The following is a 131,605-nucleotide window of genomic DNA, read 5'->3' as shown; positions in this document are numbered from 1 at the left end:
GAATTAAACTTGAAAAATATCATCAAAATGTTTTCTTTTAAAACCAATTTCTTGGCTACTTAAATGTAGCTAGAGTATAGGAAACTTTATATTTGGTCTTTTGGCTTACATCATATAAAAAATAGATTAGCAAAAGTTTTTACTTTACCTCTTAGTTCTATTTTAATATCAAAAGATAATTAAGGCCATTTGTAAACCAATAGCTTCCAGTGTAGTTGTGTATTGCCACATGAAGTGATAGGTTTTTGACTTAGCCAATAGAGATAGAAAAAGAGACATGGATAATATCGTGCCTTGTTTTTGTGTAGTTCTAAAAAATCCTATGTATGTTTGAAACTGATTAAAGCATTAGATCTCGTGTTTAGCTCACATGTTTGTTAGTACATTACATAGGTTTGAGTAGTAGCATAGTACTAGGCTAGCAAATATGTTGTGCAATGCTAAAAAATGTGGCATCAAATAATGCTAGAACATGCAGTTTAGAGAAGAAGGTGTATTGGGTGTAGGTGTGTGTTTGAGAGAGAAAGAGATGAGACAGATGAGCACAAAAAGAGTGTGGAAATTTACTAAGGACGCCGTGATGTTGATGTGCATGATAGCCAAATATTGGAAATCAAGTTTGTTGATCATTATCTTCAACCAAGTATCAGCATGTTGTTGGGAAAATATAAACAAGGGGCACCTCTATAGCAATGTATCCCAATAGCACAAGATCAACACCACATATGGAATAAAAATAACCCCAAAAAAACCCAACGCAAGGACAGATCTCCTAGGAATTTACAAGCACACGCCCACCCAAAAGACCAGCATGGAGACCAAGAAGCACCTACCCTAGCATGGATTTACAACACATGCCAATCAATGCACTTGAAGAATAGATCTTCTCTCTTCACCAAATGACTCTTCAAAACCACAATTTTGAAGTGTAAACACACCACCAAACAAGGGAGATTTGACAACCTACCGTACACCAAACTACCTACGGGGTTGCCATATTTTATACCCTGCTGGAAACAGACTTTATCTCCCAAGGCCAAATTATAAGAATTGTATAATCCTAATTTTTGGCCAATTTAGCACTTTTATGATTTTTTTGGTGGCTTTCTTGATGTCCAAATACAATTTTAATTATGTAAGTGGTATGCGTAACATAAAGCTAATCTTCCTCTAGTTTTGGGGCACTAATACCCTATATAGCATAGTATATGAGGATGGTTCAGTTTTCAATTGCAAAAGAATACGAGACATTTCAGTGTATTAAGTATGGCTTTCTCAATATTGCTAGTTTCTTAGGCCAATTGTGTTCATTTTGTAGGTAGTAACCATATATAATCATAAACTTCAAATTTGGCTAGATACTGAGTAGTTTTTGTGGGATTCTAGAGTGTCATAATGCTAAAGCTAGTTTTTTCATGCTTCCTGTATTTAGCACTTCATCTTTTTCCCCAAGATTCCACATCTTTATTTCTTTTTACATGCTCCATGGCTCGTTTTGAAACCAAAGGCCAAAAGGGAAATAAGAAAATAAGTATATAGTATATGTATTGAGCATGACTATAGAACCTTTGATGATAGGTCCGCAGAATGGAAAAAATGCAACTTTTTTGTACCTTATGTTTTTGCCAAAAAAAAATATTGAGGAAAAAGCAACCATATTTTTGGATTAGCAGCCCATTGAAGTTAACAGGAAAATTTATCTCATGTCCTACAAAAATCCCTAGTCTTCTTCATATGCAATCAACCATAAGAAAGTGTTGTTTTGGGCTAAATGGACTGGCTAGTCCATCTACTTTGGATGCTTGTTGTGACCAACAAATGAGAAATTTTACAAGTTTTTCATTTTTGCAATATGTAGTAGTCCTTGAACTATAAGCTTATGAAAAAACTTTTCAAAATGAGCGGATCTACTATCATTTTGAAAGGTTTTTTCAAAACCCTGAAAGGACATTTTTATGTCTTGTTAGGTTACCAACCTAGTGTTAACATATGGAGACTCAACAACATTGAACTCCTCTATCTTCACACCGCTCTTAAGAGGTGCAAGACTTACAAAATGGATTTACCCTTCTCTCTTTGCAATAAACAACATTCCTTTTTTATGTGTCCTTTCTTGTGACAATAATAACATTCCACATAGCTTTGATACCACTTGAAGAGTTTGTGATGCATGCGGTGTGAGAGGGAGAAGAAGAGTATACACATAGTGTTGATGGGGCATCAAATTGCATAAATTTCTCAAAGAAACTATCGAACGACTCTTGCCATCAAAGCATCTATACTTGTCTATACATGTCCTATGGCGAGGTCACGAATGGAGATCTCCATCGACCTCATCTACCACACACTAGGTAATCTGGCCCCCATTTCTCAGCTTCAAAAAAGCTCATGCAATGACCCTCACAAAAGGCTATGCAGACACGACTAGCCATAGTTTTAGAAAGGGCTCTTTCAGATCGAGTCTTGGAGCTAGTCAGGACTGCCAAGAGAAGTCAAAGTTGGCTACACAATGATGTACAATGGCAGTATCTGCAACACAATGTACATCCAAAAACACTGTTGATGCAAAATTGTAGGACGTTGCTCAAACAGGTATCCATGAGTATATAAGCAATGAACCAGCTCCCTGTGCAGAGTTAAACTCTCTCAACAGAGAACAAGCAGAGTTAAACTCTCTCAACAGAGCACAAGCACTCTCAAGTGCTAGTCACGCATAACGATTTATGCTAGTCACGCATAAATCGATTGGGACTGTAATTGTTGTCATTGCCAAAGATGCTCGTAAATCTGTTGTGTCTAGAGAACTTGTGACTGCTCGTGTGCATTTAAAAATTGTATTTGAGAGCTGTCTCTAAGAAGCCATTAATGGCTATGCATAGGCAATACCACATACAGCATACATCATGGTTAAACGCATATGGCAATCCAAATCTATTCTCAAAAATGCATAGAACTACTGTTGAAGGAAATCTATGAAGTGTCTCCATGTGTAGCTCTCAATAATACGAGAGAGCATGTGAAAACATGTAGTTGATGTGGCGGAAGTCAATGCTGATACTCGGTGTCATTTGTCTATGAAAGAGGTATCTCACCCATGCACGTCAATGCTGGAGGAGAGTTAATTCTCTCTCTCTCTCTCTCTCTCTCTCTCTCTCTCTCTCTCTCTCTCTCTCTCTCTCTCTCTCTCTCTCTCTTGCGTCATTGAAAATGCAACTCCTTTTTTGTATTATGTGTCTATAATCCTTTTGTTGGAATGGATGCTAGATTGCAATCAATAGTACAATAACACAGTAAAATATATTACTACAAGAATGCCTTGTATTTTTCCTTTCTATATGGTCTTCAACGAGTCTACTAACCATTTTCAATTTGGTTTTTCTTTTGCACAAAATTCTTACATAATGAGGTGATGAAATAAGTCAAGTTGAACTAAACACCAAGTAACAAGTACTAGAACATTCTATAAAAAGTTCTACCTATGAAAAGTATTGAGCACATCAAGGCTTTTTCAATACTTTGGTCACACTTGTAACTTGGGTTTAATGAAAGAATCAGTAACATCCAAGTATTGACTCTTTGTGTATAGGGTATGTAACTATACTATTGTACAAGACAATATAGTGTGGTAATTTTCTAGAGATACAAGAAGCTCTTTGTATGGAAAGGTGGCATCTTCATAATCTAAAATGTAGCTATGAAGGGAGATGGTAGTTTAGGGACTATATATAGGATGAGCCTATATGTAGGAAGGTTGGGTGGTGATTCGCCTATATGATGGTAGTTTAGGGACTGTATATAGGATGAGCCTATATGTAGGAACCACTTGGAGGTCTTGGCTATGGCATCATCTAGCCAATCATCTAACAAAGATCTTCAAAATTTGCTTGCTCAAAAGCTCCTAATCATAAAATGCATTGTTGGCATAGCCTTCCTCTCAAGGGCTTGTGATTTTTATAAGCTATCAGCCTTGTGAAGGGGGGAGCGATGTAGTAAAGGCTTAAGTATATTTGTATACTTGACTATGGTGAGACAAGATTTCTATGAATAGAGCGACTCCCTCCCCCTTTCACATCTATGTATCTAGTATAAAATGATAGCAGAATCATATAGGAGGTAAAAGAGATTGGCAAGAGCTCTAACTTAACTATAAGCTCCCATAGGAGCTCACATAGCCTTTGTCACAAGAGAGGATAATTGTGGTGGAGAGATGGAAGCGCTAGAAGAGCATGCAAATTATAAAAAATAGCATGCTAGTTTTTGAAAAGTTTCTTTATCTTGAACGTTTCTCCCATTCATACTTTGAGTATAGCATGCAAGTGATAAAAAATAGCATGCTAGCCTTTGAAAAGTTTCTTTTTCTTAAACCTTTCTCATACTTTTTTCTCTCTACTCTTGGATCGAGCCCTTATCTTTTGGAGCTCAAGGAATTACCTTAGGTCTATTCCCAACCTTTATAACCATTATGACCTTGTTTTCCTGCTCTTAGAGCTCTCTATCTATGTAAATTATCCACTAGTGTGGTATCATTTTTAGACCAAAAAGCATGAAAAGATCATTCAAAAAGCATAACAACATCCTTTAAACATTTCTTGGCAGCTTTGAGGAATTAAAAATCTTTTCGATGTCTTTATAGATCACATTTACAAAAGGAAAATTTACCAAAATATCCCTCAAATTTATGGAAATTCTCAAAAAGCCCTATAATTTCAAAAATTCCAAAAATGCCCTCAAATATGGCCAAATATTCCCAATATGCTCTTGAATTTCACTAAAATATGCCCCTTAAATTTTTCCAAAATTCCCAAACTACTCCTTAAAATTTTGAAAACGTCTCGAAATACATCACAAACCTTTGATCAACACCTACCAGTGTTGGAGTCAAATCATCAAGGTAGTGCCCATTGGTTGATAGACCTACTAAGAAAAGCATACTAAAACTACCACCACCTCATGTGAACGAGGGGGAGGCGGCATGTGAAAAGCTCAGCATGGCTTCTTGAGGGAAGTGAAGGTTGGTCTATGAGGATTGGAATTCCATGGACAACCCAAAAATAGATATATCAAAAGAGCTCAATTACATCCTTGGAATAGAGAGATCTCAATCACATTCTTGAGATAGAGAAAAGGTACAAATTTTCAAGGCGTGATATTGAGAGGCTTATTGTTTCTCATGAAGGAGATCGAGAGGAGATGTTTCCAAGGCCCATAAAGGTCTTCAAGCCCGTAGTTGTAGTCTCTTTGTAGGTCAAGAAGATGCATCATCAACCAAGCCACATCATGAAGAAGAAAAAGAGTGACATCAACACTGACATGAAAAATTTATTACTCACTTCCATGATTGTAGAGGTTTTAGACACTATCTCTATAAGAGGTAAGACTGGCCTATGAATGATGAGGTTATTGGGTAAACCTAAACCCAAGGCTGGGGAGTAAAACAAAAGCTCCAATTTTTTCCACAATCACCTAACAATCATGTTTGATTGGCTTGCTTGAATTTAGCCCCATGACCCCATAATCAAACGTGCATTGTTTTATGTCAACTTTCTCTACCTTGAAGTGTTGACCTTTACACCAAGCTGCTATGTTCAATGTATATCATGAAAAGGATTGGACAAGCTAGTCAACCAAGTAGACATGCCAACTGCACAAAAAAGAGATTGACCTTAGGGCTGCAACCTCACAAAGACTCCCACTCCTCATTTTCATGCGTTCACTTTGTTGTTGGGCCCTGAACATAGCATAATGCAACCATATGAGACTCATGAAAGGTGCAAATGTCCGAAGATTTGTAAGATAATGTGCCGATGGTTGCTTCCCCTTCTAAAGGCATGTCACATAGCTTCTCATTCTTTCATTGCATCCTCATATTAGGCAAGCCATCCACTTCCAGATTGTTGAATTGTGAAGCATGTAGAATCGGTTGATCTTTGCCTCCAATTCCATCTCATCTCTATGATCAACCCTAGAGAATCATTCTCCAATATACACTAGTGATTCTAAAACTAGTCAACCCTCAACCATGCTTCCATCTAGGCATTCCCTCATGCTCTTTGATGCACAAATCTTTTTAGAGACTTCATAAACAATCTAGGAAGAACATCCCATATGGAATACACGGTCCTCACTATGTCCACCTCATCAAGTATGTGCACTAAGAGATGCACTTGACCAGTAAGCATGGTGGAAGAGATGTGTGATTCAAACATACAAACCACCTACACAATGTTCTACTTCATGGAGGATAAGCTGGTGGTGTTGATCTCCTTTTGGGATATCCAATGAGCCAACATTGCAAACTTGTAAGTTTTGGCGTTAACACTTGAAATGAGAAAATAAATTTCAAAACAAGTTCATTATCTTAGTGCCATTGTACATAGAATCAAGTAGGGTATTTATAGACAAACCTAACATGTTTTATGCCAATCATGTAACTTAAGAGACTAGTGAGGTTCTCATTCTTTGTGAATGTTATCCTAAGTGAGTGCATTACCTGTGGATATTTGCATGGACCATATAATATCTTGCACCTTGCATTCTTGGGCTACAGCCAAAATACAAGGTACTTTTGGGAGCTTTGTTGACCTGTCAGTAGCTATTTGCGACTAGTAATGCTCTATACAACCAATATCTCTCAAGTCCACCTTAGAGCCAAGTGTATTCTTCTTTCCAAAGGAGACGGTCCCACAATAATCTTCCCACATTCTTGAATATGTGCATAAGATCCAATATGTGGTTGATTTTCAATCTTGTTGAATAGGGAAAATCAAACCATATTGAGAACCTAACTCTCCCTGGGGGAAAGCACTCGTTGCCATGCCTCTCCTTTAGCTTAAACCACTCCTAAGCGGGCATGCTTACCGGATCCTTTCCCAAAAAAACCACTTGTAGATCATGGTTGCCTAGAAGATGTGCTCCATGACCTTTCTAAATCCACCTCTTTAGTACATGCAATCTGATAGCACACAACTTTGATCCACACACAACACATGCATTCTAGCCGCTTATTTTAAGGCATGCATAGAAACTAAACTACCATCATGATGATAACATTTTTTCTTAACGTTTAAGTTGTGGTGGTTGCTTACAATTATTCATAGCCAAGATATTCATGCATTGTCTCCATTAGAATGCTCACCACTTCTATGCTTGTACAAATTTGTTGTATCTCTTCAAGGAGAGGATGAAGATATCCGTCAATATTTTTTACTTTATACCAACCTGACATAATCAAGCTTTAAACTAAGTGTCCCTTTGTACGTGTTGGTATCACAGTCGGTAATCTCTATGCACATACCAAGTTTGCCAAGTGAACACAAAAACATCGAGTAGTGAGCATTGGTACCTTTTATAAGGCCTAGTAGTCATGTAAGCAAGTGCATAATTGAGATCAAGGAAATAGTGATAAGGAAACACAAACACATGATCATGGATACAAGCAAACATTATAGGCATGAATCATTTAAACCTTGTACGTTAGACTTGATCAACAAAATAAGACAACTAGTTGGCAATCGTAACCAAAACATTGGTGCCAAAGAGAATGATACTTGCAACCTCTTTGGTCTTAGAGAAAATTAAGACTCTACAATATACAACTTGGTGATTGTATCTCGTAGAGATAGCAAAATTTTGAAGCTTTTATCCTTGAATCCAATGCTGCCATGCTTGGCCTTGGCATTTAAGCCTCTTCACTACAAGAGGTGACCCAAAGATAGTTTCTCATATCATTGTATTAAAACGTCTACAAATTTGTTGTGCCATTGGTATAAGCATTGGTATTAGCGTTGATCTCATACCATCAATATAGTTGTCGGTACAAGCGTTGATATTACACATGAAATATTGATGCATATACCTACACTTATGTCGTCAAAAAACTTGCAATTTTTCTGGGCAGAGTGTGGGTTTCTTTGCTACAACTGCTATGAATGACTTCTTGATAGCCATTTTTGGCAGCTTCAACAAAGAACCCACACTCTATCCAAAAAATTAAGCGATTTGCGACTTTCTCTCTCACAACTAACTGATATTTATGGCAATTCAAAAGAAACAAACCATAATCATTTTGTTAGTTGGCACCCACAAACTCCTCTTTCGAATCAATAACCATAACTTGTTTGCAAACAAATACAATAGCAAAGTATGTCAAAACTTTTCATATCTCCCCATAAATATAGTAAATTCTCAAAAGTTTGATGACTTTAATTTTTGCTAATAGTCAACTATTAATTGCAATGCAAATAAAAATGCGGCCACAATGTACAAAAATGGTCAGGCATGTACAAATTTTAAAAAATATATACATGTGTAAGCAAATGACAGTCTGAATTAAGAACCATTATATCATTTGACAAAAACATACAAAATCACCATCAAGCTAGAGCACATGTAGCCAGTACCACGCCACAATAATGATGTATATGCTCTAACAAATATCATGCAATAACAATGTATATGCTCTAAAAAAATATGCCACAATAACAAATATGGAATAAATAAACTCTATGTGTAAAGTAGTGCAAATTCAGCATCAAATGCTCAAAAACCTGTAAACAGTACTTAGAGTCATAATACATCCATCATATAGATCAAATATAATGAAAAACTTCACATAAGTAACAAACGTAAATCATATAAAAAATACCATCTCTCATGTACTCACCTAAGTATGGTAAACGAGACCAATCTAGTTGCGTTCCTAAATTTGTATCCATATGCTCTAAAGAGAAATTAGACCAAGTGAGTAGACGTATTCCTCCTCTTCCCATGAAGGACGACACCCCCATAGCTAGCTCTTGCAAAAAAAAAAACTAGCAGCTCAACCCTACCCTCACTTGTTTAGCCTCAAATTATTGAGTACAACATAACATCTAGCAAGGTGCATTCAATAGAGGTGCTCAGGAAACATGGGGCTCCTCCAATTCCTCTCTCTCTCTCTCTCTCTCTCTCTCTCTCTCTCTCTCTCTCTCTCTCTCTCTCTCTCTCTCTCTCTCTCTCTCTCTCTCTCTCTCTCTCTCTCTCTCTCTCTCTCTCTCTCTCTCTCTCTCTCTCTCTCAGGTTTCCATGGCAATGCTGGGGTGAAATGTCTGAACATTAACTACAATTTGTGAATGTTCCATATTAGAAAATCCAACAAATTTAGACAATGTAATAGCACTTACAAACTTGTAGCATAAAGTATCATATCGATCACTCTCCAAATGAGAAGCACCTACAGTCCATAGTCTCACTGCTATGGCCTCCCTTTGTTGTTTGTACTTGTATGTCGGAGTCCTCTCCAACACTTCCCTAAGCTACACCCACTAACTTGCATCCAGCCAGACGGGCTTATCTTCTCCATTTCTTCATGCATCACAATGATGTGCCATTACATCTCATGCACATGTATGAATCTAGTGAGTACTCACTTCTTCATATCCCTCACCTGGTAAAAACTCTCTATTTATTTGATTAGTGATATAATTTTTTGCACTTTTAGGTTGATTTGTCCATCATCTCATGATAGTATGACCAAACTAAATGTTGCATAGATGCTGAATGCACTTTGTTAGTGATTTTCCAACCTCATATTATATTGGGATTCCATGTTCATATCCATACACCTGGGCATGAGTATGATCATGCGCTTTCTAAGGTGTATTAGGTGTATTGCATTGTGTGTTGTTAGGTGTACTCCGTGTTGTGGTTGTAGAAATCAATGTCAATGGATGTACAAGCTCTAAAGTGTGAGCATCACTGGAGCCACCTCAGAAGAATCCTCCTCCACTACTGCTACTATACCTAAGTCTCGACCTCCTTGATGTAGATGACCAGGAAGATGTGACCTCTAGTGTGGTTGCAGCTTCCCCCCTCGATCGGAATGGAGGGTGCCCATAGCACATTTTGATACATTTTCAACCATAGCCAGAAATTGTTTGAAGCACATAAAAACTTCGCTTTAAGCGAAAATACCCATAAATGCCTGGAGTAATCATCAGTGAAAGTCACGAAGTAAAGGTAATTGCCCAAGGATGGAGCTTGCATGGGCCCACAACATCACTATGCACAAGCTGTAACCTGCATGTGGCCCTAACTGAACCATCCTTTGGAAAATTCGAACGCTGCACCTTACCCAAAATACAGCCTTCACAAACATGTTTGATAAGGACTTAGAGAGGCGGCAAAGAAGCAACCATATTGGATTTCTGCAAAGGCAACAAACTGGAAAAATTCAGATGCCCAAAACGCGCATGCCACAGTTTTGCATCTGAAACAACCCTTACATCTACAACTGCAGTTGTAAAAAAACTGAGATCATGAATTGTACATCTGTCATCCACAAATTTGACTACAAGTCCAAGTCTAGAAAGTACACATGCAGACAAAAGATTCTTTTTGATCCCAAGGACATAAATTGCATCAACAAGTGTGAAGGAACTGCCATTTACAGTAGTAAGCACAATCTTTCCAACTCCTTGAACCGAATAAGAGGAATTTTTGGCACAAGTGACTGAATTCCCATGAGGGACAAACTCGAGAGAGGTGAACAATTCACGATGTGGGTAATGTGTTTTGTAGCACCACTGTCGAGATACCACAAATGTGAATTTGCAGCAACTAACATGCATGCCTCATGGACAAGAGGATTGTAAGTGCACTCTGCACTAAAAGCCCATTGTGCATCAACATCAACATCATAGTCTCCTTTCACAAAAGACTCAACAATGGCTGCATTTGTATTGGAACCAACATTTGCAGTGGAACCACCCTCTTTCTTCTTAGCCTCTTTGGCTTCAACTTAGGACACTGCTTGATCAAGTGAACATTAGCTTTATAATAATGGCAACGCATCTTCTTTTTGTCCTTATCACCAAAATTTCCAGAAAAATTGCTGCCAGCAAAAGCATTAGGAACATAAGTTTTTTCACTCGCAGTAGAACCATAAGAAGTGGTTGCATTGTTGCTACCACCCTTTCTATGAGAAGCAATAAAAGCCTATTCAGCTGCACGCTGCCTACTCCTGTTTTTTTTGGAAAGTGACTCTTGCAACAACAATGTACATAATGCATCAAACTTGACAACTTCGTGTTAGGAAATAAGATGTAGCTAAATAGATAATTGAGTAGATTACTTAATGGAGAGAGACAAATTTACATACAGGAGATTGTAGAGTAGAGAGAGAGAGAGAGTACACATGATATACGTGGTTCACCCAATGTGGGCTACGTCCACGGGAAAGCATCCACTCAATGGCTTTAGTACTTCAAAACAAGAAGTAGTTTACAAAGGGATTATACCCTTAATGAAGCTCCTGCCTTGCTTCACTCTCACCACCTCACACTCACCTTGTTGCATCAACTTCACACTATAAAATGTGTGTAGAAATGGCCTCCTTTTATAGGCCAAAAGGGCTGCCCTCTCTCATGAGAGGCAGCCATGCGTAGCCGCCCTTGTGTAGATAAGTCCAAATCGGACCCTTCAATCCGCCCATGTGTGGCCGCCCTTGAGAAGACAAGTACGCTTTTGAATTCGGCCACCGGCCAGTGACTTCCGACCACCGGCCAACCGACCGGTTGTTTTCCGACCACTTTCCGGTCGCCGTCCGGCCATAATATTCCGGCGAAAAACAATATTCCGGCCCCTAAAGCTGCCCTTGATTTTTGGCCACGAAAATTTTGGTTTCCGACGAGTGATTTTCCTTCACGCACGATGGCTTCTCCTCATAATGGGGGCCTTACAAATGTGCGCTTTTACCACAAAAGATTACAAGGTAAATCAAGCTCCATACTTAACACTTTGGGATTTCCTTGGGTCATAAGTCTCCAAGTACTAGCAAAAATCTGGTAAGAATCTGGTAAGGCATAAAGAACAGTCTGCACAAGGGAACTGTCTGAAATGACTTCACCTGCAGAAATAAGTTGCTCATTCATATCTTGACACCATCAAGGAAAGTGTCCATGTTGGGGGTCCCATCGTTTCAATAGCTCCAATGACCAACAAAATTATCAATCCGAAGGGATGAGCTATCCGGCTAGGGCATGGAAACACTCACATGATTAGCGAGCTAATTATGGCAACACAAATGGTTAACTCTACGAGGTGAGCTTCTCGGCCTGTGGAGGAGCTAAGTCACAATGAAGGGCAATCTCCATATCCACTTCTCTTCACCCCTAATCAACCCAATCACACACACTACGATTGCAAGACGCACACAACACTAATCATATCATGCAACACACTAATCGCAAGCACACACACATAGATCTCTCGAGCACCACACTCCAATCAAACCTACATGCACACACAAGCAAAAGAGGGCAATCACACAAGATTAGAGAGGGATTAACCACTAATTAGTGTAGATCTAGCTAATCTAAGCATCATAGGCAATCATAAGAATCATGAGAGAGGCATAGTGAGAGAGAATGAATCATTGATTAGTGTTAATCAAGTCTCATGAGCAAGGAGAAGCTCAAGGACTCCATAGCCACACACCTCAAGAGCTCTCATCAAAGAGTGCTCTCAACAAATGAGCTTGAGAACCCTCGTTTCCTTTACACACTGCCTTATGTACCTAGGGTAAAAATGTGCAATGTCCGGGCGCCCAAGGCCTTTAGGGCTCCACCACTAATTGAATCTTCTACCTAAGCACACTAACTAACCTGTTCTTTACAGCTTGGAACTCCCATTGAGCCCGTAACACATTAAAATATTACAATAGCTTGAAATAAATCGAGAATTTACAATACGTGACCCTTTTGGAAAAACGTGATAAATGTGTAACTCCAATCTTTACTGCTTCTTTACTTTGATCTTTGATGTGCATTCGTACATCTTCAATCTTTAGCAGCTTCTGTTAACTGACGTTGACTTAGTTAACATTCTCCCCTTTTGATTTTAGTGCCCGTCCTCGGACATTGAAAAGTGTCCGTGGAGGCTAGGGAAGGTTTATGATTGGTTGTTGATGGGCTGGTCATCTTCAATTGTCGTGAATTTGTTGATGAGGTTCAATTTGCTGCAGCATCTTAATTGGTCCGAACATGTCTGATGTGAGAGATGATATTGCATTTGTCTATTGTAATAGCATAATGATGAGGCTGTTGTTTATTTGTGAAAAGTATGTACAAGGGAAGTAGAATGATGATGTTCTAAATTAGGGTCTATAACCTGGATGACCAAAGGGAAAAAACCCAGTGGGAAAAAAGTGCCTTTGGGATTCGTGCATTATTGGGGTACTTATGAGCATTGAAAATATTAATAAAGTACTCAAGGAATTTTTTGCTGATGGATATGGAATTAAAAAGGCAGCAAATATGAAAGGGTAGCATGATGGAACATTGGTTTGCATGTTGTAGTTCACTCAAGGTGCATAGGTGGAAGCAAAAAAGAGTGTTTAATGCATATGTCCAATGATGGGACATCCTCTTTATGCATAGACAAAAATACATGGGAAACAATATGTTGTGCAAGAATGATTTTGAGTGGTAATTCAAAAATATGGTGTAGCTATAAAAGCATATGACATGGCTTTGTAAGCTGGCACCACTTTAAGAATGGTTTTCGTTGATGAGGATATGTGCTCTCATCTTACTGTGCACTGTGCATGAGTGTTGGACTCTACGACACTCCACCAATTGTAAGTTAATAGACTTTGACTCTTCTGCTCATCTCATCCAGCATGAGCAACATGACTTTAGATATGCTCAACTCTTCCAACTTGAGCGTAAGCCTAATAACTACGACTCTTAGCATAGAGTTTAATATGACTTGAAGCTTTGGGACTAATGCTTTGCTCATTTTATGGCTTAGCAGACCAACTTTGACTGTTTATTGCACCCTGGTGACTTGACTTTTTACATTCTTATGCTTACTACAAACATCTCTTCAGGTAAAAGTAAGCTTGAATCCTCAAAAAGAGGATTAGTGAAGGACCAAGCTGGCATTGAAGGTTTCTTTTGCCATACCTATTTTATCATCTTTGAATCTGCATTCGTGTTGGTTGGGTTGTCCTTTTTTTACTGTGAAGACTCCATTATCTGTTTGATTTTCCAAATAGGCTCGTTGATAGGAATCTTTGATGTTGTTGTACGCCTCTATTGATCGTTGGCATTTGACTTTTGACTAGGAGCATTGGAAGACCTAGGAATCCAAATCTCTTGATGACTTTTGTATCTCCATTGTTGACTTTGCTTTGCTCTAGGTCTTGTTGATTTCTTGAGATCTTCATGCAGGTTTGGTGTAGTTGCAGTTGGCTTGTGGTTGATTGGTAGCCAAATCTTTGTATAGCCTTTGTAGAATCCTTGTCCAAGAGGAAGATTCTTTGAGATCTGTCTTTTTTTTGTATCCTCTTGAGAGTTGTGGTTGACTTTAGCATCTTATGATGTTGTTCCATTGTATACCTGCTTCTTAGGTATCCTAGAATATTGTTGAGGTTGATACCTTGTGGGCCTTCCTTCTTGGGAGGGACTTGAAGTTACTGCATATGCTCTAACCTATGGTTTTGGTACCCCATATCTGTCTGTTACTCCATAGTACTCCTGTTCTTTTAAGCTCCATTGTGATGCTATCCATCCCATCTGCTTGTCTTTCTGTGTTGATTTCTTGTCTTTAATCCAAACCGGATCATTGACTTTGACTAAACTGCTCAGAACAAACACTTGCTTGACTTTCTTTTGCTTTCTTGAGTACTTTGGCTGATATATCTTTGCTTTTTTGGGTGTCTCCTTAGAGGTTCCAGTTGGGTCAGAAACTTGAAATTCTAAAAGCTTGACTCGCTTGAAGAATCTAATCCATTAGGGTTCTTTGATGTAGAGGCATATGATGTCACACCTTCTTTGCTAATGAGTGGAAGGTCCACTTTAGCTTTACCTTTGTCTGCAAAATTTCTTTGATTCTTGTCACTTCTGCAACACTAAATCTAGCATCAATGGTACGTGTAAATGTTGCTAGCTACCTCTTCGAAAAGAGAGTATTAGCATTGTATCTTCTTTGTAGGCCTTGTGTTGGTCTAACCCTGATGTCCAAGGATGACATCTGCAAGCATTTATTTTGAAGGCTTCACGTGAAACTTTACCTGCTCTTCATGATTTTGGATGCTAAGGGTAGCAACCATTTCTTCTTGACCTGTATGCATACCTAGCATTGTTTTGCTATCATGTTTGCATGGAGTAATCTTTAGAATGCTCTGGACATTGTCTGCAACCATTTTACACTTTGCTTCTGTATGCAGTAGAGTTGCATCTGACACTTGCTCTTTTTGTACTGCTAAGAACTATAGCTATTCTCATTGTTAGTTCATTGAAGATCTATCTGCATTTGCCATTGTGTCATCTTGAGCTAATTGTGTCTCTATGGAGGGTAGCTTGAGACTTTTCGTTGCAATCTGACTTACAACAGTCTATTCTGCTGGCAATAAGTGATTGATGGGCTTTGGACTTCCTGCTGCTTCCTGGTTGACTGCAACCCTGTTCTTCTTAACTTCTGGCTTTAGTGGTATTCTTTGCTCAATAGCTATTGTGGTTTCTCTTTGCTCTCTTTGATCTGCACTTGCTATTGCTTGAATTTCTTTAAGCTCTTTTGAAGTCATGTTTGATGGATATGAATCATCTTCAATAAGCTTTGCTTTGGCATCAGTCTCCATTCTAACCATGCTTGAGGACTTTGTGCTGTTGTCCGTGGGTGACCAGTCTTGGTCTTCATTCTTTATTGTCTTTGATGACTGCATCGTGTTTGCATTCTGTATCTCTAACATCTTTTGGGCCATTGTCATTCACATTATGATGTCGTATGGCATATGCTTTGTTGTGATCACATGAAATTGAGCTATGTTGATCTCTAAACTTACTTCAATGGTGGTGAAAATGATTCCCCAACATTCTTCTCATTTGTTTCCAGATATGCTATCAAATTCAGGAGCATCTTCCAGCTGTGGTTGGCCACATCTTTTCCAAGTGCGAAAGGACATGAGGTTCTTGTCTAACTAAAAATCTAGCTTTACGTCACTTGACAGCTTTTCTTTGTTTTCATTGGTGATGTTGCACTTGATATTCTCAGGATTTCTTTTTGTATTGATTGATTCTATTGTGGCAGTGTCCTTAGGTTGAGCTTTTTCTGCATTTTCTTTGCATTGACCACCTGCTTCAATCAATGTTGGCTCCATTGGCTGTAATATTGCACCTTTTTGCAATTGTTGAGCATTGTCCTCCTGCATCTGAGTACCCTTTGATTTTAGAAGATCCACTGTACTTTCTGGCAGAATCTTTCTCTTTGGAGGATATTTTGGTGGTGACCTTTGTGTAGCTTTTTGGACTTTAGCTTTCATTGATTCTAACTTTTTATCACCTGTTTTGGCAGCTTGAGGCTTTGTATCATCTTCAAATAGTCTTTGATTTCAGTCCATCCATAGGGGTTTGTACTAGGTCGTGATCTTGTTGGTATTCGTTACCATGTGCATATTGATATGTATATGTGAGCTTGATCACATGTAACTATTTGAACACTATTGGACTTGTCGGCTTTTGACTCTAACTTGTGGAGATCAGTTCAAACTTTCTTCTCTGATGATCTTCATATAAGCATTTGTCTGTAGACTCTGATAGAATGTGGGTCAAGTGGAAACTCCCAACAACCATATGACCCACATTCTAGAGGCTCAATGGTTTCTGCTTTGAAGGGGTTTGTTGGCTAGAGGCTCTAGGGCTTCTAGTTGGTGTAGCATTTCCTAGTACTAGCGTTGATTTTGATGAATTTGCAGCCCCCCCCTTCCTAGGGTGATCACTATAGCCTACTTGATTGCAAGAGTTCAAAATTGTTTGGCTCTGGTTTAGTCTCACCTTTTGGGACTGGGAAGGTACACTTTGGGTAGCATCATTGATGTTTGGCATCTGAAAACCTTTTACATAGTTTCCTATGTATCTCCATGAAACGTTGGAGAGGGGGAATGGGGGAACACACCCGGCACCAACACAAAGGACTCTCTATAGCTCAGGGTATCCACAGCACCCCTATCCTCTCGGAAAACACCTTCAAAGAAACAATTTACACTAGCAGACCACCGCCTGCTCAATTTCCACTGCTCACACACTCCACAAATCCACCACACAAGGTACACTTTCTACCACTGCCTGTCTCCACCCTTACACACGCACACGGTCACTCAATCTCACTCTCTCACACAAAACACCGTACTCTCTCACACAAAACACCGTCGGTCCGAGGGGGTACGCGCTTCCACACAGTGGGCACCGAGGAGAACCATGAAAGCAGGAGAAAGAGAAGGGGGGATGGGAAAACAATAGCATGGGGGGCAACTGTGGCTTGATTGCACTTCAGAAAACATATACACCGGCTTGCACTGCCATCACCATGGCCATTTTCAAGCAAAAGTTACAAAGGGGCTAGCTTGCTAGAGAACTCCACTTTGCAGGCTTAAAACGGCATCCAAAAGCCAGGAAAAAAAGCCCCTAATTTGGTCCAATTTTGACTTTTATAGGGGGGGCCTTTAATTTGGGAATTTACAATTTAATTGGTCCACCTAGCACCTTGAATTGGCATTTTTGGGAAAGGGGGCACCGCCTTGCTCTATCTCTCTCTTCTTCACTCTTTGCACTTGGGGGGGGGGGGGGCTTTAGTAATGTTGCTATTGCCCCTTGGCTTTTTCATTTTTTTCATTTTTTCCCTTCAATTTTGACCCCTTTGGACTACCTCAACTTTGTACTGCCTCTTTGGCTCACCCTCACACCTGCCTTCTCTCCCACTATTCTCTCTCCTCATTTAGTCCTACCTCCACTTTGCCTTTGCTTTGGTTTTATCCTTTGCTCTTAGCTCGCACGGCTCCCTTCCTTTGACCTTGGCCTTGATGTGGCCCGGACAATCTTTACAATGGCCTCTTTGGCCTTAGCTTTGCCCATTTGGCCGCCCTTTGGGCTCTCTCTCTCTCTCTCTCTCTCTCTCTCTCTCTCTCTCTCTCTCTCTCTCTCTCTCTCTCTCTCTCTCTCTCTCTCTCTCTCTCTCTCTCTACGGGAAATGTCCCCTACCCCTTTCCCTCAAGCAGTAGCGACCTCGCTAATGGGGGGGGGGGGGGGGGGGGGGGGGGGGGGGGGGTTTCTCCTCCAAGAGTTGTTAGGCCTCAACGGGCGCGGGAACAAACCCCTTCATCGGGCACCACGTCATCACTTGGAAGACACATCCCCTCACCCCTACGCGGGCATGCCGCCCTTGGCGCCGCCTCACCGGCCAAAAACCACCGCGATACGCCACACTCGGCCGCATGCCACCCGCAGTGCTAGCTCAGAGCGCCTGCAAGGGCCCGCCATGGCCAACGAAGGGAGAGCTCCTCTCTCTCTTCCCCTTTGTGGTCAATATGGGGCACACAGCCCAGCTTATATAGCACGTCCACCAGGCCCGTCACTGCGCAGACGGGACAATGTTTTTGACACGTGGCATCACAAGGCTTGAGCGGCCTCCAAGCCCTCAAAAAAACCCATCCTCTAAACTAGAAAAAGCCTCATTGTTTTGCTTGTATTGGGGTACTCTGCTATGCCTTGCCCAGTTGGCCTATGCACCAGCCTTGGAGCCCGACCACAAACCCACCATGTCCACCTTCAAATCATCTGCCTCTTACCCCATTTTGAGATTTTCAATGTCGTCATCCGAGGCCGGAAAAAAAGCCAAAAAGTATCTGCCACTTTCCTCTTGGCATGACCTCCCGACTTCGTCCTTCCGCATCTAGCTGACCGAGTGTCTGTTTGACAAACCTTCGATTCATGCTAGCTCCACATGATGCACCCTATTACCGAGAACTTTGGCGAGGCCATAACACTGCTAAATGGCACATCCTCCACTGTGGCCAAGTGGGCTCAGACCCGTGGCCCCTGCAAAAAATTCAGCTGACCTTAACTTGTTAACTAGAGCTCCAATTTGCATTCCGAAAAGACAGGCATGCTCCGTAGCTCAAGCTCTACACATGTATATACTGACATCAGCCCGGGCCACCTGTCCCCAGCTGCCTTGTCATTCGAGGATCTGCTACACAGTCCAGCTTTAAACTTCAGTATCTTGCACACTGGGGCTCTGTTTGACAAGCCATCTGGACCGGCTACTAGAGCACACTGAGAACTACTTTTAAGGACAAGGAGTTGGCATCTTGGACACCTTGACCTGCCATCCCATTGGGACTATCCTGGAGCCCTTTTGGCCTAAAAAGCTGCTTTAAGCATACATTCTTGCTACCCTTTGGCTGCCCAGGTCCTTGGCACCTGCCCTAGCCTTCTGCAATGCACTTGCCTGCTGCCTTTGCCTAGCATAGACCATCTCCCCGCTTCGACTAAATTTGGCTGCACCATCATTGTCCAGCCCCCTTGTCGAACATTTATGTTCGACTAAAAGCATATGTACACAACTTTGAAACTGGCACACCAAACTAACGATTAAAAGCACTCGTAAAACCATAACTGTAAGTACAGGCTATGTACAAAAGCTTCATCTTCTTCCTTTCGCACACTGCATGCTTTAGGTGGGTTGCCCACCCCCCTTGAATACGATTTGCTGCACTTCAGGCACTAAATCCCTCTAAAAACAGAGTTTGAGCCGCACACCATTTACCCTATTTCTAAGAAGCTTGCCATTTGCTCTTACCAGCTGATAGGTCCCATTCGAAAAGGCCTTCCGCACTTTATATGGACCTGTCCACTTCTTTCTAAACTTCTTTTGGAATGTGAAATCCAGGTAGCTTTCGTACTTCATGACCAAGTCTCCTTCCTCTATCTTCTTGTCCGGCAGGTTATGATTAAACTTGGCAAGACGCTTCTCCCTCTGCTTCACATAATAGTCTGTTGCTGCCTCTCTGTCCATCTCCAAAGCCTCCAAATTGGCTATTCAATCCTGTAGAACCCCTTGTTGAGTGGCATTGACACGCCACATTCCCTTTAAAGCACCTAGTTGTGCATGCACAGGCAACATAGCCTCCTTACCATAGACTAGCTCAAATGGATTAAAGTTTGTAGCCACTTTATAGGACGTTCTATACGCCCACAAACACTTCTCTAGATTTGCTTCCCACTCAGCTTCCTGCTTATACACGTATTTTGTTAACATCTTGACGATTTGACCATTAGCACTCTCGACTAGACCATTGCATTGGGGGTGATAAGGTGAGGAAAACCGATGCTGAATCTTTAACTTTTCCACTAATGCGCTCATAGCTTGCTTCTAAACCCCTGCCCCTATCAGAAACTAACACCCATGGAACACCAAAACGGCAACAGATATTATCAAACATGAATTGAGCCACCACATTAGCATTTACTTCCTTCACTGCTTTGGCCTCGACCCACCTTGTAAGGTAGTCAATGGCTACCACCACGTATTTCTTATCGCTTGTAGACTTTGGGAGAGGGCCTATTGCATCCAGACCCTACTTCTCGAAAGCACTTTGTGCGATGATGACGCCCTGTGATTCTGTTACCAGTCGTCTTTCACCTATAGTCTGACACTCGTGGCACGTCTTGCACCAGTAATGCACGTCCTTCACAATGGAAGGCCACCAAAAGCCTGCTCTAAGCACTCAAAACAAAACTTGATGTTTGCCCTGGTGTCCGCTCTCTTCGTGGCATTGCTCCAGCACCATTCCTATCTCCTCTTTGTACAACACCCTTCTAAGCACTCCGTCATGCCCATAGTTCATGAGATCCTCACCTACCAGTGTAAATTTGTGGGCCTTTTGCACCACTCTTCTCTTTTGTAGCTTGGACAAACCTTCTAAACATTGCCCTGTACCCAAAAAACCTTCAATTTCTTTAAGAGTCTCCCTGCCTGCATAAGTGGCTGGGGCCACATATAGACCTGCAATATGCACCTGTACTTTGCTGCTAGCTAACTGATCCGCCTCTTGATTCTGCTCTCTTCTCACATGCTTGAATTGGACTTCTTCAAAAGACTTCAACATCTTCTTGATGGAAAAGAACCAATGCTTCAAAGAATCACTCTTTACCTGCCATTGGCCTAACAGTTGCTTGATAACTAGCAATGCATCTCCCTTCACCACCAACCTTGAAATGCCGAACTCTATGCACTACTTTAAACCCAAATGCAGAGTGAGATACTCCACCTCATTATTGGTGTGGACATCCTCCAGATCATACGCCTTTGAGAATATAGCTTTGCCGTGTGGGTCGTGTATCACCACACCTCCTCCTGCCTTCTGCACTACCCTTTGATATGCTCCGTCGAACCACATTGTAAAAGCATCCTCCAAGTCAGGTTCCTCCTTAGCTTCATCTCGTACCACTCTTGGATAGGCCGGAAAATCGATGGCCTTGCTGACAAGAATGTCTACCAGGTGAGACCGACTCGTGTGATCTACCTTGAACTCGAACTCGAACTCCTATAGCTCCAACACCCACTTCATAATCCTCCTTCCTGGCTTCAAATGTAGCACTACCTCTGGAAATAGATTATTAGCCGTCAACACAAAAAACGTACGCACAATCAAATGGACTTTGAAATTCCTGCAAGCAAAGACCAGAGCCATCAACCCATTGCTCTGCCTTGGCGTAGGTAGCCTCTCCTGGGCTAATCATCCTGCTCTCGAAGTAAATCGACTTGTAGCTTCTCCCTACCTTTTGCAGTAGAACCACTCCAATAGCAATTGTGCCCACTGTCATAGACACATAGAAGTCGTCCTCTCGATTGGGAGGACACACTACTGGCAACTGACACAAAATCTCCTTGACTCTATCAAAAGCCTCCTGAGCTTCCCCATCCCACTCATAACCATGCACCTATTGAGCCCTCTTTTGAAGAGGATGCACATATTGCGACAGCATTCAAAAGAAACGTGATAAATATTTCAGCTTATGAACAAATGAAGCCAAACCTTGAGCATCTGGTGGCGGCTCCATCAACACTAACGCCTTCACCTTCTCGAGATCAGCCTCTATACCGTTTTGCGACACCACATGACCTAACAGCTGTGCTCGAGGCTGTGCTAGCTTGCACTTCTTGGGATTTGACTGACCTCCTTCGTCATCGAGCCTTTGAAAGCATAACTGGAGCTTTGATAGGTGCTCCAATCTTGAACTGTAGCAGCCAATATCATCCATGAAGACCCTAATAAAACGGCCCAGGTATGGACCAAATACCCTGTTCATCCAACCTTGGAACGTGGCATATGCATTTACCAACCCGAATGGCATCCTGCGGCGGTAAGCAAAGCAACCCCATGGAGATATGAATGTGGTCTTCGAGTGCAATCCCTATTTGAAAATACACAGAAAAGCCATCCATAATCTGGTATCTTTCATGTCCAGCCACCTGGTTTAGGATTTCATCTTGAAATGGTAAGGGATAATGATTCCTCTTGGTTGCGGCATTTAATGGCTTGTAGTCAACACACACTCTCCATTTCCCATTCTTCTTAGGGGTTATGACCACTGGCGAGACCCACTCTGACTCTTTCACAGGAAATATGATGCCTGCATCCAGCAACTTATTGATCTCCTACCAAAGGGCTTCCTTTTGGATTTCCCCTAGTCTTCTCAGCTTCTGTCCTTTAGTCTTATGTCCCTCAAGAACAATCTTGTGCTCCACCCCTTTTACACCTCGCAAATGCTTGTACTCCATTGCAAATAAATTTGGATAGGATTCACACAGTTGAACATAGCCTTCCTTTTCACCCTTGGTTAAGTCTTCACTTAACATGCTTGAAACCTCCTCTATGCTTAAACCATGAGCTTGAGGCTGCATACCTTCTTCTTTAGATGGGGACTCATCTATGGTGACCCCAAATAAGTCTACATCTATCTTCAACATGTCGTCCTTGCTTTCCTCTTCCTCTGTGCTAGTATAGCCTTCATCATAGCCCGTTTCTGTCTCGTACTCATAGCTCGTCGTGTCGCCCTCATCTTTAACTGCTATGGCACGAAAACTTCTCTCCTTGGTCTTCAAATCAAGCACAATTTGTCTATCTTTCTCTTTGTCAGGCAAGGTGAACACTTTGCTTTCCCAATCCAGCTTAGCACCTATTGCCAAAAGCCATGGCCTACCCAAAACGATTGGATAAGCATTATCTCCTGCCTTCATCACGAAAAATTCTATCAGGCGCTCTATGCCCATCACCTTGACCTTTACATCCTGCGCCACACCCAGAATGCTGGCTTTGGTATGGTTGTCCATCCTCATGCGCACATGTGACTTGACTACTGCTTTGACTCCCGTCTCTTTCATGGCTGCTTCCGTCATGACACAAACCTGCACTCCACCGTCTATGTAGGCTTGTACTGCATCCTCTTCTCTATACTTGCATCCACAAGCGGAAGGACGTCGATGGGGCTACCTACCCTCAAAGCCATGTTTTGCACTGCTTGCACATTTCCCTTAGCTCTGGGCAGCCTGGCGCTAACACTGTGGACCACTGCCTCCTTAACTTTGGATTTAAGGCTAACAGCTGACCACAAGTAATGTTTGCCTTTTGATTTTGAACATCACTCACCAAATTGCACTTGGGATAGCCACACCCTAGCTGGAAATCCACCTGCTTGATCTTGCGACGCCTCCTTTGCTTGCTAGGCTGGGGCTGCTCTCTACCTTTGTACACTTTCTCTTTGCCTTTGCGAGCTCTAGTTTCCCGCTCTTTCTCCGTCTCGCTCTCATCTCTTTCTCTCTTATTGGCCAAAACTTCGACATCCTTCTTATCCACCCCTATGATGTCTACTCTTGGGACCTCACCTCCGTTTTGCGGTGCACGGGATTCTCCACCGCTTGCTCTCTTGGACATTGTATTGCCCTTGACCTCGACCTCTACCAAAAAGCGGGTACATACCTCCTCTCTCTCTCTCTCTCTATGGTTGAGGACAATCAGGTGCATAGAGCCCTTCCTCTCCACAATTATAACACCTACCTCGTAGTGGCCTTGCCCTGCCCCTTGCTCCTCTTGGCTGTCCTCTATCCATGACACTGAGCCACAACTCCTGCATTTTCTCGGATAAATCTTGCACCGTGCGCACCCAATTTTGCGGCACAATAGCTACACCTCGATTTCCATGATTTTCTTTGTGTGCAGCCTCTCTCGGACTCTATGGTTGAACATGGGCCATCGTTTCATAGCCTGACACGCCCTGCTCTATCTTCTTCTTTATCTTTCTACTCTTCGATCGTGCAATGGCTACTGCACCATTGTAATTCTCTGGACTCTCGAAATCGAATTTTTCTCTCACCTTGGGGTGCAGACACGCCATGAATTTATCTAGCTTGAAGTAGTCTCCATTAGCCAATTGCATGGCTGCCGCTAGTTCTGACCAACACTCTTCAAAATGACCTAAAAACAGATTGAACTCTTCACTTACATCTTGCTTAAGCGCCTTCAGCTTTGCATCCATTTCGACTGGGGAAGCCTCCTTGCGAAATTCGTAAAGAAACCTCGCCCGTAGAGCCGGCCATGCTTGCTTTGGCTCGCCTTCCAATGCATCGTATCATGCTTTAGTTCTACCACGCATCACCAAAGGAAAAGTCTGCATTTTTCTATCCTCGTTCGGCATACGCAACGATAGTATATACAGCTCAAAATCTGACATCCACTCGTCACGGCTCTCTTCTCCTATGAAAATTGGTCCATAGCTTCTAGCTGCCATGACTTCCAACGCGAAAAACCGCTTCTTTTTTATTAACTGGGAGCAATCAATGTGCTCCTCCGTGGGGGCACCAGAAGATGGAGAGGGGGAATGGGGGAACACACCCGGCACCAACACAAAGGCCTCTCTATAGCTCAGGGTATCCACAACACCCCTATCCTCTCGGAAACCACCTTCAAAGAAACAATTTACACTAGCAGACCACCACCTGCTCAATTGCCACTGCTCACACACTCCACAAATCCACCACACAAGGTACACCTGCTACCACTGCCTGTCTCCACCCTTACACACACACACAGCCACTCAATCTCACTCTCTCACACAAAACAACGTCAGTCCGGGGGGTACACGCTTCCACACAGTTGGCACCGAGGAGAACCATGAAAGCAGGAGAAAGAGAAGGGGGGAAGGGAAAACAACAGCACGGGGGGCAATTGTGGCTTGATTGCACTTCAGAAAACATATACACCGGCTTGCACTGCCATCACCATGGCCATTTTCAAGCAAAATTTACAAAGGGGCTAGCTTGCTAGAGAACTCCACTTTGCAGGCTTCAAACGGCATCCAAAAGCCAGAAAAAAAACCCCTAATTTGGTCCAATTTTGACTTTTATAGGGGGGGCCTTTAATTTCGGAATTTAGAATTTAATTGGTCCCACCTCGCACCTTGAATTGGCATTTTTGGGAAAGGGGGCACCGCCTTGCTCTATCTCTCTCTTCTTCACTCTTTGCACTTGGGGGGGGGGGGGGGCATTAGCAATGTCGCTATTGCCCCTTGGCTTTTTCATTTTTTTCATTTTTTCCCTTCGATTTTGACCCCTTTGGACTAACTCAACTTTGTACTGCCTCTTTGGCTCACCCTCACACCTGCCATCTCTCCATCTATTTTCTGTCTCCTCATTTAGTCCTACCTCCACTTTGCCTTTGCTTTGGTTTTATCCTTTGCTCTTAGCTCGGATGGCTCCCTTCCTTTGAGCTTGGCCTTGATGTGGCCCAGACAATCTTTACAATGGCCTCTTTGCCCTTAGCTTTGCCCATCTGGCCGCTCTCTCTCTCTCTCTCTCTCTCTCTCTCTCTCTCTCTCTCTCTCTCTCTCTCTCTCTCTCTCTCTCTCTCTCTCTCTCTCTCTCTCTCTATGCGGGAATTGTCCCCCTAACCCTTCCCCTCAAGCATTAGCGACCTTGCTAATGGGGGGGGGGGGGGGGGGGGGGTTCTCCTCCAAAAGTTGTTGGGCCTCGACGGGCGCGGGAACAAGCCCCTTCATCGAGCACCACGTCATCACTTGTAGGACACGTCACCTCACCCCTGCGTGGGCATGCCGCCCTTGCTGCCACCTCACCGGTGAAAAACCGCCGCCATGCACCCCACTGGGCCGCACGCCACCCGAAGCGCCAACTCACAGCGCCCGCAAGGGCCCGCCATGGCCAACGGGAGGGAGAGCTCCCCTCTCTCTTCTCCTTTGTGGTCAATATAGGGCACAGGGCCCAGCTCATATAGCGAGTCCACCAAGCCCGCTGCTGCGCATACGGGACAATGTTTTTGACACGTGGCATCACAAGGCTTGAGCGGCCTCCATGCCCTCAAAAAAACCCATTATGTAAACTAGAAAAAGCCAATTTTTTTGCTTGTATTGGGATACTCTGCTATGCCTTCCCCAGTTGGCCTATGCACCGGCCTTGGAGCCCGACCACAAAACCACCGTTTCCACCTTCAAATCATCTTCCTCTTGCCCCATTTTGAGATTTTCAATGCCATCACCCAAGGCCGCAAAAAAAGCCAAAAAGTATCTGCCACTTTCCTCTTGGCATGACCTCCCGACTTCGTCCTGCCGCATCTAGCTGACTGAGTGTCCGTTTGACAAACCGTCGATTTGTGCTAGCTCCACATGATGCACTCTATTATCGAGAACTTTGGCGAGGCCATAAAACTGCCAGATGGTGCATTCTCTACTACGGCCAAGTGGGCTCAGACCCTGCCCCTGGAAAAATTCAACTGACCTTAACTTGCTAACCAGAGCTCCGATTCGCATTCCAAAAAGACAGGCATGCTCCATAACTCGAGCTCTACACATGTATATACTAACATCAGTCCGGGCCACCTGTCCCCAGTTGCCTTGTCCGTCGAGGATCTGCTATACACTCCATCTTTAAACTTCAATATCTTGCACACCGGGGCTCCGTTTGATGAGCCGTCTGGATCGACTTCTAGAGCACACTGAGCACTACATTTAAGGACACGGATTTGGCATTTTGGACACCTTGACCTGCCATCCCATCGGGACTATCCTGCAGCCCTTTTGGCCTAAAAAGTTGCTTTAAGCATACATTCCCGCTACCCTTTGGTTGCCCAGGTCCTTAGCACCTGCCCTAGCCTTCTGCACTGCACTTGCCTGCTGCCTTTGCCTAGCATAGTTCATCTCCCCGCTTTGACCAACTTTGGCTGCACGAACGTGACAAATTATTCCCCAAGTCAAGCTATAGATAGCATTATCTTTGCTCTAATATTGTCTATCCCATGGGTCTCCGATGATATGAGCTTCTGTGGTTTCAGGACTCAAGGCATCATAGATGCTAGACTCCCCTCTATATCTACGACTATTTTGGTCAAAATATATGTTCGTTTGATCACAAGATCAAAGTTTGATTTTTGATGGAGGAGAGTTTGGCTCTGAACAGATTTTTGGGTTCACTCGGGTAATATCCTTCAGCTCTAGAGAGGATGGTCTATAGAAGATTCTTTCCTCTGAAATGAACCATCCTATCAGATCTATCATTGGATGCACTTCTATGAGCTGGTATGTGGGCCGTTCAAACACAGGTTGATCCTTTTTGTACATTTTTCCTTTTTGATTTACATAGTGTGCATATGAATTATGTGTACCATACAAAGCTAACATCATTCTGTTTGATGTGTCCCTTAAACTCGTGAATGATTGCACACTTGTGGAATTGGATGCAGAATCGTTTGCACACCTAGCAGTCTTTTCAACCTTTGGTGATATCTCGACACCTTGACTAAATTCATGCAGGAATTTGTTGTTCAAAGAATCAATTTTAAGATTTTCAGGTGTCTGTGCATCTTTATGCTGATTTTGAACTTGCAGTGTTTTTACTGGTGCTTCTAATGGCAATGCAGAATCCTTTGTTTGCATTAAAAGTGACAAGTTAAATGCACTTACATCGAGATTCACATTTCCAATTATCTTTTTACCTTGCTTGGCGGTTGATGTGTCCTTATTGTCTGGATTTCTTGGACAAAATGTCCACCTTTTCGTCCAGAATCTGAGCAATATGCCATGACTGGTGGTATTTCAATTGGTTCTGTCATGTCAAGCTCTTGCAGAGAAGTTTCTGTTTTTGTGCTTGTTCAGTTATCGGCATCTTCTTTTAGAACACTGAGCATCAAGCTATAGAATGCTTTGTCTTGACCTTTGTACTGTCTTTGGCTTGGTTCTCCAATTAAATTTGCTTCTATTGGTTGATCTGTTGGATCTTCCATTATTGGCTCTCGATTATGGATCTGATCACTATAATCCATGTACAATGGTCGTGATTGCATATGCACTAAATGTATGTTTTGCTGGCTTGCGCAGATTTCTAGGTAAACACTTGGGTTGACTTTTTGCACTTCTATCTGTACTTCATCTTTAAGCTTGCAATACCTGGCTCCACTAAAGTTTGTGAACATCTGGGAGCTCTCTGAATCTGGCTTTACTCTAATCAATAAGATCTTGGCTCCTGTGCTGCTTTTGCTGCTCATCAAGTATCTATGGCCTTTTGAATCTTTATACAAGACTTTATCTCCACTGTAGCCATATAGATGTAAAATCTGGTTTGTTGCAGTTGTGCATGTGTTACCACTGCTACTAGCTTGCTCTGCTATACTTGAACTCTTGGCTCGATTTGAGTCCATGTTGGCTCAATCTACAAAAACTGTCAATTGGCAGAATTTGGTGTTGATTAGCAGAATTTCTCCTGCTCAGTTTTGATATAACTGCTTGTGGTGGCAAAGCACTTGTGCAGTTGATTGCTCTTCAATCTCACAAGAGTTGATTAACTCTAGCTCGACAGTGTCAAAATTAATTAGAACATTTTGAAACGATGAAAAACTGGGCCTTTAACAGATTAATCTGCAATCCATAGTGATTTGTTCATTTTTAGCTTGATTTTGACAAATTTAAAAATTTGTACGTCCCTCACTGCTTCGGTTTGACCGTTTTCAGCTTTTTTTTGGCTATTCAGATTTGCTTCGGCATAGTTTGCTCGGTTTACAGCTCTTCTGGCTTTTTTGCAGTTTGTTCGGTGTGCGAGACACTACTTCTTGGCTTCCCCGCCGTTGCTCTTTTTCTCCGCGTTGTTTTTTGCTTTTCGGCCTCGTTCTGGCTTTTTCTGGCACTTTCTATGGCTTCCTTTTTATTTTTCTCTATTTTTTGTATTTTTATGCTTTTTTGGGAAAGTTTTGATTTTTTATAAATTTTTTGACAATTTTCTAATTTTTATGGAATTCTTATGAGTTTTTATGAACTGTTTATGATTAATTGAAATTTTTTCGATCAATTTCGGACTTTTTTTGAATTTTTTTGTGAATTTTCATTTTTTTTTATTTTTTATATGTTTTGTATTTTTGTGGATTTTCTTTTTTTTTTCTTTTTTCAGTTTTTTTAATGAGTTTTCTATTTTTTATAATTTTCTAACTCTTTTTTTATTTTTTATTGGATTTTTAACATTTTTATTGTTTTTATGATTTCTAATAGTTTTTTTGTGATTTTTTTTTACTAATATACAAATAAATGAAATGAAAGTGAGAAGAAAAAGAAAATGAAATTGAAATGAAATGTAAAGGAGAAAAATGAAATTGAATTGAAATGAAATGAAATTCAAAGAGAAAGAAAACGAAATGAAATGAAATTAAATGATATTGAAATAAAATGAAATAAATCAATACAAAAGTCAATTAAAAAAAAGCAAAAAGAATAAGAATCCTAGCAGGTTGAGAAGAGGTCCCCCTTTTTTTTTTTCTTCTTGTGTTGTGTGTGTAAGGATGGGTTCACACGCCACAAAGCGCGAGAACGACGAGACGAAAGCAGAAGAAGAAGAAGATTCTTTTAGCGTCATAGGAAACTATCCCAAGAGACCGTAAAGATCTATCCTACGAGGAAAATCCATGCACCAGAAGGCACACTCGGGAGCTGGAAAAAGACTGAATTTAGGCCGAAAATTAGCTGAAACTCTAAAAATCACCCGAAAATCCAAAAATTCGCAAGAAAATTCTAGAAATCTTAAAAAATCATTGACAATTGCAATCGAGCATTTTTGACATGCAAAAGCACACGAAAAAAATAGCAATTTTTACCAAAAACTCCAATTTTGACAAAATTGTCCACTCATCCCTCGAAAATAGTAAAACGTTCAGAAATTGACCACGGAGGGCACAAATGCGAACAAAATGATGCCGTAAATACACACACACAAAATAGCTTGTAAGATTGCAAAATATCAATTTTTTGGGAATTAAGCGAATATTAATGCAAAAATTAGAAACATTTGCAAAAAAATAAGTAAAAATTATCCGAAAAATACCCAAATTTTTTTACAAATTCTTCACACATTGGGGATTAGTGCAGCCAAATAAAATCACATCGATTCAATTGCCAAACAATTTTATCAATAAAATCAAGACTAGGCAATTAAACCGGTAAAATTGCCGACAAAATTAGGTAAAAAATTGACGCAATTAGATTGTGTAAATCGTTGTTTTGAGCACAAAAATGCAGCATTTAACCATTACACACATCAATTTTGCAATCAAAATGTGAATCAATCGTGTAAATTAAACACTTTTTTTAGGCGCGCACGCTCTAAAAAATTGGCAGTTTTTACCAATCTTTAGGTGCGCACATAAAAGGGTTAAACTTGTCGAATTTGCAATGTGACTTCACAAATCATTAGTTGGGCATGAGCACAACGCAAATCAATCATCACAATTATAAAATCATAACGCACACATTGATTTTTTAGTGCACAAACATGGGCAAAATAGTGCACACACACCTAAAATTAGCATACACACACTCAATTACAATGCACACACACTTGATTTTAGTGTACACACACTTGAAATTGACCATCCAAGTATGCAATCAACTCAATTACGCACCCAATTAGCAACCTATTAGCAATTGAGACTTGTCAAATCATACGCCACCAAATCTTAAAAATTTCGGCATTACGACGGCATGAAAACAAAAAATCACAAAATTTTCAATCCACATTGCATCAACATCACATTGCATCATCATTGTGGGATCTCTACACAATTCTACACATCTCTAAATTCTAAGGAGATTGAGAATACCACCTTGATTACCTTTCCGTTAAACATCAATTGAATGGTCGAATGCTCCAATCCTTCATAGCAAATTAGTAAGTTAGCAAAAATTAGTCAAATTAGCAAAGGGTTAGTGTGAAATTAAGAGTGTGTAAACACACAATTGGCAAGATATGGTGACACATTAGGGAATTATGAACACATTGCTTCATGCACACACATCCAAAATCCACAAAAACATAAACACACAAGTGCAATTAGTGAGGGAACACATTCGATTATGCCACAATTACACTAGAGTAGGCCATCGTCCCCGGCAACAGCACCAAATGTTGGAGGTCCCATCATTGCAATAGCTCCAATGACCAACAAAATTATCAATCCGGAGGGATGAGCTACCCGGCTAGGGAATGGAAACACTCACACAGTTAGTGAGCTAATTATGGCAACACAAATGGTTAACTCTACGAGGTGAGCTTCTCGGCCTATGGAGGAGCTAAGCCACAATGAAGGGCAATCTCCATATCCACTTCTCTTCACCTCTAATCAACCCAATCACACACACTACGATTGCGAGACGCACACAATTCTAATCCTATCATGCAACACACTAATCACAAGCACACACATAGATCTATCGTGCACCACACTCCAATCAAACCTACACGCACACATAAGCAACAGAGGGAAATCACACAAGATTAGAGAGGGATTAACCACTAGTTAGTGTAGATCTAGCTAATCTACGCATCATAGGCAATCATAAGAAGCATGAGAGAGGCATAGTGAGAGAGAATGAATCATTGATTAGTGTCAATCAAGTCTCATGAGCAAGGAAAAGCTCAAGAACTCCATAGCCACACACCTCAAGAACTCTCATCAAAGAGTGCTCTCAACAAATGAGCTTGAGAACCCTCATTTCCTTTACACACTGCCTTATGTACCTAGGGTAAAAATGTGTAATGTCCGGACGCCCAAGGCCTTTAGGACTCCACCACTTATTGAATCTGCTACCTAGGCACACTAACTAACCTGTTCTTTACAGCTTAGAACTCCCATTGAGTCCGTAACACATTAAAATATTACAATGGCTTGAAATAAATCGAGAATTTACAATACGTGACCATTTTGAAAAAACATGATAAATGTGTAACTCCCATCTTTACTCCTTCTTCACTTTGATCTTTGATATGCATTCGTACGTCTTTGGTCTTTAACAGCTTTTGTTAACTAACGTTGACTCAATTAACAGTCCATATCATCTTCCTTATGCATAATCTTCGACTCCAGCTCTTTACGCAGCAATGCAATTTCAGTCTTGTTGCGACTTGCATAAAGACCAGCCAAAATATCCCAAGCCTGTTTTGTAGATTCCGTTGAACAAATGTGAGGAGTAATGGTGCGCTTCACAGACAACACAATCAATGCATGAGCCTGCGCATCCTTTACATCCCATGCAGCTTGTTCTACCGTAGGCAAAACAACTCTTACAGCAGCAATTCGTGCAGCAAGACCTGCAACATCCTCAACATCACCTACATCCTCAGAACCAGGGCGCACATCAATGCCCTGCACAATATTCCAGACGCCCTTTGACACAAGAACATGTTGTATCATGTAAGCCCACATAGGGTAATTGTCACATCCAATCTTTCCTCAATAGAAAACATCTTGAACACATCTATGTTGAACATGTCAACCATGGAAAATGCATGCACTTGATGTGAAAATTGCCCAAAATGAGGAGAAACTGAGTGAGATCAACACGTGCTATATAGCACAACCCATTGCAGACTGTATGGGACTTGTTATGCAGTAATTGGCATTGACAAAAAAATTGTACAAAATGACAAAATTGCCTGCCGTACAGACCTGGTTGTAGTGGAAACGGAGGTTGAAATGAGTCCGAATCAAAAATTTGAGCATACCAAAAAATTTGTCGACCTACGAACGCTCGCCAAAGCTCACTAAAATAGGAGAAAGTGAGCAGGCGTGTGCTAGAGCTACTGGTGACTAAGCCCGAGAGGACACAACCTGCTCTGATACCAATTGTTGGAATTAGGGTTGCATGAAAACACACACAGCTTGGAGAAGACGAAGGAAGCTCAAGGCACACAATAGAGAGAGTATTACTTAGTGTGCAATGGAAAGATAGATAGCCCTAGAATGATGGGCATATATACAATGCACGGAGGAAAAAACCCCATAAAGAGGGAAAAAATGCCCCGGTGGTCCTAGTGTGTTCACACACATCACTACCACATGTATATGGTAACAAATATTAAAGAAAATAAGTAGGGGGTACCATCTATAAGGAAGTCCAAAAATCAAGGAATAAATTGGAGATACCCTCTTGGTGATTAAGAAGGGAGAGAAAATGAAAGGAAAAGGCGGGCATGCATAGCATGGATAGTGCACAGAGGAGGAAGATAATGTTCAAAGAGGTGGTGCCAAGAAACACTGACAAAGGCACAGGTGGCGCACTCAGTCAAGGGGACCATGGACATAGTAGATGTTGTCTCCACCACAAAATAATATTATAGTAGATATACATAATATAAAAGGATTTTTTTGCGCAAAAAATCCAAAAGAACACAAGGAATATATATGAGCTAAAACACTTTGTACACTTGGAGAAAATGGAGTGATAAGAAAGATGATGTTTTTGATAATTAGTTACAAATTGAAACATCAAGTGTCCATTGATCTTTCATCTTCTAAAAGATCAAAAGTTCTAAAAATATATATAACTAACTCTATTCCAACGCTTTTATCAAACAAGTGAGGTTTATTAATTGACTCCCTTTCAACCTCATTCTTGTGTTCTCTTAGAATTGTATCTACTTGCTCCTTAGTATTTCCTCTATAGCTTGAACTTCCACCTCATCGTTGTCACATTCTTTGCATGTTGAGTTGTCGTCGTTTAACATCATCAATACCCTCAAACACTAGTTTGTTATGCGGTACAACCTAAACCACAAACAACCAGTCCTTATCAAGTGATTCTGATATAAATACCACTTGCTCATAGCAACTTGAAAATGCCAAATATCAAAGAAGGTCATGATAATTACCAATAAAAATATCACATATTTAAGTAGCTGCTAGGATGGAAGTGAATTTTACTTAGAAAGTTTGGTGACACTTATGCCAATAGATTGAAGATTAAGCATTGCAAGAGATGCTTTCAATACCAAAACTGTGGTTCTGTTATAGAGTGGGAGACGTGCAAGATTGTGAAGCAAATCATTAGGGTTTTGTTTGACACGGCGTCTTTTGATTTTCTTTGGCTTGCTCCTTCTACTGTCATCCTTTGCAGTTTGGTTTCTATGTCAACGAATGCATCAAGCATCTCACCAATGTGCTCTCCTTGATATAATGCTCGGATAGGCATGCGTTTAGTATACAATCCATGTCTGGTCTAAAGAATCTTCTTCTTTACGCAACCTGTGGGTCTATTGGTGTTATGTGTGGAACCTCAACTTGATCTCTAGCTCCTTTCGTATGACTGGAAGGCAAATTATGAATCAAGGCTGCATCAAACGAAAGATATTTATGGATGTGAAAATTAAAAATTTGTCTCTTCTAAAAGATCTGATACTTGCAGTATGTGCAAGAGCAAATGATCTTCTCCTCGGGATCATTGTCCTTCATCTGTGTTTTTATAGATAGAGTATGCATATGTCAAATTCTCACTCTCTCTCTCTCTCTCTCTCTCTCTCTCTCTCTCTCTCTCTCTCTCTCTCTCTCTCTCTCTCTCTATATATATATATATATATATATATATATATATATATATATATAAATACTTGGCTAAGGGTATCTTATCCTACAGTCGTCTTTTTTTGTCCTTCATACAATCAAATATGCAACCATCTCTCTTTGTCTGAAAAAGCCCATAGGGAACATCCATTTTCAACAACCATAGCAAAACCACAGAGCAATTTTCAATTTTATCCTTAAATATAAACCGCGTATTTATGGCATGGCTACCAAAACAAGCTAATCATAAATCTCTATCTCTCTCTCTCTCTCTCTCTCTCTCTCTCTCTCTCTCTCTCTCTCTCTCTCTCTCTCTCTCTCTCTCTCTGTGTGTGTGTGTGTGTGTGTGTGTGTGTGTGTGTGTGTGTGTGTGTGTGTGTGTGTATGTGTGTGTGTGTTTAGGGGAAAATGCAAGTGGACAAGCTGTTTTTGAAGTCCATTTATGTTTTTTCTTTAAAAGCACAAACATAGAAATGGCTTATCCACTTGTCATTTGTGCTTGCCTCTTTGCATACAGCTTGTCCACTTGCCTATTGATGGTTTTTGGGAAATCTATATGCAAAGAGGAAAGCATAAAAGAAAAGTGGAAAAGCCATTTCTAAAGTTTTTTTGCGTTTTTTATCCCAAAACATAAACGGACGTAAAAAATGGCTTATCTGCATACTATTTGTGCTTGTTGCTTTGTATATGGCTTGCCACTTATTTATTAATTATTTAAGCAAATCATATGCAAAGCAAAAATTATAAATGGAAAGAGGGCAAGTCGTTTTTGAAGTCTATGGCAAACCATCTGCAGAGCAACAAGCCCAAGTGGCAAGTCGACAAGCCGTTTTTTAAGTTTGTTTGCATTCTTTTTTCAAAAACGTAAACGAACTTCACAAACGGCTTGTTTGCTTATCATTTGTGCTTGTCTCTTTGCATACAACTTACCCACTTATCTATTGATGGTTTGTGAAAATCGTATGCAAAGAGAGAAGAAAAAATGGTAAGTGGACAATCCGTTTTTGAAGCCTGTTTATGTTCTTCGCTCCCAAAATCCAAACTGACTTTAGAAACTTCTTGTCCACTTTGTCATTTTTAATTTTTTGCTTCACAAATAATTTTCTCATGTACCTATTTATGTTTTGGGCAAGCCATATGCAAACGACAAGCCCAAATGGCAAATGGGCAAGCAGTTTTTGAACTTTGTTTATGTTTTTAACCTTAAATACACAAACAAACGTCAAAAACAGCTTGCCCTCCATATTTTTTGCTTCTTGCTTTATATACGACTTTCCCACTTGTCTATTGATGGTTTCGAAAATCTGTATGTGAAGTGGCAAGTGGAAGGGTCAAGTGGGCAAGTCTTTTCTAAAGTCTGTTTGCATTTTTCGTCCCAAAAATGTAAACAAACTTTAGAAACGACTTACCCTCTTGCCATTTTTACTTGTCACTTTGTATATGGGTTTTTCACTTGCATATTGATGGTTTGAGCAATCCATATGTGAAGCACAAAGTGAAAATGGCAGGTAGACAAACCGTTTTCTAAAGTTGGTTTGAGTTTTTCTCCCAAAAACGCAAACAAAATTCATAAACGGCTTGCTTACTTTCCATTTGGGCTTGCCGCTTCACATACGGCTTGCCCTTATGCTTGTTTATGGTTTGGATAAGTTCCAAAAATGCAAACAGACTTCAAAAACAACTTGCTTGCTTGCCGTTTGTACTTGTCGCTTCATATATAGCTTGCCACTTGCTTATTAATGGTTTATACAAGTTGTATACAAGTGACAAGCAAAAATGGTAAGTGGGCAATCTTTTTCTTAAGTGGGTTTGCGTTTTTCACCCCAAAAATGCAGATAAACTTCAAAAACAACTTGTCCACTTGACATTGCCACTTGTTGCTTTACACACCTCTTGCCCTTGTTCCTATTTATGTTTTGGGCAAGCCATATGCAAAGCGACAAGCCTAAATTGTAATTGGATAGATTTTTGTAAAAGTCCATTTGCATTTTTTGCTTTAAAATCGTAAACGAACTTCAAACTCGGTGGCCATTTCTCCTTAATACTAGGTAACTACTCTCTATAAATAACCAATTGATCCGTGGGTGTAGATACTTAAGTGCTTATTTTCAAAGGCTAAGAGGAGGTAGCAACTAAGGTTTTGAGTTGCCAAAGAATACACTAAGTAAACACAAAAGTATAATTAGCATGGCTAACAATAACCAAGAGAGTAGAATGAAAATTGATAACTTTGATTTTTCACATGAAGGTGCTAATTATGATGCCCCCATGTTTATCAATTATCTTGTTACTAGGTTGCATCAAGCTATGGGCAACCCTACTTTGCAAGCCAAAGTTACTCAACAACTTCGTGTTTATGGGATTTCCCTTCCTCTCCAAGAGAGCGAGAGAGCTTAGGAGGCCTCTTGATGAGACCCCCAAAAGAAGACTCTCTGCCATACGAGAGGAGGAATCCAAATAACAAGAAAGTAATGAATCCCTAAGTTCCTCTGAAGATATGGCTCCACGAAGATGATGGTCTAGATGATCGGCAACTCCTCCCATGAGGAAACGATCAACACACAATCCTTCTCCTCATCACTCCAAAAGGGAAGAGAGGAAACAAAGGAAGAAAAGGTCAAGAAAGAGGTCACCCTCTTCTCCTTCTTCTTGAACTTCCTCCTCTCCCAACAAAAGCTATGGCTATTCTCCTAGAGAATACAAGAGGGGAGGACATCGCAAATCATATCCTGCATGGCGAAGATCACAAAAGCTCAAGAAGTTCAAAGAGGGAGGAAAGAGTATATCTTTTCTCACCTATGATGGCACCTTTGGTGCCATTGACAAAGTATTGGCCTTCATCCAACAATTTGATGCGGCCTCTGGAGACGAGGGCTTCATAGAGTCCTCCAAGCTACGCCATGTAGCTATGCACTTCCAAAGATCGGCTCGTCAATGGTGGGCTAGCCTTCGTGGCAACGGTGAAGCCCCAAAGACATGGAAAACTCTACAAGTTTCCATCATGAAGCAATTCCTTTCAAGCGATGCAAAGGACAAAGTACTTACCGAATGGCGCAGTTTGAAGCTTCTCTCACATGAGTCTATTCACAAATATGTGGACAAGTTTTGGGATTTACATCTCAAGGCTACTGTCTTCCAAAAGATAGAATTTGTCGAGCAAAAGCAACAATTTTATGTGGGATTACATGAAGAAATGGCCGAGTATGTCAACTCCCAATGGCCTGGTTCTATCAGCGAACTAATCCACCACACCATGGTTGCTTCATCCATCAATTTCCAACAAGGGGCTAGACGGAATGTGAAACCCATGGAAAACAAAGACAAAAATGATGCAAGGGAAAAATCAATGCCCAAAATTTTTCCCAAGGCACTTCCTATAACAACAACAATAGGTCCAAGGAGAAGGGAGTTTACAAAGGTAAAACCAAACTCTCCTATGTAGAGCTTGAAGCTTTTCGCAAGGACCATAAGAATTTTAAGTGTGGGGATAAAGGACATGGCTATCGTTCTTGCCCCAAGAAAAATGGTCGTAATGAGACTCCTAGGGATTCCACCATCGAAGGTCCAAAAGAGGATGCTCATTGCAAAGGATCGTCTCTCTTATGCTTGGGGAAAGGTAAGGGAACGTGATGCCTTCATCTTGTTTGACCCTGGCTCTACTCACAACTTCATATCAATGGAGCGGGCCACCAAGTTGGGCATTCAAGCTTTCGAGATGGGAGATATTGTAACAGCTGACACAGCTTTCAAGGGACAGCAAGCCTCCATTACTCCCTTGATTGGGAAGTTGAGGCTTCATGTCCAAAGCTATGTCAACAAAGAAGACTTTTTCATCTCTCCTCTCCAACATGAGGATGCTATCCTAGGGGCGCCATGGTTTGATCGCATGGCTGCCAACATGAAGTTCCCTGAAAGGAGAATCTACTTCACCTACAGGGGAAAGAACATGTATATAGATGCTAATGAGTCTGGTCGTACTATACCACTTGTAAATTCTTTTGATAAGTCAATGAAAAGCTCTATTTTTGTGTACATGATTTTTGTCAAAAAATCCACTAATGATGCTAATGGTTTATCAAATGAAAATGGTAGGAAGAAGAGTTAGACTTGTCTAACTTTCTAAAAGGATTCCAAGATGTGCTCATCGATGGTATCCCTATGGACTTACCTCGAAAACAAGGGGATGATGACCATCGAATTGAGCTCCTATCAAGAAGCTCACCGCCTAAACAAGCCTCCTTATCGAGTTTCCCAAGCTCAACAAGAGGAGATTATGAGGCACAAGAATTGGTAGACAAAGGTATGGTGAGGCCTAGCTCCTCTTCCTGTTGTTCTCCAGTCCTTTTAGTGCAAAAGAAAGATGGTACATACCGCATGTGTGTGGACTATCGTGCACTAAACCATATCACTATCAAAAACAGATTTCCCATACCTTGGGGAGAAGATCTGTTTGATAAGCTACAAGGCTCTACCTACTTCAGTAGGATTGAACTTAAAAGTGATTGGCTATCATCAAATAAGGATAGTGGAGGAAGATATCCTAAAGACCGCGTTTCGTACAACGTTTGGTCTTTATGAATATCTAGTCATGCCTTTTGGCTTGACCAATGCACCTGGAGAAATTATTTAGACCCTACCGCAAGTTCACTGGAGTGTTCTTTGATGATATCATCATCTACTCCAAGTCCCTCGAGGAACACAAGCAACATCTCCAAGTGACTTTTCAAGCATTGAGGGAGAACAAGCTTTTTCTCAACCAAAAGAAAAGCGAATTTTTCCTTCAAGAGATTCAAATACTTAGGTCATATTATCTCTCAAGATGGTATCCGTATGGATCCATTGAAGTTAGAGGTAATAAAAGCATGGCCTAATCCAAGGAATCTACATGAGATAAGAAGCTTTATTGGTATGTGTGCATACTATAGACGCTTCATAGCAAAATTTTCTCAAATAGCAGGACCATTACATGAATTAACAAAGAAGAACAGTAAATATTCATGGACTGCTAAGGAGCAAAAAGATTTTGGCAAGCTCAAAGAGAAGCTTACCTCTCAACCAGTCCTCATGCTTCCGGATCTCTCAAAGCCAGTTGAGGTCCAATGTGATGCTTGTGGTGATTGCCTTGGAGCTGTTTTGCTTCAAGAAGGTCATGCCATAGCATATGAGAGCCGAAGGCTCAATACAGATGAACAGGTCTTGGGCATTTATGAGAAAGATCTTTTAGCTATTCTACATGTCCTAGACACATGGAAGCACTATTTATTGGGGACTCCATTATTCATTTTATGAACAGACCATTAAAGTCTCAAGTACTTCATGATGCAAACAAAGCTTTCCGACAAACAAATGAGGTAGGAAAATTTTCTTTTGCAATTTAATTTTCATATTGCTCATATTGCTGGTAAGCACAATCACGTGGCCGATGCACTATCACGATGACCAAAAGTTAATGATGTGTCTATAGCAACTCACAATCATCTATCTTCTATGATAGATGAGTATGCTATTGACCCTAACTTTAAAGACATAATGTCAGCCCTTTCTTTGGGGAAGAAAGAGGAACCATTCACCTTGCATGATGGTTATCTTCTCCATGGCAATAGGCTATGTGTTACCCACTCCCTTCGTGAGAAAGTCATGTATGAATCCCATGCTCCTCCCTCTGCGGGGCATAGAGACATTCAACCTACTCTTCGAGGAGTGGAGAGATACTTCTATTGGCCTACCATGAAAGTGGACATACAAGAGTATGTTTCAATATGTGTGGTATGCCAAAAGACTATGATAGAGGGAAGGAACGTGGATTACTCCAGCCATTGCCAATCCCTAATTCACCATGGGAGAGTATATCCATGGATTTTAACTTTGGATTACCCAAGTCTATCCATGGGAAAACGGGAATATGGACAATAGTCGACAGGTTAAGCAAGCAAGCACACTTTATTCCTGTCAAAAAGACTATTAAGGCACACCAAATGGAAACCATCTTCATATCTCAAATTTGCAAACACCATGGATTACCGACATCCATCGTGTCAGATAGAGATCCTAGAATGACCAGTAATTTTTGGAAAGGTCTCTTTGAAAATCTAGGTACAAGATTGAATTTCTCTTCGGCCTACCACCCACAAACGGATGGCCAAAGTGAGATAGCCAATCTTACGATACTCAATCTACTAAAAACTTATGTTACAGAAGTAGATCAACTATCACAATGGGAGAAGTACTTACCCATTGTAGAGTATGCGTACAATAATACTATCCATACATAGAGGGAAGACCTAAAAGTCCCTTGCTACTTAAAGTACATGGGAAGATCTTCGCTGCTGATGAGTATAGCCGTGACCTACAAGAATCTTTTCAAAAGGTTAAGGAGGCTATATCCATCTCTCAACAAAGGCAAAAAGCTACTGTTGACAAGCACATAAGGGTCTTAACGTTCAAAGAAAATGATTGGGTCTTACTTAAGTTTCCCAAGGCTCGATTGAGGAAAACGACGGGCAAAAATCCTACGGGCCATCAAAAGTATTATGCTAAATTAGCAAAAAGATACTATGTTCCTTTTCAAATCTTGAAGCCAATCAATGACATGGCTTATCAACTCAAGTTGCCCAACCATTGGCTCATACACAATGCTTTTCATGTGAGCCTACTTAAGCCCTACAAAGGAGAGCCACCAATAGAACCAATTATTGAAGACCCTCCAGAAATTGAAGACCAAGAAGAGGTGCTACAACCCGAAGCTATCCTTCAGCATGAAGACAAGGTACTATGGCATGGTAAGATTATCCAAGGGTATCTTATTAAGTTCAAAAATTATCCATTTGAAGATGCTAGATGGATGCAAAGAATACAACTTAAGGATAGTATGAACCTTGTCAATGCTTATAATGTTGCACTAGAGTAAGCAAATGTAAATGCTTTCTAAATGAACAATGTTTTTGTCTTATAAGACTAATCCTCTTTTGTGCACAAATTTAAATCGTGTGTATGCTTAGAATCATGTTTGTGATGACGACGTCACTCAAAACACCAAGTAGAATTTGTCACTCTACTTTGGGAGTATGATATGGACTAAAGAGCAGACATGCTTGCGGTAGCTACGTCCCCTAAGCACCAAATGGACTAGTCATCCATTCTGGAATGATGTTGCAGGGTGAAAAGGGATCCTCTAAACGTAGACCAATGACTAAGACTTTATCTCTTCTACCTAATAGTTGAGGACTACTATGATTTCAAGAGAGAGGTAATGTCATAAATCTAATATCTAACCAGCCCAAATGATTTTCTCATATTAAACTGATCATTTAATGTGGGAGAATAAACGGGAACAAGGGTTAGAATATAGACATGTGCTTATGGATCTATCTCAACACGGGGCCAAGGTTAATAAAATGTGTCCAAATGAGAGATGGTATGTTAAAGAGCAATGCTATCTAATGGAGCTTAAAGACCGTAGGGTTAGCTTCATTAAAGACCTCCAAAAGTTAGTGTTTAAAAGTCCTTTGACCTTAGGCAATTGACCTTAGGCAAACTAGGACTGACCTTGAGGTGGGAATCCTACCCAAGCATGAGGTGCTTGTTGGCTTGCTAAGTGTTAGTGGGAACCTTACCCAAAAGCTTGAGGTGTTTCTCACATGCTTAAATGACTAAAGTTCTTGAAGTATTCAATTCAAAAATAACTCTCAAGAGGCATCAATGTTTCCATGCTTGATTGACTAAGTCTTTGAAGTATTCAATTCAACCAAATGACTTAATAAGCATAAAAGACACATATTCAAATAATCCTCCACATGTGGCCCTCATGATGTGTTTGAATGCTATTGGATAGGTTTTGAAGGGGTCCAATGAGAATTTAGATACATAAAAATAAACAATCAATTTCTTTCTCTCAAAGAGGAAAAAGAGGACACATGCCCAATAAAATAATAAGAGAGAGAGAGAGAGGTGGACCAAGCATGAGAGGGGGGTTATACACACAAATTCTCTCATTGTGCGGAGTGCAAAATGTAAGAGCTCCATCTCCTTCTCCAAGCTTGTTGAGAAGTGGAGAGCCTACACCAACACTCTTGGCTATGGAATGCAAATCCAACCAAGAGCCATGCTTTAATGCTTAAGCTTGCCATCTTCTTCATCTTCATTACTATGCTATTATGCTATGCTAAGCAAGAAGAGTGATGATACGTGAGGAACTATTTCTTTCTCCTATGGATGATTCTTCTTTTCTTCCCTACCCTCATTCCCCGCTAGCTCTCTCCACCTTTGAAGGTGTTTGAGGCCTTGGGACTGAGGCTTGGGATAGTTAATGTTTTTTGCAAATTTTATGTTAAGCTCGTGATGCATGAAGCTTTCCATCTTCATAGCATCACCAAGGTCACAGGAACACAAAGATTGTATTGTAACGAGTCTCTCTTGATGGGAGAATCTATTATACAAACATCTTTTGGATGGGGGACCGGCTCCAAGTAAATCCGGTCCTCAACTATTCTCATGTTCTTTGATACTCCCTCTCTTGCAAAAGTATTGTTTATGCCAAGTTAATTAAGTACTACGTTTATGTTGCTACCATCAATTAAGTTCACCCTCCATGTTCTCAAAGTAATCTAACAAATATGATCACTCTAATTCTCTTAATTCCGCTATTCTCAAAGTTCATAGGCCATTTCCTATATATTCAGCATTAAATTCATTGTTTACCTTTTCAAGAAGGTTTCTCAAAATATGTTCCTCTGAAGCTAAATCTACTACCTCCAAAGTTGTATTTACTTTGGCTTTACTTCTTGTAGAAATGTGTTCCCAAAATTCATCATAGTTGAGGAACTGCATTTGATCCCCTTCACCTTTACTGAAGACAACCTTGCGTTATTCAATAATCTCTTTTATTTCCAGATCTAGAATCCTTGAGCTTTCGCAAATAAATTTCTTTGCAAAAGAGTCCCACCGTGTGGGATATGCTTCTACTAGTTCTTGAACCTGCTTTTTAAAATATGAGTTTACAACCTCCTTAGAAGCTGCAATCATCCAATTTTTTGGAACATTTTGGCTCTTCATCTCGGCTTCATAACATGAAATAAAACCTTTGGGATCATATCCTGGAAAAACACGATACTTCTCCTATACAGCATCAAGTGCCATCTCTACTGCATCATTAATCTGCTTTTTTATCTGCATGGCTTTCGCTTCCTGTAGACATCCCTGAACTAATTCAAGCATTTTTGGAAAAGCTGCAACTGCTAGATTTTTATCAAATCCATTGGAATTGAAATCTTCAATAAACTACATCAACTATTCTAGCATCTCCATCTTCACCTCCAACCCTAGCTCGTTTCACGTCGGGTTCACCAAGAATGTCGAGGGATTGTGTTTGAAACTTGAGCCGGGAAGGCGTCGGGCCTCTGGCTATGAGAGGTGTGAGAGAGAATAAGAAAACCAGATGCATATGGCATTGACAATCATCGTAATCTTCAATTAACCGATTGAAGCTTTGAGTACATTTTATTCGGTAGCCAAGGCGGGTTGTTAGCATCACTGTCACTTGGATAATCTGATAACTAGGAGTTTAAGTTCCATTTTACAGGATTAAACGGGTCGTTAACCACATCGAGACTTAAAAAAGATGATTAATCAATCTTCAAGATGATGACGATGATGGAAATTCTCTCTTGTTGCTTTATATGCTTCAACTACCTTCAAGAGCTCTCTGTGCTACTCCCATTCCTTTGATTGTCCTCATAAACCTTCTCTAAGTGCCTTCCTTAGCCTGCTCTTACGCTCCTTCCATTACTTCAGTTACCAACAATAAGCTTCAAATTTCTCTTTCAATCTACCCTTAAGTTGTCAAGAGCTCTCAAAAGCTCTACACAATTTCTCCTTTTGTTTGCCTTCAATTGCCCTATTTAGCACATGTCTTGCCATCCCTCGAGCTTTACACCCTTACTTAGCCGAGAGAGAGATAGATACATGCTTACAATCCGAGAGAGAGAGAGCGCCTGCCCTTGCCTTGCTTTGCTTATTCTCGAGGGAGAGAGTTCCCTCTTCCTTATGCTTGACTTATGCTCGATGAGAGAGAGAGAGACACTTCCTGCTTACTCATCTAAGAAAGAGAGACAGAGAGAGAGAGAGAGAGAGAGAGAGAGAGAGAGAGAGAGAGAGAAGTGTTCGCTTGTGCTCAACCTGCCTTTGCTTATGCCCTTGCTTTCGTGTTCACCCCCTTCCTACTCCTTGTAACCCTTACTTATTACACGATGACTTATCTCCCCTCGTTTTTCCTTCTTATGATTCCTGCCCATCAGTTACGGTGCCATGACTAATGTGGTGCATTACCACTGATGTGGCAATCGGGTGAGTCAAGCAGCACCAAATCTTTCATGAGCGGTACCGAACGATGGCACCATGGCAAGGTGATCAACTTTGTCACGCCCAAGCTCATCCAATGCTCCCAATTGCCTGCGCGAGTCCCTCTTTCTTCGTCCATGCTGTCGCAACCTAGTCACGCCATTGCCCTTTTTGTTTTTTCTCCTTTTTACACTATAATCCCCTTACCAATGTAATTAGGGTGGCCATTGGCCCTTGGCCATTCAACCTTGGGCGGCCGGAGTAAAGGGCACCACATTTGGTATTTATACCGGCCAAAGCAGTGCTAAGCCTTTATTTGTCCTTAACCATATCAGCATCTCGGATAATGCCACTTGCTTTTAAGATGCACGTATAGGTGATTGCATTTGCCGAAAGGCATTCCCTTCACACTTGGTTGCTTATTGCTTGTATCAGCTTCTCGGATGATGCCAAACCCTACAAGGAGGGGGCGAGCCCTTGAGGCTAGGGGCATGAGAGAGAGAGAGAGAGAGAGAGAGAGAGAGAGAGAGAGAGAGAGAGAGAGGCCATGCACTTGCTAATCCCATGCTTGTGACTAAGGTGCTTGAGGTGCGTAAGCATGTTGGGGGCCAAGGTGCTTGAGGGCTTGAAATTCAAACCAATGTGTACAAAGGAGAGGGAGAGCCATGAGAGTAGGGGATGGGGTTGAGTGACTACTCCCTCACTCAAAGGACACCCCTTGCTCAAAGAGGCAAAAGGGACACATGTTAAGGCCCTAGCTAAGTTGCTCCCATAGTGTGCCTAAAGTATATTGGTTGACCCTTAGAGAGGTCCAATGAGAATTTAGATTAATAAAATTAATTGTTTAAGCTTTTTCCAAGCCCTCTCTCTCAAACGAGAAAGGGGGACACTTGTCCAAGGACTACCTCTATTGCTAGTTGTGACCAAGGCTAGTGATTGGCTAGGCTTCAATCAAGGGCTAATAAAGGGGGTTGACCCAAGCAACTTGGGGGACTAGCTTGAGGGGTATACTCTCTCCCACACACTCACACGCACGCTCATGGTATGAAGTGCTAAGTGCAAGAACTTCATCTCCTTCTCCAAGCTCGTTGAGAAGTTGAGAGCCTACACCAACACTCTTGGCTATGGAATGCAAATCCAACCAAGAGCCATACTTCAATGCTTAAGCTTGCCATCTTCTTCATCATCATTACTATGCTATTATGCTATGCTAAGCAACAAGAGTGATGATAAGTGAAGAGCTATTTCTTTCTTTTGAGAATGCTTGTTCTTCCTCTTCCCTACCCTCATTCTCTACTATCTCTCCACCTTCAAAGGTGTTTGAGGTCTTTGGACTAAGGCCAGGGACAAGTTAATCCTTTCATTTAGCTAAGTTACGGGCATAATTGTGGTGCATGAAGTTCTCCATCTTCATTGCACCATCAATGTTTCAAGGAACACAAAGCTTGTATTGTACCAAGTCTCTCTTTATGGGAGAAACTATAATACAAAAGCCTTTTGGAGGGGGGACCGGCTCCACATAAATCTGGTCCTCAATTGTTGTCAAGTTCCGTAAGTCTCTCTCTCTTGCAAAGTATTGTTCATGCCAAGTTAATTAAGTATAACGGTTATGTTGCTACCTCTAATTAAGTTCACCCTCTACTTACTCAAAGTAGTCTCATAAAAATGCTCACTACAGTTTTCTTAATTCCGTTTTTCTCAATGTTCATAGGCCATTTCCATTACACATGCCATATCCATTCAACTTGATTATTAGACATCTACGACGACCCTACCTTTCCTTTTTGTTGCACCATTCTACTGGCGTGTATAACAAAATGTAATTTGTAATGTTGAATTCTTGTGCTATAACTTCACCTCCACCAACTGCTCTTCAACATTTGATGTTTTACCGTACTTGCGGATTGAGAGGAGAAAGAGAGAGAGAGAGAGAAGAGAAACTTTCCTCCATAAAATGACGATTGTATGCATGCTCCCCCAATCAAATACAAGTGCATTTTATATTTCAACATAAAACAAAGTGAGAGGTAGGAAACTTATTTGACAAAGTAACCTGAAGTCTTGATCTAGGATTGCCTTGATTTCATTACTTTTTAAGGAATAAGATCCGTGGTCTTTCTATGTACTTGTTGTTACTAATTTACTTATTTTGAACAATCTTAAGTATGTATGATTTGTTATTTCACACATGTAGATTACCATTTGATTCTCACAAATTATTGAAATAGTGTGATGTTGTGATGAAAATACTTCATGCAAATGGAAGTCCATTTCAACTACCATTTTTAGAGTTGAAGTAGAAAGCTTGGAGTGTAGACATGTAGTAGTGTTAGTGTGTATACGCGCTTCACCAGGGGCACTTTTCTCCCACTGGGTTTTTTTCCCTGGACATCTAGTGTGAAAGGACACCTTATCTCTTAGGGTTTCATATAAGCTTTGTAGCTCTGAGTTTGTATACACTATTATAGAGATAGACTACAGAGATCTCGTACGCAATCTCTGTGTCTTCTCCTTCTCCATCTTCTTCTCCTACTCTGAGTTGCTATCTTCCTTCTGTTTCCTGTTTCATCATCTTCAACAATTGGTATCAGAGAGAGGTGATTTCCAGAGCCTCTACTTGCGTTTTCGCGTCCGCGCACGCAATCGCAGTTTTCGGAAAATTTGCTCGTGGGAGCATCCTCGACGTTCCGGGAGTATTCTGACCAGATGGCCTGTAGTTTTACCCCCCTTTCGAAGCCGTTTGAGCCCTCAGAATTTTGTTCTGAGCAACGTAGCAGAAGTTACTTTTCGGAGGCGTTTAGATCAAGAGGGTGTGCTTTTTGACAGATTTTTTTCAGGTAAACAATTCTTTTGGGAAGCAGCTTGTCTTAGCTTTGTGCTGAGATTTTGTGTAGAGTTTTACTTGGATTGGAGAGGAGATGTGTGAATCTCTTGGAGGTTCTTTTGCTCTCTCGTGTGCATCCACAGTATGGCTCAATCTACGGAGAAAGAGATTTTTGGTGCGTTTACATCCAAAGACAAATTGGATGGTACCAACTATTCTCTTTGGTCTTTTATGGCCAAAAATGTTTTGGTTGGTAAAGGATTGTGGGATTATGTATCGGGAAATGAAGTTCGTCCAGGTAGCATTGCACCTGCCACGCGTGGTCGTGGTGCATCTGTTGGTGCAAGACCCTCACAAGTCACTCCAGAGCAAAAGAGATGGGATACTAAAGATGCACAAGCTATGGCTGTGATTGCCTTAACCATAAAGAGGACAATCACACCACATATCAGATCTTGCAGAACTTCTGAGGATGCTTGGAACACTCTGCAAGCTATGTTTGGAGGAAGAAACGCTGCCAGAATAGAGTTTTTGAAGAAACAACTTGACAAAATACAGATGGACGAAGGTGACGATATCGTCGAGCATCTTACAAAAATCAGGGATCTTAAAGAGCAATTGCTTAGCATTGATGAAGTGATTCTAGAGAAGGACTTGGTTTCCAAAACACTCAATTCACTACTACCATCTTATTTGACTTTTCAGACTTCTTTGACTCTGTCTTTGCGAGCTAATCTTGAGCCTCTTCATTTTGAAGAGTTAGTGGCTTTGCTATTGCAGGAGGATCAATCACGTAAGAACAAGTTTTTACAGGTGGATGGTATGGATCATGCTTTTGTTGTACAGAACAAAAACAAGGGTAAAGAGAGTGCTCATCACTCCAAGTCTGGTGCAAGACAGTCTTCAGAGAAGTCTAAAGGTGATTCCGACAAGTCCAAGAAGAAAGGTAAATGTCACTACTGCAAGAAACCTGGTCACTACATTAGTGAGTGTAAAAAGCGAATTGCTAAAGAAAAGAAGAAAGAGTCAAGTTTGGTTGTTTCAGCTTCTGGTGATTCTTCTACAGCTAAAGAAGAGTCTACAAACTTTGTGCAGGATTCTTATGCTTTTGTAGTATGTTCAGATTTTTCTGCTTACAGTGTTGACGAGACACAAATGATTTGGTACTTTGATAGTGGTGCATCCAGGCATATTACTTCAAGGAAGGATTTGTTTTGTTCATTGGATGTAGCTCCAGCAGGAAAGAAGGTGACATGTGCAAATAATGCTTCTTATCCAATCAAAGGCGTTGGTAAGATTTTGATTACCATTTCAGATGGTTCAGATTTATGCTTGCCAGATGTCTTATATGTTCCAGGGATCAAGAAGAATTTGTTGTCTGTATCCTCTCTTGCAAAAAATGGTCTTCGGGTCATTTTTGAGGATGACAGATGTGTTGTACGAGATCGAGAGAATGGTTATTCTCTTATCACTACAGGTACGCTGGAAAATGGACTATTTGTGCTAGATCGTTATGAAAAGCAGATTCAGGTATGTATTGCAGAAACAAAGACTCAGGCCATGCAGGATGCTGAGTTGTGGCATGCTAGATTTGGGCATGTTAGTTATGGCAGTTTGATGACTTTACAACGTCATAATATGGTGCATGATTTGTCTTTATTGGAGATGCCACCAAGACATGTATGTGAAGGTTGCGTTCTTGGAAAGATGCATAGATTTGCATTTTCGCAAGATGGTTCAGTTAAAGGGACACGAAAGTTGCAGCTTGTACACGGTGATGTATGTGGTCCTATGAGGACGCCATCTATAGGAAACAGCCTTTATTTTGTGACCTTCATTGATGACTTTTCCAGGTTTTGTTGGGTGTATCCACTCAAAGCAAAGTCAGATGTGTTTGCAGTTTTTCAACATTATGTCGCTATGGTTGAAAATGAAACAGGTTGCAAAGTACAGACTCTTCGTACCGATCGAGGAGGTGAATACATGTCAGGTGCATTTAAGGATTTTTTGGGAAAGAAAGGCATTAAACACCAATGCACTATGCCATACACACCACAACAGAATGGTGTTGCAGAAAGGAAGAACAGGTCTTTAATGGAGACGGTTAGATGTATGCTCAAGGCTAAGAGTTTGCCTCATAAGCTATGGATGGAGGCAGTTGCTTGTGCAGCACATGTTTTGAACAGGTGTCCTACTCGTGCCTTGAAGACCATTACTCCATATGAAGCTTGGTATGACAGAAAACCTTCAGTCAGTTATCTTCGTGTTTTTGGTTGTCTTGCTTATGCTCACATCCCTCAGCAGTTACGTGGGAAGCTTGATGATAAGGCAATCAAATGTATATTTGTGGGGTACAATAGTGGAAGTAAAGGTTATAGACTTTACAATCCTGCTACAAACAAGATTTTTGAAAGTCGTGATGTAATTTTTGCAGAAACTACTACTCAACCTATGGTTGCTTTTGATGTACCGCATATGCAAACACATGATGTATTTGAAGGTTTGCTTCCTTCTTTTGTGGAGAATCAAGAATCACAACAGGTTGATAATCTTGATCAATCTTTTGATCAGCATGTGACACCTCATGATGTAGAGGAGATTGTGTGTGAAGAGCAAGAAGTTCTCAAGGAAGAAAGAACCTTGCCTAAATGGGTTCAGAAAACTTTGCAGGATAACAAGTTGGATGCACCGTTGCCACGAAAAACACGTGCTGGTACTACTTTTGGCAGAGAGCAAGTAGATTTGGCTTGCTTTAGCACTCTTTGTGATGTAGATGAGCCTGATTCATTTGAACAAGCTTTAGAGTGTGTTCAGTGGAAAGATGCTATGCAACAAGAAATTGATTCTATTCATAAGAATCATACATGGGATCTAGTGGACTTGCCTACAGGTAAAAAGCCTATTGGTACAAAGTGGGGTTTTAAGGTAAAAAGGAAACAAGATGGTATTGTTGACAGGTACAAAGCAAGGCTTGTGGCAAAAGGCTATGCGCAACAGAAAGGCATAGATTATGATGAAACCTTTGCTCCTACTTCTCATGCGTCCACAATTAGATCACTAGTTGCAATTGCTGCTCATCATGGTTGGAAAGTGCATCAGTTGGATATCAAAACTGCTTTTTTGAATGGTGATTTGCAGGAAGAAGTTTACGTAAGTCAACCAAGTGGTTTTGTTGTAAAAGGTCAAGAGCAAAAGGTATGTAGATTGCGTAAAGCTTTGTATGGTCTCAAACAGGCTCCAAGAGCATGGTATGAGAAGATACATACTTATTTGATTGGCCAGTGATTTCAGAATAGTCCAACAGAAAGTACTTTGTATGTCAAAAAGAGAGATGGAGTTCTCATTATGCTAACACTTTATGTGGATGATATGCTTCTTACAGGCAATACTGCAGATGAAATTGAAGCGTTTAAAGATGCTTTGAGAAAAACCTTTGAGATGTCTGATCTTGGTTTGCTACATTATTACTTGGGTATTCAGTTTGTGCAATCAGAGGATGGCATATACATGTTGCAGGCAAAATATTTGCATAAAATTTTGGACAAGTTTGGTATGCAAAATTGTAAACCAATCTCTACACCTGTAAAAACTGGATCAAAGTTGAGCATGCACGATGCTGGAGAACCTTTTGATGTATATACTTATGCAGCAGCGGTTGGTTGCTTGATATATTTGGCAGGCAACACTCATCCAGACATTCAATTTGGGGTTTCACAAGCAAGCAGATTTATGCACAGCCCAGGTATGCATCATTGGCAGGCTATGAAGCGCATACTTCGTTACCTTTCAGGTACCCCTAATCTTGCCATGTTCTTTCCAAGGGGGGATATGTATGGAAAGCACAGTTCTATGCAGCTTCTTGGTTACAGCGATTCAGATTGGGCTGGTGATTTTGACACACGACATTCCACAAGTGGCAATTGTTTTTTCTTGGGAAATGCATGTATATCTTGGCTAAGCAAGAAGAAACCCACAGTGGCTACATCAACTTGTGAAGCTGAGTACAGGGCAGCTTTCACGGCAACAGTTGATTGTGTATGGATACGCAGGTTATTGGCAGATCTTTGTGAGTGTCAACAGGCACCCACTACCATTTTCACTGACAGTCAGAGTGCTATGGCAGTTGCAAGGAATCCAGTATTTCATGCAAGAACAAAGCACATAGAGGTTCACTACCACTATGTTAGGGAAAGGCTACATGCAGGGGAGATCACACTAACTTACTGTCCTACACAGGATAACATTGCAGATCTATTTACGAAGGCGTTATCACGAGAAAAGTTTGAAGCTTTCCGAAAAGCTTTGGGCTTATTCTCATACACATGATGATCTGCTACCTTGTACGGATTCACACTATCACTACAGGGGGGATTTGTAGACATGTAGTAGTGTTAGTGTGTATACGCGCTTCACTAGGGGCACTTTTCTCCCACTGGGTTTTTCCCCCTGGACATCTGGTGTGAAAGGACACTTTATCTCTTAGGGTTTCATATAAGCTTTGTAGCTCTGAGTTTGTATACACTATTATTCCAATACAGAGAGATAAGACTACAGAGATCTCGTACGCAAGCTCTGTGTCTTCTCCTTCTCCATCTTCTTCCTACTATGAGTTGCTATCTTCCTTCTGTTTCCTGTTTCATCATCTTCAACATGGAGTAGAAGTAGAAAGCAAGTTATCTTTCCATTTTGGGACACTCAAGAAGAAGCATTATCAAAATCGTGTAGCCTTTTTGACAGGAATAACGCTCCAAAGAGTTTGCAACGAGGAAGATGTTCATGCTACAAAGACTCCACGAGGGAGATGAGAGATATCAAATCTGGTTGTTGAATTGAGGTACCTTTCGTGAACATAGGGGTTTCATTTAGAAATTTTTGGTAGAGGTATCTCATTTTCATGAAAGTTAAGTCTCATGGGGAATTGTAATTTACAAATTTTCACTGCGGTGCTTTTACCAAATCAACAATTTACACCTTCAATTATTCAATTTCACTACACTACTGCTCTGAGGCTGATTACACATCTTTATTGATGTAGGCTATGAAAGTTAAGTCTCATGGGGGAATTGTAATTTACAATTTTTCACTGCGATGCTTTTACCGAATCAACAATTTACACCTTCAACTATTCAATTTCACTACACTAGTGCTCTGAGGCTGCTTACACATCTTTATTGTTCCAAGTAGCCAATCAAAAGCTGACATGCAAGATAAGATTGTGGATGAGGTTAGACACTATAATATTGTGAGCACCATATCCTACACGGCTTCCACCTGGGTGCTATAATTCATAGGGTTTTAAACAGCATTTGCGCTCGTGTTTCGAATTCATCATGAATGGCAATCCATAAGCATACTTTACAAACATTGATAGTTTTGGGTGCGTGTAAGACTGACAAAAGACCGAGATTCACTCACAAGGAAAAGTAATTAGCCTCTGCGATCAAACGATCGGCTTGTCGTCTCTTCTGCTGAGCAGTTCTTTCACGACCCTTTGGTTCAACGGTGCAATCTACGCCAATTTACGCGAGCTGCAACGAGGTACGCGTACACACACACACTCTCTCTATCTCTCTCTCTCTCTCTCTCCACACACACGCTTTTTTTTTTTTTGTAAATCTCTCTCTCTCTCTCACACACACACACACACACACACACACACACACACACACACACATAATCCTGTCTGGACTTGCACGGTAGTTAAATTAAGTGATCTCCAAGGAGAACTGTGTGAGATAACCAAGGGAATGTAAAACTTTCTCTTTCGCTCATTAAGGTTGGGATCGTTTCCATACCACTTGTGGATCACAATGGCAGTTTGGCTGATAGTGGGAGTTGTGAGCTTAGTTTAACTGATGTGTAGAAGATTGCAAACGTGGTGACTCCTCTTCCTGAGAGAAGCCGATGTCATCTGTACATTGAAATCACGTGCTTTGTGAGGAAGATAGACAGAGCATAGTTTCACTCATTCGAGGCGGTTTTTGCCCGCTAGGGGATGTGAGTGTGTAGCATCCTTTGCCTGCTAGAACCCCCTACAAACCTTTCCACTTATTTGGCAATCATGGAAAGGTTGTGTTTATATAATGATATCGAAGAAAAGAGCCCCAACTGACCTGTAACACACTGAAAGATCCAAAGATCCTGCACACACTTCTGATAGCTAAGAAAACTACTTCCATCCTTGGAGACCCTTTTGTATATATAAATGACTATTCAAGTTAAGTCCGTCATCTAGAATTAGTCGCAAATGCAAAGTTTTATATTGCACAATTGGACACATCTCATGTCATACTAATCTGATCGGGGCAAGGCCAGAGACATGAGTTCTACATGTCCAAGACTAAGTGACGATGCTTCTCCCACCAAAGTATAACCCACATTGTAAAATCATGTATGCAAGAAGGGTTATGCATGGTTAGATACTAATGTTTTGTGTGAGAGGTGCAACAAAGAAGGGGAACCCTCCAAATCAGCCTAAATCAGTGGGCAACCCTCCATAGCAAATCTGCAAGGCCTAGGGCAGCCCTCTTGATGTGCAAACTAATAAAGGCAACGCAGAGCATGTTGAGATTAGGGAGGATATGAAAGAGAAGCATTCATGGTGTTAGCATACTAATGACAATTGCTAATTACACAATGGAAGTAGAGTAGAATGTAGACACAATACTAAATTGATTTTTCTTGCATAAAAGGTGTGTACAGAGTAACACTTAAGGTTTTGCATGGAGTCCCCCCCCCCCTCCTTCTCCTCCTCCTCCTCCTCCAAAAACATGAAAACAGGCTGAAAATCAGCAAGGTATAAGTCGGAGAATTGCCGGCAAAGTCACGGGATTGATTAGCTTCCAAAAGGGAAGACGAAGGGGCAAGGAGCGGGGCTCCGACTGTCCAAGATCGACAAGGAGGAAAGGCTGAAGTAGAGGTAAAACGCTAGTCAATCTGCTGGCTGTCCTGCTGCCAAAAACGCTAGTGTAACTGGTTGCTGTCCTGCCCAAAAAACACTAGACCAGAAGCTGGCTGAAAACTCCAGGCAGAGGAGAGGGTAGGTGGTGGCGATGAGGCAGAGAGGGAGGGACTCTAGAAGAAGATGCATATCCACAAAACGCTAGGGCTGAAGCAAAAAATGCTGGTCCCAAAAACGCTGATGGAGATGAAGCAATTCTTCGCGATGAAAATCTCCACAGAGTCTTCTCAGGTGTAGGCGATGGCTGATCCTCAGGCCTAGAAGCTCTGATACCATGTCAGAGTGTGCAACGGAAGGTGAGAGAGAGAAAGAGACAATGGCACGAGAGAGAGAGAGAGAGAGAGAGAGAGAGAGAGAGAGAGAGAGAGAGAGAGAGAGAGAGAGAGAGAGAGAGAGAGAGAGAGACATGACATGAGATAGATGGTGGAAAGGTTGGCAGCCCAATAACTCCAGATGGCTACATGGTGTGAGACAATACAAGACAATGAGAAAGAGGGTGCCCCCTCCTTTATATAGGAGAATAGGAGCTGGTCAGCGGGCAATAATCCTCAATATAGCCTAATGACCTAAAAATATGACCCTCCAATATAAATGGAGGAATATGTGACCAAAACAGGTCTAAAGTGGGAAATGAACAACTCTAAGTGTGCCTGAGATCCCTATCCAGCAGGTGTACGGGTGGCCAAACCACAACCAAGGGCGAGTGCACGTGAGTGATGAGGAGCCTGTAGACAGTGTGCGAAGCATCTGGAGATGAAGAATCTAACAATTTGCTACAGCAGAAACATATGGAAGCTCGTGCTCTGCCTCAGAGGGACTCAGATGAAGTCCCCTCGCCCTACCCCACGGAGACCACCATCCGACTTGCTTTGTCGCTAGCAGAGTAAGCGGGCCTTGCAGCAGAGGTAGAGCGCCTTCAGGCCACCTCTGTTATTAGTAAGATCATTGGCAATCGACCTATCAGAGGCAAGGTGCGCGACCTCCTACAGGCCTGTCTCCTACTAGAGGTGGAAAAGATCATCGACATACTTCTTCTCGGGCGACAATACTACCAGATCGAGTTTGAGACCCCCAAGATGGCTGCCAAGGTTATTTCGATGAGCCTGTTGGTCATCTGAGCATTTCCGAGAGTGGCGCCATGGTTTCGACCCAGCTTCAGATGTTCTTGCCGAGGAAGCAGATTTGCCTGTTTCGGTTTGCTTCCCCGGCCTGAGGAGAGAGTACAGCACTTGAGGCGGTCGTATAATTGGATTGCAGCCTTTGGAGGGTTGTGATGTTTTGTGAAGCCAAGCACTGGCGGCCCGGTTACCCAGTGAGGTGGATTAGGTACTGGAGCGATCCATCGACATCCCTTGAGCTTTCGACGTCACATGTAAGTGTTTGTGGCAATCAAATATGGTGGACGAGTTCCCACAGTTTCATGGATTGCCTAATGAGAATGCACAGACTTTTATTGAAAAATTGGAAGTCAATCGCTTACTCCGAAATATACTAGACCAAGCTATATTGTTGCGGCTGCTGCAATACAGTTTACAGGATGAGGCAAAAGTTTGGTTACACAATCATGAAGAGTTGGTACAGCCACAAACTCCAAGGGTGGTTTTGGACTACAATCGTGTGAAGCAAGCTTTCTTGGCACAATACAGATCCATTGAAGTGCCTGATAAAGTTTGACATGAAATTTTGGGGTACACTTGGAAGGCTAATCAAAGTGTTGATGATTTTGTCATGCAGTTCATCCGTTAATGGGATAAATGGGATCGGGCTTTGGGAAATGAGATCCTTCCATCCATGTTAAAGGAGGACCGTTTTGTGGCAAACTTAAAAGAAAGTCTGAAGTTCAAAGTTGAGCTGAAAAGGCCCGCCACCTTCGAAGAAGAAGTCACTATCGCCAGAGAGAAAGAATGGAAGGCTCAAAGACTTAATGAGTATGGGAAAGCGGTCCCTGTGCAAAGTAATGGTGGCCAAAAGGAGGAAAATCAGGCAGAAGCTGGAGGCCAACCTGTTCATAGGGCTGCTAATACTGAACAGTTACAACGAAATATGCAAGACATGATGACCATGATACGGGAATTGCGACTTAGTGTTCTTGGAGGTGGAGGCGGTCGTGGTCGTGGACGTGGCAGAGGAATGGCCTAGGCATGTGAAGCTCAACCTAACGCTAATGCGGGTCGTGGACAAGGCGGTTTTGAGCCGCAGAGAAGATTCATTCCTACCTGTTAATTCTGGTGAATTTGGTCATATCAGTACTTATTCTTCAAAGCCAACAAGGATGGGAGGTGATATGTTCCCACTTCCCCAACAGATTCATAACAGGGCTAATGATTATGCATTGGATATACGGGAGATCAAGGTACTGAATAGGAAAATTAGGCCTCAACCTCTGGTGTCATGTGGGTATTGTGCGGGTTGAAATGAAAGAAGCAGATGTGTTGCCTGTGGGCAAAAGAGAGGGGGAAGGCTATGCTGCATCATGTCCTAGCAAAAAGAAAGGGAAGGAGAAAGAGAGTGAAGATGCGAAAGCCAAGAGGAAGAGAAACCTCGTAGACGGTTTGAAGTGGCAGATTTACCTTTCGGAGAAGGTTAAACAACTTACAGTTTAAAGGAAGACCTGATTGAGAGGAAAGTACATCGTACTTTTGGACAGTTGATGAATATGGTGCCCAAACTCAAGAGGCTGTTGAAGTCATTAGTGAATCTAGAGAAAGAGCCGAAGCAGGGACAAGTCAGAGTGTTGGCTGTGGGAGAGTTACCCGACATTTGTCCTGTGGTGAAAGCTTGGCACAAAGGTGTTGACATGGGAGAGGCCTACATTGATGGAGGTGCTCAAGTTTGTGTGATCACACAGTTATGTGTCGAAAGACTGGGTCTCATTACATGCGGAAGCTTTGGGTTTAAATTCGACTAGCAAACCACGCCAAAGTGAAGTGTTTGGAGATGATTAAGAATTTGGAAGTTGAAGTCTTTAACGTGAAGGTTATAGTAAACTTTTATGTTGTGCCAGCTGGCTTGGGAGCTTTTCCTCTCATTTTGGGACGACCTTGGCTGAGAGCTGTCGGTGCTGTGCAAGATTGGGGCAAGGGCACAATTTGTGTGTATGGCAGGAAGGGTGAAAAGAGGGTGTTTGGTATGACTACCAAACAACCTATGGCACTAGAAGATGTGAATGAGAATGATGACTCTGAAGTTACCAGTGAAGATAGTTATGAAGATTCAGAAAGTAGCTCTGCTTCCAATTCCAGGGATGAGGGTGAAGTGTTATTCTTGTCGTTGGATGAGGAGAGAGGGAAGTGGGTGAAATGTTGCAAGTGTCAGGGAATATAAATGCTTCAAGCCGTTTAGAGCAACTTGAAGAGTTGATGCAACCTAAACAGGAATTGCCAGTGAAGAGAGAGTTGATTCAAAAAATGCTGAGTACTGATTTGACAAAGGAGAAAGAAGGGGGTACTTAGCAATGTTGGACAGGTTTCCAAATCTTTTCATCATTTCATAACAAGAAATAAGGGGTTTTGTTGGGGATCCTGTGAAGATCGAGCTAGTTGAAGGGGCAAAGCTAATAAGATAGAAATTAAGAAGGATAAATAAGGAGCAAATGAATGCTTTAAAGGAAGGAGTGGATAAGCTTTTGGATGCAGGGTTCATTGTGCCAGTGGATAATGCTGAATGGGTGAGTCCTGTAGTGGTCACTCCAAAGAAAGATGGGCGTTGGAGAGTTTGTGTTGATTACAAGCCATTAAATACAGTGACCAATAAAGATCCTTACCCTTTGCCTTTCATTGATCAACTTTTAGATGCAGTGGTTGGTTTTGAAAGATACAGTGTCTGTGATGGTTATTCAAGATAATTTCAGCTTATCCTTGTTGGTGAAGATCGAAAAAAGACTATCTTTATCGTGCCATGGGGTTGTTTCTGCTTTTGGTGCCTTCCCTTTGGGTTGACAAATGGACCTGGAGCTTTTGAAAGGAAAGTGGATTGGGTCCTTACCCCGTTCCTTGGGAAGTTTGTCAAACGATTCATAGATGATTTCTGTGTACACAGTTTAAGGAAAGAGCATGTTAAGAAGCTTGAAATGAATTTTGCTAGGTATGATGAATGCGGAGGTTAGTTGAACCCTAAAAAATGTCATTTGGCACAGCCAAGGGTGAAGCTCTTTGGACATGTGATTTCAGAAAATGGGATTGAAGCAGATCCAGAGAAAGTGGAGGCTTTGTTGTTACTGTCATCTCCAAAAGATACCATACAGCTGGCCACTTTCATACAAAAGGTTAAATATATGTCTCGTTTCATACCTTTGGCATCACAACTATTGTATCCATTGTAGCAAGCAGTCAAGAAAGATCCCTTGGAGTGGTCTTGTGACTGTGATGATGTTTTTGACAGAATCAAAGAGGGTTTGAGTACACTACCCATTATGCAAGCTTGGGAAAAGGAGTTTTATGTTAACCCATCAGTGGGAGATGATGCCATTGGGGTCATGTTGTTGCAAAAGGGGAAGGAATCTCAGTATATGAAGCTTGTTCATTATGCTAGCAGAGTAAAGACTCCCCATGAAAGAGATTTCTCTGAAATTGAATTGGTGATGACCAGTATGGTGTATGCTTGCAGACGATTCAAACACTACTTACTGCAAAAATCATTCACCTTTCTCACGAGTTATTTATTGCTTCCCCAACTGTTTAATAATTCAAATATATCAAAAACAGTGATGAGATGGGTTATTGAACTTCTGGAGTTTCAGTTCACTTTTTTGGTGGAAGTGAGTACTCGGGCTACCCTGACAGATTTACTCACTTATAAAGACACTTTGTTTTGGTTAAAGAAGAGGTGGTGCGAAAGAAGAAAATTGAGACTCTTGTTATCTCTGATGCTTCACTGTTATACTTCGATGGTTCTTATCGAAGAAGTCGTGATGCTGCTTCAGGAGGCATTATTATATATGATGCACAAGGGAATCTTGTAAGGAAACAAGGGCTGAAATTTGATGCAAAGAGTAACAATGAAGCAGAGTATATGGCCTTTGAAAATGGTTTGCACATTTGCTTACAGTTGAGAATTAGACGCTTGCAGGTCAAAGGACTTAGGAGATGCCTTGTTGGTCGTGAAGCAAGTATTGGGAGTATGCAATAATTAGAATCCTAAACTGAAGACTTTATGCTTCAAGGTGAAATCATTGCTCATAAAGTTTGAAGCATGGAGTTTGCAGTATATGGAGAGGTCTCAAAATGAAGAAGCTCATGATGCTGCCCAAGAAATGATCACTTGTGTGTTTGTGCTGAAGGCAAATGCCACTTTATATCATGGGAGGGAAGTGTTATCAAAGGAGATGAATTTTCTGTTGACAGGTGTCCTACCTGAAGGTTTAACATCTTCCAAAAAGTATGCGTTTATAAGAAAAGCTAAGAAATACAAAATACTTGATGATGTGTTGTACATGAAAGGAAGTGATTTGGTTTTGCGTCGTGTGCCCTGGAAAGAGGAAATCTACAAGATCTTTGAAGAAAATCACGAGGGATCTTGTGGAGGCCATTTTGCCATGAAGATCATGTTGCATAAAATTTTGCAAGAAGGCTATGTATGGCCAGGATTCAGAGGAGAGCTGATTGATTTCTTATGCGAGAAGCTCAATATACAGCATAAGTACAGTTCTCCTTATTATCCACAATGCAATGGTTTCAATGAGAGATTCAATGGAGAGTTAGTGAAAATTTTGACAAAGATGACCCAAACACATGGGAAGACTTGTGATTCGGAGTTGCCTTGTGCATTATGGTCCTACAGAACTGCTATCAAAACGAGCACAAGATTTTCTCCTTACCACTTGGTTTATGGCAAAGAAGCTTTATTGCCAATTGAAGTGGAGATTCTTGCACTCAAGTTATTGTCATTGGGAGATGAAGAGCAAACAAATGCTTGGCAGAAAAGGTTGCTGGATTTATAATGTTTACAATTGGACAGAGTTTTATCTTTGAGCTACTATGAGGAATTGTTAAAAAAGGCTCAGCTAAAAGCCAATGAATGCGTGGAGGATAAGAAAATTGAAAAGGGTGATTTGGTGTTGCGATACAATAGTAAGTTTGATAATACCTTTCAGAAGAAGTTTCAAATCAAGTGGGAAGGTCCTTTTACTGTTGTGAACAAATTTGATAATGGCACATATCAGTGGTGGCTGATTTGAGTGGTGCACAACATAAATATCGTATTAATGATTATAGGCTGAAGAAATACTTGGCACGTTTGATGACAATTGTGACAGATGAGATGCTATCAATAGAGGAAGACAGTGTGGAAACATTTGAGGATGTAGATGAGGTTTTTGGGATGAGATACAGCAGTTGCTCACCCTAGGAACCTCTGCTTGTCATGAATGATCAAGCAGGCAAGGGGGGGTTGGCCAGCTATGTCAGGCATTTTTTGGATGAGCATAAAGTCATTAAGTCATGCCAAAAAGCTTACCCACTAGCCTCATGTATATATGTGTACATGGCCTTGCAAGTTTTGGAAGTTGCCTTGTAAAAATTCATATACAAAGGTGTGATTTTGCTTGGGTGTTGATGTTTTGGGTTGTTTGAGTCCCCAAAACATGGTTTTTAATAAGTATTTTCAGCCGTGCTTTATAGCTCGTGAATCGGACTTATACATCATGATTTATGAGCGTCCGAAGCGGGCGGTTTCAACTTAGAAGGTGATTGCGGGTGCATGCGACAAGGGAAATTGGAACAACTTGGGGTTCTAAGATTAGAAATGTTGAAATTTGACATTTTTGGAGTTAGCCAAGGTGATGGGCTTCGGGCGGTGTGTTACGGTGCGTCATTCGGTGACCGAAGCAGCAAGTTATGCCACGGGGAAAGTTGTCCCAGAAGTTCTTATGCTTGGGGAGAGAGCTGGAATGTTTTGGGCTTGGGAGGAATGAAGAGGAGGTTGCCATGTGGCGGGGAGATTATTCCACATGAGAAGAGGAAAAGGGAAAGTGGGGGGTATATAGGGCACATTGGGTTCCCACTATAGGTGTATCAAAGGGAGAGGAGCTCTCTCAAGGATTGGCTATGGGGGCTCGTGGGCTCATGGAGAGGGAGATGACGCATTTTGGGAGTTTACACTGCCTGGACAAGCGCCTCGCCACTTATTTTGGTCCCCGGCCACTTGCCCCCACCCCATTCCTCGGTCAAAGGGTCACCAACAACTTATTTTTTATCCAAAAAAGGCCGAAAAGGAGGCAATTAAAAGATGCTTGAGGAGAGAACCTTGTCAGCTAAGAAGAGAGAAAAATCTTGGGGATAAAAGATAAGAAAGCCCCCATTTTAATAGCTGCAACACGTGCCCAACTCTTTCTTGCACAACTCATCGTTGAGCAAGAAAGAGTAGACCCCCGACTTTGAGCGGCCATAACTCTTTCATCCTTCATCTGTTTTTTGTCTATGGATACTCTATGGACATCCCCACAAGACGATCTTCGTCATGAAGTCCCTTGTTTCTCCTAATTTCGAGTGTGTTCCATGCTTGAAGGGTTTTTCATAAATCTCTACAGGTGTTTACCACAGGTGTTTTCGACCGTGCAATAGTTTTTCCTTCCAACGGTGTGGCTCGTGCGAGGCTATAGAGGCATTCATTTTCCTTCTCGTTTGCACACTGACAACGTGTTTTGGTTCGAGACACCCACGCCCTCTTGAAGGTAGTCCTTCTACCTAAGGTGAGTGGTGGGTGGCTCCGCTTGATGGTGGAGTATATAGGACTTTCGAACCAGTGCTTCATTTGCAGACAAATGGGCCACTTAGCGAAGGCCTGTCCTCGAAGGAGATCTCGGCCCACGTCGCATGCTCACCCCCCAAAGGCTAACTATGCAGGTACCGAGGACACAGGCTGGCACCTCGTCAAAGGCAAGTGACCAGTCAACTAATGGATGGTAGCAAGTGCACGGCCGCCGTCAACAGGGAAGGGCTTGCCACATCGCTTGCCATGTGGCCGTCCTCTCGCAGCCCAATAACATTGGGTTTCGATAGGGAACCGTTTTGACCCTTTGCAACAGGATTCCCCTCAGGAGCCTCCCTCCACCTTAGCTTCACCGTCGCCAGCCCTCCCCCCTCTCTGCCTATCGACTCCTTTGCCCGGCCTCCACCTCCCTCCAAACCCCCCGTTGCTGGGCTCTCAACTTCGTCACTCGACCCATCCTGCACTCCTCCTCCAGGCTCCGACATAGGAGATTGGGCACTCATCCGTAGCTCGACACTCTCTTGGTAGTGCTTTCACTACGAGCCGAGTGGCTCGGGAGGGACGACTCTACTTAAGGACCCCACTTTTGGAACATATCTCTTCTTTTGCGTCAGTCCCTCATGGATTTAACAATTTTGACATTGGCAGATGATGGGATTTCTTTGACTACAACTTCACCTGAATTCTCGACGACCCATCTTTTGACCTCGAGGTAGCTTGTTTCCAAGTACATGTCGTCTTTCTAGCTGCCAGAGGCACTGAAGCTTTGGATACAGCGGTAGTCTCTCCTTCTCGTTGCGTGGAAGGGATCACACAGAGTGCACTTTGCACCCAGTCCTAGACTGGCGTCAAGTCCAGGCTTTAGAGTTCTCACACCACAAAGGGGACCTGGGTGTGACAGATTTGATACCGAAACTTTGGCTGCTAGCCAAGTTCAGTGTGATGCCACCGTATGCAGTTGGATGTAGGCACATTGTGGTTCACTTCTTTACAGACACTCTAGAGTTCCCCTTGTTATGTATTTGTACATGAGAATTCTTGGACAGAGGATGTAGCACTACGGACTGCACGCTTTGCTTGGGCCTGGGTTGGACAACTACTACAAACATATTTGTCTCGGGGTTGCTTGGATGCTGACGACTAGCCATCCAAGCCGGCCTCAAAGATTGCGAGGCTCGTTGTTGTAGCAGCATTGGCTTTCTCTCATTGATCCCTTGAGGATTGTCTCATGGAATGTACAGGGTTTAGTTGGCCCCAATTTCTGCAGATGAGGGGTCGTTTGCGTCAGGAGCTATAGAGATGCCTTGTGGGTGGTATGATTGACATACTTATGCTACAAGAGCATCACCTTTGTGAGAGCCGCATTCGGCGTTGTGGTCAGATCTTGCATGGTCACTATGAGACCTTTTGGTCATTTGCTTTTGGGCCTGGAGGCATTCAGGGAGATTGTAGACTCATGGCAGCCGGCCATTGTGGGCAGAGATATTATTGTGCCAGACAGAGCCCAATGGATCACTATGCAGTTTCAAGGTAGTCTCATGGGCTTCTTGAACATCTATGCACCCAACCATGCGAGTGCACGAGCTGAGTTTTTGGCACAGATTGTTGAGTCCTTGCCTTATGTTGAGCAGTGGTGTGTAGGGAGGGATTTCAACATGTTGGAGGACCCTCAGATAGGATTGAAGGCAACCATGCTACTGTTCACGGGGCAGAGCTAGCAGCTTGGGAGCGTTTATGTATGACTCTGAGGATCTCAGATATATGGCAGCATGCATGTTTTGTTTGCCCAGCAGAAACTCTCTTTCTCTATATTTGACTGCAGAGTAGGGGGCGTGAATCTATCGAGGATAGATCGCTTTTATGCTAGTGATCACATTTGTGACATGGGAGGAACAGTTGGGGACGACTTTTCCGATCATGCGCCACTGATTCTCAGTGTGTCAGACAGACAGTCTAGTGACAGTGTCATGCTACGAATCCCAGAGAGGATTCTACTGGATACAGAGCTTAGAGAGCAGGTTGAGGCTCTTTGGACGGAGAGTTTGGACACGCAAGATACCCCTGCTGGAGTGGCCACTGGTCTTGCAGAGATTAGTCGTTTCTTCCTTCAAGAGTATGCAACTCGTTTGGCTGTGATCAAGGAGGAGGAGAGGCGGTTGTGATGGGGCATTGCTTCTTTGCAGCGGATGTAGGAGCGTCATCTTGGTAGCCCTTGGATGGAGGAGCAGTTGCAACAGGCTCGCGGCGAGGTATGCTTTATCGATCTTCTCTCTCATTTCTTCCGTTATCGTCATTTCCGCCACTATGATCTCTAAAGTTTAAATTGTGAATAATGAGTTACCATACTAACCTCTTCTATGTGTGATCGAGATAAGTCGGAGTATTGGAAAGTCATGGTGCAACAGATAGAGGAGTACGGCACCGGCTATGTGCCGCCATCTTCAAAGGCTCTCTGAACCACTTTGCTCGATTGAGAGAAGGCGATCGTGGAGCAAGCAACACTCAATATTCAACGGCTTTGGGCAAAACATGGCGTTTCTCTCATTGCTAACGGGTGGAGCGATACAAGGAAGAGATCTATCCATGGCCTCGTCGCATACTCGAGTGGAGAGATGTACTTTGTGCACTCTCATGATGCCACCGAGAGTGGCAAGTTCGTCGATGTCCTCTCTGCAGAGTGGACAACGGCTATATAAATGATCGGTGAGCAACACGTGGTGGCCTTTGTCACAGATGGGGAGGCATCAAACAAGGCAGCAATAGCTATTGTAGAGGGCTACTATCCGCATGTGACAGTGTGTTTTTGCATGGCACACTGCTTGAACAACCTTCTAAAAGACATCGGCAAGCTAGATTGGATTGCTGTAATCATTGCTGATGCAGTGAAGATTGTTACTTTCGTTAACAATCACAACTTGGTTCGGAGTGAGTACCTCAATAGGTCGGGCAGCAAAGTGCTTCAAAAGTATTCAGACACCCGCTTCGCATTCAACTTTCTTCTTGTGTACAGGCTGTTTGAATGTCAAAATGCGGTCCGACAGGTCTTCATCAGTGATAGTTCACCACCTCCCCCTATGCAAAGACAGTTGCAGGGATTTTGTGCAAAGATAAGGCAGAGGATCTTGTATTCTGGAAGGAGCTCAAGAGTCTAGATGCACAGGTAAAACCGGTGGTTCATTTGCTTCGAGTTTTGGATGGCATGGATCCTTGCATTGGCAAGGTTTATGAGGCAATGGACCGCATGATCGAGCAGCTTGCACAACTTGAGCCAAAAGCAGAGCGATATGAGGAGATCCACGCGCTTTGCAGCTCGAGGTGGAATTCATATGCCTCTCCTTTACACGGGGCAGCGTACATGGTGGATCCAGAGTTCCAAGATGCAGTGCAAGAGACAGATAGAGAATTCATAAACCAATTTACAGAGATCTTGGTTCTAGACAGAGATGGGCGACCCATTGTCAGAGATTAGTTAAGACAGTACAGAGAGATGCGGGGGTCATTTGGCAGTCTTGATGCTATGATTGATCGCAGGGAGATAGGTTCACTGCTATGGTGGGAGGACTATTTCTATGATGGCCCTTAGCTTCAGAGATTGGCGATCCGTATTCTCAGCCAGTTAGTTAGTATCTCATGCTTGGAGCAATTGTGGAGTACCTTTAGCCACATTGCTTCCAAGAAGAGGAATTGGCTTGGAGTGGAGAAGGCAATGATCTTGTCTTTGTCAGTGCAAATTTGAAAATGCTTTGCAAGAGTGCAGTTAAACAGACAGATCCTTTTACACAGTGGGAGATGGAGCAAGAGGCTCCTCAGGCTGATGGAGATGCAGAGCCACTGACAACAAGTGCATCATCTGTATCAACAATTTCTTCAATGACAACACTCGAAGCAACATTTGCCTTCGCAAGTTCTTTGGAAGAAGAGTCATGATTTTCACTTTTAGCATCACTAGAATCCTTCTTCTTCTTGCCCTGTCGTTTCTTTCTTTCAAGTTCCTGCTTGTAGTACCTGCAATCGGGCTTTTTATGCCCTTTGCGTCCACATTGATAGCATGTAACATCCTTGGACTTACCCGTGCTCTTACTCCTGTTATTGCCTCTATTGTTTGCATTATTCTTCTTTTTAGACCTGCCTCTTACATTATACACTGACCTGCTGCTTTCATCGTTGGTCTTTCTTCTAATCTCTTCATTGAGAATAGAACCTTGTACACCATCAAATGTCAAAGCATCATTGTTGCTCAAAGAGACAACCAAAGCTTCCCAACTGTCAGGCAAGCTTGTCACCAAAAGGCTACAAACTATAGTCTTGCAGTTGACTCAAGATACGTGTGAAAGCACTCAAGTGTTCAGATGCAGACTTAGACTTATCCAACGCCATTTTTACAAGCTTTCGCATAAGATGCACTCGATTCACAGGAGTTGTGTTCTCATACGTATTCGTCAATTTCTTCCAGATAGCATAAGCAGTGTCAAGACACTTAATGTCTGTGAGCACATCGTCAAACACTGCCATCTTGATGTAAGCAATTGATTTCTTGTTAAGCCTAGCCCAATTTTCATTTGACAAAGCTGCAGGTTTCACTTCCAAAAGTGCATCGTCCCAATCTCTCAAGAATAGGATTCTCTGCATTCTATCTTTCCACAAGTCAAAGCTAGAGCTGTCAAACCTTTTGATTTCATGGAGAGACTTTGACTCACTGCTTGTAGACGTATTAGAGGCCATTTCGGTGCAAAAAGACTCAAAAAATCATAGCTGTAATTTTATGACAGCAGGCTGGAAACTGAGATTTTAGCCTCTTACAGGCTCCATACTCAGTGTAGAAGAGCAAGAGATGGTAACAGTGTTACTGGCACTTTACCACAAGTGTATAGCAGTAAAGAAGGATGAATTTCAGCAGTAAAAGCTGAAATTTCAGCACACAAATAGGAAATACAATCCTTGTATGAATACTCCCACTTCAGCAGTATAACCAAAATGCATATGCATCAACCTCAAATTTGCAAATGGATTAAAAGCTGTTGCAAAATGTATTTTCAGCATTACATCAACTCAATGGCAAGCATCTCGGTCTCACATGTAAAATACATAAATGTGCGCATTCATAAGCTTTCCGATGCGTATAAACCTGCGCTTTCACGCAATTTCTTGAAAAACTCAAGAATAAACCTCAAATTCTCTACTCAAACTGTCCACAAATTGCAATACATGCACAAATGTCTGCAAAGTAGTGAAATTTCAGCAAAAGCCCCAAATTTTGACAGTCTAATTTCTGAAATTTCTGCAATTTCAGCAAAAATCCCAATATTTCCTCAACCTGTAAGTGCAATTTCCACCTGTAAAGCATCAAAATGCTGTGAAATTGCTGAAATTTCAGCCACCTGTAAAATGCCTCTTTCTATTGTTATTGATTTCGCTTGCTAATCTGTGTTGTTTCGCGAAAGCGAGACTCATTGTCTCAAAGCTTTCTCAAGAAGCTGTGGATTGGAGAGAGGAGAGAGAGAGTATATGGCTGAAAATCGTAGAGAGAGAGAGAGATTTGATTTGATTTGATTTTGTATTAACGTCCGCGGGGGGCCAGAAATGACCCATGGGACCTCAAAGTGATACATAGTCTCCCCTCACGGGGGTGTATGGTGTGGTGTGAGTTATTCTCTTTTTGTGTTCCTATGAGTGTCTTTTGATGCTCAAGTATGCGGGTGAGGTATGTTCCGAGAGCTGTAGGGGAGGGGTCTTTCTTGAATAATAGGTCCGCAAAGGTAGAGCAACCGCTTAGAAGTGGTTGAAAATTAGCCCGAACGTGAGCGTATTCTGGGCATTTCAATGTCACATGTGCTTCATCTTCGGGAGCTTGCATTGTACATGATGTGCATATCCGTTTAGAAGCATCAATTTTCAGCCAGCCCTCTGTTTCTATTTTGAGCATATGTGACCTTGTGCGCATCAAAGAGATGGCTCTTCGTGCCATGTGGGGCATGGGTGCTCGTATGTGGGCCTGGGCTTCCATTGGGTTTGTGCTATAGCCTTCCCAGTACTTTGTGTTGACATGCTTGCAATAGTATTCAAATTTCGAGCGGTGTTGCGTTGTCTTCCACTTGGTGTGGAGGCTATTTAGTAATGCAATTTCAAAATTCAGCATGTGTTCTCCCTCCTTGCCCTCCTCAATAAGCATGTCCACATATGCCTCTACATTCCATTTAGCGAAACATTTCTTAATGTCCTGTATGAGGCTCGATGACAGAAATAGAGAGAGAGAGAGAGAGAGAGAGAGAGAGAGAGAGAGAGAGAGAGAGAGAGAGAGGGTTGAAACTCGAAGAGAGAGAAAATGATTGCTGCTGCTTCTCGATGGGGAGACGTGCACGAAGCTGAGCTTTGATACCAGTTCGGAGGGAATGCTGGTAGTAGGAGAAGGCAGCACTGAGATTTTTTGCAGACTAACGAGAGAGAGAGAGAGAGAGAGAGGAGAGAGAGGGGAGGAGAAGAAGAAGAAGAAGAAGAAGAGAGTTTTAACGTCCTAGGAACTATCTCAAGAGACCTTAAAGATCTAGACGACGAGGAGAGTTGAACTCAATACTTGTTATTCAAGAGGGAAATGGCATAATGAATCTACCACAGTTGAGAGAGAGAGAGAGAGAGAGAGAGAGAGAGAGAGAGAGAGAGAGAGAGAGTATGCAAAGTTGGGCGTGTGCTATTCGGCATACCTTTCAATATTATGTTTTATTGATATTTGGGTACATGTATGAGGGTCACTTTAAGTGACCCTAAGAGTGGTTCACACCAAGGAATAAAAAATGTACAAGGGTGGCCAGAGGGCCTTGAGACCCAACATTCTAGTTCTAATAGTACAAAGAAAGATGTACTTATAGAATATGTGTGGACTATTGAACGCTTAATCAGATAACCATAAAGAATAGATTTCTTGTTCCTAGTATAGAAGATCTATTCAATAAGGTACAAGGGTCTACCTACTTTAGTATAATAGATCTCAAAAGTGGTTTTTTCTGATAAGGATTGTGTTGGAAGATATTCATAAGATGGCCTTTCGTACAACTTTCGTCATATATAAATTCCTTGTACTTCCTTTTGGGTTTACCGATGCGTCAACTCTCTTTAATGGAATGATGGAGAGACTCTTTAGACCTCATCGAGGCTTCACAGAAGTGTTCTTCGACGACATTATCATCTATTCATAGTCAACAAGGTTACGAAAATGAATTTCCTACCTTCCAAAAGTATTTTCCAACTTAATTTGCCCACTTAACTCTGTGGAAAATATAAAAGGACAAGTGAAGTTGATTTAAGTGCTTACGGACTGATGTCACAAATTGTTGACGTGTCAAGCCACTAAAGACCCGAGCCAGCCTACAGATCCAGGCCGAGGGGCCTAAACCATAGTTACATGCAACAACGGGTCGGGGTTGGGAATGGGGACGGGGACGGGGACGGGATGACAAAAGTTAGGGAACGGGGACGGGGACGGGGGTCGAAATGGCAAAAAAAAAGAGTTTTTTTGGCATTTTTTGACCTACACATGCCACACACATAGAGCATCACTTTGACCACAAGTTTACACTAAATAGACCAAAGAACATGAGTTATAGACGCAAATGTGCTAATAAAACATCAATGGATACAAAATGAAAAGTACATGCGACAAGGGCTCAAAAAGGAAAAGGATAATAAAAAGTATGAAGGGCTAGGTAGAGGAGTAGACTCTAGACTCTAGAGTCTAGATCTATAGTGATCAATGATCATCAAACTCCGGAAGTGCTCGCCTATTGAATCTCCACATCTTCGTCGTAGTCGAGGTCGTCAGCGAGGCCTCGCTGAAACCGGCCCGTGGGGCGGTAGGCGTTGGCTTTCACCCGAAATTCTTTACTTTAGACACACACACAGAGCACTTTGCAAAGGGAACTTGCGACGGGAATTAACACTTATGCACACACACGGCTCAGAAGCTAGAATGCCCCGAGCAGACGCTGATAATCCGTAGGGCCCAAAATTGGCTCCCCTTTCGGTATTTCTTTATTCTTTGAGAGGGTAAATTACAAAGAAGCGTCCTGGGAATCCTTTATCTGTATCAAGCTAGATACCACTTGTTTTGGCGAAATTTCGGCAGCATAACAGCCCCAAAACTTGTGCGAAACCAATTTCCCTGCTAGAACTTTCTTCCACTAGCATAAACCCTCTGATTCTTGCCCAAAAACAGTAAATTCAGCATGCTGTATTTATTGGTTTTTGCCTTGTTTTCAGCCCCAAACAGTCCCCTAACTGTCCTCTGCCAGTGGAGCACTATTCCCAATGGTTCTGGCGTCCGTATGGCTGAAAAACAGTCAATTTACAGTGCATACAGAGCGCTGAAAACGCACCTGTACGGTGAGGTTATGACCCTCACCGGTGCTTGCTTTGGAGTAGCAGTCAGCTACCCCTGTTCTTGCTCAAGGAGGCTCTTGCCTCAGCACAAAAGCATGAAACCACACAACTGTACATCAGTTAAATGAAGAGCCCTCTTGTGGGGCATCACATAATTGCACGTAGGGGGGAGAGAGAGCAGTGTGTAGTGTGCAGGTCATCACTCCTAGCACCACACTGTACATAGAGAGGAAAGCAAGCACTCCATAGCTCTTAACCTGTGTGACAGCTTCTCAATGAAGCATCCCCTCAGCATAAATCGAGCGCCCCCTCTGTTGCCTTTGACCTGTAATGCATTTGTGAACAAATAGATGCAAAAAGGGGAAGTTTTCCATGGCTGCCAATACCTGCGTATCGCTGAAAACGCTGCAAAACAGCCCTGAAAACACGCATTTGATGCCTTGCAATGTTGAAAATGAGCTTCTTGGTCCAAGGTAAAGTCATGGGAAGCTCAAAAATGCAAAGAAATGGCTGAAAATAACAGTTATTAGCCTCCAAAACTGCTCCAAAAAGTCAGTTACGAGTTCTCATCTCCTAGACTTGGTAAATTGGCCAAAAAGTGCCACTTGGCACTCATAGCCCTGAAAACACGCATTTGATGTCTTGCAATGTTGAAAATGAGCTTCTTGGTCCAAGGTAAAGTCATGGGAAGCTCAAAAATGCAAAGAAATGGCTGAAAATAACAGTTATTAGCCTCCAAAACTGCTCCAAAAAGTCAGTTACGAGTTCTCATCTCTTAGACTTGGTAAATTGGCCAAAAAGTGCCACTTGGCACTCATACATGCAATTTCCCCGCATTGGGCTTCCTGCTTAAAAATCTCTCAACTGGTGCATCAATTGACTTTGCAGCAGAGTAATAAAATGTTCCCCTTGTCATTCCGAAGGTAATGACGCCAACACATTTCACGGCCCAAAATAGCAGGTCCCTAAATTTTAGGAAATGATTCCGTTGGGCTCCCTGTGGTCATCTGACCATCTATCCTCATTGGGACCGCATCCAAAAGTGCCATGTGGCCCAACTATCGGATACTTTCTGTTGGTGATCCCACCTTGACTTTATGCCTTTATTGAGTTCACTGCCTAGTATCCACCAACTTGCTAAGTGCGACGGGGATACCTACATGATCTTGCACTGAGCCTAGACATCCTCTTACTATACGAATTCCAGTGCCGACCAACTTCCCGTCTGCGGGTGAAACTACCGTTCACATTGGCTATACAATGTCCGACCATTTGCAACTTCAAAAAGAGGGTCTCAAAAATTAAACGAAAATCATTGGAAAGAAACCAACAACTAAGGTTAGCAGTTGCCACGTCCTCGTGACATACCCCCCTCTTGAAATCGCAAACGTCCTCGATTGCATACCATAAATACATGCCATAGATGATCTTGTGTGGTAAGCACCCTTTTATCATCGCATGTATCCGCAAGAAAAACTGTCAAAACATATGTACAAATGACTTAATGAGACCTTCATACATTTGTCAAACTGTACACTGCTGTTGCACTGAATCCATGAGTACATTTGATGTGCTAGCTCTATCATTACCCCTCCTTTGCAGACATTGGGTTGGGGCATACGTAGGCTGTAACCCAAAGGCCTCAGGGTAAAGCTGCAATACATTTGGTGACTCTGACAGTTTATGCTCTTCCATCCACTTTGCATCTATAGGTGGATAGTTCTTGAACTTCACCACATAGCATCTTGCAACCTGTCCCTTAACTTTTTACCTGTGCCAGAGGCTCTTGCCTCTGCAAACGAGCATAATTCCACAATACTCTGACGTACCACCCACGACCAAATAAGCTCAAATTTCAAAATGATTTACCGATGCGTCATAGAATCCAAGCAATCGCCTCAGAGAATCGGCAAGCAGCGTGTCACCTGGCAGGCCCACATCACTCCCGCAGGAGATCTAGTGGCCAATCTACCACCATGAGACCTCTCCCTATCTCATCTTGGTTCATACTTGCAAACCCTAAAAACGCAGCAAAAAATCAGCCCTAATTTGACCACTTTTTGGTAGGGCTTACATGTGGAATTTCCTGTCTGTCCTGTGAAGAGTAACCCTCTTCCATAATGCCCTTCCCTTTGTCGGCCATAGTGTAATCCCGCGTTTCTGTACTCTGTGTCTTTACCCAAAACAGCCGAGGCTCACTCTTTGAAGAAAAAGTGATTGATGTCCCGGCAACGGAACCTTGAAACCGACCCATGGGGCGGTAGGCGTTGGCTTTCACCCGAAATTCTTTACTTTAAACACACACACAGAGCACTTTGCAAAGGCTCCCCCACATGTAGACAAGCGGCATAGCATAAGCCAATTGAATGCAAATCTTGTCTCTGAATATTTGAGCAAGGACAAGTGGCTCCTCTTTGAGAACTCGTGGCACACTTTTTGATGGTTGAGCACAAAGGTCACAATTTGATTGGCGTCACTAATGGTGGGTGAAATCCATGACAAACTCCCTATGTCCTTGAGGAGGTCGTTGAGGCAATGCGCCATGCAAAATGTGACATGGATAGTGGGATACATGCTTTCAATGATAGCCCCGACTGCCCTATTTGACGCGCTTCCAGGTGCAACCATTTGAGCTGTTTTGAAGAGAATCTTGTCGTGTCGCGTGAAGGCCTCCATCCATCTAGGCGCGGCTGACTTGAGAGGTGTGAGCCACTCAGCTAGTACTGCCTCTGTGATATTCTGACACATGCTCTGCACCCTTCTCATGCCCTGTAGTTGGATGCTCTGAAGCTCCTCTGACAAGCGTGAAAACTGTAGCCAGTCACCTAAAGTGCGTGTTGGACCCTTTGCCATGGGACCCCAAGAAACATGAGGCCTACTATCAACCAAGTGGCCTCTCTAAGTGCTAACCATGGGGTTCCAAACAAGGGGCTGTCTCAGGCGCTCCTCCGTGAAAGTAGGCTCTTGCTGCTCCAGGCCTCTCCGCAGCCGCTCTTACGAGTGAAGCAAACTCACAGCAAAACGGTCCTCCAGTTTCCTGCTCAGGGCAACTCTGCGCATCTCTGTGAAAATCCATCTGGTCAAAGGTCGCCAAGGGCCTCCAGCCCCTGAGGAACTTTGGCACTAAGCGGTTGAAGCAAAAAATTCTTCCAGGGCTCCTCCCCTGGAAGTAATCCTCTGACAACAAACTTCCCAAGAAGGGCTCTACTCTGCTGTGCTGGGTCTATGATCTCTAACCCTCCCTGAGAACAAGGAAGAGTGATGACTTGCCAAGTCACTCTCACCCGGGCTATCTGAGTGTCCCGCCTTGACCAAAGAAAGTTCCTGATCAGCCTCTCTACCTGGCTGATGCAGGAACTCGAAAAGATCCAACAAGAAGTGATGTACCACATAGTGACCAACAACACCTGATTGGCCACTACAACTCTGCCTGCCAAAGAAAGTCGTGCGGAGCTCCAGTGTAACAACTTCCTCCTGATGGACAGGAGGAGGGGAGCAATCTTCTACTCAAGAGACAAGTCCAAACCAACCTGACAGCCCAAGTAGCGAACTGCAGTCCCTAGGGGAATCCATCTGAGACCCTCACCTGGCAGCCAATCAAGCGTAGGAGCACTACCAACCGAGAAAGCCACTGTCTACCAACAACGGCAGGAAATGTCTCCACGTGCGAGGGAAATTAACAATTTCCACCCACACCGGGCATTTGTGACGAATAAGACTTTGGTAATCTTTAGTGAGTGCCCACGAAAGAACATGTGTCCTTTGCGTATTAAAAAAGAGGGGAGACACCTCAAGCAGAAGATTTCTAGCTTCTGTATCTGCGAGCAGAACTTCATAAAGTCCACGTGCACCGAAGTAAACGCCACAGACAACTTGTCGTTTAAGGAGAAAATCGACCCATTGCCTGACATCTTGCGCAGTAGGCATTTTCCCCGGGAAAAACAGGATAACTGCATTCATAGCATACTGCGAGATTGGGTCCATGAGGTCCTGCACGGGTATGTGCACTTCAAGAGCAGGCGCCTGACTATTCCAGGCTTGTCGAGCCTCCTGAAAATCTTCATACAAACAAGCCTTGATCTCCGAAGCGGCCTCCGAGGCAAGTTCCATTGCTTTCGGACAGTTAAACACACACAACGTGTCGAACATAAATAAAAAAAACCTCGCCAGACAAAAGCAGACATCTAAAAAACTCTGCGAGAAACCAACCAAAGCTCTGTACAGAAATTACAAAATAATGCACCCAAAGCCACAAGAGCAATATATCAACACATTCTGCCCTTTCCACACTTCTGAGCGTGACCCACTGCAAGCGGTTACCAAAACTGAATTCCAAACTTCTGAGCGTGACACATCTGTAGCCCACACCCCCTCAAGGTTTCAAAATTTGCGCACTGCCCAACTGCTGACTGATGCGGTCTCTGTCACGCAGGCAGAGCGCAATCCAGACAAAATACCTCAGGGAAGCAGGCTCGCGCAGAGGCTGGAATAGGCCTGCTTGCAGGTTCTGGTTAGGGCTTGGGCAGAGCTCACGCAGGGCACAAATTTCATGACAAACAACTGCCATGTTGCAGGCTGGGTGCGCAGAGCACCAGCTCGCTCACAGAGGAACGTGCAGGTCGCGAACACACCCACCACGCAGGGCTTACTTTCTCGCTCGCTCACACACACACACACACACACACACACACACACACACCCACACCCACCCACCTTTTTCCGGTGGAAAAGAAATTATTAAAGATCAATGTACAAAGTTGCTGAACTCAAGAAACGGTTCAGCCATTAGCCAAAACATTCTGCAAACAAAATTGACTGAGGTCTATGCAATCCTTGATAAGTTTGTCAGACAAGGATTGATATTATGATCTTTGAAAGCAAGGGTAACCATCAAAAGTCGAAGACTAAAAAATTGCAGCATTTTGTAATTTTCATAATGTCGAGAGAAGCCAAAATTGAGCCCAAGCGAAGAAGATCATATGAGGCTTCAATTGCATAAGAAGTGAGCCAAACATCAAGAGCTTTTTTTCAAAGTGAGAAGATGGAAATCTGAGCTGGTGAGAAGATGACACCCCACACACACACACACACACACACACACACACACACACACACACACTATGAATGCTAGTCTTGCTAATCCACCCTAACCCTAAGACAGGATGCTTCTGTTGAAGAGAGCTAGTGACCTAAATTGCCACTATCAGCGCCCCTTACATATTTCTTTAGTACATTGGATGTTCACCCTCCATCTTTAAAATTAGACAAGTTTGAAGACTCAGGCGAAAATCCGTTTGGAAAGCTTTGAAATACAACTTCAAAAGGTGAAGAGGCTTCTAGAAATGTTTTTGAACTAGCCCTCTGATTGAGCGTACTTGTTTATCTTTTTTCTAAAACAAAACTAAAATAAACATTATAAGGGCACTATCCTAGAGATATATGTACAAAATATGCCAGCCACCATAGAGGTGTGTCCCAAAGTCCATAAGCTATATCATCAAATTCCAAGACTATGTTTTTGTTCTCCTCAATCTCTCCAACATATACATTTTTATCATGTCCAAGAGGTGTAAATTTCTCCTTGTACTGCTGGCTATACTTAAAACCCATCTTTTGCAATGTTTGTTTCTGTTCTTGTGAACTCATGTGACACCAAGTGCAAGACTCTCTAAGTTGGTGATCTTAACATCTTTACCTTGCACTTTCCTTTAAGGGTGAATCTGGGCTTATCCTGGATTTATCTAGGTGTATCTTAACATCTTTAGCTCTTTTCTCAAATTTCTAACCTTAGTGTTTGTGTGTATTCTACACCTTTTGCAACAGATTAGCCGGTGGATTTCTCACAAATCATGGCTCATTTTCTATTTGAAAAGAAACTTCACAGTCGACTGCGATTATGGGAATTTCAGAACCAGTACATTCTCGAGTCCTTGGAAGGAGAACACACAGACCATCTGATGATCAGTAGAACAACGGGACAAATGAAATTTATAAGTGAGTAGTGCAATTTTCCGGTATTGCAGCTGCTAGGTTGGAACTTCTGTTTAAGCTTGCACTGATGGGTTGGTGTAATGGTGTGATGTACTCTGCATATTCTGGCCAACAACTGATGAGGCAGGTGATCTGCCTGGGGGTGATTCACGCAAGTCATGTCGAACACAGGTCGTATTTGGTTTTCTAGGGGTCCTCAGGCTTCTTACTGGTCCGTTACTTCAATTATTGGATTTTGTTATGGGGCATCTTTTAGATTGTGTCTAGGTCGCAAATTCTATACTCAAATTTTCTTGTCACTAAATTTGTAAACAGAAGCCTATGCTCTAGTTGTCACATCTCGAGAGCATGTTGGAAGTTACTGTGGAAGCACTGTATATAGAATCTGCTCAATGAAATTCCTTCGTTGCGGATCTGAGTCAGGCCCTTTAACAGAAATACAGGTAATTCGATGCTTCAGAGTGCATGCTAGCATATCCAATTGTTGCATCAAGGCAATGAACTTATTTAGGTGTTAACATAGACATTGTTACATAACAGAGGAGTGATGAAGTTCATCTGCGAAGTCTTCTTCAGTTTTTGGAGGCAACACCGGGGTTATATATGTCCTATGATGCTGACCTGACTCACAGGTAGATTTAACTGCTCCCGATGGTTTTGAAATGCCTGAATGCTCCTGAAATTGACAGAGATTAGCTAATAGAAACAGATATATTTCTGCCAGGTGTATGCTTACATGTTCGTTAAATTTACAGAAGATGGGCTTCTTGCTTAGCCATTAATCAAGCAGCCTTTTAGTTGACCAGAGCTTTTAATGTTATGATGTGTTTTTGACAATGGCAGCACATAGCAAGGCCATTATCATCTGGTAGTTGGGGCATTTTTTACCTTCCTTTGTTCTCATACTAGAGCAAGGGAGTCACATGTAAAGTGTGGTGGTTGAATTTTGTATTCCACTCTTTGCAGCTTCATTTGTTCAGAAGGTACTCTTTAGCACTGGAGATGTTTTATCATCGAGGTAAAGAGTGGATTTTTTATTCCACTTTTTGCAGCTTCATTTGTTTGGAAAGTGCTCTTTAGCACTCGAGATGTTTTATCATAGAAGCAAAGTATGCTTGAAAAAAGTAATGTTGCCAAAGCTAAAAGATACCAAAATGGAAGAGTTCATATTTTGACTCAGAAAGACTTCCTGTGTTATATTCAGTTGCGGTCTTCTTGAAGGCAAGCCATGCAGATTTTGATTTGTATTTGTTCTCGGTGGTTGCTGTTTTGTAGTGTTCAAGCAAGTCTCTCATTGCAGAGGAATCAGTCGCTCTGGAAGCAGGTATTAACTTTCTGTTTTAGGAGTAAGTTATGACCTTGAATCTTTATGCTTGATGAACATTAATACAAGAAGAAACTTTGCTTCAGAAGGTAGAAGGGTCAAAATTTCAGCTTGAATTTTGAGATAATTGTTTTGAGGGTACTAGATATCACTTCTCCAAGATTGTACGTCTTCTTCCACTATAGAGGATGAATACGCTATAGCGTCAGATGCCAACAAGGAAGCTATGTGGTTCGTACGTTTAGTGGGAGATTTAGACATTCTGTAGGTTCGAACTTTACATTGTGATAGTCAGAGTGCCATTGTTTTGGCAAGATATCCCATGTTTCACTCCAAGTCGAAACACATTGAGGTGAAGTATCATCTCATTTGGGATACATTGACAGATAAGCGATTACAACTTGTTAAGGTCCACAGCTTGGATGCTCTCTTAAAGAGCCTCTGGCTATGGAGCACTTTGCACATTGCATCGAGTTGATGGGTGTAGGATGAACACAGATGTACAAGGGTGAAGTGGTCGTGCTTCACGATTGTACATACTAGCTTAAGTCATAGCCACCATTGGCTTTTAAGTGGACTGATGAATAAATGTGTAGCACTTATTCTCGTATTATGAAACTTACAGTCTGTCAGTCCTCATGTGCAGGGTAGCCAGAAATAATACACCCCCCCCCCCCCCACCTCCCCCCGCCCCAAAAAAAAGAAAAAAGAAAAAAACCATTTTCGTGTCTTCCTTGCTCTTAATATCCCTTTGTAACCTGTTTAGTTTTGCGTCTTGCCATATGTTTACTGTTTGTTGCTTCTTTTGTTTCTCTATTGTTCTTTCCATTATTGTTTTCTTTCTTGTCTTTGTTTCTTTGATTATGTGTGTGCGTGTGGGCTGGCGACTTCTCTGTGGGGTCTGCATGTGTTTGTCAATGTGTGTGCGCGCGCGCGCATGCGTGTGTGTGGGGGGTTTTGGGGGGGGGGGGGGGGGGGACGTGCATGCACGTGGGGTTCTACGTGTGTTTTTTCTAGTGTTTGCTATTGCAAGTTCATGCGTGTGCTTGTTTGTGTGTGTGCGTGTGTGTACTCTACCTGTTGGCAACCTATTGCATGCACGGCATATTGCGCCTTTTCGTTGTCTTAGATGCCATGAAGCTGAGGAGACTGTGCCATCATGCTTATTGTGAGGTTGTCGCTACTCCAGATTCTTCATTCGACAGGTGTCGTTGCTCTTGGGCTCCATTTTCCTTCCGGCACTTTTCACAGACGGTTTTGGCTTTTTGGGGTGCTTCAATCTCCGCAGTCTCATTTTATGGTCTTCTTTGGTTGGGTCAAATTTTGGGTTCTGTGGGCCATTTGACACCATCGCAAGTTTTTAATGTTTTAAGGCATTGATGTTGACCCATTTCCCTATTTCAAACTTTCGCTTGGTCAAGCATTGCATTTTGCTTATCATGCTGGGGACATTACTCTTGAAGCCTATAGGATTACTTTTGACTGTTTCTAGCCCTTGGAGCCTCATGGTGCTCCACTTTTTGTATCCCTTCTTTTTTGTGGGTTTTCCTTGCTTTGAGGTTTCCCACTCGTAAATTATATCTTTACAAAAAAAAAAGTGTGTGTGTGTGTGTGTGCGCGCGCGTGCTTGTTTAAAATGTGTCTGTGTGAATGTGCGCTGGCTGGTGGGGCGTCTGTGTGATCGTGGGAGGATGCGTGCGGTGAGAGGGCTCGTGCGCATGTGTTCCCAAATGAGTGACAATTAGTGCTTTCTTTCTTGATTTTGATTATAGGTGGATTCAAGGTTTGTTTGGAATAAGCAACTCTGGGACGATATTTATGAAATGCAGGTACATGAGTTTCACCATTCCTGTGCACTCTTATTTTTTTATAGCACAAGTGTCTGCTTACTGATCTAGACATTTTGGCGTACAGTTTGACTCCTTTGCACTTCCAGTGATTCAAGGAAGTATCCATCAAGTTCAAGGGACTGTTACATGTGATGTGGAGTTCTTCTAATATGATACTACGGAGCTTCAAAAAGCCCTCAAAGAGCATAGTTCTACTGTAAACAAGTCGGTTAATAGTGATGAGTGTCCCCCATCTGAATATGCTGTTTTTGTAAGTAATTTGGTTATGCTACTGCAGAGCCATGCATGGAGCATGTTTAATCTATAAGCTCTTTTGTGAGTTCATCGGCTTCTGCAAATGTGGGTACTCATTTCATATCCCATCCAGTTAGCCCAGTACTCCTTGACCTACAGTCAGGCTTTCAGACATTTGAATTGGAATTGAAGAAGACACTTCTGAAAGTTTCTCTCATTGCTCGCCGTTGTGTACGCCGCATAGGTCAGTAGTTAAGGTTTAGCAATTCCCTGTGCTGTTTTCTGCCTACTTGTTGACTTCATGGTTGTCATCAGTTTGTCACTCATGTCAGGAACAAGAATGTGGAGAAGAGGAGCGAATTCCAATGGAGATGTGGCCAATTTTGTTGAAACAGAGCAAATTTTACAAGCCAATGGATGTTTGGCATCTTATGTCCAAGTATGTTATGAATCCACGCTCTTAGTAATTGATGTTTGAAAAGAGAATATTGTGCAGCGGAGTTTTGGAATTTACAGGTCAGGGGCTCAATACCTGTCATATGGGAGCAGGTTGTTGACCTTACTTATAAGCCAAAAATCAAGCTTGCCAACTTGGATGATACGGTATGCTCTCTCTCTCTCTCTCTCTCTCTCTCTCTCTCTCTCTCTCTCCATCCTTCACCTTATCACATCCTTCACCATTCCACCCATACCCATCGGAGCCGACCACACATACCTCTCTTTCTCCATCACCGGAGATACCATCCCACATAGCTCCACAGCACACACTCCACACACCACCATCCATTTCACACATGAGCTAGCCTCTCTTTACTCAGCCGAGGTCGAGCATGGCCTATGCCTCCTCCACCCATCCACACCACTCTCAGTTCTCACATCACATATCTCTTCCGTTCTCCACACTTCAGCTATTAGCTCTTTTCCACACACCACTCACACAGGACGCACCCCCCCCCCCCCCCCGGGACTATGCCTCAGAACCGCTGGTATGATGATGAGTGCAGAGAGTTATACCGACGCCTCCGTGCACGGCGAGCCTTAGGAGAGATCACAGAGAGAGAGGCCAGACGAGATATGAAGACGCTGACACGCCAAAAGCGGCGAGCATTCGAAGAGGCACAGGAGCTTGAGCTATACCGCCTATTCATGAGCATAGATAGCGCGACGGCATGGCGCACCCTGCGCGAGCCACGTCCGACCACAGCTATTGAGGATCCACAGATATGGCATGATTATGCAGAGCGCCTCTATGAGGTGCCAGGGCAGCCTCCTATCCCACAGCCACATGAGCCACGCCCCACGTGCTCCTCCTTCTTTACAGCAGAGATGGTAGAGAGGGCCATACGCCGCATGCAGCACAGACGATCAGCTGACCACACTGGATTACAGAGTGAGCACATCATTTATGCGGCCTCCACTATAGCCCCGTTGATTGCACGTCTTCAACCGGGCTATAGGGGAGGGCTTCCCAGAGGAGTGGACACAGCACACCATAGTGCCTATCCACAAATCTGGCGACACCCTGGACCCAGGGAACTACAGGACTATCATGATTGGCCACACGATGGCCAAACTATATGGAGCAGTACTTGAGGCACAGCTTAGCTGCTACGCAGAGACCGAGGGTTTACGAGCTCCAGGCCAGGCAGGTTTCAGACGAGCTTTCTCCACCACTGACCACATCTTCGTTCTGCGCTGCCTCATTGATGGGGCAAAGGCGCGGAAGAAGAGGCTTTACTGCTGCTTTGTGGATTTCCGCAAGGCCTTTGACACAGTCCCACGCGAGAGACTCTTCCAGCGCCTTCACAGCATTGGGGTACCGACAGAGATGATTTGGGCCATATATACTCTCTACGAGAGGGTTACGGGTCGGGTTCGTTGCCCAGGCGGCTTTTCAGAGACCATTGCTAGCACCATTGGTGTTAAGCAAGGATGCCCACTCTCCCCGACACTCTTTGGGCTCTACATCGACGAGATCTCCGACTACATACTACGAGCAGGGGAGAGGGGAGCGACTTGGCAGGTACTCCGGTCCACATCATGTTATATGCTGATGATATTGTGTTGATTTCAGAGTCACCCGAGGGCTTGCAACGCCATCTTGAGGCCTTGGACGAATTCAGCACACACAAGGGGTTGACTGTGAACCTTGGCAAAACCAAGGTCATGATCTTTCACACATCCAGTGCAGTGAGGAGCGCTGCCACCTTCACAGCAGCAGGAGGACAGGTTGATGTAGTCACCTCCTATGTCTATCTTGGCATCACATTCACCAGCCTACCAGGACCCTTCACTATGAGGCAGGCTGCTGCTGACAGGCTCACCCGAGGATATGCAGCTCTGACCATGCTAGAGCGGAGATGCCACCAGGCACACTTTCAGGAGCCCCGCACGAAGGGCTGGCTTTTTGACACCTTAGTCACCCCGGCCCTGATGTACTCGGCGGCAGTATGGGCACCAGGATTGACGGATGACCAGTGGACACAGCTTGAGAGGCCACAGGTATGTATGATCTCACGCTTGCTCCGCAGCAAGAAGACAGTGCCACATGACATTATTAGAGCCGAGCTCGCCACACCACCTATGGTTGTAGAGGCATTATTCCAGACAGTCTGCTTCATCCAGAGGATGAGAGAGCTACCTCCTGACAGACTTACTCGTAGAGCATTTGAGGCAGCTATACAGCTATCAGAAAGTGGGCATGCGAGAGCTTGGTACTCACAGGTCAGAGCATGGTTTGAGGGACACGGTCTTGACATGGAGAGCCTACCACCATTCCAATACGACCCCCACTCACCATCTGTTCACCTCTCTCGCAGTGAGAGAAACTTGGTATTGAGACAGGATCTGTGGCAGCTATACACTAGGAGAGTCTGGGAGTCACGTGGCTTGGGGACGAGGATGTCAGATTACAGAGACCAGTTTCTCACCATATTGTCTGGGGGGTTCATACAGAGACCACGCTATATGGACACATATATGCCACATAGCTCACGGGTGGCGATTGGTCAGCTGAGAGTGGCTTCACACAGGTTAGAGATTGAGATCGGGAGACATACTGGTGTTCCCAGGGAGGAGCGAGTCTGCAAAGCCTGCACAGAGGAGGTGGAGAGTGAGGAGCACTTTGTATGTAGATGCAGAGCATACACTGAGATCAGAGGCAGGTATGAGGCCTTATTCAGAGGACAGCCCACTCTCCGAGAGATCATGGACTCTCGAGATCAGAGACAGCTCGGACGTTTCTTACTAGAGATACAGAGCCATCGGGACACACTACTACAGCCACGCACAGCTACACAGACAGAGGGGAGACAGTCGCAGCTCACAGACTTCTTTCAGAGGATTGCCACCCCTACCTCACCAGATACTCAGAGAGGAGTGACACTCCCACAGGCGGAGGTGAACCGAGCTAGACGACGACCACGAGTCACAGGCTACAGGGGCGTGAGCTCCCACCACCGACAGATCGAGGAGATCCGAGCCCGGGAGCGCCGTGCCACCGAGGAGCGAGTAGCTCAGATGAGGGCCGACCCGACAGCTTTCATCCGGGTAGCCTTGGCACCAGCCCCGCCCATGTACCACATCTTACATCCCCCCATTTGTACAGGATGGAGCTAGAGAGCTTGATGCATTCTCATGATTGTACTACCTTGAGCATATAGACATGCATATACCCCTAGAGATAGAACCCCATCCCTCCTCAGATACTCCATTACCTACATTCAGTTCAGTTTTGTATGAGTTTTGTTTCATTTGTCTTTCCGATAGACGGATGACATACACGCCATGTACATTTGATTTGTCTCATAGGCCGATTTCGGCCTGACATAGACGTTAAAAATTTTTCTTTCTTTCTTTTCTTTCTTTTTTCTCTCTCTCTGCACCTGCACCCCTGCCCCCTGCTCCCCAGCCCGCTGCCCTGCACCCCCGCCCCCTGCTCTCCCGCTGCCGCTGCCCCTGCACCTGCCCCCCGCTTGCGCGCTGACCCTGCATCACTGCCCTCTGCTCCCCAGCGCCTCCCCCCCCCCCCCCCCCCCCCCCCCTCTCTCTCTGCTCGCTAGCTGTCCCTGCACCCCCGCCCCCTGCTCCCGTCCCCTGCTCACCCGCGCTGTCCCCTGCTCCCATTCTTTGCTCACCTGCACTCCCCCGCTCCCCGCGTATGGCGTCCCCTGCCCCCCCCCCCCCCCCCTTTCCTTTCTTCTACGCGTAGAACGTCCCCTCCCCCTTCCTCTACACGTAGAGCGTCCCCCCCCCCCCCCTTTTTACACGTAGGATGTCCCCCTCTCTTCTTCTACGCGTAGGAAGTCTTTAATATATATATATATTTTTATTTATATTTATTTATTTATTTTTTCGCCCCCGCCCCCACCACTTTGTAACTTTCGGGCCTCATAGGTCATTATGGCCTTTTGAAGACTTTAATATAACATTTCATTTCATTTCTACCATACTTTACCCCCCCTCCCCCTCCCCCCCCCCCTTCCCTTCACTTTTTTTTTTGAGACACACACACACACACACACAGATGAGCATATTGAGGGCACCTGGCCACACTGCCTCGCGCTCCACCACTCATCGCGATCGCCGCCAGTGGGTGCACACGTACATCCAGTGACTCCCAGTCGCCGCGCCCGCTGCTAGGGTGGGTGCGCACGTACACCTAACTCCCTTACGGACGGCGATCAAGCATGAGGAAGATGAACGATAAAGCCGACCCCCTAGAGGATGCCATTCAAAAATGCAAAGAGGAGATGACGGAGATCATGACCAAGATGAACCGCAACCTTTAGGGCCACAATAAACATGCTCGATGGACGCGTGCTGATCCAAGAGAACAAGATAAGCACGCTGGAAGACCGAGTGACGACCCAAGAGGAAGAGATTGCGTCACTCAAGAAAGAGCTCGCCGAAGCACGAGCAAGAAACACACTGGAAGAGGGCGAACTGCAACCCTCAGTAATCGAAGAAATCAACACGATCAAGAAGCAAGTACGGGCCATCAAAGAAGAAGAAGAGCAGCATAAAGAAATGACGACCTCTTGGGTGGATGTTCTTACCAAAACTCAACAGAAGGCGGACGAAGCCGAGAAATGGATCAAGGTGGCCAAGAAAGGAAAAGGCAAGGAGATAACGCCCACGCCCACACCCAACAACATCATTAATCAGACACTAGAGGAGGAGCAGAGGAGAAGGGTGCGCGCTTTACATGTGAGAATTTGCGGTCTTAAAGACAAAGGCAATGTGGACGAAGAAGTAAAAGAACTCACAGCCTTGATGGGGATTCATGAGCCGACGCACACAAGGGCATGGAGAGTGGGCAACATAAAGAAAAATGGAAGCAGTGGAGAAACCTCAAAAGAAAGAGCACTCATCCTCTGTTTTCCCTCCATGGAAGCAAAGAAGTCATTCTTGAAGAAAAGACCAACTCTTAAAGAGACTGGCATCTTTCTCGGGGATGATCTCACCCTCTCGCAGATTGCTCATATACAGGAAGTAATGCCGGAGATTAGAGCGGCAAGGGAAAAAGGCAAGATCTCTTTTTACCGAGACGAAAAAGTGGTAATACTAGAACGACGCTCCACATGACGGTGCGAGACTTATGGGACCACACTCAAAGTAGCTGCCTGGAACTGCAATGGATCTATGCGTCTTGATGTGGGTGCCTTTGAGGATAGCTTTACCGGAAGAGACATCATCTTTTACTCTGAGACACACCAGGCCCCGGGGCAATCGATGCCTCACATCAGTGGATACAGGTGGGAGACAACCTACATACAGGAGACACGCTCATAGCACAGAGGGCGGGGCTCGGGGGGAGTGGCAGTGTTATTTAGAGAGGATCTGCAGCCACCCACTGATACATATAGCCCGCAGGGACGAGTAGGCTAGGTACATGTGGGTGAGACTGAAAGCAGAGACGGGCAGATACCTCTATCTAGCTATTTTCTACTTTCCCCCGAGTACATCAGTTATGCATCACCCAGAGGATAGTCCCCTTTCTCTCTTTTGGATGATGACATATGAGAGTTCTCTAGGGACGGTGACATTATCATCCTAGGGGACTTCAATGCCAAGACTGCCCATCACCAGGCAGTGTTTTATGATACTTCAGAGGAGATGCTAAGAGAGCTAGATGTTGTAGAGATGGGCCTTTCCAGACTATCACACGATGTGGAATGTACTGAGTATGGGCGACACCTGATAGACATGGGCACTGCACATGGATTGGCCATCTTGAACGACCTACAGAGATTTCCTGCTTCGGGAGGTTTTACATGCTTCCCACACAGACATGGAGCCAGCATAGTAGACTATGTCATGGCACAACCGAATCTCATCTCTAGTATCCAGGATCTCACAGTTGAGCCCAGACCGATTGGGGTGGCAGTGGATCATGCTCTGGTGTCGATGACCATCTCCTTTGTAGCACGTAGACCACGAGTAGCAGCCCCTACTCGCTACACATTCACACAGGAGACGGATTCTGTATACATGGACGGAATCTACAGACGCCTTCACTGAGGACCCGGGGCGACCTCTGGGAGAGCTAACTACTATACTGACACAGACATTACATGAGGCAGCAGCATAAGCATACCCACACACCCAGCCTGAGCATAGCCGCCGATCAGGGAGCATGCCTCAGAACAGCTGGTACGATGAGGAGTGCCGCCAGACTAGAGCCAGACTTCAGAGGGAGGTGCTGTTGGGGGACGTCACTCACAGACAGTCACAAATTGACTTCCGACGCCTGGTGCGGCGGAAGAAGAGGGCTTTTTTGGCTCGACTTGAGCAGGATCTATATCAGCTATTCTTGAGTCAGGACTCGCGTGAGGCGTGGCGGCTCTTTCATGAGCAGTCCCTCCCACCTGCTATTTCCTCCACAGAGACCTGGGGGCAATACGCATCATCTTTGTACACAGTATTTGGACAGCCGGCCCTTCCCAACCCCCCCGATCCATGCCCACACGCATGTGTCTTTTTCACCGCTGAGATGGTGAAGAAAGCTATTGACAGGACGAAGATTGGGAGAGCATATGATCATGATGGCCTAGTCGTTGAGCATTTCATGCATGTCAAAGACCTACTAGCAGAGCTTGTGGCAGTTATGTTTAACCGGGCCATGTGTGAGGGCCTACCAGACTCTTGGAGCCTATCTATGATCGTACCTATCTTCAAATCAGGAGACCCCATGGAGCCTGGGAATTATCGCACTATTATGATTGGGCACACACTGACACGGTTGTATGCATCCATTCTGGAGCAACAGCTGAGTAGATGGGCAGAGAGGGAAGGGATACGTGTCACGAGGACGTGGCAATTGCTAACCTTAGTTGTTGGTTTCTTCCAATGATTTTTGTTTTATTTTTGAGACCCTCTTTTTGAAGTTGCAAATGGTCGGACATTGTATGGCCAATGTGAACGGTAGTTTCACCCGCAGACGGGAAGTTGGTCGGCACTGGAATTCGTACAGTAAGAGGATCTCTAGGCTTAGAGCAAGATCATACAGGTCCCCCCCCGTCGCACTTAGCAAGTTGGTGGATACTAGGAAGTGAACTCAATAAAGGCATAAAGTAAAGGTGGGATCACCAACAGAAAGTATCCGACAGTTGGGCCACATTGCACTTTTGGATGCGGTCCCAATGAGGATAGATGGTCAGAAGACCAGCGGGAGCCCGACGGAAGCATCTCCTAAAAATTAGGGAACTGCTATTCTGGGCCGTGAAATGTGTTCGCGTCATTACCTTCGGTATGACCAAGGGAACATTTTAGTACTCTGCTGCAAAGTCAACTGATGCACAAGTTGAGAGATTTTTAAGCAGGAAGCCCAATGCGGGGAAATTGCATGTATGAGTGCCAAGTAGCACTTTGTGGTCAATTTACCAAGTCTGGGAGAACAGAACCCGTAACTGACTTTTGAGAGCAGTTTTGGAGGCTGTTAACTTGGATTTTCAGCCATTTCTCTCCATTTTTGAGCTTCCCATGACTTTGCCTAGGTCCAAGGAGCTCATTTTCAGCATTGGAAGGCATCAGATGCGTGTTTACAGGGCTGTTTTGCTGCGTTTTCAGCGATACGCAGGTTTTGGCAGCCATGGAAATCTTCTCCTTTTTGCATCTATTTGTTCACAGATGCATTACAGGTCAAGGGCAAAAGAGGGGGCGCTCGATTTATGCTGGGAGGATGCTTCATTGAGAGCCTGTCACAGGTTAAGAGCTATGGAGTGCTTTCTTTCCCTCTATGTACAGTATGGTGACGGGAGTGATGCCCCGCACGCTACATACTGCTCTCTCTTTCTCCCCTACGTGCAGTTATGTGATGCCCCACAAGAGGGCTACTCATTTGACTGATGTACAGTTGTGTGGGTTCATGCTTTTGTGCTGAGGCAAGAGCCTCCTTGAGCAGGAACAGGGGTAGCTAACTGCTGCTCCAAAGGAGGCACTGGTGAGGGTCATAACCTCACCGTACAGGTGCAAAATCAGCGCTGTGTATGCGCTGTAATTTGACTGTTTTTCAGCCATACGAATGCCAGGATCATTGGGAATCGTGCCCCACTGGCAAAGGACAGTTAGGGGACTGTTTGGGGCTGAAAACAGGGCAAAAACCAGTAAATACAGCGTGCTGAATTTACTGTTTTTGGACAGGAATCAGAGGGTATACGACAGTGCAAGCGAGTTCCAGCAGGGGAATTGGTTTCGCGCAAGTTTTGGGGTTGTTATGTTGCCGAAATTTGGCCAAATTAAATGGTATCTAGGTGGATACACGTGAAGGATTCCCAGGACCTTACCTTGTAATTTACCCTCCTAAAGAATAAAGAAATACCGAAAGGGGCGCCAATTTTGGGGCCTACAGGTTGTCGGCGTCTGCTCGGAGCATTCTAGCTTCCGAGCCGTGTGTGTGATTAAGTGTTAACTCCCGTCGCAGGTTCTCTTTGCAAAGTGCTCTGTGTGTGTGTTTAAGTAAAGATTTTCGGGTGAAAGCCAACGCCTACCGCCCTACGGGCCGGTTTCATGGTTCCATTGCCGGGATATCAATCAATTTTTCCTCAAAGAGTGAGCCTGGATTGTTCAGGGTAAAGACACACAGTGCAGGAATACGGGATTACACTATGGCCGACAAAGGGAAGCGCATTATGGAAGAGGGTTCCTCTTCACAGGACAAACAAGAAATTCCGCATGTACGCCCTGCTAAAAAGTGGTCAAATTAGGGCTGATTTTCTGCTGCGTTTTAGGGTTTGCAAGTATGAACCAAGATGAGATAGGGAGAGGTTTCACGGTGGTAGATTGGCCACTAGATCTCCTGCGGGAGTGATGTGGGTCTGCCAGGTGACATGCTGCTTGCCGATTCTCTGAGGCGATTGCTTGGATTCTATGACGCATTGGTAAATCATCTTGAAATTTGAGCTTGCTTGGTCGTGGGTGGTACGTCAGGTTGTGGAATTATGCTCGTTTGCAGAGGCAAGAGCCTTTTGCATACGTAAAAGTTAAGGGACAGGTTGCAAGATGCTATGGTGAAGTTCAAGAACTATCCACCTATGGATGCAAAGTGGATGGAAGAGCATGAACTGTCAGAGTCACCAAATGTATTGCAGCTTTACCTTGAGGCCTTTGGGTTACAGTCTACGTATGCCCCAACCCAATGTTTGCAAAGGAGGGGTAATGATAGAGCTAGCACATCAAATGTACTCATGGATTCAGTGCAACATCAGTGTACAGTTTGACAAAAGTATGAAGGTCTCATTAAGTCATTTGTACATATGTTTTGACAGTCTTTCTTGCGGATACATGCGATGATAAAAGAGTGCTAACAACACAAGATCATCAGTGGCATGTATTTATGGTATGCAATCGAGGACGTTTGCGATTTCAAGAGGGGGGTATGTCACGAGGACGTGGCAATTGCTAACCTTAGTTGTTGGTTTCTTCCAATGATTTTTGTTTTATTTTTGAGACCCTCTTTTTGAAGTTGCAAATGGTCGGACATTGTATGGCCAATGTGAACGGTAGTTTCACCCGCAGACGGGAAGTTGGTCGGCACTGGAATTCGTACAGTAAGAGGATGTCTAGGCTTAGAGCAAGATCATACAGGTCCCCCCCGTCGCACTTAGCAAGTTGGTGGATACTAGGAAGTGAACTCAATAAAGGCATAAAGTAAAGGTGGGATCACCAACAAAAAGTATCCGACAGTTGGGCCACATTGCACTTTTGGATGCGGTCCCAATGAGGATAGATGGTCAGAAGACCAGCGGGAGCCCGACGGAAGCATCTCCTAAAAATTAGGGAACTGCTATTCTGGGCCGTGAAATGTGTTCGCGTCATTACCTTCGGTATGACCAAGGGAACATTTTAGTACTCTGCTGCAAAGTCAACTGATGCACAAGTTGAGAGATTTTTAAGCAGGAAGCCCAATGCGGGGAAATTGCATGTATGAGTGCCAAGTGGCACTTTGTGGTCAATTTACCAAGTCTAGGAGAACAGAACCCGTAACTGACTTTTGAGAGCAGTTTTGGAGGTTGTTAACTTGGATTTTCAGCCATTTCTCTCCATTTTTGAGCTTCCCATGACTTTGCCTAGGTCCAAGGAGCTCATTTTCAGCATTGGAAGGCATCAGATGCGTGTTTACAGGGCTGTTTTGCTGCGTTTTCAGCGATACGCAGGTTTTGGCAGCCATGGAAATCTTCTCCTTTTTGCATCTATTTGTTCACAGATGCATTACAGGTCAAGGGCAAAAGAGGGGGCGCTCGATTTATGCTGGGAGGATGCTTCATTGAGAGCCTGTCACAGGTTAAGAGCTATGGAGTGCTTTCTTTCCCTCTATGTACAGTATGGTGACGGGAGTGATGCCCCGCACGCTACATACTGCTCTCTCTTTCTCCCCTACGTGCAGTTATGTGATGCCCCACAAGAGGGCTACTCATTTGACTGATGTACAGTTGTGTGGGTTCATGCTTTTGTGCTGAGGCAAGAGCCTCCTTGAGTAGGAACAGGGGTAGCTAACTGCTGCTCCAAAGCAGGCACTGGTGAGGGTCATAACCTCACCGTACAGGTGCAAAATCAGCGCTGTGTATGCGCTGTAATTTGACTGTTTTTCAGCCATACGGACGCCAGGATCATTGGGAATCGTGCCCCACTGGCAAAGGACAGTTAGGGGACTGTTTGGGGCTGAAAACAGGGCAAAAACCAGTAAATACAGCGTGCTGAATTTACTGTTTTTGGACAGGAATCAGAGGGTATACGACAGTGCAAGCGAGTTCCAGCAGGGGAATTGGTTTCGCGCAAGTTTTGGGGCTGTTATGCTGCCGAAATTTGGCCAAATCAAATGGTATCTAGGTGGATACACGTGAAGGATTCCCAGGACCTTACCTTGTAATTTACCCTCCTAAAGAATAAAGAAATACCGAAAGGGGCGCCAATTTTGGGGCCTACAGGTTGTCGGCGTCTGCTCGGAGCATTCTAGCTTCCGAGCCGTGTGTGTGATTAAGTGTTAACTCCCGTCGCAGGTTCTCTTTGCAAGGTGCTCTGTGTGTGTTTAAATAAAGATTTTCGGGTGAAAGCCAACGCCTACCGCCCTACGGGCCGGTTTCAGATACGTGCAACTGGGCAGACATGATTCAGGAGAGGCTTCTCTACTCTTGACCATATCCTAACACTTTGGGCCATCATCGAAGAAGGCAGATCTCATGGGAGACGGATTTATTGTAGCTTTGTGGACTTCCGCAAAGCTTTTGACACGGTACCCAAAGCTAGACTGATGCACAGACTACAGGAAATGGGAGTACCCACAGAACTCATTTGGGGGATCATGGCATTGTACAGATCAGTAGTAGGGCATGTACGCACCCCGGAGGGACTTTCTACACCGGTTCACTCCACTATTGGGGTGAAGAAGGGCTGCCCTCTCTCTCCCACTCTTTTCGGTATGTATGTGGATGAGGTCTCTGACTACATTGACAGCGATGGGGATAAAGGTGCTCAGTTGGCAGGGACATGGATTCCACTTTTGTTATATGCTGATGACATAGTGTTGATCTCCGAATCCCCAGAAGGAATGCAACATCAATTGGATGCTTTGCATACGTTTGCCCACGAAAGTGGTCTGTCTGTCAACCTGAGTAAAACCAAGGTTATGGTGTTTAATACCACCCCACAGTGGATCAGGAGGTCAGCACCTACATTCACATACGGCCAGGAGACTGTGGAGTACACAGACACTTACACTTACCTTGGAGTGGTTTTTAGCGGACCTGCATTCTCACTCAGAAGAGCAGCAGAGACTAGACTTACTAGAGCCCACGCAACATTAGGTAGATTGGAGAGGATGTGTTCGCAGGTTCAGTTTCAGGAATCCCGGACGAAGCTTTGGCTCTTTGACACCTTGGTGGCTTCAGCATTTCTCTATGGGGCTGAGATATGGGAACCTTCACTGGATCACCATGGGAGGCCGGGTCGCTCAGACGCATGGGGGAACATGGAGAAACCTCTCGTCTCTATGATCTCGCAGCTCATTAGAGCCAAGGCATCAGTACCACGGGCCATTATCCAAGTAGAGCTAGCGGCCCCCCCACTAGTGGTAGAGGCGCTCACCAGATCAGTCTCCTTCATAAACCGCACATGGGAACTTCCCAAAGACAGATATGCTCGCATAGCACTTGAGTCCTCCCGACAGCTAGCCATACAAGGAGATACAACATGCTGGTATGGGGAGATGACATCATGGTTTCAGGCGCATGGGTTCAGCATAGACAAGTTGCCACCATTCCAGTACTCATTGGATGCACCATCTCTCATTCTTACACAGTCGGAGATCACCAAGCTCATCCGCCAAGACCTGACCCAGCTAGACACCAAGAGGACATGGATACAACCAGCACAAGAACTGGGCACGAAGATGGCTTTCTACAGAGACCACCTTCTCCAGCTTATGGAAGATGGTTTTGTGATGAGACCCAGATACATGGATACCCACCTGTCTCATGGGATATGGTGTGCTGTTGGCCAGTTACGCACATGGTCTCACCAGCTGCGGATTGAAACTGGGAGATATAGCGGAGTTCCAGCAGAGGCCAGGACATGCCCCTTGTGTGACATGGAACCTGAGACAGAGCTGCATTATACATGCTGCTGCCCGTCTACTACGAGATACGAGGCCGCTTCCATTGCTTGTTCAGAGAGCGTTTTGGACCACTCTCAAGAGTAATGGGATATGAAGATCAAAGATGCCTGGGTTTGTTCTTGCTCGAGCTGTGCAGACACAGAGAGAGCCTGATGAATGGCGAGGCTAACCAGTCTCAAAGACGGATTACAGACTTCTTCAGAGCAAACACGGGACATCCGCAAGAGCCACTCCCACAGCAGAGCTCCCCCCCGTCTCACACCAGAGGCACACTGATTGACCGAGCGATTGAACTGGGGAAATCCAGGCGCCCACGACTGCGCAAGACTACACAGCATCGATGGAGGCTACGTCAAAAGATTCAGAGCACGCTGGCCAAGCATGCACGACGCCCGGTTAGACTACTAACCATGGAGGAAATTGATGAGATTCGCCAACGACCGATGCTAGATCTTTTGTGATTCGGCTATCCCAACTAGCCGCCCTTTTTTGCTTAGTTTTCGGCTTAGCTCACATCGACCAATCTAGAATCCCATAATATATATCTTTGTTTTGTACTGTTGTTAGGTTATTTTGTTACTCTGACTTTGTATCAGATCCACCACCTTGTAACTTTCTGGTCTCATAGGTCACTATGGCCTTTTGAAGACATTAATATAACATTTCATTTCATTTCATTTCTCTCTCTCTCTCTCTCTCTAAGGTCTCTTGGGATAGTTTCTTACGACGTTAAGAATTCTCTTCTTCTTCTTCACCTCCTCCTCTCTCTCTCTCTCTCTCTCTCTCTCTCTCTCTCTCTCTCTCTCTCTCTCTCTCTCTCTCTCTCTCGTTTTTTTGTACCCAGACATGGTATCATATTCACGAGTTTGTAACAGTTTGGTATTATAGGTCATTTTGGCTTCTTTAAGACGTTAATATATCATTTTATTTCATTTCATTTCATCTCTCTCTCTCTTTCTCTCTCTCTCTCTCTCTCACACACACACACACACACACACACACACACACACACACTTTTTTTTTTGTAAATCTCTGGGATTAATTTACTAGTGGGAAACCTCAAGACGAGTAAAACCCACACAAATGAACAAATACAAAAGTGTGAACACAGAAGTGTTCATCTGCCAAAACAAGCTAAAAGCATTCATAAGAAAGGTGATGCATGTCTGAAGTGACATCACCCACTTCCAGAGCAAAACGTAGGAATTGCCTAAGGGAAAGCTTGAAAAACTGAAAATGATTTGCATCAGCACGAGAGAACATGTAGCTGTTGCGTTGACGCCACATGGTCCAATCGGCCCAAAATCTGACCCACATAAAGAAAACTGCAAATTGTTGTGAAGGTGGAAGAATGCCAAAAGCCCAAAACCTTTTGTGAAAAACAATGGAGGGGAGTCGAAGCCGCATGCCAGCTGCTATACCACGAAGAAACTCTCTAGTGACACAGCAATCCCAAAGGAGATGACTGACAGTCTCCTCTGCAACCGAGCAACGAACACAACAGGAGGAGCAGATTTGACGTACATTGAGAAAAGCACCCACTGGAAGGACTCCAACCAGGCATCGCCAGAGAAACAAACGCTCCTATAAAGGCAAATGGCTCTTCCAAAGGGCAGCAAGCACTTTCTTCCACCAAGTATCAGACTTATGCATCGACCATAATGCATTACAATGATCAACAATCCGCAATTGAGGCAGAAGAAGAGCATAAACCTTACTAATAGACATGGCTTCGAAAGGCATGTCTCGGAGACACCAATCAGACATGCGATCCCCAACAGCCAAAGGCGGAACAGGCAGAAAGTCAACCAGCATGAGTTGAAGCTGTCTCCAGAATTGACGGTAATGCATACCCAACCCAAAACGAGTAGCAGCAAAGGAAAACTGAAAAGTGTACCCTGCGTCATCAATGACATCACCAACAACTCGTAGACCACGACAGGAGAGAAAGTAGGCTTGACGGGGCGAGCGGTCAACCAAAGCAAGAGAGAATACCCGACTCCAATGGAGACTCTCTAGTCGAAGTGAATTCCCACCTTGATGCCGACGATCGGACCATGATAAATGCATTGTAACCTCCTTCCAGTCAGAAATCAAAGTGGAGGTGATAGGGCATCTGGGAACGTGCCCTTCCATCCTACCAAACACAACCTCCCAAAAAGATGGTTTCCAATGACCAAAGGAGGAAGTAACAACATGCTGACACAAGGAGGCAAGCGTAAGGGCCCATGGCTGAGTTTGTTGCACAAGAGTTGGCAACAACATAGCTTTCCGGGCAAGAACATGCCGACGCAAGTCCAAGATATTGAGACCACCATATCGCTTTGGAGTGCAAAATTTCTCCATTGACATCAAACGCAAGTCAAGCCTTTTTTGTGAGCATGAGTGCGCCACAGATGAGATAAAATCAATGACATAAGTGACGTGAGATAATGTCGAGGCCAGTACAACAACGGCAAATAAAACTGAACATAAGCCATCATGATAGTTTGAACAATTCGCAGCCGAACATGCAGTGGCCAAGTGGACAATTTCCAATAATGCAATTCGACGTTCAAACATTGCATGACCCTATCCACTTTTTGAGTGTGGGTACCATTCCAACCAATAGGATACCCAAAGTGCCTTACAATCACATTCGGAGGAACAATTTCACCCGGCCACAACAAATCATGCCAATCGCAAGAAGTCAGTGGTAGAAGCTTCGATTTGCAAAAATTGACTCGAAAACCCGCTGCAAGCCCATACATCTCCAAAGCTTCCATGATCACTCAAACATCAGCTTGACAATTACGAGGCATAAACAACGAGTCATCGGCATAAGCCTGCCCGACGAAGTTGCAACCCGACGGTAACTACAGGCCATGAAGACAACCAATAGAAGTCAAATGGTCCAAATGCATCAACAAAGGATGTGTGGCAATAGCATACAACAATGCACCAAGGGGACATCCTTGTCTAACCGAGCAACCAAGGGGCCAAGAGTCTGTCAGCTCATCATCAAGAATCGCCGAAGATGAACTGGAAGCATACAAGAAATAAACGATATTGGCAAATTTAGGACCAAACCCAAGGTAGCGCATCGTGATGGCAATGAACAGTATCGAAAGCCTTTTCATTATCAACCTGCATGACAAGCACATCTTGCTACGTGTACTTTGCGAATTCCATGCTAATCATCACATTAGCCAAGTTGTCATTAATTTATCGACGTGGTATAAACCATATTGAGCTTGATGTATTCCTGCAAAAAGGTAATCCTTAATTCTATTCGCCAACAACTTAGCCAAAATCTTATACACGACAGGCATCAACGTAATCGGTCTCCATTGCGAGAAATGCTCACAAAGTGCCTGTTTGGGCAACAATTTAAGCAAGCCCTCTTTCCAAGAAACTGACAAATCTTGTTTTTCCCATGCTGCATTCATCATGAAAAGCAAGGGCTCTTTCAAAGTCTCCCAAAAAGAGAGAAAAAACTCCACGGTAAGCCCATCCCAGCCAGGAGATCGCCAGCGGCCTAATGAAAGCAACGCACTGTGCAATTCAGAATCACTGAAAGGCTCCTCAAGGGAAAGTGCATCCTGATAAGAAACAATTGGGTGAACATGAGAGAGCAGCAACCGTCGAGCTTGATGCACTGCTAACGATTCTTGAGGTGGAGCAGCAAAAACCTGTGTATAATGCAAGACCATGGTGTCAGCAAGTTCCTGTTTAGAGGATGTCCAAGCACCTGAAGGAGTCTTTACACGCTTGATGCTCTGAGAAAGTCTTGTATGATGCAAATGCTTGAAAAATTACTTCGAAGCACATCCTTTATCCGCAAAAGCCCGTTTTTGCCATGTTTCAAGCTTCCATTTATCATCAAGTTGTATGCATACACGGGCTTCACACAACTCCAATAACTCATAGTCAGATAAAGGCCTCGAATTAGCCAATTCTTGCAAGTGTTGACAAGCCTGTTTAGGCTTTGCTGCGAGTCCAATGCAAATCTTGAATAGCACATTGCACTCGCACAATAAATTGAAACCACGCAGCATCAAGATCTAGATGCATGTGAACCATCAAGGGGGGGACCAGTCCAGTAATCATATCTCGAAAAACGTCATGGATAAGATAAGCATTATTTATATGCAGCAGACGCTTCCGAGAAAGAGGTCTATCACGAAGCGATTGCCCAAAGCACAAATTCAATATCACAGGGTGATGATTGGACATCTGCAAGGAATAGTCCATTTTCATATCACATGTAAAATCATCATACTGCTGCCTGTGGAGAACATACCATCTATCCAGACGTGCACGATACGAGTGATGAGCAACATGCTGAAAGGTGAAACCCGTGCTGTCCGGATAAAGAGAACACCACAAGTCAAACATCTGTGCAGAAACCAGGAGATGATCCCATGCTTGTCTCTCCACAAACAACATATGTGGTGCTATCACCCGCATCAGGAGTCTTATTAAAATCACCACAAAGAAGTGCATTGGAGGTCCATGGATAAGAAGAGATATCTCGCCATAAGGCAGCCCTTTGCCCAGAAGCTGTATATGCATACAAACCTCCAATTTCATAAATTTGACCATTCAACAAGCATTGCACAATCATCCAACGACTCCTCGGATCATTCCTCACCAGAATTGGCTGTAGCTCATGCCTAACCAATATCATTACTCCAGAGTAATCATGTAAACCAGCATACGCAATCCAGTAACCCGCAAAATAAGAGCATTGGCCAGCAAACTGGTGCTCATTATGTTCTTGCAATACAACTATATCAGCTCTACATGTATTTACATAGTGCCAGGTTAAGCGCCATTTATCAAGGTTGCATAACCCACGCACATTATATGAGATGCATTTAATACGATCCTGCATAGGAGATCATATGTACAAAGGCAAGAGAAGAGGAGGAACTACATAGACGTGCCCATGTGCACGTCTTCTTCCACCACATTTGTGCAAGAGACAACAGGTTGATTCAATGCGGAACAATTGTCCGCAGGGTTCAAGTGCGAGGTGGAGGCCTCACCAATCAGTACATCTTTATAAGAATGCATTGCTTTTTCCCATGCATCAATCAATGTACGATTATCATTACATGGGAGTTGCTTAAACGATGCATTCTTATTGGTATTTGTAGATGGGACATAGTTACGAGAGGAGAGGGGTGTGCGAATCTTCACCGTCTTTTTGGGCGTCACCCAAGCACCAGAATCGTTAGACCCCACATTTTTCCCCTTCACAGCATTACCATTACGCGGAGTTGCAAACTGTAGACTTGGCTTTTCCTTTTTCCACATTAGGAGCTACATTAACAACCAAACTTCCATTTTGCTTAGACTCACTGAGAGTTTTGTTTGTAGAAACAGGAGCAGGAGACGGAACTGCCGAAGGGGGTGGTTGGAGAACGGGTTTAGGACATTCAAATTGCATGTGCCCAAACTTACCACAATGGAAACATGAATTTGCAAACTTGCCCCATTTAAGTTTGAACGGGCGCTTGCCCACCCATGGATCCCTCGAATCAACCATGATGCCTTCCGGCGTAGGTTTGTCAGTGTCCCAGAAAATACAAAACCTGTTGGTATTCGCATCCAGCTTTGGAGGACAAATCACCTTCCCAAGTTGTGCAGCCAACAGAGGCAAAAAGTGTCTCCAAGTTCGGGGGAAATCTACAATTTCCACCCACACAAGACATTTATGACGAATAAGACTTTGATAGTCCTTTGTCAATGCCCATGGCAAGACATGGGTCATCTGTGTGCCAAAAAACAATGGAGACATTTCCAATAACAGGTTTCTGGCTTCAGTATCTGCCAAAAGGACTTCGTAAAAGCCACGAGCACCAAAATAGACACCTCGGACAACCTGGCGTTTGAGCAAAAAATCAACCCATTGCCCAACATCCTGCGTAGTAGGCATTTTCCTCGGAGAAAACAAAATAACTGCATTCATTGCATATTGTGCAACCGGGTCCATGAGTTCCTGCACAGGAATACAAACTTCGAGAAGAGGGGGTTGTGCATTCCAGGCTTTCCGAGCCTCCTCAAAGTCTTCATACAAACAGGCTTTAATCTCAAACGAGGCCTCTGAGAAACTTCCCATGGCTTTCCGACGCTTAAACACACACAAAGAGTCGAACATAAAGCGCGAAGACCTTACTGAAGTAACGAGCACCCAAAAAAACCAGCAGATTTTTTAATCACTTTTTTGTTTTATCAAATTTCTCTGTACAAAAACAAACAGCAGCTGTACAAAAGCCTGTCACTGCTCCACCAAACTACGTACAGAAACCTGCACTGAGTATGCTGAGAACACCCTTTGAGAAAAAAAAGAAACGATAAAAAAACCCCTCTGCAGCGTCAGCAAAAACTGTTGCACAACAAAGCAGCCCTGCTGAGTACCAAGAAGCCCAACCAGCAGGCGCAGGGGACGAGCAGAGGCACAAACTGCAGCACGCCCTGGGTCACCTGCTCGCAGCGCACAGACGAACGCAACAGAAAAAGCTGAACGTGAACTCTCTCACACCTGCTCGCGAACTCCCTCAGACCTGCTCGCGCTGTCCTTCTTGACTCAGACCTGCTCGCAGCGCGCGCGCACACATAGTTCGTTTGTTCATTCAAATTTCACGCGATCACACACACACACACACACACACACACACACACACACACACACACGCAATGGTTTATTGATTAAATTAACTGAAAGAAGAAGAGCACAAGATAGCGCCCATGGCCTATTCATAAAACTAATACAAACCATCGCTCTTATTCACACATTCAGATATTATGAGATAGAATTTCACGGATGTTGATACAGAGAGGACATGGATGACTTCACCTCGAGAGCTGGGAAGAAAGTGGCTTTTAACAAACAGATTTTTCTTAGGATTCTCCACATTACAAGCAGCTTATTCTTCAAAGAACCGAGGATTCTTCACATTACTGAGAATGGATTTATTTTATGGCCGATATACATGGGTTCACTGTCACAAAGTGATGATGTGGCATGAATGACTTGAAGAGAAATGGCCGAGTGGACGAGAGAAACTGAACGGACCAACTTGAAGAACTTATGAAGCACCGACTGTGGGACCCGAAAGTTGAAACCCTAAAAAATAGAGCTTGAACTTTGAAAGAGAAATGTGCTGACATGTTGACGTGGTAGATTGTACAGATTGCTGGCGTGGCAAGATTGTATGGATTTCCGGGTTTCAGGCTACTGTGCTGACGTGGTAGGACTGCACGGATTTTCATGAATTATGATGGCAGCTTTTGCAGCTTTCAGTGCTAACTTTTGGGGACCAGAGCTTTTGGGGTACTGTGCTTTTGAACGTAACGCTTTTAGGGCTCTGCTTTTTGGGCAACCCTTGTAAGTTCATAAGAGCCCTTGGGCCTCTCACTCTGCAGAGCATCTGGACGTAGAGTCTGAGAGCAGAGGACCCTCGGTAGTTGTAATTTACAGTGATCAATAATAAAGAAATACTGAAAGGGGTGCCGGCCCTTGGGGCCAATGCTTCTAGCGTGGAACTCCGCCGTGCCCAACTCTCTCTCTCTCTCTCTCTCTCTCTCTCTCTCTCTCTCTCTCTCTCTCTCTCTCTCTCGCTTTCATTCCCGCATAAATTCTTTGGATGCATGCTCACACTTGCTCACGCACACACCCCCTTCTCTCTTTCTCTCTCTCTCTCTCTCTCTCTCTCTCTCACACACACACACACACACACACTCTCTCTCTCTCTCTCTCTCTCTCTCTCTCTCTCTCTCTCTCTCAAGCGGGGAGCAGGACTGCGAGCAGGTTTGGCTCTCTGGTGCTTCAGCGGGACCTGACCTGCGCACTACAGCCCCTACAACCCCACACGCTCCCCCCCCTACAGCCCCTCGCGCCAGTCTCTCTCCCCCCCCCCCCCCCCCGCGCTGCGCGCTCCCCCCCCCTACAGCCCCTCGCGCCAGTCTCTCTCCCCCCCCCCCCCCCCCGCGCTGCGCGCTCCCCCCCCTACAGCCCCTCGCGCCAGTCTCTCCCCCCCCCCCGCGCTGCCCCTACAGTCCCGCCTCCCCTCGTTGCACTGCTCCTGGCCTGTCGTCCGCCCTGCAGCAGCAACCCTAATGTGCGCCACTCTGTCAGCGCGACCTACTCACAGCCAGCTGTGCAGCCAGCGCACGTCGAGCTCACAGCCCACTCGCTAGGAATTGCTGCAGGCAGCGTGTGGGCAGTTCACGCGTAACACTTCGTGCAGCGTGGGATGCTTCATCGGGATGCTGTGCAGGCTGCTGTCTGAACGCGAGTAGGTCTGCCATGTTCGTGCGTGAGGTGCTTCAGTCCCTTCATCGAGTGGAACTCCAGGTACTCTCTCTCTGGCTCAGTAGCAGTGACAGGTGCAGGTGACAACAACATATCACAAAGGGGCTGAACCTTTGGAACTTTGGCTGAACTGGTCGAGCGCCCGTAGTGGGCTGTGGATGTAAAGATACCCGCATCGGGTTGTGGGGGTTTTGGTTTCTCTGCCTGGACTCAGCTGAGCCATAGCGTCGAGTTGTTTTCGAGGTCGTGGTGGCTGATCTCTCGAGTGGGTCTTTAGCCCATACTTTGTATGCCAGTGGAAGGGTGAGCCCCTTGAGCTCCGAACCCTTGTTATCTTGTATTGTGAGCTGTGTTGGGCTCGTCAAGTTGACGAGGACATACCCTCGCTCACATATCCTTGTTTGGTAGTGGTTTCTAGTGTGCCGGCCACTATAGACCCGGGCATCGTACGCGTAGGATTCAGTGGGAAATTCTGTGCGCGAAATGGTAAGTGAGCCCGATACATCTATTGAACGACAAAACATGGAAACAATCTCCCCTGCACTGGACCTTGCACAGGACACGGAAGCTGTCAATGTCTCACCTGTTTGCAAGTCGCGAGCAAAGGCGACCTTCATGCTCACGAACAAGCGGATGGCGCAGATGGAGAGGGAAATGAAGGAGTGGAAAACAGAGATGGAAGGATGGTGGAAGGAGAAGGCCAACCTCCTTCAGATGGTCTTCAATGAAGGCGCACAATGGAAGAAGGAGAAAGAGAGCCTTAATGCAAAAATACAGACACTCAAAGAAGAAGTCTCGGCCCTCAAACAGGAGAACCCAAACGCCGAGATATAAACACTCAAAAAAGAAGTCTTAGCCCTTAAACAAGAGCTTGCTGATAGAGTAAGCAGTGGACTAGAGGAAGGCGAATTTCAGCCCTCGGTAATAGACGAAATCAAGGAAATCAAGGAACAGGTAAGGATGATCACAGAGGAAGAGAAACTGAGTGTGGCAAAGACATGTTCATGGGCGGAGATGATAACAAGGACACAGAAAAAGGCGGACGAGGCTGCAAAATGGATCGAGGTCGCCAAGAAAGGGAAAGGTCAAGAAACTCCTTGTACACCGACGCTTATCAATATGACCCTCGAAGAGGAACAAAGAAGGCGGATGCGAGCACTGCATGTGAGAGTGACCGGTCTCAAGGACATAAACAATGTGGAGAAAGAGGTCACAAGCCTTACATCCATGATGGGGATGGAGAAGCCTTTGCACACAAAGGCATGGAGGGTAGGTAAGAAAAGTGATGGCGTGGGAGAGTCTTCAAAGGGGAGAGCTCTCATACTAGGCTTCCCCTCGTTGGAAGAGAAGAAGGAATTCTTGAGGAAGAGGCCTACTCTCAAAAAGACAGGTATTTTCCTCGGTGATGACCTGACTCTCTCACAGCTCGCACATATGAGAGAGGTAATGCCAGAGATTACAGCGGCAAGGGAGAAGGGAAAGATAGCCTTCTACAGAGATGGACGAGTGGTGATTTTAGAGCGGCGCACTGCATGACGGTGTGAGACCTATGGGACCACATTGAAGATGGCTACCTGGAATTGTAATGGGTCTATGAGGTTGGACATGGGTGCATTTGAGGACAGTTTCAAAGACAAGGATATTGTATTCTTCTCAGAGACTCATCAGGCCCCTGGACAGGTGATGCCACATGTGGTGGGATACAGATGGGAGACAACTCACAGGACAAATGCGAGATCTGAGCACGGGAGTAGAGGTTCAGGAGGAGTAGCAGTGCTATTCAGAGAGGAACTACAACCATTACTGCATATTATACGAAGAGATGATCATGCTAGATATATGTGGGTGAGACTGAGAGCTGACATAGGTCGATTCCTATATATTGCCATATGTTACTTTCCTCCCAGTACATCAATGTATGCTGCATCCAGAGGGCAGTCGCCTTTCTCTATACTAGACGATGACATATGGGAGTTTTCTAGGAATGGTGATATCATTCTCCTAGGGCACTTCAATGCCCGAACGGGCAACTCGCAGACAGTCTTCTACGACACTTCAGATGAGATGCTTAGAGAGCTGGATGTGGATGAGCTGGGACTTGACAGATGCTTAGATGACAGAGAGCAGACGGAGTATGGAAGATACCTCATGGAAATGACGACTACACATGGATTATCCATACTTAATGGTTTACAACGATTTCCTGGAGCAGCCGGTTTCACATGCTTCCCACACAGACATGGGGCCAGTACAGTGGATTATGTTATGACACAACCGAGCTTTGTACCCTGCATTCAAGATTTCATAGTGGGAGCCAGGCCAGTGGGCATAGCAGTAGATCATGCTCTCTTGACACTGTCCGTTAAATTTCAGTATAGTACAACCCAAACATCAGGAGGTAGGTCACACACCCGCTATACATTTACACCAGAGACTGATTTCGTTTATACAGAGGAGATCTGGGACCGTCTATTGGAAGGCACAACTAGCACAAATGGTACATGCCTCTCAGTGGAGGAGTGCACCACTCTACTGACTAAGACACTGCATGGGGCTGCATCAATGGCATACCCACACACTCAGCCGGGCAAGAGACGACATTCTGGGAGCATGCCCCAGAATAGTTGGCATGATGAAGAGTGCAGAGAGATGAGAGCCCAGCTTCAGAGGGATCTTATCTTAGGAGTCATCACCTACAGACAATCTCGGATTGCTTTTCCACGCCTTGTGCGACGGAAGAAGCGAGCTTACCTAGCTCAGATGGAGCAAGACTTATATCAGATGTTCTTGAGTAGGGACTCAGGAGAGGCATGGTGACTCTTCCATGAGCACTCCCCTCCCCCAATGATTACTTCACCTGATGTGTGGGGCCAATATGCGACATCATTATATACGGTTCCTGGACAGGAACCCCTTCCAGACCCTACCAAGCCTTGCCCAGCTACGAGCACTTTCTTTACATCTGAGATGGTACAAAGGACCATCGACAGGATGAGGACCGGGAAGGCATATGATCATGACGGTCTAGTAGCGGAGCACTTTATACATGCCAGGGATATGCTGATGGAGGTTCTCGCAGTGTTGTTCAATCGTGCCATGTGTGAGGGGTTACCTGAGACTTGGAGGTTGTCTAATATTGTGCCCATCCTCAAGGCTGGTGACCCTACAGAGGCTGGGAACTACCGCACTATTATGGTTGGACACACATTGGCACGGTTGTATACATCTAGTCTGGAGCAACACTTGAGTAATTGGGCAGAGGGCGAGGGTGTACGAGCAAAGGGTCAGGCCGGCTTCAGGAGGGGTTTCTCCACTCTTGATCATATTCTGACACTCAAGGCCATCATTGAGGAGGGCAGAGCACATGGGAGACGGATCTATTGTAGCTTTGTGGATTTTCGCAAAGCCTTTGACATGGTACCAAGAGCTCGATTGATGCGCAGACTACAGGAGATGAGGGTGCCCATAGAGGTGATTTGGGGGATTATGGCTTTGTACAGATCAGTGATGGGACATGTATGCACTCCGGAAGGGGTATTTGATTTAGTTCACTCTACTACTGGAGTTAAACAGGGATGCCCATTGTCTCCTACTCTATTTGGTACGTATGATGATGAGGTGTCTGATTACATTGACAGAGAGGGTGATAGGGGTGCCCAGTTGGCAGGGACGTGGATCCCATTGTTGCTATATGCTGATGATATTGTGTTGATATCTGACTCACCAGAAGGTATGCAACGACATTTGGATGCACTACGCAGTTTTGCAGAGGATAGTGGATTGTGTGTAAACCTAGGTAAAACCAAGGTTATGGTGTTTAACACCACACCGCAATGGGTCAGGAGATCAGCACCTACTTTCAAATATGGTCAGGAGATTGTGGAGTATACAGATGCATACACTTACTTGGGGGTAGTCTTTATTGGGCCGAGATTTTCTTTGAGAAGAGCAGCAGAGACTAGACTAACTAGAGCTGGTGCGGCTCTGGGAGGAATGGAGAGGGTGTGTTCGTAGGTTCAGTTCCAGGAACCTAGGACATAGCTATGGCTCTTTGATACTTTGGTTGCCTCTACTATGTTATATGGGGTGCAGGTTTGGGGACCTTCTGTAGGCCAGGATGGTTGGAGGTGTATGGAGAAGCCCCTGGTATCTATGATCTCTCGACTGATTAGTTCCGTACCGCATGATATCATTCGAGCGGAATTAGCTGCCCCCCCTATGGAGATTGAGGCGCTTACCAGATCAGTCTCCTTTGTACACAGTCTATGGGACACTACCAGAGACAGATATGCCAGGGTGGCTCTAGAGTCCTCCAGACAATTATCTCTTAATGGGGATACATCATGCTGGTATGCACAGATGACATCATGGTTTGAGACACATGGTTTCACCATGGACAGATTGCCTCCTTTTCAATACTCTCTACAGGCACCCCCGAGGTCTCTGACGCGGGTAGAGATTAATAGACTCATTCGTCAGGATCTGATCCAGCTGGACACGAGGATCTGATCCAGCTGGACACGAGGAGGACATGGATAGAGCCGAGACAGGAGTTGGGCACAAAGATGGCTTTCTATAGAGAGCATCTTCTCCACCTCACGGGGGATGGGTTTGTGTTTCGACGTAGCTATATGGACACGCATCTTTCTCATGGTTTGCGTTGTGCCATTGGACAGATACGCACGTCCTCACATCAACTCGAGATTGAGACTGGCAGATTCAGAGGGACACCAACAGATAGCAGGATATGCCGCTTATGCCATCTAGAGCCAGAGACAGAGGTACATTACATATGTCATTGCACAATGTACTATGAGATACGAGGTTGTTTTCATTGTCTATTCAGAGAAGGATTTGGGCCTCTATCTAGGGTCATGAGTTATGAGGATCAGAGATGTCTTGGGCTATATCTACTTGAGTTACACAGGCATAGAGAAACTTTACTGAGGAGAGCTGGAGAGAGACAACCCCAGAGACAGATCACAAATTTCTTTACACTAGATAATGTACACCCAGAAGAACAGACAGAGGAGCAGCCAACAATGGAGAGGTCTGCCCGCACTACTGGCATTCTCATTGACCGAGCATTGGAGCTAGGGAGATCTAGACGACCCCGATGGAGAAGAGGAGCTACACAGTTTCGAAGGAGGCTACAGCAAAGGATTCGAGCCATACTTGTTCGTCGTCTAGAGTGCAGATGAAGATGGACCTCTATGAAGATGGATCTCTACCTCCCTCCCATATTGTCTACACATTGTACTGCTTAGTTCACACATTTCACGCCTTCCACCTTTCACACCTATCAGCTTAGTTTAGGATTCCGCAATATTCATATTTTGTTATCCTAGTTTAATTTATTTTGTTAATCTGACTTTGTATCAGATACACCGCATTGTAACTTTCTGGTCTCATAGGTCACTTTGGCCTTTTGAAGACGTTAATATAACATTTCATTTCATTTCACTAACACAAGCGTGCGCTCTCTCTCTCTCTCTCTCTCTCTCTCTCTCTCTCTCTCTCTCTCTCTCTCTCTCTCTCTCTCTCTCGATACACCATCTTTGGCTCTTACACGGATGGAGATTACTAGACTCATTCGGCGGGATCTTATCCAGCTTGATACCAGGTGGACATGTATAGAGCCATCATGGGAGTTGGGTACGAAGAGGGCTTTCTATAGAGAGCATCTTCTCCAACTCACGACAGACGGATTTGTCACACGGCCCAGCTACATGGACACACATCTATCTCATGGGTTACGATGTGCCATTGGCCAGATACGCACATCTTCACACCAGCTTGAGATTGAGACAGGTAGATTGAGAGGCATACTAGCAGACAGGAGGATATGTCAATTATGCCATGCAGAGCCAGAGACAGAGTTTCACCTTATATGTCATTGCACAGTCTATTGTGAGATTCGAGGACGCTTTCACTGTTTATTCAGAGATGGTTTTGACTTGTTAGATAGAGTCATGAGATATTAGGATCAGAGATGTCTCGGATAATTTCTACTTGAGATACAGAGACATAGAGACTCTCTATTGAGAGGGCATAGACAGAGATAGTCCCAGAGACGCATCTCAGATTTCTTCAGTCCGAGTACCACAGAGGCAGAGGGGCCACCACCACCACCACCACCACAGAGCTCGGTTCCCACCCATACACACACCAGTGGTACTCTCATTGATTGAGCTATAGAGTTGGGGAGATGGAGACGACCAGGAATGAGGAGGGGAGCCACGTAGCACTGACGGAGATTGGGGTAGAGGATCCACAGGATTCTAGCATGATACCCAAAGTGTCGATCAGGATAGGCTTCATGCTATTGCTATATTGTATCATGGTGACACTTATCCCCACTTTGTACCTTTGTGGCATTATACCATTGCTCAGCTTACCAACCACCCATAGGAAGAGAATGAATCAGGGATACGGGATGACAGCTCATCATAGGATTCTGGAGTAGTAAGAGAATCAAATGGTAGCGCATCCGAGGGTTCCGACGAACTAAGGGAACGAGATGCAAGTCCATGAGAGGATTCCGGAGAAGAAAGGGGATCAGATGATATTGCGTCTTAGGGTTCTGATGATTGAGATTGACGTGCCAATGGACAGGAGAGGCTAGTGAAGCTACCCACTGGTCCCAAGGCACAAGGAAAGAAAGGAAAGGGAATCAGCTGGCTGATCAGAGGATTCCCCCAATCCAGATTAAGGTGCCAAGGACAGGGGCACGAGAAAAGAACAGAAAGGTAAGCTAGGTTCACTAAATAATTTCGTCAAGGGTACTTTTTGGCCCTCAATGTAAAGTGAAAATTGTGCAAGGCACGCATTGCATCTGTTGAGACCGCCATCGAAGCCAAGGGCTTATCACTCCTTTTTTTTAATATGCATGCATGGCGTGCCAGTACGGTGGGATCAATTCCATTGAATCATTGTCTACGCTTCCACTATAACATTAGCTACTCTGGTAAGGACATCCTTATCCGCCTCATTGTCATGGTGAATTTTACTTGTTGTGGTGTCCGCATGCATTGGACTCACATGATTTTTAAGATGAGGTAAGACCTTATTTGTTTTGATGATTTTTCTTAAAACTTCTCCTGTTGGTGTTGTTGCAGGGGTTACCCATAGACATTTGTTAAAGATCGGTGAGATCTGGATGTGATGCTAAGTGAATGAAATTCTAGTGCATCAAGATGTCTATTTGGATGAGATGACTAGATATTGTTGTGAGAGCATTAAGAGTTCTCGAAGGATTAGATGGTTGCACAGTGATCTAGGTGCATCAAGAGTTATGGACAGAATGAGATGGCTAGATTGAATGATTGAAACACAAGTGCTGTGTGAACTAAGTGTACAATTTGTGAACTCCATGCTATGTGGATGTACTGTCTTATGGGGATGGTCATGGCTTGATTGAAATGTGAAAGGATATGAATATGATAGTAACAATATTCAGTAGATCAAGACATCCGTGAAAAGATCAGTTTTGATTGCTAAATGGTTACAATGATCAGAATGTCTTTGAGACCCTCGACAGAATTGTGATTGATTAGTGACTTGTGTCTTTGTAGAAGTGTTGGATTGGTGGAGTCTGGTGCATGAGTACATAAAGTCAGTATTCTACTGAAGAAAGTTTTTGTCCTTTGGCTGTTTTTGCAGGCGTAATCGAGGGCGATTACAATTCTTTCAAGAGGGGGGAATGTCACAAAGTTATGACGTGGCATGACCAACTAGAAGAGAACTAGCCGAGTGGACGAGAGAAACTGAATGGACTAACTTGAAGAACTTATGAAGCATTGGCTGTGGGGCCGGAAATCCTAAAAGACAGAAGCTTGAACCCTGAAAGAGATTTCCGTAAGATGCGCTGACATGCTGAGGTGGCAGATTGTATGGACTATTGACTTGATAAGACTATACGAAGTTCTGGGTTTTAGACTGTTGTGCTGACGTGGTAGGACTGTACAGATTTTCGTAAATTACGTTGGCAATGTTTGTAGCTTTCAGTGCTAGCTTTTTGGGGACAAGAGCTTTTGGGGTTCTGTGCTTTTGAACTCGATGCTTTTGGGGCTTCGTTTTTTGGGAAACCCTCGTAAGTTTATAAGAGCCCTTGGGCCTCTCACTCTACAGAGCATCTGGACACAGAGTCCGAGAGCAGAGGACCCTCGGGAGTTGTACTTTGCAGTGATCAATAATAAAGAAATACCGAAAGGGACGCTAGTCTTTGGGGTCAGTGCTTTTGGGCGCAGAACTCCGCCGTGCCGTCTCTCTCTCTCTCTCTCTGTCTCTCTCTCTCTCTCTCTCTAAAAGTTCAGTGATTTTGAAGTTTTTGTTCGTATGTTGCTATTGATTTCTTGCCTAGAGTGTCCAAGCCTGTAACATTCACGCCTCTTGCATGGGCTTTGACGTGTCATAGGACAAATTGCTCTTTCTCTCATCAATTGTAGATAGAGATAGGCAGATACCATACTCTTGGGAAACGAGAACAAGAACGCAAATGGAAATTGAAAGAGAAACGGCAAGAATTTGGAGTTACGGGGAGGTTCCATTAGCTATATGGATTGAGGGGAGCGGAAACAGAAAGGAAAACACGTGGAAATGAGAAAAAAATGGAGTTTCGGGTAACTTTGGTGGATACACTTCGGGACCTCTAGTGTAGCGCATATGCCAGCTATGCGACTAGGAGGGAGGAGCATTACATATCTCGACGCCCAGTCTATTAATGAGATATACTATATAGGGATGATTTCATTGCTTCTTCAGAGAGGGCTTCAGGTCTTTGTCGAGGGTGATGGATTACATTGATCATCAGATCTGCCTTCCGCTATTCTTGTTGGTGTTATGCAGGTGCAGACATGCTTCATTACAAAGCTCGACACGCTCTAGTAAGGGATCCATTCAAAGGCAGGTGACAAATTTCTTCCCGAGTAGCAGGACGCCAGAACATGCCTCTTTTCAGTTCATGGGGAGCTCTCCTGGATAGAGGTACAAATTAGCAGATCTGGACGCTTGTGCCTCTCGCAAATCATGTCATTGATATATTTACCATCGCCGTATCTAGGCCATTATTGAGAGGCATAGAGCAGCTCCTATGAGGTTCTTTAGAGAGGAAGAGATTGATCATGATGCAGCAGCCCATCATAGAGTTTATGTGAAGGTACTTAAAGTGGAGCCCATTGAGGAGATCAAGCTTTGGGAGAAATGTTACTGGCTGGCTCTACTAGCTCACGTATTTGTTTCCATTTTAGCATTTGGTACCTTTGAAGTTGGACTTATGTATTTTTTGTACTGGACATTTTCTTGTCTCATAGGTTTATTAGGCCTTTTGTAGACGTAAAAAATAATTTCATCTCTCTCTCTCTCTCTCTCTCTCTCTCTCTCTCTCTCTCTCTCTCATATGGGTCTCTCACTGTTTTTAGGGTTTCGTCACTTCTTCTTTGCTGTTTTTAGGGTTTGAAAATTGCTTTTTGGTTGTTTTTAGGGTTTCATCTCTGTTTTTTCTGTTATTTAGGATTTTGTCACCGTTTCTTGCTATTTTTAGGGTTTCGCCACTATTTTTTGCTGTTTTTAAAGGTCTCACAAGTGTTTCTTGCTGTTTTTTTAGGGTTTCTTGTATTATTTTTTTGTTTTAGAGTCTCACTCTCATCGACCGAGCATTGGAGCTACAGAGATACAGACGACCGCGACTGAGGAGAGGAGCTACACAGCATCGATGGAGACTACAACAGAAGATTCGAGCCATACTCTCTCGACATCCAGAGTGCAGATGAGGATGGATCCTCACCATTTCTTCCATCTTTGTTTCACACACTGTTACATCCAGTTTATCGGGTACCTATTGTATCAGCTGCTACACCCACGTAGTTTTAGATTGTAGTAGTAGTAGTAGTATTTTGTTCCACTTCTAGTTCTTTTCTAGTTCTTTTGTACCCAGACATGATATTAGATTCACTATTTTGTAACTGATTGGTCTCATAGGTCATTTTGGCTTTTTGAAGACGTTAATATAACATTTCAATTCATTTCATTTCTCTCTCTCTCTCTCTCTCTCTCTCTCTCTCTCTCTCTCTCTCTCTCTCAACGGCTTCCCCCATGTGTAAGTAGACGTATCCCTCACCGACTGTCCACAAAGCCTCTTTCATGCGGACAGGGAAGAGGATGTCGGCAATAGAGAAGGAAATGAGAGAATGGAGAAACGATGTGGAAGAGTGGAGGAAGGAGAGGAGCACTATTCTTCAAAGATGGACCGAAGAAAGAGATGGCATGTGTAGGAGGATCGCTTCGCTCGAGGAGAAAGTGGTCATCCAAGATTCCATCATCTGAAATCTACAAGCAAAAAGTGGGCGGATCGAAGAAGGCGAAATTCAGCCATCCATGATGGAAGAATTGGATACCATAAGAGAAGAAATACGGGTTATCAAGGAAGGTGAGGAGAAGAAGTCATGGACCGCGGTCATCTCGGCAACACAAAAGAAAGTAGAGGCGGCCGAAAAATGGATTGAGGTTGCCAAGAAAGGGAAAGGTAAGGAAGCTCCTTCTACACTCACTCTTATTAACATGACCGTTGAAGAGGAACAAAGAAGGAGAATGCGGGCTCTACATGTGAAGGTAACTGGCCTCAAGGACATAAACAATGTGGAAACAAGCCTCACATCCATGATGGGGGTGGACAAACCTTCACACACAAAGGCATGGAGAGCAGGCAAGAAGAGTGATGGCCCGGAAAAATCTTCAAAAAGGAGAGCTCTCATACTACGCTTCCCCTCCTTGGAAGAGAAGAAGGAATTCTTGAGAAAGGGGCCTACTCTCAAGAAGACGGGTATTTTCCTCGGTGATGGTCTCACTCCCTCACAGCTTGCGTATATGAGGGAGATAATGGCAGAGATTATGGCGGCAAGGGAGAAGGGTAGAAATTTTAAAAGAGGTTTGAAGCAAGATACTCCTTAAGTTGTTTGAAGCAAGCTTCATGTTGTTCTTCCCAAAGTATTGTATCTCCTTTCTTTAGCAAGTCGGTTAGTGGTGCAGCTTTAAGAGCATAGTCCTTTACAAAGATTTTGTACCACCCTGTGATACCTAAGAACCCTCTGAATTCGGTTTGTGAAGTAGGTTGAGGCCATTTCACAATATCCTCGTCAGGATCAACAGAGACTTCTTTAGGTGAAATGATAAACCCTAAGTACAGACCTTAGGGGTGAAGAAGGTACATTTGCTTTTCTTTGCACCTTTTATAGAGATACTCGGTTGGTGATTGTAGAGCGACGCTCTACATGACGGTGTGAGACCTATGGGACCACACTGAAGATGGCTACTTGGAATTGTAATGGATCTATGAGGTTGGACGTTGGTGCCTTTGAGGACGGTTTCAGAGACAGGGACATTGTTTTCTTCTCAGAGACTCATCAGGTCCTTGGACAGCTTATGCCACATGTGTTGGGATACAGATGGTAGACAACACACAGTACAATCGCGAGATTTGAGCATAGGAGTAGAGGTTCAGGAGGAGTAGCAATTCTATTTAGGGAGGAGTTACAACCACTATTACATATTGTACGGAGAGATGATCATGCTAGATACATGTGCGTGAGGCTGAGAGCTGACACAAGCCGATTTCTATACATTGCCATATGTTACTTCCCCCCAGTACGTAAGTATATGCTGCATCCAGAGGATTTTCGCCTTTCTCTATACTAGATGATGATATATGGGAGTTTTCTAGGGATGGTGATATCATCCTCCTAGGAGACTTCAATGCCCGAACGGGAAACTCTTAGACAGTCTTCTACGACACTTCTGATGAGATGCTTAGAGAGCTGGATGTGGGTGAATTGGGGCTTGATAGATGCTCACATGACAGAGAGCAGACGGAGTATTGAAGATACTTCACAGAGATGACGACTACACACGGGTTAGCCATACTTAATGGCTTACAACGATTTCCTGGAGCACCTGGTTTCACATGCTTTCCACACAGACACAGGGCCAGTACAAAGGACTATGTCATGGCACAATCGAGCTTTATTCCTTGTATTCAGGATTTCATAGTGGGAGCCAGACCAGTGGGCGTAGCAGTGGATCATGCACTTTTGACATTGTCTGTTTCATTTCAGTATAGTACAACCCAGACATCAGGAGGCAAGTCACATACCTGTTATACATTTACACCAGAGACTGACTCGGTTTATACAGAGGAGATATATAGCCGTCTATGCACAACTGGTCCTGGCCTCTCAGCGGAGGAGTGCACCACTTTAACTGAGACACTGCATGGTGTAGCATCAAAGGCATACCCACACACTCAGACAGGTCGAAGGCGATATTCTAGGAGCATGCCTCTGAATAGTTGGTATGATGAGGAGTGCAGAGAGATGAGAGCCCAACTTCAGAGGGATCTTCTTTTAGGAATCATCACTTACCGACAATCTCGGATTGCTTCCCGGTGCCTTGTGCGATGGAAGAAACAAGCTTACTTGGCCCAGATGGAGCGAGACTTGTATCAGCTGTTCTTGAGTAGAGACTCAGGAGAGGCATGTCGATTCTTTCATCATGAGCACTCCCCTCCCCTATTGTTTACTTGTCCTGATGTGTGGGGCCAGTATGCCTCATCGTTATATATGGTTCCTAGACAGGACCCCCTTCGAGATCCTACAGAGCCATGCCCACCTACCAGCACCTTCTTTACCACTGAGATGGTAAAGAGAGCCATTGAGAGGATGAGGACCAGCAGGGTATATGATGATGGTCGCAGAGCACTTTACACATGCTAGAGATATGCTGGTAGAGGTTCTTGCAATGTTGTTCAATCGTGCCATGTGTGAGGGGTTACCTGAGACTTGGAGGTTGTCTACTATTGTGCCTATCTTCAAAGCAGGTGATCCTACCGAGCCTAGGAATTACCGCACTATTATGGTTGGGCACACATTGGCACGGTTGTATGCATCCATTCATGAGCAGCAACTGAGTAAATGGGCAGAGGTTGAGGGTGTACGAGCAAAGGGCCAAGCCAGTTTCAGGAGGGGTTTCTCCACTCTTGAACATATTCTGACACTCAGAGCCATCATTGAGAATGGCAGGTCACATGGGAGACGGATTTATTGTAGCTTTGTGGATTTTCGCAAAGCATTTGACATGGTACCGAGAGCTCGATTTATGCGCAGACTTCAGGAGATGGGGGTGCCCATAGTGTTGATTTGGGGGATTATGGCTCTATACAGATTAGTGATGGAACATGTACGCACTCCGGAGGGGATATCTAATTTAGTTCACTCCACCATTAGGGTGAAACAGGGTGGCCCATTGTCTCCTACTCTATTTGGTATGGATGTTGATGAGGTGTCTAATTACATTGACAGAGAGGGTGATAGAGGTGCCCAGCTGGCAGGGACGTGGATCCCATTGTTGTTATATGCTGATGATATTGTGTTGATCTTTGATTCACGAGAGGGTATGCAGCAACAGTTGGATGCATTACATAGTTTTTGTAGAGGATAGTGGATTGTCTGTAAACCTTGGTAAAACCAAGGTTATGGTGTTTAACACCACACCACAGTGGATCAGGAGATCAACACCGACTTTCACATCAGGTCAGGAGATTATAGAGTATACAGATGCATACACTTACCTTGGGGTTGTCTTCATTGGGCCAAGGTTTTCTTTGGGGAGAGGAGCAGAGACTAGACTGACTAGAGCTTTTGCGGCCTTGGGAGGCTTGGAGAGGATGTGTTCTCAGGTTCAGTTCCAGGAACCTCGGACAAAGTTATGGCTCTTTGATACTTTAGTAGCCTCAGCTATGTTGTATGGGGTGCAGATATGGGGACCTTCTATAGGCCAAGATGGTTGTAGACGTATGGAGAGGCCCTTGGTATCTATGATCTCTCGATTGATCTGTACCCCACGCTATCATTCGAGCAGAGCTAGTTGCCCCTCCTATGGAGATTGAGGGGCTTACCAGATAAGTCTCCTTTGTGCACAACTTGTGGGATACTACTAGAGATAGATATGCTAGACTGGCCCTTGAGTCTTCCAAACAGTTAGCTCTTCAGGGGGACACTTCATGCTGGTATGCACAGATGACACCATGGTTTCAGACGCATGGCTTCACCATGGACAGGCTGCCCCCTTTCCAGTACTCTCTTGAGGCACCCTCGATGTCTCTTACACGGGTGGAGATTACTAGACTCATCCAGCTGGATACCAGGAGGACATGGATAGAGCCGCCACAGGAGTTGGCACAAAGATGGCTTTCTACAGAGAGCATCTTCTTCACCCCACATGAGATGGGTTTGTGATTCGACCCAGCTACATGGACACACATCTGTCTCGTGGTTTGCGGTTGGCCTGTTCTGCCAGGTGTGCTGCCACCTTGCAGCCCCTTGCAGCCTTGACAGCCTTGACACGTTCTTATCCCATCCTTACCACTTGTTCAAGGCAGCCCATATATTTTGTGCCGTGACAGCTCAAGACAGAAGCCACAGTTCTTGACTTTCTAAGCCATCTTCCCTTGAACATAAACAGCTGATTGCTATTTTCTCTTGCTGAATTCAATACGATAACATGTGATTATATAGGCAGAAAGGATTGATAAAAAAATCTTAAAAAATTCAGAAGTATGGGATTCTGTGGGGAATGCCTCACCTTGCTGTCTAACTGCATCATTGCTTCCGTATTGCTGGCCGCATACCAAGCTGAAGTAGGGTCTCAAGGTGTTTTTCGTGTCCTAGTATTTGAAATAGTGACAGTCTCATCTGCTGAGATGGAAAAGGAGTTAAGAGTCCTGTCAAGTTGATTTCTTGATCTAGTAATGTCAATGAAGGCATAGACTCCGTTGACATGATTTGTTTTGGGACTGGAAAGTCTACTGTCATCTTTATATACAGTACAGAGGATTCTTGCAAGCCATTGAAATTTTATTTTGATAACAATGTCTGATGTACACTGAGCTTTTAGAGTTTGTTGATGGATTCATTAGTCCCTTGTCGCATTTGTCACTTGTACATTCTCGTAGCTTGTTGTTGAAAGGGAGCTGTTTAGAAATGTAATGGGATGACGATTTTATATTGCAAACAAGAAATGGTCAAGATGTTGATGGGTGCTTAATCTGTAACATCGAGTGAAAGCGTGTGGCTTTGCCTAATTTGTTGTCTTTTTCAATCTTAAATTAGGTTATGATTGATTTTTAATCTGTGCAGCCTAGGGTGGTGGAGCGTCACTTTCGTGACCTTACTGAAAGATATGGATCCGTTGTTGCAGTTGATCTTGTTAATCAGGTGATAACTTGTTCAAAAAAAAAAAACTTGTTCAACAAGTCCTTGTAGGAATATCTGTTTGAGTATTTGCTTCTTCCCCAAAAGACTGGCCTCTTGGATGCAAATAATTTCTTGTATGCAGCATGGAAGTGAAGCAGTTTTGGGAATGGCGTATGCAAATGCCATGCAAAATCTTACAACAGTCAATCCAAATATACAGTACTATATTGCCTTCTTCCAAAATATATTCACAAGATTCTTCTACTAACGATACGATCATTTTTATATTGGCTCTTGTATTTTGCAGCTATGTTCCTTTTGATTTTCATCGGATATGTGGTCAAGTAAAATTTGAAAGATTAGTCTCCTTGTATGAAGATATCAAGGATAAATTAAGCAAGCAAGGGTATGTCTGTGTTAGGAGCTTATATTTTCAGTAACAATATTAAGCAAGGAAGGGTGTCTTTGTGTTAGGAGCTTATAGTTTCAAAAAAGATGGATCAGGCTGTCTCTGTGGTGCTCTTGTCTTTGTCAAGTTACTGTTCTTGTTCTCTTAAGCACCAAAATCAAACCACATGGTTTTCATGGTGCAGGTACTTCTTGATGATGAACAGCGGTAATATTGTGGAGAAACAAAATGGGGTTGTCAGAACAAACTGTATTGACTGTTTGGATCGAACAAATGTTACACAAGTATGTGTGCATGATTTGTTTTATTTCGATGCAATATCTTTCAAAGAAGGATTCATACATGACGCACGTCACTCAAGATCACTTGTCCGTTATGTTCTGAGGGGTTTTTGCTAATTATTTCCACAATAGAATGATTGAGTTGGTCCAAAACCTATTTTTTTGTTTTACTTCACAAAAGTTCCAGGAGATTTTGCTACAGATTGAGGGGCACAATGCAGAGTAGACAAATCCTAGTGTTTTTGGAGTTGGGCCAAGATGTTTACCTCGGAACCTTTTTGGATTACAGATCGCTTCTACACTAGTGACCACTTGTGTGACTTGGGTGGGACAGTTGGCATTCTGGCAGGGACTTCCTTTTCGGACCATGCACCAGTGATCCTTACAGTGACAGATAGGCAGAGGAGGGGGAGGGGGAGCATGATGCTTCGCATCCCTTAGAGGGTCTTTCTGGACTCTACGCTTAGAGAGCGAGTGGAGGCTCTTTGAACAGAGTGCTTAGACATGCAGGATTCTCTTGCTGACAGAGTGGCCTCAGGACTAGCTCAGCTTAGTTGATTCTTTCTTCAGGAGTCTTTGGCTCGCCTGGCTGCAGAGAGAGAGGAGCAGCGTCTTTGACAGGGCGTTGCTTCCTTGTAGAGGATGCAGGAGCAGCATCCAGACAGTCCTTGGTTGGAGGAGCAGTTACAGCAGGCTCGCCAGGAGCTTGTTAGCACAGAGGAGAGGTGCATGAGTTTGCTTTCCATCGACAGGCATCTCAGTGGATGCAAGTGGGTGACAAAGTGACAGGTGCTTTCTTTGAGGCAGTGGGACCTCGGCATTCGCATGCCAAGGTCAATCAGTTGAGGAGGCCGGACGGGTCAGTTGCTTCAGAGCCAGAGGACAATGCGTGCAGTTGCTACTGACTTCTACCGCGATTTATTGTCTGCAGAGCCTCAGTCGGAGCGTCAAGATGCATGCAGAGAGCAGGTGTGGGCGCAGATGCCTTGTCTTGTGACTGAGAAGATGCACCAGAGGCTTGAGCTGCCTCTTCAGCTAGAGGAGCTGCACACGGCTCTTAGTGCACTCCCTCGTGGTAGCTGTCCAGATGAGGATGGCTTGACTCCTAGTTTTTTCTTAGAGTACTGGGACTTGCTTGGCCCAGATCTCTTTAGTGCTTTTCAGTACATCCTGCACACAGGAGAGATGCTTGACAGCATGAGTGAGGGCCTGATCTACCTCATTTCCAAGGAGGGTGGCTCCTTGGATGAGATTCGACAGTGGCGCCCCATCACCATCCTCAACTCAGCCTACAAAATTCTTGCCAAGGCTTTGAGTTTGAGGACAGCCACAACTAGAGCGCATTATACATGGGACTCAGACAAGTTTTGTCAAGAAGCGTAGTATCCTTGACAACATCTTTACTTTTTGGGACGCTTTTGCCCTTGCGTGGCTCCGTGGTGAGGATCTGGTGATTCTTCTTCTCGATTTTGAGAAGGCCTACGACAAAGTTGACTGGGACTTTCTGGAGGGCACTCTACGCAGGATGAGCTTCTCAGATGCTTGGTGTCAGCTTTGTACAGACGGGATCACAGTCAGGTACTTCTGTCAGGAGGTAGAGGTGATCGCTTCATGCTCACACGTTCGGTTAGACAGGGCTGCCCTCTTGCCACCTTCCTCTTTCTGTTCTATGCTGAGGTGATGAGCAGGTTTTTGGTGTCGCAGCAGGTTGGTTTACGTGGCTTAGCACTTCCTGTTCGGGGAGATGAGCTACTGGACACTGTGTTTGCAGACGACTCAGCCTTGTACTTGGATGGCCAAGAGGCCAACCTTCACAGGTGTGAGCAGGCTCTTGAGACCTTCTGTTGTGCATCTGGCGCACTGGAGAAAGACTGTGGCTTTCTCGGTTGGTAGTGCTCTTATACCCGATTGGATGCCAGGTGAAGGTTTCAGGTGGATTCCCCGAGGGACTGCAGTTCGGTACTTGGGCTGTCAGGTTGGTTTGGACTTCTCTCCCGAGCAGCAGATTGCTCCCCTCCTCCTATCTATCAGGAGGAAGTCGTTACATTGGAGCTCCGCACGACTTTCTCTAGCAGGCAAGAGGTATAGTGGCCAACCAGGTGTTGTTGGCTACTATGTGGTACATCACTTCTTGCTGGATTTCTCGAGTTCTTCTATCAGCCAGGTAGAGAGGCTGATCAGGAACTTCCTTTGGTCAGGGCGTGACACTCAGATAGCCCGGGCCAAAGTGGCTTGGCAGGTCATCACTCTTGTTCTCAGGGAGGGCTTGGGATCATAGACCCAGCACAACAGATATAACCGGCCCGTACAACGTAGAGGGCGGTACTATTTCAATTACCTGTTAACTTTACACAGAGCACTGAGAAGGGAAGAGAACACAGTTGTGTCCAGCGACTAGAATGTCACTGCGCACACGAGACCGACACCCTGTAGGCCCCAAAGACTGGCGCCCCTTTCGGTATTTCTTTATTCAAATTAAGGTAGACGATCCGACCACTTAGCACAAGCTTTCACAAAGCTGTCCAAACCTGGCGAGGGCTGAAAACGCAGGTTTTCGACCGGATTTCGACAGCATAACGGCGCAAAAACCCCTGTAGGTCAAAAACACCTGTCTAGGACGGATTCCCTCGATATCTGGAAGCTTTCTGGTGAGCTGTCACAGAAATTCAGCGGGCTTTAATTCTCTGTTTTTCACTGCCGGGAGCCCAAAAGCCTGTACACGCATCCCAAGGCTCTCACGAGGCTCCCCCGATGTTCCCTTGCAGTTTAGGTGCGAAACCCTAAACCTGCAGAAAAACACAGCAGGCTGTAATTCCCTGTTTCGGATCGTTTTTAGCGGAGCGAACACGCCTACGCGTGTCCCAAGGGCTCCCGCACGCAATGGGACAGTTCCCTTGTGAATTGGATGAGTTTTCACGTGAGAAAACTCTCCAAACTGGCAATCTTTCGTGATGGAACTGTGCGTACCTGTGGGGGATTAGCAATTAGCTAATCCGGTTTGTGTTCAGAAGGCTCTTGCCTTGGCAAACGCGCATAAACCCCCAGAACTGTACATAGGTCAAATGAGAAGCCCACTAGTGGGGCATAACATACTGTACGTAGGGGAGAAAGAGAGCAGTATGTAGCGTGCGGGGCATCACTCTCGTCACCATACTGTGCATAGAGGGCAAGGTAAGCATTCCATAGCTTCTGTACCTGCTACAATCCACCTGAGGCTGAAAATGGCGCCCCCTTTGTTGATATGCAGCTCGTTTTTACCTCCCAAAGTGGCAGAATCGCTCACAGGCTGACACGTCGCCCAGTTTCCGAGTTTGGGCTTTCCCTGCTAAAAATATCTCAACTGGTGCGTCAGTTGACTTGGCAGCAGAGCAATAAAATGTTCCCCTTGTCATTCCAGAGCTAATGACGCGAACACATTTTCCGGTCAAAAATAGCAGTTCCCTAAATTTTAGGAGATGCTTCCATGCGTCCGTATCGGTCTCTTGACCATCATTGAAGACTACCATTTGACCAACATCTACAATGTGGGTTAATTTACTGGCCCCTTTTAACTTATAAAGTTGCAGTGACTTGACGAGTGGCCCAAATTCCAGTTTGGCGCACACGAGCTTCCATACTCATCAGAATTCAGTGCTAACTGGCCCGGGCAGTCCCTGTCTGACCGACCTAGATCCCCGACGTGAGAAACCCATTTGGCTGCAGCCGTTTCACACTAGCCATGAAATGTCCACTTGCACCTTTTCAAGGGTTTTGGGACAAACAAGTAAAAATAAAATAAATATATCTAATACTTATTTACGGAAGGCAACAGGAAAAATACATCTCTTGGTGACAGCAGAGCAGAGCCCTTCTCGGGAAGTTCATCGTCAGAGGACTTCTTCCAAGTGAGGAGCCTTGGAAGGAGTTCTTGTTGCAGCGGCTTCGTGATAGGGTGCCTCAGGCTGGAGGCCCCTGGCGACCTTTGACCAGACGGATTTTCACAGAGATGCGCAGAGTTGGCTTGAGCAAGAGACTGGAGGACCGCTTCGCTGTGAGTTTGCTCCGATCTTGGGAGCATCTGCAGCGAGGCCTAGACTCTAGGTGACTGGTTACAGTTTTCAGGCTTGTCAGAGGAGCTTCAGGGCTCTTAGCTCCAGGGCATGAGAGGGGTGCAGAGCATGTGTCAGGACATCTCAGAGGCAGTACGAGCGGAGTGGCTCACACCTCTCGAGTCAGCAGTGCCCAGATGGATGGGAGCCTTCACGCGACTAGAGGTTCTCATCTCAGTTCGGGCTTGCTCTGAGACTGTACCTTCCCCGTTTTTTGAGATACAGGATGAGGGACGCTTACATCGAGTTGCAGTAGAGGCCCCGCAGGGGGCAGAGTGTTGTTTTCAGAGGATCCGAGTGGTGGGCATCTGTGGGAGGACTTGTGTCATTGATCCTGACCCAGCAGCTCTCGAGACAGGACATTGGTGACTGTGGGCTTGGGAGAGCTGTCCACTGGCACGAGTACAGTGGGATCCTGGAGAGTGTTTTTGAGGGACCCTTTTTCCTCTTCAGACCACCCAGGTGTCCCTTTCTTTCAGTACACTATTCGGCTGGGACGTCACATACTACGTCACATACTGGCAGCACAGAGAGAGGCTCGCCCTGCTGCAGCACCTCATTGGCAGGAGGAGGGTCTCACAGCTGAGTTCTTGGCAGCTTTTTGGGAGAGGTTGTGTGACTCCAGACAGCCGAGGCGAGTCACTTTGTTCCAGTGGCTGGTGGCACACAGAGCTACAGCAGTTGGGAGCTAGCTTGTACATAGTGGTCTCTCGGCTGTACGTGCAGCTTGTGACCATCTTGTGGAGAGTCAGTGTCACTGTCTTTGGGATTGCCCTTTGGCACAACAGGTGTGGCGTGTGGCATCGTGTCCTTCGGCTGATGCCAGCTCTTTCCACGGCTCGGCAGTACACTTGGGGGACAGCTGCTTGGTCCACTCTCACGGGCCCGGCACTTCAGTTTGAACTATCTTCCACCAGTAGGATGATAGTGATGCAGGGGGGGCGACCTACACTCCAGCCTGCCACAGAGCTTACTCCACAGGAGTGGTGCAGTGAGAGAGAGGAGTGCTGGGAGCTCATCAGTAGCCTGACACTCTGGTTCATCTGGCGGGCCCGCTGCTTCCGCATCTTTGAGGCTCGCCTTGTACCACCAGCAGAGACTGTTCAGGATCTTTGGCTAGAGCTAATCCATACTCTCGGAGGACAGTTCAAGAGACTCCGGGGCAGCTCCGACCGCATGCGGGAGCGCAAAGAGGCTTTCCTTCGACTCTGGTGCCCTGGACCTTTCTTCACCATGGTTCAGGGTGTGCTCAGATGGCACTACTGCCCACCTGTGTGGCTCTCCCTTCCTCCAATCTCTTGATTTAGCCTCATTGTACATATGCTGTTTTTTCATTGGGAGAGTCTCCCCACTATGATTGTTGTAGTCCTCTCTTGTAGAGGTGGTTGTAGCCCTATGGGCAGTTTCATTAACTAATAGAAGGATTTTTTTCTCAGAAAAAAAGAAGAAGTTATAATCACTTCAAAAGAAAATCTCATGTACAATGAGAACATTATGGATATTGGGCAGAGAAGAGTGGGGGAGTCCATGCAATACGTCCCCCTGCTCACCCATCTCCCATAAGTCCCTTTTCCTTCGCCCTTATGTACCCCACCATCACCCGAGAAGCACGCCTAGTGGTTATGGGCCACTTAAGGCCTCAGGATAACGGCTCTTAACAGAGGTTGAATACTACTATGTAAAGGTGGTAACCAAAGATGTACACATGGCAGGCACAGCTAAATTGCTCATACCCTTCCAGTATTGCACCAAACCCTACCTGCCAAAGGAGAGCCTGTCTCAGGTGATAATTATAACTTTTTCAAAAATATTGTCAACATTGATCACAAGTAACTACATCTTTTGACACCTGGATGGCTAACTTGGTTTTGGTAGATGTTTTTACAAAAGTTTTCTTTCATTGTTAATCACTTATGCTTATAATATTCTTATGGCATTTTTACTCCGTGAGTTTCTGGATTGGGGTTTGTGGTTGGTTCTCTCTGTAGCTATGAAGCTCATGCTGCTTTAGATGTTGTGTGGTAACAACTAAAAGCTTGTTTTATTTTGGGAATTCTCTTCTTCTTAATGAGGTTTTGTAGCCCTTGTCAATCTTCAGAAGACATCAATTCTACTTGCATTTATGACCTGTTTTCTTTTTGTATTCTGAAATCAGAGCTTGCTGGGCAGAAAATCTCTAGAGGTTCAGCTACAAAGGTTGAACATTTTTGAGCAGTCAGATACCATCGACAAGTTTCCAAGCCTGGATGTCAAACTCAAAACATGTAAGCTGCTTTGACCCATTTTCAGTCTCACTTGACAAGAATACAAACAATTTTCTCGTCTGGAGTGGTGAGACGACCTGATTGTAGATTCCTGCCCACCTTCATATTTGTTATGCTGCAGATAACAGTAGTTTGTGAACAGTTTTATGAACAGACTTTTGGGTCGTGATAGATTCAGTAAATAATGAATATATAAGAGGGGATTACATTGTCAGACATGCCAGGTTTTCATGAGTGTAAGTGGAGAGATATGTACTTGTTTATTTGAGTCGACTGTTTTTGCATGGTGCCAAATGTTGAGCTATGTCTCTCAATTTAGCTTGTATTTTGGTACTATGAAGTCAGTGGGAGGGGATGACAGGTAATAGTTAGCCCTCTCGTGAAAGGACAGAACAGCAGTAGTTAATCATATTATGAAAGGGCCGCCATCTAAATAGTGAGACGAGAACGCACTAGGGTTAGTTTAGACAAGCCGCTGTATTATTAATGGGCAGTGAGCTCATAGTTGTTGCAACCTGCACTTTCTCGAAGGTTACTACTACCCCATGTGCAGAGCACTTGGTTTATCAAATGAGCTGTTGAAGAAGATGTCGTACGAGTGTCACTTTCTATCGCGGGCATTGCTTGAAAATGTGCAACTCATAGAATCGTGTGTTGGTGATGGCTAGCTTTGTCGTTGTTTTTGATATAGCAATACTGTTGGATCATATTTTGAGGGGCATGGATGTCAAAATACAGAGTCACCACCTGCCTTGTCTACTTGTAAATGTCACTAGATAAACTCCAGTATAATATGTCTCTGAAGGCAATAGTTTCAATATTTGTTGTTTCGAGCTCAGGGGGTCTAGCATGGGTCAGAAGGTGCTACATCTTAACCCAGCATGCTTGGAAGTTCTTGGTATCAGTCAGGCCAAAATGGGAGTTGAATCTTTGTTGATGGAATGAATCATTGTCTTGAATCTTGAAGATTGGGTCAATCTTTTTTGTGAACTACGTCTGTAGCTATATTTTCAGCTGCCGAGTGTATTAATGCATGGGTTCTTGTTATTTCCAGTATGGGCCGATCATGGAGATAATGTAAGCATTCAGTACTCTGGAACATCTGCTTTGAAAGGGGACTTTGTGAGGTGCACCCATTTATATACAAACAAAATTTTTAGTTTGAAATCGAAAGGATTACTTGTAATTATGGTTTCCTGTTTGTAAGGCTTCCTTGTAAAACTGATTGGGAAGAAATCATCTTCACAGGTTTGGGAAAAGAACAGTTCATGGTATGTTGAAAGACGGCTACAGTGCTCTTGCACGGTATTATTATAACAACCTGCATGATGGTAAGAGACAGGTGCGTGGTCTCTGGTTCTGTACTCGCTTACTTTTGACCGTACCATCTTGAAGCCTGTGACTTGTATATCATATGCCCTTAGATTGAAATTTGGACACGTATCACATATATGCCCTTAGATTGAAATTTGGACACGTATCACATATATGCCCTTAGATTGAAATTTGGACACGAAGGTCGGTTGAAGTTGATGTGAACAAGCCAAGCCAAGCTTGGAGGCTGCAACTTTTTTAAATTTTAAACGTGGTCTGCAGGATGCTCTTGACCTTGCAGCTGGACACTACACAGCATCGCGGGAGTTTTCCTTCAGAGAAGACAGAACTTCAGTAAAAATATTGACAGTGAGTGATAATAACTGTCTAGTGTATTTTTTATGCTTCTTAGTCCTTGTGAAATGAGTAAACACTTATAGGAACATGAATTACATCAAAAAGCTAATCAGATGAGACGATGCAAACACCATTCTGGTCCTTTGCTCAACGCTTCAAGCTATCATATGACAGCACAAATAAACTAAGCATACTGTTGCTCATTACATTGGTTATCTGGAGGGTGGACAATATCGTAATCCTGTTGCTCTTTGTCCTACGATTTCAAATTTTCTCCGACACAGTAGAACTTGTGCCTTCAACAAACTCCAACTCCTTACCACTTTGGGTACCACCTGCCAAATAAAGAACGACTGGAACTTAGCACTTAGTCACAACTGAACTGAAAGAGAGTATTACACTGTAGACACAGAGTGGCGGAGTTCCACTCCTAGAAGTATTGGCCCTAAACCCTGGCACCTCTTTCGGTATTTCTTTTGTATTGATCTTAAGAGACTACAACTGTTGGAGGAGTGCACTCTGCAATGTGCTACCAAGCTGATCTGTAGGATTGCACTCCTCCCGTAGTTGTACTCTATGAAGATGTTTTTAAAATGAGAAATCATCAGAAATTGTACCTTCAGAGATTTCTATGTAAGCCCCATTTGGATTGTTGATGCATAGATGTTACTATTCTAACTACGTCATTTCATAAACTGCAGTATCTCCCACTTGTAGCAGCTGCCGTATTTGCTGGGCTTGTGTTCACGACAAAGTCACTTCGAAATTGTAAGCTTGCGGCCACATTGTATCATGAAAAATTTAACTAGCGGATATGTTAACACAATCACTTGTAATCTTGCGCTATTTTGCAGCACGACAAGATGGCTACCAGCTCTTGTATGCATTTGTTTGGGGCACCCTCACTATAGGTATCACGGCACTGGTTCGAAGGAACGGTCGTCACTTTACGAGCCGGCCACATCTTTGCAAGTTGAATTGACAAAGTCGTCTGTTCTTGAATTGTCATTCTTGGGCCTCAAGAGAGTATATACAGCAATGTTTTGCTCAATTGGCGCACATTGATTGCGTTGAGGATAGTTCAACGGAATAATCGCATGGTTTGTATGATCTGATTGGCAATATATTGCATAGTAAAGAAATTCTGTAGACGTTCTCTTTTTTGTCTTGGCACTTAAAACTGATGCTGTTGGGATTTAGCCCTATTTTGTCTCATTTGCTTTCACATATGCAATCCAAGGTTTAAATAAGGTTTTCCTTTGCTTGCTTGAACTACATTGCTCTAATGGAAGGGACAAATTATAGAGTTATAGGGTCCCATTTATAGGATTCCTTAACCGCTCTTCTTAACAACTAATGGTGTGTTTGCATGCAGGGCTTGTTCACACTGGTTGGTGGACATTGCTCAGGTGCCCATCCTGAAGTCCAAGGACATGAAATGTTATGTCCCTAGACATCAAGGTGGGTGCCTGAGCAGTGTCTGAACAGTGTGAGCATGCCTTCTTAACCTTCCTTCAACTAAGGGTGTGTTCACACGGAAGGCCTGTTCACACATGTTGGACACTGGTAGAGTGGTGGGCATTCCATTGCTTTTTCCGTCATTGATATTCTAAAAAAATCTTTTTTTTATTTCTCCTTGACACCCTGGAGTTATATGAAGTTTTCGCTGTCATATATTGCTTCACATAGTGTCAACGTATAAAAGGAATGTCTCTATACGTGATGTGTTTACTTCATATTTGTTTCAAAGTGAATATGCAACTATTGACAAACTATACAATTCAGGCAAAGGATGATAGTATTTTCAAACTCATTACAAAGAGATGATTGTACTCTATTCACATCTACAACAAATTTGTACTCGTTGAGGTATACCATCTCATAGCATGCCAAAGTCCACAATTGTTGCAGGCTGCTTTTTTGTCTATCAGCTGTAATGTGGAGACTCGGTTGTATTTTTGTCACACTCAACAAGTAATTTCTATAAATGGGTGCAATGTTGAGACTCTTTACTCTCCTATTCTATAGAGTTGTAAATGGCTGTCACAATAGAATGGTAGGGGGTCATACTATGTGCTTTTCTATTCCAAAGGCAAAACATTATGGTGAAAAAAAGTGTCTCCGTGGACATAGTAGAACAAGCATTCAATGATCAAGAAAATTGGCACTTGAAGACACTCTTATCAATGAAACAATTTAGTATCTCATTTATAGGTGTTGCAAAAATTAGAGGGCTGGTAGAAGTTATGTTAGGTGCTATCTACTAATAGCATAATATGGTGGAAGGGCTCCCCTTTACACGCATCGCAATCTGTGACCTGAAGGCTAAAGTCCAAAACGAAAAAAAGCCCAGATGCACGCGAGGAGGAGGGAGAGAGGGGGAGAGAAAGAGGCTGTCGAAAGCGGCCGGCCGTACTAGTAACTATAATTTCATAGCATAGCTCCAAACATGGTCCAAAACCGACGTAAAATTCAATGAAACAAAAGTTTCTATTAGGACATCCACACACACAGGGTGGAAGAACAACTCTCTTTCTAGTGCATGCATACCATGGGAGATTTTTGCTTTTTCTCTTCCACCTTTCCCAAACTCTCTTTGGTCCCCTTGCTCCTTGGCCTTGCTTTGTTATTTCGCCTTGTGTAAATATCAAAACGGTGAAAACCTCCTCTCTTGTGTTTGGCTTGGAAGTGATGTCAAGGTGTTTTTCTTCCACCATTTCTAGGTGGAGTCCACCCTTAGTGCACGATGCACGCTAAGGTTGTGCGTGTAGATTGAAGGGGGGAAGGGAGAGGGCGGGGGGTTTCAAGTTTGTCATTTTCCCATGCTTAGATTTTGCTTGGATACGCAACTGAGTGATTCTTGTAAGTTGTGAGTTGGTTTGAATAGTGGCAAGAGCTCGATATTGTTTTGCTCTTCTAGCTTAATTTGTCACCTTCCCATGCTTAGAATTTGCTTGGATACACAAGTGAGTGATTCTTGTAAGTTGTGAGTTGGTTTGAATGGTGGCAAGAGCTCGATAATATTTTGATCTTCTAACTTAAAGAACTTGTCCACTTGAAAAGCCTAAGAAATATGGCATCCAAGGTTTAAAAGCCCATGAAAGAGGTAGAGCAATTGTTTGCAAGAGCTCTCAAGGGAGTTTGAGGTTTGGTGAAGTCCATTTTTAATTTTGGTAGTCATGAGCCATTTGCTTAGGAGGAGAAGCTAAGTGGTACAAGGGAATATTGAAGGAATGAAACTTTTAATCAAAGTCTTAATTGAATAAAGGAGAAATTATTCAAGTTCAAAAGATACGCCATTTTGCTAATATTGGTTTTTGCAAACAAAGAATAAAAACTATGCAAGTTTTATGAGCTTGTCCAATAGCCTTGCACCACTGTTGTCTTGCCCTCGCCAACAAACTAGGGCGCTGGCAAACAGGTTTAAACAGAATTTTGTAATGTTGTTAAATAATCTCTACACCTAGAATCTCATTGCGTAGACAGCGTTTCAGAACGTCGAATGCCACCTAGGGTTGCCTTTGGCTCTGCGTACTGCTCTAACAACGACGTGCTAAGATGTCGCTGCATGTGCCAATTTTTCTTGTGTTTTGAGATGCCCGCGAGAGACCAAGAAAAGAACACGCTATTGTGTATATATTTATGAAAAGCCTAACATATATAGAGCAATTGACCATGCAAAATGGAACTGACCTTTCCTGTATGCTTCATATGAGCATGTTTCCACGGGCTAACATCGCTGATCAGACCTGGGTTTGAATACCCAATAGTTGCATGTCAAGATAACGGCGTACTCATAGTCCATGCTTTCTTGAAATTGTGAATGCTGTTCAAATTCACGATGTCAAAAAAAAATCGTATTGTTGATAAACACTTTTTTGATCTGTAAATGAGTATCAATGTGAATAAAATTTGAGCTTTTGCCCCCTTGGATTGCAAAATAATGTAAAGCTAGTAAACTTTTTTTGAATGAGATGGTAATTTTTTTCCAAGGGTAATCAATGTGCTATTGATGAAGCCTTTGTGGTTTCTCAAAAGAGAAGTGTGTGTTGTCACCTCTAGTGATCCTTTTTTCGGTAGCAAATATGTGATTTCAATTGTCATGACAATTAATTTCTAACCTTCTGAAAGTATTTACTTGGTAAGCCAAAGCTTCTTTTGACAAATAAGGCCAGGGTATTGAGCCATTTGGCTCAATTCTGACCTACACCAGAAGTGAATATCCTGATTTTGATTTGCTCTTCCCTTTTTCCTTCATCCCTGATTATATTGAGTTCTCTTGTTTTGGATCAGACCTCATGGGCAACATGCCGTCGTGCTAACAGAGGATGCCCTCATGTTCAATGAGATGAGAGGTCATTGTGATGACTACAGTAGCATGAGTGCAAGCTCCAGACAAATTTACTTGACTTTCCTTGCAAAAAGCATGATGTAACAATCCACTTCAGGTATTGCAGTCTTTTGTAGTGCAAGTCCCACACTCCTATCTAAGTTGTTGAACTTCATGGGCAGTATCATGGTGCCAAGGACCGTGTAAATAATCCATATGAGTACAATCGTGATATTCTGGCTGTAAACCATGAACTTGAATAGCCATGAAAATGAAGTACTCGAGAAGATTTTCCTTACACAGCTCTGGATTTCGTTTTTCAGTGCTGCTGCTATAAACAAAATACTCGAGAAGCGTAAGAGGTCTAGGTGTGACAATATGATATTGATATATCATGGCTCTTCTATTGAGACAAAGGAGCTAAAAAGGAGCAGGGAAATCGTGTCTTATCAAGCGGACAAACAACATACCTCGTTAAAATATTACCTGTAAAAATGATAAGACGCCCAGACGATTTATTCACATAGCTTCATTTAAACAATCTTCTTTGGCCAAAGAGAGAAGAAAGTAGTAGAGAATCTGAATTTTCCTTGGGAAGGATAGATACAATGGATATGCTTGCTGTTAACAGGGGGAAACTCAAAGACCCACAAAAGGAGCTTGACCATGACACTAAGTTGAAAGATAAGAGAAAACACAAAAGCAGTGGTGGTGGTAGACATGATAGCAAATGAGAACGCCATAATCAATGTGATGGAAAAAGTAGTAGAAGAGATGCTAATTGTAGATTATCGTAGACATGATTTAAAGGATGATGGATATTGTGGTAGACATGATTGACAAAGAGAAGGTATGAAAGATGAAGAGAGCATCAGAGAATATAAAAGGAATTGTAGCCACAGTGATGATGATTGGAATACTCACAAAGATCACGATGATTGTAGGTATAGATACAATGTATGTGTTGTCATTGATGATGATGATGAATGTAGAGATGGGAGCAAGAGAGATTCAGAGGAATGCAGTTTAGGGCTCATCTTTAAAAAATTGTTTGACAAGATTTGCATCCAGCACCTACTTTAGTGTACGACGTTGATCGAAAGTTGTGGTATGTACCGCCACTAGGGCTAGAGGAAGGATGTTGTAAGCCTTATGTCATTTTTTGAAATACAATGCTTCCTTAGGTTTAGCTTAGCTACATTTATTCCTCACTAGTGCATGCTCAATCGCGATCATTGAATCTATCTGTTAGATAGACATGTACTTCGTTTCTCACAGTTTGGCAATTTAACTTATATAGTGCAATACTTGATGCACTTTGTATATGTTTATTCCTAGGCGGTTATCTGAATATATGTATGTCCTTGTTTGGCAATTCATCTTATATATTGCAGGCCAATGTTCTCCTTTGCGTAACTGTTATGGAGCACGAGGACAATCCTTTATCCCAGCATTTTCCTCCTCAAATACGTTTTGCACTAGGTTCTGTGATTGACAACCAAGACTTCCCTCCGATTATGATAAATGTAGCGCTCTCTCTCTCTCTCTCTCTCTCTCTCTCTCTCTCTCTCTCTCTCTCTCTCTCTCTCTCTCTCTCTCTCTCTCTCTCTCTCGT

General features: G+C 43.8%; 1 protein-coding gene across 3 annotated transcripts; it reads left to right on the top strand.

Annotated features, from left to right (window-relative positions):
• The first annotated feature begins 53,153 nt into the window (after positions 1 to 53,153).
• On the top strand, positions 53,154 to 126,816 carry LOC147420442 (phosphoinositide phosphatase SAC8-like). 3 transcript variants are annotated; one of them, XM_086505130.1, is made up of 21 exons: positions 53,154 to 53,393; positions 76,722 to 76,887; positions 77,012 to 77,095; positions 77,200 to 77,327; positions 77,425 to 77,516; positions 78,160 to 78,208; positions 79,981 to 80,037; positions 80,123 to 80,156; positions 80,456 to 80,536; positions 80,625 to 80,731; positions 80,809 to 80,895; positions 116,891 to 116,968; positions 117,090 to 117,166; positions 117,255 to 117,353; positions 117,541 to 117,640; positions 123,881 to 123,989; positions 125,044 to 125,116; positions 125,238 to 125,331; positions 125,586 to 125,672; positions 126,362 to 126,428; positions 126,515 to 126,816. In XM_086505130.1, exons 2-21 carry the CDS (start codon positions 76,743 to 76,745, stop codon positions 126,640 to 126,642), a joined length of 1,776 nt encoding a protein of 591 aa, XP_086361256.1. In that variant the 5' UTR covers positions 53,154 to 53,393; positions 76,722 to 76,742; the 3' UTR covers positions 126,643 to 126,816. The 3 variants fall into 3 exon arrangements, with proteins under 3 accessions (XP_086361256.1, XP_086361255.1, XP_086361257.1); XM_086505129.1 differs by having other exon boundaries at positions 53,155 to 53,393; positions 76,717 to 76,887; XM_086505131.1 differs by lacking the exon at positions 53,154 to 53,393 and having other exon boundaries at positions 76,750 to 76,887; positions 77,012 to 77,055.
• The last annotated feature ends 4,789 nt before the right edge of the window (positions 126,817 to 131,605 follow it).

The sequence above is a fragment of the Adiantum capillus-veneris genome, chromosome 28 (genome assembly GCF_014529385.1).
Source record: "Adiantum capillus-veneris isolate H3 chromosome 28, ASM1452938v2, whole genome shotgun sequence".
Taxonomy (NCBI): Eukaryota; Viridiplantae; Streptophyta; class Polypodiopsida; order Polypodiales; family Pteridaceae; genus Adiantum; species Adiantum capillus-veneris.
This window is presented reverse-complemented; position numbering and strand designations above follow the sequence as displayed.

Bases quoted from the DNA above. Each gene is read 5' to 3' on its own strand.
- LOC147420442 (XM_086505130.1), top strand. From the start codon at position 76,743: ATGGCTCATTTTCTATTTGAAAAGAAACTTCACAGTCGACTGCGATTA. The intron at 80,157-80,455 runs GTATCCATCAAG...ACCTACAGTCAG, and splicing joins ACTTCCAGTGATTCAAGGAA to GCTTTCAGACATTTGAATTG. The intron at 80,896-116,890 runs GTATGCTCTCTC...TAATCTGTGCAG, and splicing joins TTGCCAACTTGGATGATACG to CCTAGGGTGGTGGAGCGTCA.